The 142,075-nt window shown below is 43.6% G+C and overlaps 7 protein-coding genes and 2 non-coding genes across 23 annotated transcripts in view; 4 read left to right on the forward strand and 5 right to left on the reverse strand.

Annotated features, from left to right (window-relative positions):
- The first annotated feature begins 1,428 nt into the window (after positions 1 to 1,428).
- Positions 1,429 to 35,268, forward strand: LOC117403994 (ubiquitin-associated protein 2). Of its 9 annotated transcripts, none has more exons than XM_034006570.3 (27): positions 1,429 to 1,527; positions 9,443 to 9,576; positions 11,457 to 11,534; positions 12,130 to 12,240; positions 14,468 to 14,618; positions 14,796 to 14,873; positions 17,381 to 17,444; positions 20,695 to 20,819; positions 21,341 to 21,393; positions 21,920 to 21,990; positions 22,315 to 22,501; positions 23,740 to 23,956; positions 24,480 to 24,793; positions 25,678 to 25,850; positions 26,275 to 26,503; positions 27,084 to 27,123; positions 27,957 to 28,143; positions 28,720 to 28,786; positions 30,126 to 30,321; positions 30,451 to 30,545; positions 30,737 to 30,787; positions 31,539 to 31,620; positions 32,006 to 32,329; positions 32,924 to 33,031; positions 33,201 to 33,268; positions 33,636 to 33,827; positions 34,211 to 35,268. In XM_034006570.3, the coding sequence occupies exons 2-27, from the start codon at positions 9,484 to 9,486 to the stop codon at positions 34,304 to 34,306; spliced, it is 3,450 nt and encodes a 1,149-aa protein (XP_033862461.2). In that variant the 5' UTR covers positions 1,429 to 1,527; positions 9,443 to 9,483; the 3' UTR covers positions 34,307 to 35,268. The 9 variants fall into 9 exon arrangements, with proteins under 9 accessions (XP_033862461.2, XP_058881416.1, XP_058881444.1 ...); XM_059025433.1 differs by lacking the exon at positions 1,429 to 1,527 and adding an exon at positions 1,873 to 1,900; XM_059025461.1 differs by lacking the exon at positions 1,429 to 1,527 and adding an exon at positions 1,873 to 1,900 and having other exon boundaries at positions 30,740 to 30,787.
- Positions 35,269 to 41,342: 6,074 nt separating this feature from the next.
- On the reverse strand, positions 41,343 to 53,835 carry LOC131737349 (nucleolar protein 56-like). Its single transcript, XM_059025836.1, has 12 exons — positions 53,709 to 53,835; positions 52,236 to 52,325; positions 50,266 to 50,380; positions 49,522 to 49,689; positions 48,278 to 48,476; positions 47,135 to 47,322; positions 46,438 to 46,589; positions 45,586 to 45,686; positions 44,798 to 44,946; positions 44,152 to 44,273; positions 43,286 to 43,438; positions 41,343 to 42,495 (listed from the first exon to the last, which is right to left on the reverse strand). The coding sequence occupies exons 1-12, from the start codon at positions 53,709 to 53,711 to the stop codon at positions 42,268 to 42,270; spliced, it is 1,668 nt and encodes a 555-aa protein (XP_058881819.1). The 5' UTR covers positions 53,712 to 53,835; the 3' UTR covers positions 41,343 to 42,267.
- Positions 43,084 to 43,153, reverse strand: LOC117404150 (small nucleolar RNA SNORD57). Its single transcript, XR_004544625.1, has one exon. It is a non-coding gene; the product is annotated as a small nucleolar RNA SNORD57 (small nucleolar RNA).
- On the reverse strand, positions 44,043 to 44,112 carry LOC117404151 (small nucleolar RNA SNORD57). Its single transcript, XR_004544626.1, has one exon. It is a non-coding gene; the product is annotated as a small nucleolar RNA SNORD57 (small nucleolar RNA).
- A 25-nt stretch (positions 53,836 to 53,860) lies between the features above and the next one.
- On the forward strand, positions 53,861 to 60,795 carry LOC131737332 (uncharacterized). Of its 2 annotated transcripts, none has more exons than XM_059025792.1 (4): positions 53,861 to 54,306; positions 55,039 to 55,241; positions 55,782 to 55,948; positions 56,880 to 60,795. In XM_059025792.1, the coding sequence occupies exons 2-4, from the start codon at positions 55,157 to 55,159 to the stop codon at positions 58,173 to 58,175; spliced, it is 1,548 nt and encodes a 515-aa protein (XP_058881775.1). In that variant the 5' UTR covers positions 53,861 to 54,306; positions 55,039 to 55,156; the 3' UTR covers positions 58,176 to 60,795. The 2 variants fall into 2 exon arrangements, with proteins under 2 accessions (XP_058881775.1, XP_058881749.1); XM_059025766.1 differs by having other exon boundaries at positions 53,861 to 54,302.
- A 1,753-nt stretch (positions 60,796 to 62,548) lies between these two features.
- Positions 62,549 to 71,680, reverse strand: LOC117403902 (retinol dehydrogenase 12). The gene is made up of 6 exons (XM_034006382.3): positions 71,397 to 71,680; positions 68,758 to 68,997; positions 68,405 to 68,494; positions 67,626 to 67,814; positions 66,919 to 67,028; positions 62,549 to 63,963 (listed from the first exon to the last, which is right to left on the reverse strand). The coding sequence occupies exons 1-6, from the start codon at positions 71,557 to 71,559 to the stop codon at positions 63,769 to 63,771; spliced, it is 987 nt and encodes a 328-aa protein (XP_033862273.3). The 5' UTR covers positions 71,560 to 71,680; the 3' UTR covers positions 62,549 to 63,768.
- A 24,416-nt stretch (positions 71,681 to 96,096) lies between these two features.
- LOC117973224 (aquaporin-7-like) lies at positions 96,097 to 105,531 on the forward strand. The gene is made up of 6 exons (XM_034924771.2): positions 96,097 to 96,247; positions 100,327 to 100,453; positions 101,367 to 101,504; positions 102,597 to 102,715; positions 104,109 to 104,326; positions 104,616 to 105,531. Exons 1-6 carry the CDS (start codon positions 96,140 to 96,142, stop codon positions 104,782 to 104,784), a joined length of 879 nt encoding a protein of 292 aa, XP_034780662.2. The 5' UTR covers positions 96,097 to 96,139; the 3' UTR covers positions 104,785 to 105,531.
- Positions 105,532 to 106,770: 1,239 nt separating this feature from the next.
- On the reverse strand, positions 106,771 to 112,971 carry LOC117962269 (tubulin polyglutamylase complex subunit 2-like). 2 transcript variants are annotated; one of them, XM_034902607.2, is made up of 7 exons: positions 112,416 to 112,971; positions 111,544 to 111,623; positions 110,035 to 110,122; positions 109,023 to 109,154; positions 108,450 to 108,563; positions 108,185 to 108,348; positions 106,771 to 107,753 (listed from the first exon to the last, which is right to left on the reverse strand). In XM_034902607.2, exons 1-7 carry the CDS (start codon positions 112,531 to 112,533, stop codon positions 107,556 to 107,558), a joined length of 894 nt encoding a protein of 297 aa, XP_034758498.1. In that variant the 5' UTR covers positions 112,534 to 112,971; the 3' UTR covers positions 106,771 to 107,555. The 2 variants fall into 2 exon arrangements, with proteins under 2 accessions (XP_034758498.1, XP_034758494.1); XM_034902603.2 differs by having other exon boundaries at positions 106,773 to 107,756.
- Positions 112,972 to 113,246: 275 nt separating this feature from the next.
- LOC117962627 (protein hinderin-like) overlaps positions 113,247 to 142,075 on the forward strand; it is a 42,732-nt gene continuing 13,903 nt past the window's right edge. Inside the window, exons 1-7 of one of the 5 annotated variants that reach the window (XM_034925055.2) lie at positions 113,249 to 113,340; positions 114,505 to 114,540; positions 114,686 to 115,035; positions 115,969 to 116,066; positions 118,556 to 118,671; positions 134,214 to 134,341; positions 139,390 to 140,006. In XM_034925055.2, the coding sequence (XP_034780946.2) occupies positions 113,310 to 113,340; positions 114,505 to 114,540; positions 114,686 to 115,035; positions 115,969 to 116,066; positions 118,556 to 118,671; positions 134,214 to 134,341; positions 139,390 to 140,006 (1,376 nt within the window). In that variant the 5' untranslated portion in view covers positions 113,249 to 113,309. Of the gene's footprint in view, positions 113,529 to 114,504; positions 114,541 to 114,685; positions 115,036 to 115,968; positions 116,067 to 118,555; positions 118,672 to 134,213; positions 134,342 to 139,389; positions 140,007 to 142,075 lie in introns of all 5 variants that reach the window. The other 4 variants (XM_034925062.2, XM_034925058.2, XM_059026043.1 and 1 more) reach the window with 4 other exon arrangements.

Below are 142,075 nucleotides of genomic sequence, written 5' to 3' on the forward strand. Positions count from 1 at the left end.
GCTGCACCCTTCTCTGTGTTGCACCCTCCTCCCCTGTGCTGCACCCTTCTCTGTGCTGTACCCTGCTCCCCTATGCTGTGTCCTTCTCTGTGCTGTACCCTGTGCTGTACCCTGTTCCCCTGTGCTGCACCCTTCTCTGTGCTGTACCCTCCTCCCTGTGCTGTATTTATAAATACCGAAAGTGTTATAATACCTCAGTAATGGAGCATCAGAACCACTTAGAGTGATTGTATAAACAGAATGGAAAACTGCAGTTAAAATTACAACTCTGAGCTGCTTGTGCAGATGATGTCCTAAATCTTAACACCAGGTGGTGCAGTGCTCGTTTCAGGCTGCAGAGACCAGCTGTTTGCGATGGGTAAGGAATCCATACTCCCACAATTTCCTAGCAGGGCATGCTGGCCGATTGCTTGTCTTCCCTTAAGTTCTCTCTAAAGGACTGTCAGAGGAGCCGATGGGAGGCATCAAATGCAAGCGACACTAAGAGGGACAGCTGGAGCTGTGAGTGACGGTGCTGTCTGTCAGCGCAGCCCTCCACACCGCCTGCCTGTGGAAAGCAGCTTTCTCACGCAGTGGCGTGGCCTGGTGTGGGGGTTTAAAAACTTGGGGTTCAATCCAAGTTTAGGAGTGTGGCTTCTGTTATATCTTAATACAATACAGCAGATTGGCCATTGTTGTTGTTATTATTATTATTATTATTGGCCTAACACAATTACATGTAGAATAAACAGAGAACTAGGCTGCACACAATTCAATAATCCTCTCACCTCATTCCTGTTATTTGGTTCCCAATACTTTTCTTTTTTCCTTTCAGTTATCATAACGATATAGGTAAAGAGAAAATGTAAATGCTCCACAAAATTCCAAAGTAGCCTGTCTTGAAATGATGGGTTAACCTGGTACAGTGCCAGATGTGCACACCTGGGACCTGTAACAAACAGCATGACATCTAATAGATTTGATTTTGTTTTTTATACAACCACCAGGATCGTATTATGTGTCTTTTGAATGATTCTTAATGAAATGTTTGTACGCAGTTGTGTTCATGTCACAGTGCAATGCAATGAGGAAGTATGTTTAGTGCTGGCAGATTCTCAGGTGAGCTCATAGCAAGATCAAAGCCAGGTGTTCAGACAGACAGCAAGAAATGTCTCGATATGGGAGTAACAGGACCCAGAGCCACTCAATGATTACAAGGCTAAGGTTCTTTGACTATGAGTTCACAAGCTGCTCTTCAGTTCTAGTTGATTGCCTTTGACGTATGCAGTGTAGGCTAAACCAACCAGTTCCAATGCAACCTACATTATTTTAAGTAGCAACAAGTGACGAATGACAACTTCAGGTTTATGAATGGGAGTTTTTGCTTGATGTGTCGTGGAAGTGGCGGGAGCGCGCCCGTCGGGGGTGAGTCGCGGGCGCGCACGGCGACTCTCTTGACTACGCGCACGCCGTGTGAGAATGTGTCTAGTCTCGGCGGCGGAGGAGTCACGTGACGGTGTCTGCTGGCTTTGTGAAGCACGTTAGCAGGTAAACCAGACCTTGGGAAAACGCACAAACCATCTGAAATATTATATATAATCGAGACAACAATGTAGAAATACACGGGTTTGAGTCGGCGGTGTGCGGGGTGTAAGCGTAGAAGCTCGGGATTGTGGGGGTAGTTTATTTATAATGGTATACTATACTGTAGCCTAGGCTGGCGCCCGTGTGTGGCCATTTTTTATTTTTTAATAATATATTGTACGGCTTGCCCCGTTTTAGCTGAAAATGTCTATTGTTTTAAATATGCGACATAGTCGCTAATACAAGAGGCGCCTACAAATATTATTGGTAAATAAATTAATAAAGCAAAAAAGTGTAGCCTGAAGCGGTTTCTTTTGGGTGTCAATGAATCACATAGGTACGTTGTTTTGTTTTCGCGTTTTGAAACGAGGGGGTTCTGAAGAATGCATGCACCGTGTATATATGTGTGTGTGTGTGTTTATATATATATATATATAGTATATTACACACAATCTATAGCCGAAAGCGCACTGCTTTGGATAATGCTAAATATACATTTTGAGATATTATGAAGTCGAACAATGTTTTTTCGCTTGGGTCTCGAAACAGTATGCAGTCTGTCTGATGGCCCTGATTGGAGAGCTTAAGTTTTTGGCTATGATTTTGATCTATTAGAACTTGTATATTCAGTGACGGTTTTTTTTTTTTTGTGTGTGTGTGGGTGATTTGGACTAGTAGTACGACTACCGGCAGAGCTACTGTAAACATTTTAAAAATAATAATAATAAAACATGCCAAGGGGGCTGGTGTGGGCTTTCCGAGGCCATTTTCCCTTTCTGCATTCCAACAAAACAAAAATAAAACCAGCGTGTCTCGATAAGGACTGAACCGGAGTAGTGCATGGAAACCGGTGCAAATTCCTGTAAGCACACTGGAAAAAAGCATAACACAGAAATAGGGTTTGTGTGGGAGGGAGGACACTATCCAGAACGGACATGGCTGGTTTGAGGTCATTTTCTTTGGTTTATAACCAGTACCGTCAGTACACACTTAAGATGGGAGTATCTATGGTAATGCAGAAAGTGTTCTGTGTTTTCTTTCACATATCAGAACAGTGTGATGGAGGGGTGTCTGCTTACACAGCCCAGAAATCGGTTCCTGTGCAGCCCTCTGAAGGCTGTTGTGCCAAGTAGGACGACTGTACCTGTATATATTTTGGGGGGAGGTTAAGTTAATAGCCCTGAAACGGGATTGGTTATGTTTGTTTCAGCCCCAGATGCCTTTGTTTTTGTAACACAGCAGCATGATGCTATATTGCAGTGCTGTTTTATACTATTGATTTGATAGGCATCTACTGTACACTGTCTGTTGACTAAGAATGTACTCACAAGGCTGGTTGCTGGGTTAAAAAAAAAGTCTTCTTAGTGATTTGGAACCCTTTTTCCCCCATTTATTTGAACACAGTATTTTAGGAATAATTGCTAAATCGAAATTCTAATACTGCAAATACGTAATAAGTGGACAGATAGTTAATTGTCTCCTCTGGTTGAGAGAGTCATGTAAATGTGTTGGTGTGATGAGTTTAAGCTTTGCTGTTTTGTTTGTGGAAGAGGTGCAGAAATTCAGTTTCTTATGCTTCATATACAGTAGAGGTGTACAGTGGCAGTACTTTCCTCTCCTGGTCTTTGTTCCAACCCTGTTCTAAATTGTTGATTTGAACCAAAGACCCTAAAGTAGTTCATTATGTAATTTGCCCTTTTTTAATCCTGTGGAATGGCCCACCAGGACCGTGATTGAGCACATCTGTGACTGCTGTGTCACGTGATGGAGTGATTTTAATATTTAAAAAAATAAAAATTCAGAGGCCTTAAATATTGTCCAGAAAGATCACTTTGCATTTTAGCCGTTTGCATCTTGTCTGAAGGCCCCACAAAAGGAGGGCAACAATTTAAACATGTTCCTGAACTGGTATTCTTAAGATAACTTTTATAACAGAATATGCTTTTAGTGTAGGCCTGTGTGCAGTGTACATTTCTCTAGACTAGTGTGTCACAAGGTGATGCTGATATCCCTTTCCAGATATATTTTTCTCACTCGACGGGGTGTGTTTTGATAGATGACTTTTTCACACTAAGGCTTGATTTTTTTATTTTATTTTATGCAGCAGTCAATTAGCCTCCTCCGCACCCAATATCTGACCCAGAGTCCTGCGCAGGTCCGATATGTACGACCCGCTTCCAACACCGCAGCCAATATCTGACCCAGAGTCCTGCGCAGGTCCGATATGTACGACCCGCTTCCAACACGGACCCGAACCCGCAACCCGCTGCAGCACTGTCTTCTTACCCGTGACCCAACCCAACCCAACCTTACCCTCTTCAGTAAGACCTGCAGCCCGACCCGAACCCGCAAGTGTTTGTCCTGTACCTTCTGCCTGTGTCGACTGACTCTGTCGCTCGCTCACATTCATGCAGATATCTCTACCGCTCTCCACAGATCTGATTTACCTCTCAAACTATTATCCACCACGTAATTGCTGTTAAATAAAAGCTTGTGCACAACATTTGAATGTCAGGCGAAATGAACTGTAATATATAGCTTTGTGCATGGTACTGTAGGAATACCGGCATAATGTTTAGTCTAGAGATGTGCGAACCGGTTCCTTTTGAAACCGGATACAAATATCAAGGATCTGGTTCCAGTGAGTACTATGTTTTTAATAAAACTGATTATTAAAAACATAAAACAATTAATTATCAGACTATTGCATTCTGTCAAATACATTAGATAACTATAATGGACGCGTTCATGCTTAGCTAGACTATGTGGCCTATTTGTGTTGTGTTGTCCTTGTTTTGGACGGCTGTCTAATCGTGGCTGTGATGAGTTTAGTTTGACTTATTTTTTGCTCTGTGATTGTTGTGGTCTTTCTAATAGTTTTTATGCTGATGTAGAACTGTAGCACAAGTGCTTGTTTATGTGTATATAACATGCCCCCCCCCCCCCCCCCCCCCGCACACACTGACATGTTTTTCTAAATGATTGGAGCAATTTGTGATTTATTTTGGACACTCATTTTTAAAATGTAGGTCTAATTTGACTCGCTTGACGGTACTACCAGTTCAGATCTGCAAGTCATACTAAACCCGCCCCGGATGCCCATGTCTACCAATCAGCAAGTAGATCCCAGTTATTGGCTGTTGTCAAGTGTCAATCAATAAATCCCGTCCTGTTCATGATGAGCTTTTATTTTTTTATTTAAAATCACGAGGGAGACCAGATTTCACGGTCCATGATGCGTTTTATACGGCCGTGAATTTGGTAGGGTCCTGATAATGATGATTGAAAAATCGATTTTAATGTTGAGAAGGTTTCGGCCTTTATTAAAAGCTACCCCCCTGCCCCAACACTCTACCATGAAAGATGTTTCTTTTAAAGACCGCATGCAGATGGTGTGCCCGAAGGGTTCATAGGACCAAGTGAATTTCAGCAGGAGCAGTTAACCGGGTTACTGATCAGTTGTCTCTTGGTGACTTGATGTAAAGTGCTGTATAGACTGAGATATTTATTTACAGTATCTACTGTCATGAAGTTGAACCAGTCTACACTGCAGATAAATGTTTGCATCATGCTACAGTAATTTGCATTAAAACTGTTTAACGTAATCTTTTGCAGGTGTCTCATAAAGAAAAACATTGGTTGAAAAACAGCAGGAAGAAAGTTAAATTGGTGAATTTATAGTAGAACTAGGAACAAGGATTCTGAACTGTGCTGTAGTGTTTTGGATTGCCAAGATTCCTAAAAAGTGGTCAGAAAATGCAATCATCGGATTTCAAAAATAAATAAGTGGGGGGGAGGCTTAAATCGCTGCTTTTTAAAAATGTGATACTGGCTCCAGATGTCTTTTTATTGACTTATTTGTTAATGCTATAGTGATCCGGTAACATTTATACTGGCTTGCATTATAACTTGCTTTGCCAATGCTGTGCAGATCATGCACGCGCTATCTCTACATGCAACCTTAGTGCTGCAGCCGGTTGTCTGGAAAAAGGTAAATAATGAAGGTTTAGTCACCGGCAAACTAAACTTTACAAGGTTAAAGAAAAGGCTGGAAAGGTTTAACTGGTAAACGGATATACAATCCTAATTGTCATAGTGCAGGGGTGGCCAATCCTGGTCAAGCCTTTCAATTACTTAATTGAACCAATTGTTTTCTTAATTGGTCAACACTAACATTTTTCCTAGGTCTTTGGTCATTGATTTAGAGACCCAGCAAACCTGCAGGATTGTGGCTCTCAGGGCCAGGATTGGCTACCCCTGGCATAGTGTTTTACTGAGTGTTTATCTGTAAATGTACTGTTTGAGTCTTGTTTTGATTGTTCATACTTCTTTTTTTTTTTTTTTTTTATAAATTTAGTCGGTGCCAATTAGTTTGTATTATTTTCTCCCCAATTTGAAATGCCCAATTATTTTTAGGCTCAGCCCACCGCTACCACCCCTGCGCTGACTCGGGAGGGGCGAAGATGAACACATGCTGTCCTCCGAAGCGTGTGCTGTCAGCCGCCCGCTTCTTTACACTCTGCAGACTCACCGTGCAGCCGCCTCAGAGCTACAGCGTCAGAGGACAACGCAGCTCTGGGCAGGTTACAGGCAAGCCCGCAGGCGCCCGGCCAGACTACAGGGGTCGCTGGCGCGCGGTGAGCAGAGGACACCCTGGCTGACCAAACCCTCCCACCCCCCGGACGACGCTCGGCCAATTGAGTGCCGCCCCCTGGGAGCTCCCGTCCATGGACGGCTGTGGAATAGCCTGGACTCGAACCGGCGACGTCCAGACTATAGAGCGCATCCTGCACTCTGGCGAGTGCTTTTACTGGATGCGCCACTCGGGAGCCAATTGTTCATACTTCTGTAGTATCTGGATGCATTGTAAACTACTTCAGTTATACACTGCATGTGGAAACCATTGCAGCAAGTGGGGGAATCCTATACACAGCTGCAGAGGAAGAAGAGAGGGGTGTGTTTAATTACTGGTGCTGAAAAGCAGAGTACTGTAATTGAACAGAAGAATTTGGATTTAAGCGCAGTTTTGTTTGGTTAGAGATTTTGACAATTTTCAAATTAGTATAAAAACAGCTATTTTATCAGATTATGTCCAAAGAGAAATACATTTCAGAACATCTGGAAATAACGGGTTGAAATGCGGATTCTTGGTTGGAAGGATAAGTTGTTGGTCAAGTCTCAGAATATAGATTGTTGTGAAAGTGCACTCTGGACCACAGTGCTGGTGTGTTTGGAAGCTCTGTGAACACAGAAATGTAAATGTAAGGTTTCCCAGTGATTTAAGAGTTGGACAGTTCAGTGTTTTGGCAGGGGGATGGAGTTATTCATTCGCTGGGGTCCCATGGCCAAACAGCTGCCCACAAACCTCTGCAGGACACAGGCATATCACAGTCTAGTCTAGCATGGCTCAATTGCGCAGTGAACATTGAGGCTTGCAGATATGGAAGACTGCCTTTTCATTGTGTCAGCTTGGTGACAGTTCAGTTTGGACTGCATTCTTTTGTTGGTTTCAATGAGAACGTCCTAAAAGGAAAACACAAAGGCTGATGTTGACGGCAAGGTAACGCTGCACGGATCTGAAGGAAGTTGTAGATGCTGTTCCACCAGCCTTTGAGTAACTGAATTCAAGTATGCTCTTTCATTGATTTTTAGTGTTCCACTTGTCTTGATGGCTGATCGTCCAGCCCCTGTGTGGTTTGTGGCATGTGAGGGGTGTTACAAACTGTAAGGTGATACAGTGCAGTGATCCCATCAGCAGCCTAATTTAGCCAGCAGACAGCGGGTTATATGTTTATGCTAAACCCCTGTTGCGTAATAAGGGATGGCTTGTGCTTGAATAGCTTCCAACGATGAAAACATGCTGTAGTTGTGCTTCTCCATATGCTGGACTCCTCAAAGCTCAAGAAACAAGCTTTGAAATCCAGCTGCAGCTCATTAATTACATTTAAGTGTCATTATTTTTGTCCGTCATATAGCCTATAAAAATGGGTCACGTTTTAATTAGATTGCAGAAGCTTAAAGACTGTGTCCCAGTGCCAAGGCTTTAAGTGTTTTTGTTTTCACTTCATACATTTTGCTGGTTCTGCTGCCATTGCATTCTTGGTTCCGAAAACTAAACTCGGAACATTAATTTTATCCTGAGATCTCGAACAGTAAATCGAAACGAGACCCAGACACGTTCACTTTCACTGCATTTATTAAAGAAAAACCGGAGTCTGAGATCCTTGTTTTGAATCCTAGCCAAGTATAAGCTTTCTACTGTGTACCCCTTACTATGTGAACAGCATTCTCCGCATCAGAACTGTACTGATTCAAACAGTGTTTCCATTATAAATGATCAACTACAATTAGCCTGCAGTACGCTCTTTGCTATCAAACCACATGAAACACATGAACATATGAACACCTGGACGCTTATGTCTTTCATATTGCAATAAATCCATTCTTGCTTTCTATCATTTACAAAAGCAAGCCTATCTGGATCACAAAGACGCAGTGGCGTGCTGGTTAGTTACATTGGGTCATATTGTGTCATCACTCTAGCATGTTCTTGTGAACAGGACAGAGGCATGATTACACTGTGCTAATCTACCAACGCAAGGGGGGGAGGGGGGTGTTAAAGAAATATAATCTGAAGGCTGCCATAGTTTTATAGAATACCCAGAGTTACTTTTTATAGGTGTCTGGGGGACTTGCTGGTGATCTGCAGCAGACCAAGTCGTCTTCTGCAGTACTTCCTACATTTACTGCTAGTTCAGCCAGAGCACAGTGAGTGCAACATACAGAGTAATCTGGTTTTACTGCAGAGGGTGGGCTAGTGGAGCTGAGTGCTGCACTGCTGTTAGGGCAGGAGATTCCCTGGAATAGACTTGATGCTCGACTGCATTTGCTGGAAGAGTACCTGTGGTAGGAAGGTATGATGCTACAGTTTACTATAAATACTGCACAAAGTACATGGTGCTTCTGTATTCACTGATTTCAGGAAGTGTGTTTCTTATAGGGGAACATGTTACAGGACTCTTGATCAAGGGAACATACTGAGTATATGATTTGGTATCTTTACCTTGAGACTCACTAGACACTTGTTTCTAGAATTTCATAACTTAGCCACATTTTGTGTTTTGTTGAGCTCTTTGTTCTATAATAAACCAAGCCCTTGTACTGTTGGTCTTTCAGTATTGACATGTTGGGACAGATGTATTGTTTTGGTTTGTTATTACAGGGCAGCAGTGTGGAGTAGTGGTTAGGGCTCTGGACTCTTGACCGGAGGGTCGTGGGTTTGATCCCAGGTAGGGGACACTGCTGTTGTACCCTTGAGCAAGGTACTTTACCTAGATTGCTCCAGTAAAAACCCAACTGTATAAATGGGTAATTATATGTAAAAATAATGTGATATCTTGTAACAATTGTAAGTCGCCCTGGATAAGGGTGTCTGCTAAGAAATAAATAATAATAATAATAATAATAATAATAATAATAATATTTAGGTCTCTGGATGCTGGTTGGGTTGCTGCAGGAAGATGCCGTCTGGAGTCTTGTGGCTGGATCTTCAGTTGCATAGCGACCATGGATTTCTCTCCCTGTCTGCACTGCTTTACGCTTTTTAAACTAGAAGGCTGAAAATCTTTATCATCGGGCCTTTGCTTTGCAGCCGTTTATTGAAATGCTTGTAAGCGAAGGGCACTGTAGCAGATTTAGTGTTGTATTGTATTGAGGATGACCAACACGTTTGTGGATTGCCATGGCTGCGTAGCTTGTGTGATTTTGTGGTTGGTAATACTGACTTGCCTGCTGCACCGGTACCTGAATAGTTTCCGAGAGACCTTGCTTGAGTTCATTTTGGTTCCTAACTGCTCCTATCCCTCCTTCTTTCTTTTAGATTTTCCATTTTGTACATACATTGTTTTGTATATACTGTATATGATGACTTCATTGGGCAGTGAGCGGGCCCGGGGCACTCGGGATAAGGTACAGACTCCAGCCACACAGACACAACCACAGAAACAAGTACAGGTAAGTGGATCTACAGCAGGTGCCGTGTGCATGAGAAACCATGTTGGAATAACTAGAGGCTGGCTGCTGTACTGTAGCTCTCTAGACCACAAGGGTGGAAATAAGACTCCTACTGCATAGCAGGTCCACCCATTCCAGGTGTTTAATATGAGCTTGATTAACCACAGTGTATAGGTAACAAGCTCAGGTGAACTCACAGTAGATCAAGAATGGATCAAACTGCTATGCAGTGGGAGCCTTATTTCCATCCCTGTATTCAATATTTTATATTGGTACTAGACAGCCTAGGAAAGGGGGTAAACATTGTGTGGTAAATCAAAATATACAGCACTCCTTTATTTCATTATCTGACATCACAAACAATATAGTAAAACCTGCATAATTCTGCATCACTTGGGACTGGAAAATTGTGCTGGATTATACTGGTTTACAGAGGTACTGTAAAATCGAATACTCTACCTAAGTAAAATTAAAGGTGTAAATGACTATTTTGGACACGTTGAAAAACTAAAGTACACTAGAAGTTAGGGCTGCAACGAAGGGTACATTTTGACCTTTGAAGGTTCGTGACCTTCGATGGTACTCGTTTGCATCATTTACTGGTGCCATCGCCATATCTACTAGTTTATATTTGACGTAAAATCCTATTTTACAGGTAATCCATATAAATGGAATAAAACATCCACATGTAGTTTAAAAGTACGTTGTATAGAACAGTAATCATGTTTTTATAATTTAAATAAAAATACCTGTTTATTTCCACGTAATTGAAGATGTTTGCAATACGTACAGTAAGAGTGCATTGCACAACTGCAGCGGACTGAGGCAGAACTTATCCCAAACAGCAGAAGGGTTTCAAGACATTTCTTTAAATACAGCTTGCACTATACATCACTTTGCTGTCGAGATGGCAAATGAAGAAATTAAAGATTTGCTTCTGGACAACACGAGCTGGAGGAGGGGAGGGACGGACGGAACTCAGTTTTCGAAATTAAAATTGTTAGTGTTAGCGTATATTTTGTATGTTTCAAACATATTCTACCATAGCACTTCTTGCACTGTCTTGTACACTAGATATTCAGTACATATTTTACTGAAGCACTACAGTCGTCCTGCCCCAGTGCTTTGGATACTAATACCCTGCTCCATACACGGCAGCAGCACCATGCAGAGTTGATGCGTGTAACGATTTGGTAGCGGATTTTAATACAACAACTTTTGTTTACGAAATATGCAGTGGGGTGGGGGGGGGGAGTGTGTCAATGGCATCTGATGAACCTTCGAATCCCTGGCTAGCGAACAAACCTTCGAACGCAGCCCTAGTAGAAGTACTACCAGGGTATACCCTGTAATTCAAGGATTGTGTAGGTATTCATTTTACATCCTTCGTTATGTAAACAAGGATTTTGTATACTATACCCACAGAATACAGGTTCTGGAGTGTGTCACATCATTGAATTAATTAGGGATTTGTTTGGGACCCAGACTGCTGGATTAGATGGGTTTAACTGTATATTGAAAACTGTGAATTAGTGAAAGGCCCTTTAAACAGTACAGCAATGACAACTAGCAGTGAATTCTGTAAGCATGTAATAATGAGGGAGCGCTTGTTATACTTCTTTTAAAAGGGTTTTATTGCATTTATTGGAAGTAGCTGATTGTGATCCTTTCAAATGGTGGTTTATTGCACTGAAAAAAAAAAAGGATGAGGGTCGTTCTTGAATTTGTGCCAAATGATAGATGTACGGGTAAAGCTTTACAAATTGATGTTCTCGTTCTCTCTCTCTCTCTCTCTCTCTCTCTCTCTCTCTCTCTCTCTCACACGTCACGGAGAAACCCTGAGTTAGAAACTGAGAGAATATTTTGATTCTTATCTACAGGCCACAGCTGAACAGATTCGCCTTGCTCAGATGATCTATGACAAGAACGATGCAGACTTCGAAGACAAAGTCAAACAGGTGACTCAGAAGCTGGTTCGTAACCTCACATCCAATAGTACGCTGCATATTTTACCCGCAGTCCTATCTGCTTTTCTGTGGAGCAGTGTATAGTGGTTGTGTGATATGGAACATTAGCGAAGCTTGGGATTCAACCCAGGCATCCAGAGGCGAAAGGCTAATGCAGTAACTTCCAGCTGTACCTCGTCACGTGGTGAGAGGTCCTTGAGAAATCCCTGAAATCCTGTGCTTGCTGCTAGCTAGAAGCGGGCAGCACTGATGGGCAGCAGCAGCTGTGGGGGTCCCTGCAGTCTGTTCAGGCACTGCAGCCCTGCCTGTATCCCAGCAGGATGATTCCGACAACCAAATCTAGAGAACGTCCCTAAAGAGGACCAACACTCGCAAAAATCAGTTTTGTGTTTTTATTATTTAACGAAAAGCAGCTTTCTGTTTTTAAAAACATGACAATACCGATGAGCGTCCACGTAGTCATCACCCTGTCTGACTGTTTACGTTGTAGCTCAGTAGCTTGAGTAGATTTTCATGAAACACCCTGAAACTTGGGTGAAGGTCTTCTGCTGAAGTTGTTTTGTCTTGTTTTTTGTCCCGTCTGCAGCTGATGGAGGTTACTGGAAAGAACCAGGATGAGTGTATAGTCGCACTACATGACTGCAATGAAGACGTGACCAGAGCAATCAACATCCTCCTGGAAGGAAACTCTGACACGGTAAGCAGAGCCTCCAAACACAGTCAGTCAGTTTTCAGCTCGTATGTTATCTGGTTGCTGTGCATTAGGTACCTTGTAGTGAATTGTATTTGCTGGCTTTCAGATGCTCATGTATTGAGTTCTTTGAATTTAGTGGCTCCCATTCCCTGTGCAGAGTATTGAATTTGCTGGTGCTTGGAGCACCTCTAATGCATTTCCCTGTATTGAAATTGCTGGTTCTCTGCCTGGCTGAGATTCCTAGTACTGAAGTCTAATACATTTGACGTGGGGATTTTTGTAATTTAATATTATATAAAAATGCTTGGCAGAAAATGTATAAAAACATTAACTTAGTAGGCCTTCTTTAAAAAGTCCTATTGGAAAGAAATGAAAACTTTTAAGTGCTTGTTGCTAGCAAAGTGGTGGCATGTTTACCTGACACTGGATAGTGCCACATGCCTCCCAGCACGCCCACACCTGCAGTTTGAGTTGAACTAGGATTCTGGCTTTCATTTCCCTTGGTTGCTGCTGATATCCTTGGAACAGTTTTGGCCAGGACAGGGATTTTATAACACAGCGTGGTGAAGCCCTTTTATTAAGGTGACCTTTTTCTGAATACACTGATATGTAATTGTACAATCAAGCCCGCAAAGCTGACCTCCTGCTTGTATTTCAATTGAGAATGGGCCTAGCCAAGGTAGTTACAGCTGGAATGCTCTGCACAGTGGTGCTCATAGCAGGCTTGCTGGCTGTGCTGTTGGAAGCACAGTGGTGCTTCTCACTGGTGAGGCTTGGAGAGTAGCCTCACAATGGGCTCGTGTTGACAGCAGTTCGATATTCTCCATCACGCTTACTGTACACCTTTATCTTGAACCGCTCATGTACTGTAAGTGTGGTGAAGCATTGTGTGCTGTCACATGGTTGCTTTTTGAGTTGTTTAGAGCTAACAAACGGTTGACTTGGTTATTCTGATCGAGCCCTCCACAGGTGAGCATAGTTAGTGTTGATTGATTGGGCTGATTCACCATTCCAAGTGAAACGACTGAAGAAGCTGCTTGGATTTGTGAGGATTGCTGTCTTCCACAGTCTAAGGCCAGAGATAAACAAGCCCTTTTTTTCTTGGCAACTTAAATTGACAATAAAAATTAAGTGTGTCACTAATTGACAACTAAAGTCAACAAATTTGATTGGCAATCGAGTTGCTAGATAGACCCCCTGCTGTTTCTGCAATTAATAATGTCATCTTTATTATTATATAGCGCCTTTTCATAGTGGACCACCATCGCAAAGCACTTTACAGAGGTAGGCTGTGAACTGTGCATTGTATGCAGAGTCACTTACAATAAACATTGATGTAACATCTCATCCGCAGTATGGAACACAAGGAGGTTAAGTGACTTGCTCAGGGTCACACAGTGGGTCAGTCAGTGGCAGAGGTGGGATATGAACCAGTGACCACCTGGTTACAAGCCGGGGGACTATAACCACTGGACCACACTGCCTCCTCCAAATTCAGTTGACAATTGTTCGTGCTGTGTGTTCAGCCAATGATACTGCACTTTCTAATCCCCTGATTTCACTCAATTCTGCTGAATAGGAAGTATAAGTGGATGCATGAGGAAACTTTTACAATTTATCTTGTGTTTTTTTTTTTTTTTGGATAGAAAAAGTTGATGGGGTGTTAGATGTGCGCAATATAAAGACTGCAATAAAAAAAGAAAGAAATTAGGAGATCTTTTTGGAAAATCATCAGCGGTGGTAAAAGACAAACTGAAGAACCTCTGAACTCTGCTGGGAAAAGAAATATATCTAAAAGTAAATCAGCACAGCCACTCTCTGGTTTGCACTCCAGTTTTTCTACGTCAACGTCTTTTCAAAATTATTCCAATTACTATAGCAGCTGCTGAAACCCGTTTCAAACAGATACCATCATAAAATGGATTCATTATTTTCTACTGTGTGTTTGGCACATTTAGCAACAGCAATTCGGTTGTCATTTCTTCCCCATTGCATAGCAGTTTCACCCATTCCAAGTTTTGCTAGGAGCTTGATTAGCCACAGTGTATAGGCAAAGAGCTCTGATGTGTTAAACCCGTAGGTACACTAGGAATGAAACCCAGTGCTATGCACTGGGAGTCTTATTTCCATCACCGAGTATGTATTTGCACATGCTTTTGATGAACGTTCTGGATACTGATGCCTGTGGTGTCTGCTTCCTGACAAGCTTGTGCTTTCTTTTTTTCGATAGACTTCGTGGGAGACGGTGGGGAAAAAGAAGAGCCTGGGTAAAGATGGATCAGAAAACAAAGAGAACAGAGAGAAGAGAGGAGAGCGGGAGATGAGCCGGGGGCGAGGAGGGGCCAGTAGGAGGGGGAGAGGGGCCAGCCGTGGCAGAGAGCGTAGGTGTTCCTCCTTGTTTAACACTGCACAGTTGTGTGGTTTTTAAATAACCAGCCAAGCTTCTGCAGTGTCAAGCCTGGCTTTCAGAACTATCCTCAGTTAAGTATTTATTTTTCAGGAGCAAGTTGTTCTGTATTATTATGAAGTTGCTAAATGAAAGATTGTTCCCTTTGCAGTCAGAACAGAAGAGAACGGAGTGGATCTGGGTCCTGGAGACAGGGTATCGGACAGGGGCCGCAGAGGACGTGGCAGGGGTGAGTCAATCACGTCTGCGTACAGGTGGAGGATCATTTTGAAACGATGCTAAACAAAAATGAAATATTTATGCACAGAGAGATTTAAATTGCATTTGAGTTGTCCTGCATACCCCTGGCTAAAACCCCTTGAACTAAGGAGAAAGTCACAATGAATGGTAGTTACAATTGAATTTGCCCAACCTTAGCTGCTACTCGGTGCTACCTTTGTGTGCCATGTTCGTTTAGTTGCATTGTGTGCTTTTTCTTGCACTGCTTTGTTTCCATTGATGTACATTTCTGTCCCTACTCCTAATTTGTTGTAGGAAGTACATGGCTTAAGTACAAGTTTTTGTTTTTGGGGATGCGAGAGTGGTTTAATAAGTGAGGGAATATTCTGTTGGCTTGCTTTCCTAGTCTGATCAACGGATTCTGATATCCAGAACTTGCATATTGTATGACGTGGTCATTGTATTTGTATGTGTTGTATGATTGGTTACTAGCCACATGCCTGTACAGAATTTTTCTGTTGAGTGCTGCAAGGGTTTAAATGGCTTTATCAGCTTAATCGACCTTTCTCGCGATGCTGGTAGAAACATGTTGACGTCATTAATCCCTGTTGCACAATGTGCTTTTTGCCATCCCTTTACATTAATTGTACATGCTATGAGCCGAGGTCTGCATTCCTATGGCGTTATGTATGCCAGGCTGGTTTTTACTATGCATTTCAAACCTATAAATCAAAACCAACGAAGGGGGGCGGCTGGTTAAGCACGTCCTATCAGTCGGATTTCCTCTGCTGGAAAGCTTCACAATTGGCACAGGTACCTGTTCTGAGGAAGTGTGTGTCTGCAGATGAAGCCTCCTCCTCCCCACACACACACACTATGGCAGCTTTACCCTCCTCCCCCTTATTTGGCACACAGCTGTCACTTCCAGCTCTCGCTACCTTGGAGCTGAATCCTCCCAATACAAATGAGTGCGCGGGGGGTGGGTTTGGTTTGGAAATGTTCTATTTCTGGCATGCATCAATTAACAGGACCCCTTGCAGTATCCGTGGAATGCGTGGTCAGCCAGCTGATTCGTGAGTTCGGCAGGGGGTGACAGCAGGCAGGTTTGATTTGAATGCTGGGAATCTCAATGTGAAATCTTCAAGGAGAAGGGAAGGAGGGACCTACTGTACTCCCTAGCCCCTCTCTCTCTCTCTCTCTCTCTCTCTCTCTCTCTCTCTCTCTCTCTCTCTCTCATGCCTGCCTTGAGCAGCTTTAGTGAAACTGTACATCCCTTCTGTTTCAGTTCTAATATGCATCCAGTTCATGCACTCAAAGCAGCATGCATGAGCTGTGACGTTTGGTTGCTGCTCTATCTTGTGAGTCCCTCATGACAGGGTTCCAGTCGTGGTCTTGTAGCAGCCGAGTAGTTAGCTCTTTGTGCTCTCAAAGCCCTGTTGGAGCAGGCTGTGTGACGTCCACAGTATGAGGAAACCTGTCTCATCTGGACTGCCTGTGTTCAAGTACTCCTCAGCTGTATTGCTTAGTATTTGATTTGTGGAAAGCAATTTCAGAACCAATTTGTAAAACGGAAGCAATTTCTTTTTCCAAGACTATTCTGGATATTGAATTGCACTTTTAAATTGAAATACAGGATGTTTATCATGTTGGGGAATTTTCTGCTAAAGGAACAACTCTGTATAAATCAACATTGCATTGTGCTGGCTTGTGTCTGGGTGGGTTACGCTGTGTCAAGGCTCCCATTGAGACCTGCAGCTGTTTGCCTGCAGACATTTGGTCAGGATTCTTTGTGATATTGCCTTGCTGGATGGGGTGCTGAGGATATGGTGTCTCAGCTGTTCCTTTTTAAAGAAGTGTGTTATTGCGCTTCTAGAAATGGTGGCACCCCACGCCACCCATCCCAGAGTAAACGGGTTATCAATTCAGTCAGGCAGAGTGGTTCTGAAAGTCCCAGGCTGTGCTGATATGGTGACTGACTTGCACATGCTGGGATAAGCTAGTCATTGAGATTGCTCCCTCTTGCCATTTTATAAGCTTACAATGTGAAGAAATTATAAAAATAAGAAGACACAGATGGAATGTTGCTAGCCAGTCAGGCTTGATGGAACTTCCCAAGCTGTCCAAGTGTCAGTATTGATGACTCAATCAATTTCCATCTTATGTGCTGCAAAATGGAATCCTGCTAGTGACTGCTCAGTTTTTGTTTTGTCTGGTTGGGTACAGTATTTACTTAAGGGACCCCTGATGGTGAGATTGTGTTTTGCAGCTGTGTGTTTTTTTTTTTTTTTTTCCTGGCCAGCTCAACTCTCCTTTCTTTGTTCTGAGTTAGTGGGATAATCTAAACACCTACAGAATTGTAGTTGGATTAAAGCAATCCATTTTTTTGTTTGTTTTATGAGTCTTGCACAATGTATTTCAGAGGGGGTATATTAAGGTTTTAAAGGCTGCATTGTGGAAAGTCTGTGTGTAACTTGTCCCTGCATGTTAACAGTGGTGCATTGATGTGTGTCTCTGTAGGGTTTGGTGGCAGAGGCAGGGGAAGAGCTGCTGGAGGAAGCAGGTTTTCAGCACAAGGAATGGGGTAAGTAAAGCAATGTGGGATGGGAAAGTGCTGGCTTTGGTAGATGTCTTCCAAATCAGTACAGCAACAAGGTGAAGCATATATATATATATATATATATATACACAGTGCCTTGCAAAAGTATTCAGACCCCTGACCAATTCTCTCATATTACTGAATTACAAATGGTACACTGAAATTTCGTTCTGTTTGATATTTTATTTTAAAACACTGAAACTCAAAATCAATTATTGTAAGGTGACATTGGTTTTATGTTGGGAAATATTTAAGAAAAATAAAAAACTGAAATATCTTGCTTGCATAAGTATTCAACCCCCACACATTAATATTTGGTAGAGCCACCTTTCGCTGCAATAACAGCTTTAAGTCTTTTGGGGTAAGTATGTACCAGCTTTGCACACAGTGTCGGAGTGATTTTGGCCCATTCTTCTTGGCAGATTTGCTCCAGGTTGTTCAGGTTGGTTGGACGACACTTGTGGACCGCAATTTTCAAATAGTGCCACAGATTCTCAATGGGATTGAGATCAGGACTTTGACTGGGCCACTGTAGGACATTCACCTTTTTGTTCTTGAGCCACTCCAATGTTGCTTTGGCCTTGTGCTTGGGATCATTGTCTTGCTCAAAGGTGAATTTCCTCCCAAGCTTCAGTTTTTTAGCAGACTGAAGCAGGTTCTCTTGCAGTATTTCCCTGTATTTTGCTCCATCCATTCTTCCTTCAATTTTAACAAGATGCCCAGTCCCTGCTGATGAAAGCATCCCCACAGCATGATGCAGCCACCACCATACTTCACAGTAGGGATAGTGTGTCTTGAGGCATGGGCAGTGTTAGGTTTGTGCCACACATAGCGCTTTGAGTTTTGGCCAAAAAACTCTAGCTTGGTCTCATCTGACCACAAAACCTTTTCCCACATCGCAGTTGGGTCACTCTCATGCTTTCTGGCAAACTCCAGACGTGCTTTCAGATGGTACTTTTTGAGTAACGGCTTCTTTCTTGCCACCCTCCCATACAGGCCAGTGTTATGCAGAGCTCTTGATATGGTTGACTGGTGCACCATTACTCCACTCCCAGCCACTGAACTCTGTAGCTCCTTCAAAGTGATTGTTGGCCTCTCTGTGGCTTCTCTCACAAGTCTCCTTCTTGTTTGAGCACTAAGTTTTGAGGGACAGCCTTTTCTTGACAGTGCCTGGGTGGTGTGATGCAGCTTCCACTTCCTGATTATTGATCCAACTGTGCTCACTGGGATATCCAAACACTTGGATATTATTTTGTACCCTTTCCCTAATCTATGCATTTGTATTATTTTATCTCTAACTTCTGTAGAATGCTCTTTGGTCTTCATTTTCCTTCAGATTCACATCCTGACCAATGATCCTTCAAAAGTGGGGTTTTTATCCAGAAAATGTGACAGCAACTTTAATGGTTCACAGGTTGAGGCCAATGGTAAGGTAATTGTGTCCTCGTTAGGGCAATTTCTTTCATCGGTGTAAACTGGGAGCTTCCACAGCACAGGGGTTGAATACTTATGCAAGCAAGATATTTCAGTTTTTTATTTTTCTTAAAAATATTTCCCAACATAAAACCAATGTCACCTTACAATAATTGATTTTGAGTTTCAGTGTTTTAAAATAAAATATCAAACAGTACGAAATTTCAATGTACCATTTGTAATTCAGTAATATGAGAGAATTGGTCAGGGGTCTGAATACTTTTGCAAGGCACTCTATATATGTGTGTGTGTGTGTGTGTGTATATATGTATATTTCTTTGCAGACACCCTTTTCCAGGGCGACTTACAATTGTTACAAGATATCACATTATTTTTACATACAATTACCCATTTATACAGTTGGGTTTTTACTGGAGCAATCTAGGTAAAGTACCTTGCTCAAAGGTACAGCAGCAGTGTCCCCAACCTAGGATTGAACCCACGATCCTCCGGTCAAGAGTCCAGAGCCCTAACCACTACTTCACACTGCTGCCCTATATATATATATATATATATATATATATATATATATATATATATATATATATAGCTATATATATATATATATATATAGCTATATATATATATATATATATATATATATATATATATATAGCTATATATATCTATCTATCTGAGAGATAGATAGATAGACCTATCTCTATTCACTCACAATAACATTAGCTATACTGTTTTAATTATTCTTTTTTTGTGTGGGTGTGTTTTAATTTAACAGTATAGCTAGTGATCGAGATGTAATTTCCAACTGGTATAAACTGAATCAAAGAATTTTCAGATGGCTGTATCACATTTAAATATTCACTGGTAAGGCTATATGAATGCAACGGCAGTTTTACAAGGGGCAGTGTTGAAGCACAAGCTACAGTAACAAGTCCTTCATAATTTGAAAACAATATTAAAAAAAATAAATAAAAAAATGCAAAAAAATTCTGTCCTAAGCAGCATTGTAATCTACCTTAGGAATGAGGCTGAATCATAGTTAAAAGGAACATTTTTTATAGTTTTATGTATGTAATTAAGAGTCTTGAGTTTATCAATTACGTTTTTTATTTTAAGTATTTCGAGTGATTTGAGAATACTGATTCTCCTTGGATATAGAGCTTTTTTCAATTCTCTGTAGTAATAATCTATATATGTATACTGAGCATCAAAAGAAACTTTATCACTTATAGTTGGATAAAATTCACCAGGTGCATGACTTTTTTATTGTGCTGCTTAACAATTGACATCACGAAGATGCTGCAAAATGATCTGTCGATCTCGGGCAGGTGTTGAAATCGCTGGCTGTGAGCACCCAAGACGGCGAGCCACAGTACGCTGCCCTAGTCCAGCCTCCAACATGCCGATCGCACGAAGGCACTGCTCTCTTGACAGACGTGGCATATTGTTTTTTTTTCTGTGATTTTCTTTATTGCTTTTATCCAAGCTTGCAATTCAACAGCTGAAATCACTCCATATCCAGTGTCCAATCAACTGTCTCACTAATTAGGTGATTAAGAGCGTCTGCTTCAGTCATAGTCACTCAAGCGTGTCATGGTCAAGGATGAATGATTAAAAATAAACCGAAAACATTTCGTCAGTGTCCATCATTTATATACCTTAGTTTTTTCTAAAATAAATATTATAATCGTAATAAGTTTCTTTTGATGCTCGATATAGATAGATATCTCTGTCTGTGTGTGTGTGTAAATAAATTGAATGAATAAATAAAAAAAATAATAATCTTTGGGGGGTGATGCAGAGTGTTCTCTCCCTCTTTCTGCAGAACCTTTAACCCAGCAGACTACACAGACTCCTCAGCGTCTGGGGGAGGTGGGTCGAAGACAGAGGCCTGGGAGTCTGGTAACGATGGAGACGATGGAACAGGTAGGCCAGTGTTCATCTTCAAACATACATCTTTAAAATGAGGAATGCAGAAATCCACAGAATATAGTCATTTAACTACCTTTTTATATATGATCTACCTTTTAACTACCTTTTAGAATGAATGCTAAAAGAAACCTATTGAAGTCATTGACAAATGTTTTAAAGACATTGAGAATTAAGGCCTTGAAAGACTTGTACTCGACACGTTTTTTTCACTCGGTGTATTTAGTATTTCTAAATTTACCTCAATTGGACTGGTTTCGTTTTACTACCTTTGTGTTTTTTATTTATTTATTTATTTATTTATTTATTTATTTGTTTGTTTACGTGCATTTTAATTATCTGACTTAATCTCTATGTAACAAACAAAGCCATGCAGTTTTCTTTAGAAAATTGCAGGGCTTTAGCAATCCCATGGGAACCATTGATGTGAAATCTTATGGAAGCAAAGCAAAAGTAAAGATTCCCAGAGTGTGGCCTGCCTGTTCTTAGCGCTGTCTGTCTGTCTGTTCTCAATGCAGGGGCCTGGAGGAGCACCATGGATGATTGGGCAGCTGAGGACTGGAATGAAGATGTAAGTTGATGGCAATACTGGCAGACAGATTCAACGTTTGATTAGCTGACTGGTTCAGATATTGTAATAGCTGTAACTTGAGGAACTGCCTGCCAAGATTTGTGTAACAAATGACCTTGCAAAGTTCACCAAAGTTATTCAGCATACTGTGAATGTAGGTCATGGTCAGATTGTACACCCTGACACCTACTTGGACCAGCTGTTTAATGTTATATTTTGGTAACAAATGTCTGTGCATTTGTCTTGGCCTAAACCATTCTGAATCGGCATACAACCTGCTATAGATATTTGAGAATGATTTCAGAATTATTTTTTAAATATATGAATTTGATTTTCATTTAGGTTCTTGGTTGAAACCCTCAAGTGGTTCATATATTTGATTTTCATCTAGGTTATTGGTTTGAACCCTCAAGTGGTTCATATTGCATTACTTTACTGGTAGTTTTGTTTACTGTTTTATATAAAAAAAATAGTTAGCTGTTTTTAGTTTTTTTTTTTTTTTAATCCAATATTATTCATTTTGTAGCTTTCTGAAACAAAAGTATTCACTGCATCTTCTGCTTCTCCCAATGAAAACCACATCACCCCTGGACAAAGGTAAGGCAGCTTGCCTGCAGCTTCTCTCATCACCCCTGTGGAGGTTGAATCACATCTCCTATGTTCTTGCCTCCGAGTGCTTGGGCCTTGCATAGAAAGCTTAACATCAAACGTTAAATGATACAGCTGCTTTTGTAAACTGTTTCCTCCATGCTGTCGGATTATCTGCACAGTGACGGCGTTGCTGTGGTTTTGTCTACGTTTTCTGAAGTTTCGCAAAGTAGAATTGATAAGGAGGTAGTAGAGAGAGACCTTGGTCAGTTTGGGTCTTTTTCAAACTTTAAATATTCATGAACACTGTTGTGGTTCCTTGTGTGGTTTCAGCATTGATCTGGTAGCGTTGCTTCAGAAGCCAGCTGCGGGGGGTGGAGTGGGGGAGCTGAACTCGTATGACCCCTCCCAGCAGCATCAGCAGCAGAGCCTGGGCAATTCACTTGTGTTCACCAACTCCCAGATACCCTCGGGAACCAGCAACGCCACTGCTGTCAACCCCTACTCTCACCACATGCTGGTAAGAGACCTTTTAATTCGCTTTTCTGGGACCCTTAACGAGGAAGTAGCGGGGTTCTGAAAAATAGTGTTAGACGTCCCCACGTGTTGCTACAACTGTTTAAATAACGTACCTGTCATTTCGTTAACGTTCGTTAAGTTTTTACGCTTCTAAATGTAAACTCTGTCTTAAAGGTAATTCAGGTGTCTGCTTAGTAGACTCGGGTTTGAGATCACAGGTATGTCCTCTCTCTGATTCCTACCTGTATTCCAGGAGAGATACACCCCAATTATTTCTATTTTTCTGCCCAAATAGTGACACAATTTATGGGTTTTATAGTTTTACGTAAGATTTATAATTGTTTAAAATTGTGGATGAACATACAAAATACAATACAGTACGGCCCTTTAACGTTAGACAGCTTTCATTTCTCTTCATACAGGATCGTCCTTCAGTTTCATACAAGTGTTAATACATAAATAAATCAGATGGTTTGATAATTTCACTTGAGCATACGCGTGCAATATAGCGACTTCTTGACACGTTTGGGGCTCCCCCAAGAATAATTCAAACTGCAGAGCGGTAATTCAAAGGAGTCTCACTTTGACATGAAGGAATTTGTTTTAATATTTGTTTGGAACTGAAGACGATCCTGTATGAAGAGAAATGAAAGCTGTCTTGCTTTAAAGGGTCGTACAGTATTGTATTTCGTATGTTTGTCCACAATTACAATTCTACCCTTGGACCATGTTCATTTAGTTTTCATCCCTTCCGCTAAAAGCGTATTTCGGCTCGGGATCCTTCTATAGATGGGGTGTGTCTCGTCTTCTCTAGTCAGCGAGAGAGGACACACCTCTGATCTCAAACCCGAGTGCACTAACAGCCACCTTGAAAAGACCTTTGAGAGAGAGTTTGAACTGATAAGTGTAAAAACTTGTCAGGATGTTAACAACGAAAATAAAGATTACAGGTACATCATTATAAATAGTTGTAACAACACGTGGGGACGTATGATGCTGCATTTTTCAGAACCCCGCTACTTGCTCTTTAAGGGTAATTGTGTCAGTCATGTCAATTCGTGAAACTTCAGTTTGGAGTGGTGTGGGATTGGACAGAATGTTCTACATAATTACACAACCCTGAGAAGGATTCTTGCTAAATTTACCTCAAACCTTGATAGCTAAATGTCCACAAAATCGACGCTGTACATTTTTAAAATGCTGACATTTAAAGATGTTTCATTTCTTCTCCCATGGCAGTCCTCTGTCCTGAGCTCTGGGTTTGGAGAGCTGGGGAGCTCCAAGCTGCCTTCCTCTGCGGGCGCTCAGACCCTGGAGCAGCTGAAATCCCCTGGCATGGGGCCACTGTCCTCCCAGCAGATAGGGGTCAGTGCTGTGGGGGGGAGCAGCAGTGTCAGCACCTCCTCTTGGGACATCAAACCCCTTGGCTCTCAGACCACCGTCCTCTCGCAATTCAGTAAGTACACGCCTCACGTTCCCAGGGGCCACTGAACCAGCTGTTGCCAATGTTACCAGACATTTACTCCTGCTTTACAGCCACTGCCTTCAGCAGGGAATGGCTCTTAACCTGAACTGTAATGAGGGATATGCTATATTTAGGAGAGACCTGAGCTTGTTACATATACACTGGCTAATCAAGTTCTATTAAAATGAGTAATTTAGGTAGTAAAACTGCTGTGCAATAGGAGTCTAATTTCTGTCCCAATAAAGCACAGTTATTTATTTAAATTATATTTACTGGTAAGGCTGTATGAGCTGCAACGGCTTGCCTGCAAAGGCATCCCATTTTTACAAGGGGCAGTGTTGAAGCACAAATTACAATAACACAGTAACAAGGCAGTCATAATTTAAAAAAAACTATATAAAATAAACCTTGGCAAAAAGGGTTCATAATGGAAGTAGAAATGATATTCTAAAGAAGGGTAGTAATCTGCCTCAGTCTAACCCCTGCCCTCGATTCTGGTGTCTATTCTGTCCAGTAGGCTTTAAGACGCAGCCTGAGCCGTCCCCTGTGTTGAGCCAGCTGACCCAGCGGCAGCAGCAGCAGCAACCGTCACTGTCCCTCTCCTCCCAAAGCAGCTTGTCCATGCTGCCCCCGCCCCCTGGTCTGGACACCTACCCCCCTCAGACAAAGCTGCGGGACCCCACGCCGCCAGACTCTGCTGCCACTGCTGCTATCGTCACCGCTGCTAAACTGCTGCACATGCCTCCAGGAGCAATAGACACACAGGCAGGCAGCACTCAGCAGAAACAGCTGAAGCTGCAGAAACGCAGAATACCTCCCACTTCTAAGGTACTGAGCGGCACAGGTCCCTTCCAAGGTCTTAATTCGTGTGGTAGCTATAGAGAAATTGAGTGCCAGAAAGTTGTCTGTGGGGGAGATTGTTTGCCTGTCTGTTTGTTTAAGATGTTTAACCCTTTGCGGTCCTATGTCGGACCTGGTCCGACATTGCAATTATTCCTATCCGGTCCAATATCTTCAAAAAGACGCAAAAAATGTGTTTCTAGTCGTTTTTTCTCCGGAAAAAGACGAGAAAACCATTCAATGGCCGAGTGGGAGTGACAGGAGCCGAGACGAGCCGAAAAAAAAAAAATTAAAAAAAGGGCGTATCTCATGAATAGTCATACTTGCCCCTGGCATCTGATAATGAAGGCCATAAGGAAACAAGCTGGCTGTGACTGCATCAACTCTCAGAGAATATCACGGACATTTGCAGAGCTTTTTTCAGATGTTATAGTAATAAAATAATGACTTGGATCGCATTTTTAAGGCGTTTGGTGATAAAACGAGTGATCAGGATGATTGATCGGTTTGTACGACTATTATTATTATTATTATTATTATTATTATTTTTCTTAGCATATGTGAAAGCTATAGCAAACGAAAGGGTGGGGCGGGGCTGGAGATGCCTAGTGAGTGCTTTGTTGATATGCAGGGCCTTTTAAACCCGTTTGACTGTGGGGGAAAAAAAAAACAAACTTTTAAACAGCGCGTCTAAAATTAACTGCGCGTGTGAAAATAAATTGGACCTGACGCGCCTGACACGCACTTAATAAATGGACTGCAAAGGGTTAAAGACTACTGTATGTATACATAGAACATTGTGTGTGGCAACTGTCTTGTTTTTAATTGCACACACACCTGTGCTTGTTTGTGACTGACTGTGTGTGTTTTAGATTCCATCTTCAGCAGTAGAAATGCCTGCATCTGCTGACGTAACAGGGTTGACTTTCCAGTTTGGAGCCTTGGAGTTTGGATCAGAACCTTCTCTACAGGAATTTGGTTCAGCGGAGAGCAACAGCGACACACCGTCACAAACACAGAACAGTCTCTACTCAAAACCTGTGAGGTAACTGAGCTGTCTCCAGACAAATCACAACACCACACAGGCCAATGTGTGAACAAAACTGGCAGACAATGCTGCTTCAGTTTAAATGTATTTAAGTTAACTAGTAATTTTCAATAGGATGAACCATTCCTTTTCATAGACATAGATAACTATATAGGGTGCTGTACGATAAAAGCTGATGTCAACTCCACAAGAGATCAGAGTGACTACCCATGCGTGAAAAAGCTTGTATCTTACACGACACCCTTTACTGTTTTAAAAAAAAAAAAAAAGTATTGAATATATAGTTAAAGAATGTATACATGTATACAATAAAATCTGTGGTAAATTCATGAGTGAAGATAGTTAAATGTTTGCTTGAAACCAGTATTTTTTATTTTTTAATTTATTTTTGGGTGTGTGAATCGCTGTTTCTTCCGCACAGCGATTCCTTGAGCAGCTCCTTGTCGATGCCCATCTCTGCTCCAGACTCCAGCTACTCTCCCCCTGTGGTCACGTCCTCCAGCCTCCCCGCCTTACCCCAGAGCTCGGCCCCTCCGGTGACGTCGCCTGGTCCCTCCTTGGAGCAGAACGCGGTGCACAGCAGGATAGCCTTCCAGAGTAGCCTGGCACCATCTCCCCAGGAAGAGCCCCCTGCCCCGACCACAGTGTCTGTGAGTCCTCATGCTTCAGCATGGTCTGCCCTCGGAGGAGATGCCTTCAAGCACGTAGCTGACTTAGTGTGTTGTATTCCCTTTTCAGGCTGAGTCTCCTTCAGGGTTCACCACCATATTAGTATACTGCATGTGAAACTGAAATGTATTCTGCTGTCTCTGGGAGCCACGCTTATTAATGAAAGTTTCACCAGAAGTGTTGGATGCAACCCATCAACTGTACTTTATATAAGAGAAGCACATTGATTTTGAAGCACCACACCTTGACAGTCTTGTGAAGCCATTATTTGTGAGCTTACTAAAAGATATTCTTTCACATCCAGTTAAATGAAAAAATCAGTTTCCTCGTATATATTTGGTTCAACTCACAATAATAAATCCACTAATTAGCTATTTTAAAGGAGAGACGGGTTATTGGATGGAATGTGCTGCTGTTAAAGTATGCATTAGGGCAGTTTTTATAATGGGGATTTAGTTAGAAGCTAGATAAGTGTTATGCAGTATAAATGGCTGGAAATAATATGTAGATGGTTCTGAAAAGAAAGGGTTACTAACACGTATTTATTTGTTCCAACTACAGAATGGCTTCAATGGAGTAAGAACACCAACAGGTCTAGACAGTAAGTAGTTTGGTAGATATTAATTCCTTAAACCTTGGAACGTTAAATACTTCTGAACCGGGGACGGGACGGTGACAGATTCCCTTTTATAGTGGGGTTTGTCATTTTAGGAGTGATTTTTATTCTGCATGTATTATAAGCGTAACTAAATCTAGCATAACGTGTCAAGTGACATAAATCAGACCTTTTATAACCCTTAGTCGCTAATTTAACTCCTGTGTCCAGTGAGTAGGGGTCTAGCAGTACACTAATCTCACAATGCGATCCAGATCGTGATCTGCAGGTTGAGATTACGTTCTGTATACACGATGTATGTGATTGTCCTGATTTACATACATTTTAATGAAGGACCATTTAATGAATGGGAAGTGTGTGTGCATACCAGCTGTGAAACACACTTCATTCAAGAACCCCTTGGTAATCTAGCGTGAGCTACGTTGTGCTTTTGATCTTGTGTCACGATACAAACTACATTCTGTTACGATACAATGTGTCATGTAAAGAAAGTATCCTGATTTCATCAATACATGATGGATCATTACACCCCTACTAATGAATTCTGAAAACAGTGAAATAGGACACCCAGCCTAATTCAGGATACAAACATTAAGGTGTTACAGATCAGCCAAACTTGAACGGTTTGGGGTGTTAAGGAACCTTGGTATAACTAGGAGGAGGCTGAGTGCTGCTTGGTGTCTTAATCACAGCTCAGCTACCAATGTAAGATGATGAGAGGCTGGGCAGGGACAAACAAACATGCATTCCTGCAGAGATCTTCACAATGGCTTTTTGTTAATTTAACGAAAGGAAAACTTTCCGTTGCAAACTTCCAGCTACATCGACTGCCTCCACACCGAAGCCCGAGTCTCCATCACTTCCGTCGAGCTTAGGACCCCTGTCCAGCAGCGCCCCCGCAGCCTCAGCCCTCCTGCCCACCTCAGTACCCCAGCACTCAACAGCACTGACCAGCATGGGCCAGAACAGCGAGCTGTCCACAGCACCACTGCCGCAGCTCAGCAAGTACGTCTGCCTCTCAACTGACATTTACCATTCTGATCTGTCTCCCCATAGGATAATAGGTGCAGCACACCCAGTAAAAGAAAATAGTGTGATGGAGTGGCTGATGGGTGAAGCTGTATAATGGGGTGGTACCAGACCTACTGTTGGGTGAAAGGAGAGCTTTGTTAAGAATCTAGAAAGCAAGGTGTGAATATCCCCAATTTAGTCATCCAGGCCCACTTGTGCAACCCCAGGATGAGACCAGCCTTTGGGGTTTAGAGAACCACACAATCAGATGGCTGCAACAAGTTCTCCCTTCACCTAATTAAATATAGATGGGAGAGAAGTGTAGACTTTTGTAAATTCTAATTGTACAGGCAGGTATCTGTCCGTAGATGGCAGTAACGTGTTTTTATGGCTGCTGAAGATGCACGTTAGGACTGTGTATTAACCTAACAGGGATGAAACACACATCTGGTTAACTGAAGCTGCAGGTCGTAGTCAGGAGTAACTTCCCTGCTAACTTCTCTCTCTCTTGCGCTCTCTCTCTCTCTCTCTCTCTTGCGCTCTCTCTCTCTCTCTCTCCATATATAAAAGCTCGCTGTCTAACCACCAGAACAGCCACTCTCCTGCCTCTGTGCTGTCTTCAAGCTCATCACACACGGTAAGCAACCATGTTTTCTTTTGTTAAACATGACTTTAATGTGTTGAAAACCTTTGACTGAGTTTCCTTCAGGGTTCACCCTATATTTTAACATGAACTTGAAATCGGCTTAAATACAGAAGTAAAATCAAAATACAGAGCTACCCCGTTATAATGCAGTTGTCGGGGTTCATAATTAGGAGACCGCGTTATTTGTGTTTTGCCTTTTTTTGTTCCTGAAATGATGCACAAGCCAAATTAATATTGTAGCGTACCGTGGAAAATGGGGGAAGGAGACGCACACAATGTGCAGGTACTCGAATCCACGGTTTATTGGGATGATTATTCCCGGCCCCTGTTAGCCTGGGCCACACCAAAAACAGCAAACACTCTCGCACTCTCACAGCAGCACGTTCACACAGCAGCTTGTCCCCTCCTCCCCAGACGTCACCCACCGATCCCAGCTGAGGCAAGCTTACCGCTTCCCTGCTAACGCACACAAAAACAAACCGGGTCCGTAGAACAGTCCTGCAGCAGTATATAAATCCCGGGTCGTTACAATATATACAGTGTAATAGAAACTGCTGTTCCTCCACTTTATAGTTTACACCACTCCTATTTAAATTGCATGTTTTTATAAGAAATGTTGTAAACTGTAAATAGAATCCAAGGATGTTTATACACACTTGTTTTGTAACATTAACAGACTTTTTAGAAGAAAAACAAGACAGTGCAAGCAGCCTTTCCATGCTCTAACCGATTCTGCACTATAACATGTTGTGTTATAACGGGGTAGCACTGTACAATGATCATTTCATTCACAAATTAGGCTCATTTCACAACTAGTCCATGTTGACAGTAAATTGTACATGTCCTATATTATACACTATCACTATTTTCGAAATTGCTGCTGTGTGAATCGGACACTGAAATAAACGGAGTGCTGTGTACTGTACTTTAAGGTTGTACATTGTATTCTGTTAACTTTTTAATTAAGAATCAAATGACAATCTCGAAATAACTGCTGCACAAACAGATTATTCAGATTGAGCTCTTCGCAGAAATCAGGTGCTGACAATTGGTGTTGATCGGGCTAATTTTAACATTCACCAAAGTGAAACAAGTGAAGGAAAGGAGCAGTCATTACAAACTCAAGCAGCTGCTGCTTCTCTTGTTTCACTGGGAATGGTACATTAGCCCGATCAACTCCAATGCCCCTCACCTGTGGAGAGCTCAGTGTGGTCAAGTCAAGTAACAGGTTTGGAAGCGTAAATCACACAATGGGTCTTTTATAAAGTGTGATTGTCATGCTTTCAGCAGTTGGGACAGGAGGATTTAAGATCTTTGTTGTTTTTCCCAGTACACCAGTGTAGACAGTGTAAGCTCCCTACAGCCTTCCAGCAACTTCTCTGCAGCGTCCACGTGTTCCTCCAGCAACGCCTCCGCCATGGTCAACGTAGCCAACACCCTCCACATGACCAGCAGCCTGGGGCTGAGCAGCAACAGCGTCTCCATTCCCTCCGCCACACGCTCCGCGCACCTGCTCTCCTCCACCGGTAAAGGAAACCTTGAAATACCTGTTTTCAGACTCTGAAATAATAACCCTTTTTCTACCATGAGAGAGATGCAGTCCTAACCATAGGCATGTGTAGCATTGTTTTTAAAATCTTAACTCTTGTCTTCAGCAGGAAAAGCCCCACCAAACCTGCCACAGGGGGTTCCCCCGTTACTGCACAACCAGTACATAGTGGGGCCAGGAGGACTGCTGCCAGCCTACCCGGTATGAGAACTCTTTATTATATATTAACAACGTGTTATTGTGTCCCTTTTTACAGATGCTTGAATATTGTATTGACACATAGTGAATCAACCAGTGAATATTTGATGGCTATATCTATCTATAGAACAGTGGTCTCCAAGTAGACTTGCTTGTTGAAATTCACATGCTGTTCTGTTTTATATTCTGTTAAGCAGATCTATGGCTATGAAGACCTACAGATGCTACAATCCAGGTTACCCATGGTGAGTTAATGGAGTGTCCTGTCCTGGACACACGCTTTCACTTCTAAGGGTTTCTGGATGCATTCAGGTGTTTTGTGGGATTTAGAGTTATCTGAGCGCACTGCTCTTCAATGCACACCTAAAGAAATTCAGATTTGATCCGGGTATATGCAGACAAACAACGCAATACAGTGTGCTGGGTGGATGCATTTCACCAGGGCTCTACTTTGATGTGTGTGTTTGTTTATAGGACAGTGTGCTGGGTGGATGCATTTCACCAGGGCTCTACTTTGATGTGTGTGTTTGTTTATAAGACAGTGTGCTGGGTGGATGCATTTCACCAGGGCTCTACTTTGATGTGTGTGTGTTTGTTTATAGGACAGTGTGCTGGGTGGATGCATTTCACCAGGGCTCTACTTTGATGTGTGTGTGTTTGTTTATAGGACAGTGTGCTGGGTGGATGCATTTCACCAGGGCTCTACTTTGATGTGTGTGTGTTTGTTTATAGGACAGTGTGCTGGGTGGATGCATTTCACCAGGGCTCTACTTTGATGTGTGTGTATTTGTTTATAGGACAGTGTGCTGGGTGGATGCATTTCACCAGGGCTCTACTTTGATGTGTGTGTGTTTGTTTATAGGGCAGTGTGCTGGGTGGATGCATTTCACCAGGGCTCTACTTTGGTGTGTGTGTGTTTGTTTATGGGACAGTGTGCTGGGTGGATGCATTTCACCAGGGCTCTACTTTGATGTGTGTGTGTGTGTGTGTTTTTAGGATTACTATGGAATCCCATTCCCAGGCCCTACAGCAACACTACCAGGCAGAGATGGAAGCCTTGCCAACAACCCATACTCAGGTGGGTTCAGTTTGGTTATACCTCTGGTGATGGCTGTGGTGTTTCCTAAAATGGGGGAGTAGTTTCAGTGTGTATTGAACTCCTTTTCCAAGATTATTCATGTTGTCTTTTAATCATGTATATTTCTAATATAATTTTAGTAATACATAGGAGAAAACAATAACAGTTGGTAACTAGGAGCCAGTTACCTAGGTCCATCTGTTTGGTGTTGCTTCTCTATCAAGCACGAGTTAGGAAAATGAACAGTAAAGTAAGCTCCTTTTTGGAGATTCCACAGCAGTGGTGCTTTGTGGCTTCGTTTAGCCAAATTGGTTAAGTAATAGTAAATAAAAAATAAAAAAATGAAGCCACTTTTTTTTTTTTGACGTTTGTTTTGGTGTTCCAGGTGAAGTGACAAAGTTTGGCCGAGGAGACTCTGCCTCCCCTGCTCCGACCACAAGCCTGGCCCAGCCCCTTCAGCAGCAGAGCCAGACTCAGCAGACCCACCACACCACACAGCAGGCCTTCCTGAACCCAGCCCTGCCTCCGGGGTACAGCTACACAGGGCTGCCCTATTACCCCGGGATGCCAGGGGTCCCCAGCGCCTTCCAGTATGGGCCCACCATGTTCGTACCCCCAGCCTCTGCCAAGCAGCACGGAGTCGGACTCAACAACCCCTCCACCCCCTTCCAGCAGGCCAGTGGCTACGGACAGCACGGCTACGGCTCAGGTACCCTGATGAAAGGGATGTTGCACCAGGTGCTGTGTGATACATGCTGATGGCCACCCCATGAGGGGCTGGCATAGCGGGCTGGAAAATCAGCTTGGATTTTACAGCACCCGACACTATATCCTATACAGATAGATCGATGTAGATATTAGGAGTTAAATACTTGATTAAACAATATAGCTCGGGGATGGGAATAGGACTCTCATTGCATAGCAGTTTGATCCATTCCTGGTTTTACTATGAGTTTAATAAGACACACCTGCACGCAGTTTGCCACCAAAACACTGGCTAATGAAAATCTTAGCAGCTCATTTTTAATGTGACAATTTCCAGCTGATGAGAAATTACAAATGGCTGTATCAGGGTCAACGATATAGATATAATTGTGCAAGGGAAGGTGGGCAGCTTTTTCATTGAAGGATTTAAATTATAATAATTTTAATTGCCGATTTTCCTTGTGACGCTGGACAACTTATCCCAAGGAGCTTTTACAAAGTGAAAACAGTTTAGTTCTGAGCTGCAGCTTGTAGTACGAGAGTTGCGAGTTTTGTATTTGTGGGAGTTACTAATTTGCCTTTTGTGTTTCTCTTGTAGGTTATGATGATTTAACCCAGGGGACAGGAGGTGGAGAATACAGCAAAGGAGGCTACAGTGGCTCATCTCAAGCACAAGCCAAATCTGCTGGCTCTGGTCCTGGCAAAGGTAAGGGAGGGCTTTCCCTATCAGTAGTGTTAGACATGTCATTGTCACTGAATTTATACAATTTTGTACATGGATACAAACATAAGAAAAACATGCACTTGTGTTGGTTTGTCAAGAGTGTAGTGCAGAATCTCCAAAAACTTGTTTAAATTTCTTTCTTTCTGCTCAGGTGTTTCAGTGACATCCAGTAACACAGGAGTACCTGACATCAGTGGATCTGTCTACAATAAGACACAGGTGAGCCGATGGCACACAAGGATAGATGCAGCTGCGGAAGATCTAGACTAGACTAGTGCAACTGGCTTTTATTTACTTGTGAACTTGAAACCAGTGGATTACATTGTAACGGTTGTGGAAAAGATTTGTTGCTGTAGAAAAACATGCTTCCTTTTATGGTGTGACAGTACAGTAGCAGCCTATATTATGCAAGCCCTAAAAAAGAAAAGAAAAAAAACAACTTGTTTTCAGCAATATATAATGTGTTACATATGAATCATTTTTATATTACAGTAAGGTGGAAAATGTTGGCCTTTATGCGGTTTCCTCCATATTTCATATGTTAACTTTGTTTTTGTTTTTTTGGGGTGCCCCTTTTGTTGTCCAGTCTTTTGACAAGCAGGGGTTCCACGCTGGCACCCCTCCTCCGTTCAGCCTGCCTTCAGCACTGGGAGGGACCGGGCCCCTGAACCCGGGAGCAGCTCAAGGCTACGCGCCGGCCCCCTTCCTGCACATCTTGCCTGCACACCAGCAGCCACACTCCCAGATGCTCCACCACCATCTGCAGCAAGACGGGCAGGTACGCCTCCCCTCCCACACTGGGCCTGTCCGCGTCTGGTAGTGGTGGCACTGCAATGCCTGCTCAACTTATACATTTAAGAAAAATAATGAATACCGTTTATAATGTTCAGTTCACCCAGTGCTGTCAGATTGTAGCCCTCTATTTGGCGCTCTCGTTGAATGGGAAGATTTCTTTTGAACCGTCTGTGTGGCCCAGCCCTTGCCTTTCAGTTCAGTGGACTGAGATTCAAATTCATTACATCGGATACCCAAATCCTGTGTGCATCCATTTGCATACATCTGTTTTGTAATTGAAAGGATGTCCTGTTTTTGCTGAATGTTTGGAAGCGAGCTAGTGAACAAGACTCTGATCTGTAGTGTCTGCTCTGTCTCCCCCTGCAGGGCGGTTCTGGCCAGCGCAGCCAGCCCAACAGCATGCAGCAGAAGTCACAGGCTAACAAGTCCACCTACGGCAGCTCTCCGTACTGGGGAAACTGAGTCAGGAGACCACCAGGCCCTTTTAATGGAACCTCTAGCAGCAGCAACTGGAGGAATTAAATGTCAACAATAATAACTGGTCAGCAAAGAGTTTTAACACACGTGGGGGAGAAAAAGACAGTGTTTAATGTGATCTATTGCCCAGCTTTCATTTAATTTGTTGCTGTTGTATGTAAAATATTTATGTATGTATTTATATATGTAATAGTAGAGCCTAAATGTGGTTTCTGCATTTTGAAGGATTTCTTTTCCATTGTAGGGGTATAAAAAAGAAGAAAAAAACACTGCATATTGAGAGTATTTTTTTTATCTTAAAATCCTTGAACTGAGGAATTTTATTATTATTAGTATTATTATTATTATTATTATTATTAGTATTATTATTATTACTACTACTACTATTAAAGAAGCAAACCATTTGAAAGCGTTTTGTAGCTTGGATCTCCTCGTCCATGGTTTCAGCATGTGAAGATCCCTTGTGTTTAAACTGGAGTCTTGTCCTGTTCTTGAACAGTTTCAGGTGTGTCCCGACCTCTGTTTTGTCACTGCTTGTGAGCAGTGTGTTTCCACAGGTATGTAGGTACTGTATGGAGTCACAGAATTACAGCTCTAAATATCTGTTATTTTTTTATACTTGTTATAGCTGTTGGTTTTGAATCAAAATTGACTCTGTGTAAGGATTTGTAGTGTGTGTGTCTGTGTCTGTCTCTGTGTGTGTGCGCGTGCGTGTGTGTGTGCGCGTGCGCGTGCGTGTGTGTGTGTTTGTTTTTGTTTTTTTCTCGCTCATGTCACCTGAAATCTAGAACCAGTTTGATCCCAGGATGTCATCTCCACTCCTCCCCTCCCTTGTTAATGTTCCTCAATTCAGATTTAATTTCCCCCCTGCAATTGTATTTTTGAAGTTTTCATTTTTTTTATTTTAAACCTGTCACCCACAAAATAAAGTTCTGAGCAGTTCAGTATCCGCGTGTGCCTGCATTGAAGACCCTTTTTTTTTTTTTTTTTTTTTTAATGCCAAAATTCAGTTGTTTTGTTCAACACATTTTATTTCACGTTCACATTTTGAATATTGGGTTGTTAACCGTTTTGAGATACGAAACTATGGCCTGATTTACATTTTTACTTTATTTTTATCATGACTGTCAGGATGTGGGGGGTGATGTGGTGTAGGAGCAGTCCAAACAAACAAAAGGTCTCAAAATACGCTTAACCTGCAGGGCCTTTTAATATTTGAGGCAAGGTAGGGTTGGGTGACGGGCGGGTAGGGTTGGGTGACGGGCAGGTCGGAGTGGGAAGGTGAGGTTGGGTGACGGGCGGGTCGGGGTGGTGAGGTGAGGTGAGGTAGGGGTGGTGAGGTGAGGTGAGGTAGGGTTGGGTGACGTGCGGGTCGGGGTGGTGAGGTAGGGTTGGGTGACGGGCGGGTCGGGGTGGTGAGGTGAGGTAGGGTTGGGTGACGTGCGGGTTGGGTGGTGAGGTAGGGTTGGGTGACGGGCGGGTCGGGGTGGTGAGGTGAGGTAGGGTTGGGTGACGTCCGGGTCGGGGTGGGGAGGTAGGGTTGGGTGACGTGCAGGTCGGGGTGGTGAGGTGAGGTAGGGTTGGGTGACGTGCGGGTCGGGGTGGTGAGGTAGGGTTGGGTGACGTGCGGGTCGGGGTGGGGAGGTGAGGTAGGGTTGGGTGACGTGCGGGTCGGGGTGGTGAGGTAGGGTTGGGTGACGGGAGGGTCAGGGTGGGGAGGTGAGGTAGGGTTGGGTGACGTGCGGGTCGGAGTGGGGAGGTGAGGTAGGGTTGGGTGACGGGTGAGGTAGGGTTGGGTGACGTCCGGGTCGGTGAGGTAGGGTTGGGTGACGTCCGGGTCGGGGTGGGGAGGTAGGGTTGGGTGACGTGCGGGTCGGGGTGGGGAGGTAGGGTTGGGTGACGTGCGGGTCGGGGTGGGGAGGTAGGGTTGGGTGACGTGCGGGTCGGGGTGGGGAGGTGAGGTAGGGTTGGGTGACGTGCGGGTCGGGGTGGTGAGGTAGGGTTGGGTGACGTGCTGGTCGGGGTGGGGAGGTGAGGTAGGGTTGGGTGACGTGCGGGTCGGGGTGGTGAGGTAGGGTTGGGTGACGGGAGGGTCAGGGTGGGGAGGTGAGGTAGGGTTGGGTGACGTGCGGGTCGGAGTGGGGAGGTGAGGTAGGGTTGGGTGACGTCCGGGTCGGTGAGGTAGGGTTGGGTGACGTCCGGGTCGGGGTGGGGAGGTAGGGTTGGGTGACGTGCGGGTCGGGGTGGGGAGGTAGGGTTGGGTGACGGGAGGGTCAGGGTGGGGAGGTAGGGTTGGGTGACGGGCGGGTCGGAGTGGGAAGGTGAGGTTGGGTGACGGGCGGGTCGGGGTGGTGAGGTGAGGTAGGGTTGGGTGACGTGCGGGTCGGGGTGGTGAGGTGAGGTAGGGTTGGGTGACGTGCGGGTCGGGGTGGTGAGGTAGGGTTGGGTGACGTGCGGGTCGGGGTGGGGAGGTGAGGTAGGGTTGGGTGACGGGAGGGTCAGGGTGGGGAGGTGAGGTAGGGTTGGGTGACGTGCAGGTCGGGGTGGTGAGGTGAGGTAGGGTTGGGTGACGTCCGGGTCGGGGTGGGGAGGTAGGGTTGGGTGACGTGCGGGTCGGGGTGGTGAGGTAGGGTTGGGTGACGGGAGGGTCAGGGTGGGGAGGTAGGGTTGGGTGACGGGCGGGTCGGGGTGGGAAGGTGAGGTTGGGTGACGGGCGGGTCGGGGTGGTGAGGTGAGGTAGGGTTGGGTGACGGGCGGGTCGGGGTGGTGAGGTGAGGTAGGGTTGTGTGACGGGCGGGTCGGGGTGGGGAGGTGAGGTAGGGTTGGGTGATGTGCGGGTCGGGGTGGTGAGGTAAGGTTGGGTGACGGGGTGGTGAGGTAGGGTTGGGTGACGTGCGGGTCGGGGTGGTGAGGTGAGGTAGGGTTGGGTGACGTGCGGGTCGGGGTGGTGAGGTGAGGTAGGGTTGGGTGACGGGTGAGGTAGGGTTGGGTGACGTCCGGGTCGGTGAGGTAGGGTTCGGTGACGTCCGGGTCGGGGTGGGGAGGTAGGGTTGGGTGACATGCAGGTCGGGGTGGTGAGGTAGGGTTGGGTGACGTGCGGGTCGGGGTGGGGAGGTGAGGTAGGGTTGGGTGACGTGTGGGGAGGTGAGGTAGGGTTGGGTGACGTGTGGGGAGGTGAGGTAGGGTTGGGTGACGTCCGGGTCGGGGTGGGGAGGTAGGGTTGGGTGACGTGCGGGTCGGGGTGGTGAGGTAGGGTTGGGTGACGGGTGGGGAGGTGAGGTAGGGTTGGGTGACGTCCGGGTCGAGGTGGGGAGGTAGGGTTGGGTGACGTGCGGGTCGGGGTGGGGAGGTAGGGTTGGGTGACGTGCGGGTCGGGGTGGGGAGGTAGGGTTGGGTGACGTGCGGGTCGGGGTGGGGAGGTAGGGTTGGGTGACGTGCGCGTCGGAGTGGGGAGGTAGGGTTGGGTGACGGGCGGGTCGGGTGGTGAGGTAGGGTTGGGTGACGGACGGGTCGGGGTGGTGAGGTGAGAGGATTGGGTGACGGGCGGGTCGGGGTGGTGAGGTAGGGTTGGGTGACGTGCGGGTCGGGGTTGGGTGACGGGCGGGTCGGGTGGTGAGGTTGGGTGACGGGCGGGTCGGGGTGGTGAGGTGAGAGGATTGGGTGACGGGTGGTGAGGTAGGGTTGGGTGATGGGCGGGTCGGGGTGGTGAGGTAGGGTTGGGTGACGTGCGGGTCGGGGTGGTGAGGTAGGGTTGGGTGACGGACGGGTCGGGGTGGTGAGGTAGGGTTGGGTGACGGGCGGGTCGGGTGGTGAGGTAGGGTTGGGTGACGGGCGGGTCGGGGTGGTGAGATGAGAGGATTGGGTGACGGGCGGGTCGGGGTGGTGAGGTAGGGTTGGGTGACGTGCGGGTCGGGGTGGGGAGGTGCGGTAGGGTTGGGTGACGTGCGGGTCGGGGTGGTGAGGTCAGGTTGGGTGACGTGCGGGTCAGGGTTGGGTGACGTGCCTCTTGGTTCCAGCTGCAGTGGTTGTCTGTATTTCAGTTCCAGCTCCAAGGGCTCCTGCTGCCATCTGTGTACATGGGATAAGAGAACAGCTTCCAGCCTGTTACGCACCAACCTCCCAAAGGACAAGAGAGAGATTCAGCAAAACTGTGTTCCTTAAATACTACCAGACTCCTCCCTGTGATCAGCGTGTCACAGCCTCCAGTGCAAACGCTGCAAACAACACAGCTGATCACAGTAAAGAAATCCGGGTTCTCCACAGATTTGCCCCACAGAAAGATGGCTGACTTCTGGTCTAACTTCCGCCCCTACGGTGACCTTTTGAACCGGTGCATCTCCTGTTGGGTATACCTCTAGCCTTGCCTAGCGCCCTCTCAGGTCAGGAGGGAGATTTGCAGCTCAGATTCATTTTCTCCCTGTCACAATGACACGACCAGAAGTCTTTTGACGGAAAATTTTATTTTAATGTCCTGGGGAGAAACAAATAACTAGCCATTCCCATTTTGTCCCAATACCAAACAAATACAATTTTCTAAACAAATGTTTGGGTTATCTCATTTTTAACCCCCTCCCCCTTTTATTTATTTTATTTGTGTATGTATGTGTTCATTAATTCATTCATTTTATTAGTCATTACAATTGTACTTGTTCATCTATTGGCAAAAAAGTGAAATAATGTCTCTCCTGCAACGCGGTTGTCGGAAATGGGTTTCGCTCAGCCCAGGAGGTGTTTAAGTGTGCTTTTGAAATAGCATTAAAAACGACACGGCTGTGGATTTTAAGTTTTCCTAAATGATAGCTTCAAATACGGCATATCTACTCCAATCGGCTATGGAGGGACAGTCCACTCCAAGTTGAACTAGTCCTGTACAATGAACTAAAGAACTACTTTAGGGTCTTGGTGGAAGTTTAATCGGTCCGATTAAACACAGAACACAGAACACAAAACAAGCAGGCTCATTTACACAGACAGGACCAATCACGGGAGACACAGACCACAAACAAGCAGGTTGAATAACACAGACAGGTAAACACAGTGGCAGTGGCAGTGGGACTACAGAGCAGGAAACACAATTACACAGATTGCTACAATATGAACTAGCCCTAATACACAGTAACAGGTAAAAGGTTAATACTTAGCTGCTAGATCTAGACAGTTGGCAATGTCAGCTCCTCGCCTCCCTTTTTCCAGTTGTCCTGAGTCTCCAGTATACCACAATAGATATATTCTCCAAACCCCTCAGCCTCTACTTGCCACAACCCACACATTCCCCAGACAGGACGAGAGACGTCCTCCCCTTATCGCAAACACAGACCCTGATTATGTCTTGGCCGATCTTGACTTGGCAGGCACTCAGCAACTTCTCACTTAACAAAGAACAGATGCCAACTCTCCCGACAGTTCTCAGACATTGCATATATAGAAAAAGTTAGTCAATGAAATGATTATTAAAACATAGTAGAAGCTCATTCATCCATGGCTCCCTGACAAGTTGCATCTCTGAAATAAAGTACATTTTTGCCAATGTAGACTTCATGCCCACAGTGCGCACACACAGACGCAAGCGTCAGTCTAAAACCTGTGGAGCGGACGTTAACACAGCAGCGCTGCAGCTAGGAGGATTCATGTCTTGGTATGAACAGCCGTAAGACGCAGATTCGGTAAAATTAGTTCTCCTGAGGCAGTTACTTCAAGCACAGCAAACATATTTTGACTCACTGAAACAAAAGACCAGAGGCACTGGAACCATTTTTTAAAGAGAGGGGTGCTGAAAGCCATTGAACAAAACTGCAACCCCTGTATATGATGAAAGCCATGCTAAGCCACATGCTGTACCCCCAACACCCCTAGTTCCAGCACCCCTGCAAAAGACTATGATGGACTTTGTCAAGGTTCAGAACGACTTGCAGCAGTGAATTGTTTAAAAAAGCTGTTACAAAAAAACCACTTCTTTTGGTACATATTTTGTCAAAATGTAAGAAAAATAAAAATTAGACAGCAGGCTTGTTTTTTTTTTAGTTTTAAAGTAAAAAATAAATACACAGATTATTTAATATGAATGTGTGAAATAAATTAGCACGAACACCTTGAGATATTTCTAGCTGCTAGACATGCATGACTCAGTTAATAGGAATAAAACGTTTTATGATCTTGTAGCTTTGTAGTTTTATTTGGTAACAGAAAAGGCTAGCGAAACAGAAATGTATCCCATTTGAAATGATTTTACTAGGAGTAACACTATCAAATACATTTTAAAACATATTGTATTGCATACATCTTTAGTAAACACTACCGTGGTTTACATTACTAGTTTCTGTATTTTACTTGTGCATTCTAGTCACACGCAGTGACCTCATTTATCTGTGAACTTCACATATCCGCAGACATGCCCCCCCCCCCCCCCAGCATGCAGATAAATGGAGTTCCACTGTAATAAAAAGGTTAAATGTACTAGATGTTGCATCTGCATGTGCTGTGGCTTGTCAACCAGATATATCTTGCTAAGTTTTGGTACTGACCCAGAAGAAGCTATAGAATACAGAAACAGTAATATTGAAATCACTGCTCACATGGAATGCTGTTGAAGCTCATGTGTGCAGAACAGCATGTGCATTTCAACAGCAGCGGTCAGTAAAGATGCAGAACAGCAGCAGAGCATGGCTTGGATTTGTCATCCTCACTTGCTGTCTTGTGTTTACTTTCTCTATTCCAGGTACCTTCGTGTCATGGGTACTTGCAGGCATCACTTACTGTATCGTACTGTGCAAACATTAGAAAAGTAGCACTCTGCATCGGCTAGATATTAAAGCCGTCTGAGGTATACTACAAGCGACCTTGTATCAGCCTTGAGCATGGGACCAAAAACATGATTGCAACTCTGTTTGAGTAAACCAAATGAGAAACTAAATGTTAGATTAAAAACAAAAAGGAGCTTCTGACACAACTTTATAATGCACCAGAACCATGCAAAAAAAATAAATATTGTAAGCCTTCATTTTTAAATCAATGTACATAGCAATCACTTGAGAAACTTTATTTACAGAATTCACTGCACTGATGGACAGCCTTAAAAACACAAGGAACTTACAAGACAGAACATCTGGTCACTAATATAAATGTTGCATGCATTTAAATTTATTTAAAAACCTAAGCTGGTCAAAATAAACTACCCCTTAAGTGTGCACCGTTTGTGCTGTTCTGCTTGAAGCACTTTGATTTTACAATGCTACCTGCTAGCGGTGCATGTCACTGTACTGCTATACACTCCAACTAGGACAGCAGCCAACACCCCCCATACTGAGACAAATGAACCGGCTTACACTGCGAAACAAAGGAACAGCCATCAAAGTGCAAGGCAAATCACCAGTTTCCAGGTGGAAGGTTTAATACAGGATTTATATACTGGATTACAAGGTTGCAAAGACCACACATCTTTCTAGTTTTGTATTAGCTTAAGCTATAAAAAAAAAATAAAAAAAAATCCATGGACGTCACATTTGACAATACAACCATTATAAAGCACGGTGTGCTTAATTCAGTTTTATGACAGTACTGTTTGCACAGCATGCAACTGCTCAGGTAAAAACAAAATAACCTGTTTGCCCTCAAATCTTGCTTTTTATTAAAAAAAACAAACCATAAAGACAAATTAAAAAGGCACAAGCTCACACGAAAGTGCTTGCTATACACAGTCTTCCAAGTCTGCGCACTGCTAATTACAAGCTCAGTTCCAAGTGAGCCATTATATATTTCTGCAGCAAGGATTCTTAAAAGTATAGAAGGAAGCAGGATGGTTGCTCACACCTTTGCAACTCTAATCCGTTTTCCTAAAAAGCAAGACCACAAGGGAGGTATAACAGGAATTAATCTACCATTAATAAAAATAAGCCAAAAAACTGTACAGTAACCATAAGAACCAAACTGGTGCAATGTCAGGGAGTTTATCAATCCTCCTCTGCTGCTGCTCTGGCTTTCCTCTTTTTCTTCTTCTCTGTCTGTGGAGTGTCCGGCACAGCAGGCACCTCCTCCTCCAGTACTGCAGCTTCACTCGGACGCTTTTTCTTTTTCTTTGGCAGGGGGGTCGTTGTCTCCTCCACTCCGTTCTCTGCAGACTCCTCTTCCACCTGCTCGTGCTTCTTCTTTTTCTTCTTCCCCTCGATCGCTCCACTCTCCTGACAACACAGCAGACACGTTTCAAAAACAGTGCAATGGCATTAGAAAGAATTCAGAGATCACACCTTGAGACAAGCATCTCCACAAAGACCAAAAAAGAACAGTGGGCACCTACAAAAAAGTTTCATACAAAAGGGTTTAAGACTAGTTTTGAAATGCGACAGATCCATGGTCTCCAAGTTGCAGAGACAGAGTTCCATTTCCATAGAGGGCAGCTGAACCCTTGCAAGCCTCTGCAGAGCTGTACCCGAGAGTGCTGGGCTCCCACAGAGATTACTGCTTCATGCTCCACAACCACTACAAAGTAGCGGCCTTTAGACCACGCATATGCTAGAAAGTACCTGGTCCCCAATGGCTTTTAGCCTTTCCTACAGTTTGATGTCTAAGGAATCTGACTTCGCTAATGGGCTCGATAATCAAAAGTTTAAAAGAAAATGAAATCCAATAAAAAGAATCTTTCAGCTCGCAAAAAGCTACAGCAGGTGATCAATGCCATCTTTAAAAAGACATGACACACAGCACCAGGGCAAGTCAGAGGTGCCTGGTGGTTACAGTTTAGTCTATTTCGAGTTCTCAATTCTCCTGCAGGATCAGACTCATTAAATCAGTAGTTTACCCTCCATAGACTGTCAGGTGCTAGATGTTGCATCATTTCCAGAAGGAGAAGAGAAAATAGGAGCGAGATTTTTGGAAACACAACAGGCCTACATTTCCACATCTAAAAAGGCAATTAAATTGGGACCTTCTCGAACCCTGCTCTCCCCCAGGGTAGTACTGGGGCTCACGCACCTGTCCATTGCTCTTGGCTTTCTTGAGTTCCGGCTCCTGGTCCTCCTCGCCCTCACCAGTGGCCAGAGCCTCCTGCTTTCTCTTCTCTTTCTTCCTCCTCTTTTTCTCCTTCTTTTCCAGCTTCCGCTTGATCTCGGTAGCCACCTCCATCGCCTGAAACACAACCAGGCCATCGCCATGAGGTAACACAACACTGGCAACATTACAGAGCCTTCCAAGAAGTCTATGGGTTTAGGGTTAAATGCAGTTCGCCACAGAAAGTGCCACAAGTCAGTCTGCATTTACAAAGTGTAATGAACGAAGCTGAAAGTTAATATAAGCTTGTGAATATAAGAAAGCACCCCCCCTCATTAATAAAGGGCTAACCCAGGTGCTTTTAATGCTGCTTGAAATGATTGAGTCACAAAGCCACGTTTGTATTCATTCACATAAATAACTCCAGTGCAAGGACATCTGAAAACACACATTCTACTACACAGAAGAGTACAGTAGAATATTGGGTTGCAGGGTTCAGAGAGATTACTTTTACAGGGGTGCTGATAGCTGCAATTGCCTTTGTTAAATGGCAAATAAACTTCCAATTGGCTTTTAAAACATTTGGAAGCAAACTTTTTATACAGGGCGTTGACATTTGTACTGCCATACTGAGGTTGTAAACAGACAATGAATCAGCAAATTCAAAATGAAATATTTGAACATTAAAAGCCTATGCTCTTTCCCCCACCTCCACTTCCCCTATTCCAGAGGAAGCTCAGCTGTGTCAGCCTCATTAAATCAGTTTGGAACCTCCATGTGTTCAGTCAGGGAAGAGAGTTGCATCATCCACAGCAAGGGCGGCCTCTCCAGAGCCAGGGTCCAGGACTTACCTCCACCACTGCCTCCTTCATCACATCAATGTTCTTGCGGGGCGCCTCTCCGGTCTCGTAGAAGGACAGCCGCTCCTCCACCTGGTCACGCAGCTTATCCCCGTACACGCACGTCGGCACCTCTGAAACACGCACACGCCGGTTAGTGCAATCAGATACAGCTTGCCTTTAATTCTTCACATACCCATAAAGCATTTATCTGATTTCTAAAGCAGCAGCAGCAGCTTTTCTCAGGCACCAGTGGGAACTGAACAGTTAACACAATATTATCTTGCAGGTTTTAAACCAGATATCTGGAACCCAAATAAAGACCTGCCTTTGGGCATTGGAAACTTACACCTGGTAACCAATCCTGGGCTACCTAATATTACCCTTAGAAAGGCAGCCTAAGAGGAGCGCTGATCAGTCTGTAAAACCTGCTGCAAGGAAGAGGAAATAAAACCCACCCACATCCCGAAGAAATTCAAACAAATAACTAACTATTCAGACTTGTTCATGCAGGCTTTGCTCAGTTAAAAGTTTATCAACATTCACCAATAGGTGAAATACTGTTGACGAAAAATAAGAGCATCATTGCTAAAGCCTGCACCTTCCAGCTACAGTGAGACGTCCCGCATACACCCAGACAGGATCCAATGTGACTCACCCGAGAAGCAGTCTATCCTGGAGGCGATGGAGCACTTGTTGGCCAGGTACCGAGAGATGCGGCCTTTGTTCTTGGCCGCGGCTCGGCCTATGAACGTGGAATGGAAGATCAGGCCGTACTTGGGGGTATTTCCCTTTGTCTTCAGGGCTCTGAAAACAAACAGGGCCGGAACAAGAGCTTCACATGAGCAGCAGCTTCCCTATTCAACACACAGAGCTCCCCAAATCCAGGAGGGCACTGCTTGAAACGACACTTCAGTCTAGATATTAACTAACATGTCCTAATGCTACAGCACAGGAAGTTTAAGGGAGGAGGGGGATCCATGTTGAACCTACATTCTCTATATTACTGTCTGCTACAATTCAAGTAAGTGAATTACAGTTTGAGCTACAAATGGTGTAAAAAACAGTAGATTTTATGGCTAATAAGTTAACTTTAAAAATTGAATCAGGAGTGGATATTTAAGTGGATGGGGGTTGGGGGGGTGCAGCACAGCAAATCAAATTTCATTTCAAACAAGTCCACTACTGCCCTTGTGTAGAAACAAGGTAAGCCAGATTCACAGTTGTAATGAAGTGCAATTCAGCTGGCCTCCTACCCTGCAGTGATCCCGTCCCTCACACACACCCTGCGTTACTCTGTGCTGGCAGCGGCTGCTCAGAATCTGGGGCCGAGGGGATAGATCACTCCCGCACCACCGTGGCACACAGAGGTAGCCACGGCAGCAGCGTGTCACTTCCTGGGGCACCCAGCAAGCTGCCATCACCACAGCCACCCTGCAGCAGTACCTGAACAGGGCCTTCTCTGCACCCAGGATCTGCACCGTCGACGCCGGGTACTTCGCCAGGTTAGTCAGGCTGCCTGCGTGGGAGATGAGCCGAGCGCCAACCTGTCGGGAAACAGAGCGAGCGTGAGCACCAAGACACACACAAAACAAACACAGCGCATGCAACCTGTGCTTCACGACAGCTCACAGGCGCTTCAAGTTGTGAAAAAAACAGTTTTGTTAATGCAACTTCCTATCAATTTGTCCAGCTTGGTAAATCGCCACGGTAGGCAAGCTTGCAATGGAACAGTTCTGTTTCACAGAGGGATCACATCAGTACCGAGAGACTGTCAGTCATGGTGAATCAGAGGATTGACAGATTGGTTTTTTTTTTGGTAATGCATCACTTGTGTCCCTCGTCCCTTCCCTTGCTTTGGTTCGCAATCAGGTTATTAATACTTGAACAGGAGCCAGTTAGACAAACAGATCAGCATGTACTAATATTATTTACTCCAAGGCATTCACTGCATGTTACATGAACAAAGCTTGAGAAGTGTACATAGAACAGCACTCTGGAACCTCTCAAAGAAAAAAAAACAAAACACGTCAGGAATTGCGAAATGCATGTGTCAGGGAGCCTGAGCTAGCTAGTTTACTCTGCGACATTTCTCAGCTGTTTTATACTAGACCGAGGTGTCCAATCACTGTCCTGGAGGGCCATTCCATGCCAGGTTTAACAGGTAAAATGATACAAGGAACTAGTTGAGCATTTGGATGGAGGTTTCAAATTGGTTCTAAACTATTTAAAAACAGGGTTGGAACAGAGTATGGGAGTGGAAGAGCCCTGTCCTAGACAGTAACAACGATGACGTACCACTTCCCCGATGAGGGCGGCCAAGTTGGGGGCCACCTGGCTCATCTTGGAGCGAAGATACTCCTGCAGCTCCTTCCGATACTCTGCCAGAGAGATGACCCGGGTGGAGAAGCTCTCGATATTGATCAGGTCAATGGGGGAGATATCCATGCCTGTGGGGTGGGGAAAGCGCACGCACACAGCCTGGTTACAAACAGGATCTTAAGAGACTAGGCAGAACTTTCCGTACATCAACTACAGGGGTCACATCAGTAACGATAGACTCATTCATGGTGAATCAGTGGATTGACAGATTTTGGTAATGCATCATTTGTATCCCCCTGGTTTGTAACACAAAAAACAAAAAGACTGGAATGAGCAACATCTCCTCAAGGGACCCATTAACTGCACAGTTGAAGGCAGAAAGCCACAATGTTAGCCTACGAAGCAAGGAACAGTTTGAAACGCGTGCCCTGCACCCAGTCCTAGGTTGCAGAACTCTCTTCATTTAAGTACATCAAAAAATGGTTTGCAGAGTCAGTCAAATCTAATGCAGCTATTGGGCTGTAAACATGATTAAACAGAGGTCGGATTGCACTAACCCGCCTCCTGATCATTAAAATCTACTTCACTGAGGTTTGATTGAAACCCCAGACTGGGTGGAGGGAGAGCGTGGGTTTCTAGCCCTGGCTGAGGAGTACTCGAGGGCAGTACTGACCCATGGAGCTGCGTGATGCCTCCAGAATGGACTGGGCCTTGGCGCTGTCCATGACCACCTCCTCTAGCCCTTCCAGGCTCTCCTCCGACAGCTCCTTGCGGTTCCCAATTAACTTCGCCAAGCGGCAGTACGTGTAGTTTTCACTGGCGATCTTGATCAGCTCCGGGAAGTGGTATCCGTACCACTCTCTAAACCATTACAAAATACAAACATAAATAAAAACCATGCAGGACACTTCAGGGATGGAAAGCAGACTCCTGTTGCACAGCAGTTTAATCCATTCCTGGGACACACTGGGGCTGATAAAGCATGTGTTCTTGCTAATGCAATAGGAGTCTTACTTCCATTCCTGTGCTTGTTAGGACAGTGAAGCCAGAGGTCCCAACACAGAAGGAAGAGCAGCACTGGCTTAGTGGTCAAAGCTGTGGTTTCAGGGATCAGAGAAGTCCTGATAAACCTCATCCAGACAAGCCTGTCTCCCCCTCAGCACCCCGAGGAGAGGAAGAGTCCTACCCTAGTGGGTGTGAAGGGGAGTTACTATGCCTCCTTTTTTTATACAGTCAGCGCTGGAATGGCACTGCCTGTGGTAAGCACTGGGAGGGGGGGATACATACAACACACTAGTTAGATACCAAAGCCTTGGTGATCACAATAAGTCTCCCCGATCCAACTAAGTTACATGTTTAAAATTACATTTCTGTGTGGGGAAAACTTCAGACAATTGGTAGTAATTATTTTAAACTTGATTGGAACAATGCAAACCTATATAGCCACTAGAAACTGATTTGAAAAACAAATCTATCCATCTTTACATTAAAAAAAATCAATTTTATATTAAAAAAAGGACATGAATATATAAACTATTAACCACTTCAACAGGCAGGCTAATATACAGGTAGTTAACAGGCATTGTGATTACAGGGCTGATGACAAGATCACTGTAGCAGTCTCCTCATTAAACCAGCTTCCCTGGCCCAGGTTTATTTCACAAGCCTCTTTTACATACGAGATGGTGACATCGCACAACTCAAACAGGGGCCCCATCCTGACTGCTTGTCCATTCTGGATTCGAGCCATGGCACTACAGGTGCTGACCCTTGAACAGCGGCGAGCGACTGACTGCACCCCCCCACCCGTGCTGACCTGACTCGCATGGCAAAGGTGTTGATGTCTTTGTCCAGCTGGTCCAGCAGGGCGATGGACTGGATGATCATGTTGTCGTTTCGGTTGACGTTGAACTTCACTTTGGCGCGAGAGTAGCTGTGACCCAAACCCAGCTGAGCCTTGGAGGCAGACTGAGCCGTGAGCCCCTTGACCAGGGCGTGGAAGTGCAGGCGGATACCTGGGAGAGCAAGCCGAGCATGAGGCAGCGTGTGGGAGACAGAAAAGCATTCACTACTGAAAGAAATACTAAAAACAGCGTGGTATTTTACTATGTAACCAAAACACCACTGCTTTACCAGGATCATGCATATTGCATCACAATTTTATTTTTATATATATATATATATATATTTTTTAATATATAGGTCTAAACCACTGCAACTGAATACTTGATGGGAAAATAAATGTAAAACATAATAAAACGCAAGAGATAGAAACAGGACTAAATACTCAAATCAATAGCTGCATTTTTACTTACATTGTGCACTACAGTAAGTGGGAAACACCGCTTTACACAAAACAGGTTCAAACCCTTCATTTATTAGCTGTGCATGAACAGCCTGATGCACGGCACAGCTGCGACACGCTGCTGTCCAGCCCTAGCAGCAGCCCCCTTCCTGGTCGACTGCCCAAATGTTCAGTTTGACAAATGATGACATCACTGTTTTAATCAGTGGATTGACAGATTATTGAAACATCATGACACATGGGCAGGGTTATCAGGAACTATTTACAGGACAGGCCAGCGATGGAAGAGCCTCAGATGTTTAGCCTGGTTCCAGTCACTTAACCATTTCCTGTCATTTTTACAGCTGGTTTCACAAAACCTTATTACAGGGATGGAAATAAGATTCCCATTGCATAGCAGTTTGATCCATTCCTGGTTTTACTGCGAGTTTAATAACACAACCCTAACCTTGTTACCAATACACTGGTTAGTCATGCTCGTAGTAAAACCTTGAATGGGTGAAACTGCTATGCAATAGGAGTCTTATTTCCAACCATGTATTAGCAATAAGCTTGGACTACCTATTATTTACTTAGGCAAGGAAGTCCAAGATAAAGGATTAAATCAGGGTCAGGTGTTAATCCTATTGTAACCAACTCTGGACAAAACTTCCCTTATAAAAGAACCTGCTTAAACATGAAACTACATGTCAATGAAGCAGGCAGAAATGCACCATAATTCTAGTCTCTTCCTCGTCCCGCCCCCTTCCCCTCACCTCTGAGTATCTCCGCCACAACCCCCCCGGTCTGACAGGTCACCCCCAGCTCCTCCTGCGCCGCCGCACCGATCCTGCTGTCAGCCACACCCAGAACCACCTTCCGCTTCTTACCAGAAGGGGGCAGGCTGGTCTCCAGCAGCAGTTTCAAGTCTGCATGGAAAACACCTGCGAAAGAAGAAGTGAGAGGTCAGTCAGTCAGGGTCTAGATATCCCAGTTCAAGATCAGCATACAGCAAACTGGAATGTGCTGGTGCACAAATTGCCCAAATGTTCAGTTTAACATATGTAGACATCATTTTGTCAGAGGATTGACAGATTATTGAAAACATCACTACATTTGAGCAAAGTTTCTCTTTAGAACCCGGCATCACCTGACCCCAGAGATTTAATGTATTCAAATAGAATTTTCTAAATGTTGTACTATCCATTTTGTATTTTTTTTTTTTTTTTTTTTTTTAAATACCAAGCACTAAGGCTGTTTTCACAGACCCCCGATTAGCACGGATCCTGGACAGCCTAATGTTATGCAAGGCAGACCAATATTGGTGCTAACCAGGATCTTTAAAACCAGTTTTACATCTAGACATCTACATTATGGATGTGCACATGGGTACTCTGTCATAAGCCAAGAGCAAAGCACGCTATGGAATGAAGACATTCCTGTGACAAATCGCTGGTATGAAGTCTTACTGCCTCGTGGCACTTCCATGTTCAAGTCTACCACCACAGGCTCTCGCTCACCTTCAGAGATGGCATTGATGTTATCCAGGGCTGCCTGGGCGGATTTGAACGGTGAGAAAGCCACCAACTGCACGATGTTGTTGAATTTGCCAACATTCAAAACACTCTCCTCCACCTGGACAGAGAAAACACAAACACAAAGCAGGTTTTTAATGGTTACGGGCAATGCAACCAAGTACAAATCGCACCCTACAGACTCAAGATGCACCAGTCCAACCATGGTTTCCATCGCTTCACCCTCCATCAGAGGTTAGCTCTGTCTCCTGTTCCTGTACAAGACTCCCAGTAACCCTCAGGAACGAGACCAGAGTGCCTTATCCATGAACTGCATTCAAAACAGAGTTAACAGCCAACTACCCAGTTAGTTTCAGCTAGGGTTTATGCCTAAAATACCTGTTCAGCCCCTCAAAGCAGTTCAAGCCTTGTTAAACCCATGTGTATGACATGCACCATGCAGAACTCTTTATATTGAGGTCTGCATGGTGCATGTCATACACATACACAAATTCTCCTTAACACTAGTACCGCCATGTGGGTCAATTTGACCCATTTGGGATTTAAAATGTTAAATTACTCTTCCATTATAAGTCGTATGTGTATGTCCATTTGACTTTTCCTAAATATATGAATTAAATATCATAACAGCGTTTAATACCCAGAATCGCAAAAATGATACTTAAACAGTTCCACCTAGAACTACCGCGTGGGTCAATTTGACCCATGCATTATAATTATATATTTTTTTATTTTTTATGTAATGCAAGATTCAATTTTTTTTGTAAATGCAGCACACAAGACAAGCCCCTATGACTGTGGATTGATACAATTGCCCAATATGAAACATATATTATATATTCTTTTTTTTAATATTTAGAAAAAGATATTTCGGTTTTACAGGTTTGTCTGTCCCAGTTTACACAATCGCGTTCAATGGAACTGCATCTGTGTTTACAACACAGCTCCTGGATGCAGGCAGTCAGCTGGCAGACGCGTACGCTCCTCCACATAGTACAATGCAGCCGTCATACTGGAAGTAGTGTTATATTTTCTTTTTATGTAGTATCAGAAACAGTGATTTCAGTTTTGCGTGTACATATATCAGTTTACACCTGCACACATATGTGTGCAAACCCATTTCTTTTGAAATATTATATTTCTTTCACTGTTTTGTAGTTATGCTGTATGTGCGCTCATTTTGAAAATAAAGCCTTTTATGTTTAATTTTCCATTTAAATAGAGTTTCTGCGATGCAAATATTAGATATGATGTTCATGAATAAAACTTGAGTTGTATCCGATAGTATACAACTCAAGTGGAGTAGTGGTTAGGGCTCTGGACTCTTGACCGGAGGGTTGTGGGTTCAATCCCTAGTGGGGGACACTGCTGCTGTACCCTTGAGCAAGGTACTTTACCTAGATTGCTCCAATAAAAACCCAACTGTATAAATGGGTAATTGTATGTAAAAAATAATGTGATATCTTGTAACACTTGTAAGTCGCCCTGGATAAGGGCGTCTGCTAAGAAATAAATAATAATAATAATAATAATTTTCATAATGAAGCAGTTTAAAAATGCATGGGTCAAAATGACCCACATGGTGGTTCTACGTAGTATGAAAATCTGGGGGTTCTAGTGTTAAGTTATGGTACTCTGGACAAAGCTTGCTCTTACTGTGTAGCTGAATTGGTGATGGGCTTTTGGGCCAGCTTCTTCAGGGATTTAAATACGACTCTTATTGCTTAGCAGATTCCCCCATTCCAGGTTTTACTACGAGCTTGACTGGCCACAGTGCATAGGTAACAAGCTTGGGCACCTCTTTTTTTAAAGCATAATAAAATCTGGGAATGGATCAAAACACTGCTCTTAAAAGTAGGGCTAACAAAGGATTTCATATTTAAATGGTATTATTACCAACTCTATCCCACAAGTACATATTAAATGTGTCCTATAGAAACTGAGCAGAGTCTTACCTGAGGCAGCAGCATGCCAATCTCCTCAGCTTCCTTAACTACAAAGAGAGCGTATCCAGCGGCATGCTCGAACAGGACGTGTAACAGCACCTGGGGAGGCAAGAGGGGGCAGGCTCACATTAACACACACCAAATCCAGGCTTACAAGCCTCACGCTAGCACTGCGTTTCCAAACCACCATCAATTAACCTTCAACAGAACACCTAGTGGAAGATTAAATATGATTTGTTAGGTAAACATTTTCAGCACATGCAATGTGCTTCCATTACATTTCACATCACACTTCGAGTTGTTGTATACTATTGATGTTACCGATAACTCGAGATGCAGGGCGACCTGGAGGACTACGATCATTATACAGTTCTGTAAGTGGAAAGGGTTCAAAAAAGATGCAGCGAAGTAGAGATGTGTCGCTGTGAGTGACATCATTTCCGTGCGCACAGATCCCAGTGCAGCTTGCACGATCCGAGTCCAACAGCATGGTATTAGCAAGCGCACGTGTGACAGTAAACACTTTACAAAACACGTGTGGATTTAACTATTCAACTTATTAACTATATAAATCTCCGACCACAATAAAATCATACCAATGTATTATTCATTAATTAAAACACCACGGGCTCCGTAACAAAGTACCAGTTTTCGTCATATTGAATATAACGTTAAAATATTTTTCAAGGCAACAGCGAGCAAGATATTCCCCACATTTCTAGCATAATGGAATGCGAAATACACCGCGCGCCCGTGTCCACACGTGGCACGGAACACGAGAAGCCTACCACGTGGTAATGTTCAATCCACGAGGACCGCAGACAACGAAAACAAATCCCCCAAAACGCAAACCAACGAAATAAAAACACAGCACAGCTTCTTTAAATGAGTGGCACTGAAGAGAAATCAACGAGTTTCACAGCATGTGTAAAATCAGAGCGCCGAGCCCCCTCCCCCACTCAAGCACAGCACTGTGAAAATCAACACGTGGATTTATTCACAGCCAGCAAAGGACCCAGGATTACAGAAGAGCAGTTACATTTACACCATCATTTTTCCCCACGTACGTAACTATTTAACATTTACGGATTGACATTCAGCGCTGGCGAAACAACTCCTTAAGCACTTGCAAAGGTTTTATTTCAGGTAGAGGAAACTTTCGAGTCTTATTTATGCGGCCTAGCCACTCAGCAGCAGGCGGTAATCGATCTCATGAAAGGTTTTCAAAACAGTCCAACATTTAAAACACAGCCACGCAAAAACAACTGCGCTGCAGGTAAATAAGATTAGTTTCTTTTTAACGATGCATGGCTTTGCTAAATATACCACGAAACGCTTTTTAACACTCGTCCACGCTGGCACGCATTTTATATCTGGTGTACTAATGACTTGCACAATAGCTCGCCCCCCTGTTTTGGAAGCTGTTCTCTGTTTTTTTTGTTGGTTTAAGTTTGCATCTCTCTTGAATGTCGCTGCGCTCACCATGTTTCCTCTCCGTGCAGCAGCAGCTCCTGCAGCCTCTCTCACGACGCTGTGCTGTCCCACAATCACCCGCGCGCCTTCACCCAACCCAACCCAACCGCGTCCTCTTCTGAGAACTCTCGCGAGAGATTACACGCTGGGCGGGGCAGGCGGGGCGACGACGCGCCATCTACTGGAATTACAGAAGCAGTGCAGACACGAAGAGTTTACCCAAACCTATTCTGCTTTTTTACATTATAAAATAACATGCATACAATTTCTTATAATACAGACATATTCTCAATAACTTTAACATCCGTACATGTATATATCTAAACCCACAACCCCAACCCATACGGTACCTACAGTTTTTTTAAAGTCACTGTGTACTAAGCCGACAGTGAAATGTGAAATTAGACATTGATTCATGAAGAATGATATATCATGTCAAGGGTTTGTCCTGTCCTCCAGTATACTCATTCAGCTCGACACAACTAATTGAGGACTGAAAGGGTTAAGAAGGGGTGTCCTGGGTGTGTGGCTGGTGTGCAGCGCTCCGGGACACGGAAGTGTGCTCACAGAGTGCAGAGCAAAATACTGCTGCTGGAGAAACAGGTAGGTAAGCGAGTCAAAATTACTGGGATTGTGTGTGTGTCTATATATATATATATATATATATATATATATATATATAGAGAGAGAGAGAGAGAGAGAGAGAGAGAGAGAGAGAGAGAGAGAGAGATAACATTCAGGTAAAAGTAAAATAAAATGTCAGCGAGCCACAAAAATTACTTTTTAAACGGTGTATTGGTGATCTGCTTTAATGTGATTTCTCAACACGATCCAGTCAGTGCAGACGCCGATATCGATAACAATAGGATATTTAATGTTGACGCCGAGTCGCTTTCGAAATGAAACGTCAAATAATACAAATGTATAAAGTTTTTAAAAAGCAAGCTTGTATTTGTTCTTCCCACGTCCCATTTTGCAGCAGAGCGGTGCATTCCCCAGACCATAGAGAAGAGAAGAGTGGGCTTCCGTTTCAGTCAGCACTGTCAACGCTGTGGACCCGAGTGACAGACTTTGACAGACGCGTCCTAGGAGTTGATAGAATGCTTGGGCTAGAAACTATGATTTAATCTTTGTGAATTTCACTTTATTGTTAATTATTTATAAGTGTGCGGTTTACCCTCATTGAAAACAACCCCAGAATATATGTATTGATAAGGGTCTGAGTTTTTCAGTAAACACATAAACACAAAGAAGGTTAAAATATTACCTTTAAGTCAGAAATATTAATTTAGCAAAACTTTCACTACTACTGTAATATGGCATGACTTGTGTTCCCCAGCTCTGTGTCCTGTGCGTGTTTCAGTGGACGGGAGAGTCCTGGGTATCAGTTGGCACAATGCCGAAGAGGAGAGCCGCAGAGCCTGGTGAAGCTGTGTCTTAGCAGCGTGGCCGACAACATGAAGGAGTGGGCTAGAGACTACGCTGACAACTACCTGGACCAGTACAGCTTCCTCTACATCATGGGCCCCTTCAACCAACTCCGTAAGGACCCCCGCACGCCCCTCTCAGTGTGCAGCCCCTGCACGGCTCTGTGTCTGGTCCAGGCATGCTTTTCAGGGATTTATATTGTAGTGTATGTCTGTTTCCCTGTACTAAGCAGCACAGTACCCCCTTCACGTCACGCTGGGATTCAGGGTTGGAAGTTTCAGCAGTATTATAGGAAAGTCCTGTTTTAGTCAGAAAGGGATCATGTAAAACAACAGGTAACATTTACTGGTCACTTTTTTTAAAGTTGGTTATCTGTTAATAATCAGCTAACTAACCTATTATCTCTCTCCCCTTTGCTCTGTCTCCCCTCTCCTTCTCTGCCCCTCTCCCCTCTGCATCTTTCCCTCCCCCCCACCTTTCCTTCTTTCTGCTCCCCTCTTTGCCCCTCTCTCTTCCCCCCTTTTCCCTTGCTCTCTCACTCCCCCTCTCACTGCCCCTCTCTCTCCCCCTCTCTCTTCCCCCCTTTCCCCTTTCTCTTTCTCACTTCCTCCCTCCCCCCTGCTCTCTCACTCCCCCTCTCACTGACCCTCTCAGCGGGTAGTCTGGTACAGGAGTTGCTGCGGTTGCTGTCAGAGTCTCATCGTGTGAGCCGCACGTACCTGCACCTGCTGCTGGTGCCTCACCTGAGTGCTCTCAGTCTGTCCGGCTGCTCCAGCATCGTCAGCAACGCCGTGGCCCAGCTCGTGGGGGCCCGCTGCCAGGTAAGGACCCCCGCCGCCACGGGGCCACCCCCACACTCGCATAGTGACCAAACCTAAAAAAATATATCAAACCATTGGTTAGCGCTCTTTTAAATATGCAAAAGCTGTGCATAAAACAGCATGCAGTTATTGTTTAAACATGATTTTTGCAGCATTAAATTGCAAACCAGTGCTTTAAAGATACCTGTTTTTATCGCCAGCACTGTTTGTCGTTCATTTCAACACTACTGTTTTTTGTGCCCCATACAGTTAAAACGCATTTGTTGCAGATTTAATGGAGTGCTAACAATTGTTTTAAAATCCTCTCCCTGTCTCTGTCTCTCTCCCTGTCACCCTGTCTCTTTGTCTCCCTGTCTCTGTCTCTCTCCTTGTCAATCTGTCCCTGTCTCAGAGCTTCACCTCTCTGTGTCTGTGGGACTGTCTCTCTCCTTGTCTGTATGTCCCTGACCCTGTCTCTGTCCCTGTCTCAGAGCTTTACCTCCCTGTGTCTGTGGGACTGTCTCTCTCCCTGTCACTGTCTCTCTCCTTGTCTCTATGTCCCTGACCCTCTCTCTGTGCCTGTCTCAGAGCCTCACCTCCCTGTGTCTGTGGGACTGTCTCTCTCCTTGTCTCTATGTCACTGACCCTCTCTCTGTGTCTGTCTCGGAGCTTCACCTCCCTGTGTCTGTGGGACTGTCTCTCTCCCTGTCACTGTCTCTCTCCTTGTCTCTATGTCCCTGACCCTCTCTCTGTCCCTGTCTCAGAGCCTCACCCTGTGTCTGTGGGACTGTCTCTCTCCCTGTCACTGTCTCTTTCCTTGTCTCTATGTCCCTGATCCTGTCTCTGTCCCTGTCTCAGAGCCTCACCCTGTGTCTGTGGGACTGTCTCTCTCCCTGTCACTGTCTCTTTCCTTGTCTCTATGTCCCTGATCCTGTCTCTGTCCCTGTCTCAGAGCCTCACCTCCCTGTGTCTGCGGGATTGTAAGCGGGTGCAGCCGGGTGTGCTGGTGGACCTGGTGGAGTTGCTGCCGGGACTGCGCAGTCTGGACCTCTCGGGGTCTCAGTGCAACACACAGGTCCTGTCTGCCGTGGGCTCCTCCTGCCCTGCCCTCCGCGAGCTCCACGTCTCCAATTGCAGGGCCGTGACCTCTAGGGGGCTGCTGCACCTGGCCTTTGACCCCACACGGGGGTGCTCCACCCACTCTCAGCTCCGCAGGCTGGCTGCCTCTAACATCGACTCCAGAGGCGGGGTGGACAGCGTGGGGCCAGCCGCCTTCCTCCTGCTGGCTTTACCCCACCTGGAGCACCTGGATCACAGCGGCCTGGTGGAGGCCTGCACCTTGATCTCCCGGCTTCACTTCCAGACGATCGACTGCTTCGCAGCGAAGGAAGGCTTCCCCTCTCTGAGTGAGCTGGTCCACAGCAGAGCAGGCGAAGGAGTGGACGGTGAGGCCAGCCCAGTCTGCTTGAACCTGAGGCAGATGTCTGAAGTAGAAGCCGAGCAGCTGGGGACCCTGATGCCTGTGTGTGGAGAGGTGGTGGAGGTGTCTGTGCTCTGCGGAGAGGAGCTGGGGTCTGACTGGGGTCTGTCACTGTGGAAGACCCTGACCCACCTCACTGTCCAGTCCACCGGGGTGCACAGCAGGCCCCTGAGGGACCTCCTACTAGCCCTGGAGGTCCTGGGGCCCAGCCTGCGCCTGCTCACCATCCAGGACTTCTCTCTGGACGACTCTCTGGACCCGATTCTGAGTTTGTGTCCGAACTTGAGGGTCCTCCACTGCCACCTCCAGCCCCCTGCCACCGCCCTGCACGAAGACCACGAGGCTGACGAGTCTACCTGGGCCATGGAGCTCCGACTACTGCACTTCAGGGACTTATTTCTGGGGTTCCCTCCCTGCTCCCCTGGGCTCACCGCACAGACCTGTGCTGGCCTCCAGGGGACCCTGGCCTCGCTGCTGTCTGGCGCCACCCAGGTGGAGAGGGTCTCCCTGCACGGCCTGCCCTTCTCCCTGGACAGGGTGCTCTGCAAGGCCCTGGAGGGGCCTGGGGCTCCCCTGTGCCGCCTGCAGCACCTCAGCCTGGCACACAGCAGCGTCTCTATGGGCACCGTGCTGGGGCTGATGGACCAGGGGAACCAGCTGAGCAGACTGGACCTGAGTGGCTGCCAGGACATCTACCGCAGAGACTTCGACCGGCTGGAGAGCTTGGCCAGGGAGAGGGGCTACGACCTGCAGATCACCTGGAGCTGAGGCCCCGAGGCTGGGGGGGGGGTCACCAATCGGTTATAGATGAAGGATTAAGAGCTAGTGTTTTGGTCGGTTTTTGGTGTTTATATCTATGAGACTGGGAAGCAAAGTATTACAGTGGTTAGATCTAAGGACTGGGAGCCAGGAGGCAGTGTGGTCTAGTGGTTATCCAAGGTGAAGAAAGCATAGCTGAAGTAAAGAAAGTATATTAGAAGAGGTGTTTAGGTGTGTTATTTTCAATGCTGCAAGCTGTGTATTATCCCTGTGGTTACAGGAAACCAAAAAGGGGGTCCCTGCCTAGCAAATGCAGAGCGCCTGTATGCTTTGTTTTTTAGATATCACTTGACTTGCTAAATAAAAACAAACTGATCTAAGTGTTACAGACTGCTCAGAAGATCATGTGGTACATTACTGTATTCAAGGGCTGGCTGATTTAAATCCCTGATTTAAATCATTTTTTTATTTACTACCTGTTTTATATAATTTCTCAAGGAAAATACGTGAAAAGTATGTTTTAAAAACCTTTTATTAACACAGACATCTTAAACCCTTACTGTCCATAAACTCAAACTCTTAGGGCTGTATTGTGATCGCAGCGCAAATGCGTGTACGTAAAAAAAATAAAATAAATAAATACTGCACTGAAATGGCATTCTGAAGACATGTCTTGCCCCGTTATAGAGCGCCTGCACCATCATTAACATATTCACTGAAGCGATTCTGATGACAGTGCAGTGGGGTCCCAAACAGACAATTGAGCTCTGTGTTAGACCCGCTGAAACCAGGTTTATTTAGTGGTGCAATCAGGAACTTTAATAATTGAACACACTATAAAAAGCAAAGCAGTCCTAAGTAACAACTGCATGTGTTTGGACCGACACAGAAAGAGGAAATCAAAGAAAGAAAAGTAAAAGAAAAGAATGCCTGGGATGAGTGAGGGGGATTTTTCTCTGGCGTACTCCATCGCTAAATTCTTGTAGTTCACATTTAGAGGACGCCACAATGATAAATCATTTGCTTTATTTATGTATTCAATTAAGATTTAAGAGTAATTTAGTTTGGTATGTAACTATTCACAAACCACTATTTTCAACATCCTTAAATTTATAGTTTGGAGGTACTGTAGAGCTACAACTACGGTACTACAAAAAAAATTCCATAATTAAAATAAATAAATAAATTGATTTAAATAAAAAAAAAATCAGATTTTTTTTAAAGAATAAAAAAATTGCCAACTGCTGTATTCTCTACAAGTTATTGTTCAAGTGGCCACACTGTAATTATAGTGCTGTACCACTAGGGGGTGTAATTGATCGCCATGTTTTCCACACTGACTCTGAGGTTGCACTGTAATTATAGTGCTGTACCATTAGGGGGCGCAATTGATCGCCATGTTTTCCACACTGACTCTGAGGTTGCACTGTAATTATAGTGTACCATATCACAGTAAATAGATTAATGTAGAGATGGAAATAAGTCTCCCATTGCACAGCAGTTTCATCCAATCATGGTTTTACTATGAGTTTAATAAGACACAGCTGGGCCTGTTACCTATATACAGTGGCTACTGAAGCACCTAGTAAAACCTGGAATGGGTGAAACTGCTATGCGTTGAGTCTTGTTTCCATCCCTGCTCTTCTGTACAGTGGTATGTCTTCTTGGATTCAGGGGTATGGAGATATTTAGCAAGCAAGCAGAGTGAGGTACTCTACCCCCCTCTAGCCCCCCAGCACAGGTTGTACAGAACGTGCATGCCTGTCATTCATACACTGGGGAAACGTGTTGATTCTGGAACAAACAAACACCATGGAGCCACAGTTGTTGCAGTGACATGTTTTATTGCTGTATCAAAAACACCACATAGAACACTCCCACACCCCCCAGCACGTATTGGTACAGACTAATCCATATCGAATCACTGGGGGTAGGGCATGTTAACCCACTGAGACGTCTTGCTTACTCCTTATCGTGCTTTCACTTACAACAGCTTGAATAAATCTCACCTGTAGGGTTAATCATAGGTGGTGTTCATGCAGCGATTGAGCTGGACCACATTATTGAACAATGTTCTAGATGCACAAACATGCCTCCGGATCATTTAAATTGTATATAGGCCTCTGTTAGGGCCAGTCAAGGGACAAACAACATGTGGCCTAATAGCGTGGTGGCCTTAATACTGAATGTCTATTAAAACTGAAGTCATTGGAACTGGGCTTGTTTTGTATTACATAAAAGTAGCTGTTATCTAAGTGCCTTCCTGCAACAACATAACTGAGGGTGGTTCTGAGCTTGGGACTGGGTGCAGGACGTGGGTGTGTGTGTGTGTGTGTGTATGTGTGTTGTCGCAGGTGACGCTGAACTAGTTATTCCGTGTAGTAAAACATTGGACTCCTTTGCATGGAGGATCTCAGTAAGCTACAGTGCATGGTTCATCAACTGATTCAGATTCAGTTATGTTAAGTCTGCCAACTGATGATGTAGGGCAAGGCAACAACTGAGTGCTCAAAAATATGAATCACAGTGAGTTTTGACCTCCTTTAGTATTCTGGATGGAGGGCATACCTTGCAAAATGACCCTGTGTGAACAAAAGGAAATATATAGAAATAATATGTAAAACTAAACGTGTCCAAGTATCTTATAGGAATGAAGTCAGACCATGGAAATCCACACCTGTGATGGAGAAACTTTGGATCAAGGGACTTCTTGTGGAACCAACTAGAGCTGAACCTGGCACAGAAGTTGAATCCTGCTGGGAACGTGTGGATATGCTGGACATGTACTAGGCGATTTCAAATATGGAATGTACTTTGATATAAAAATGAAGGGTTAGAGGTTTTTTGGAAGGAAGGATAAAGAGAGAGTATCCTTGTATTGTCAGTAGATGGCTCTCTTGCTCCATGAAATAGGTCAGTCCACCCTTGTTTTGATAGGACACTTAAGTATTTAGTAATCTGGGAATTTCTAAGAAAATATATAATGAACGATTTACCACTTGTATATCTAATCTTCAGAAAGCATGACGCTTGATAAAAAGCACCATTCCGGCTAAAAAGTGGACATTAATCACACCTATAAATTTATGTTTCCAAAAACAAGATAAGAAAGGGATTCTTTGCAACATATAAATCAACATTAAAACTTAGCAGCCAAGGTCTTAAGAAAAAAACTGTTTTCGGCTGGATTTTGTATGAACAAAGGACAGGGTCAAGCCTAGTTCAGTCATTATAAAATATATAAAAGTTGAATGCATTTATATTGGCCTGTATTTGGATTTAAATCTTAGAGGGATTCACCAAAGAAATAAAGTGATATTATAAATTCTAGGAGTAACTGTTAAACTGAAGTAAATTAATTAAAAGTTTATCTTATAATGCCACATTCATAGTTAAAAAAGGTTCAGTGCTAATTGACACTGTTTATAGTTTATAACGGTCAAAGAAAAATAGAAATTAGACACAAAAGCCAGGTATTACAAGTTCGTAAAAATAAATGATTAACCCTTTTTTAAACAGCACGATATTTGAAACTAAAAATAATTATTTGATTTCATAAGATTAATAATATGTTTTAAGTATTTGCTATAATAAGAAAACATATTATTTAAAACTGACGAGTATTATTGCTTGTTCATGATTTTACTGTAGTGATAAGAAGATTAAAAGCTGGAGCAGTATTCGATATGATTAATTGGAAAAGTGGTAGTTTCTTTCTCCTTCTATTGAACAACAAGACCTCTAGACATTATGATATCCATTGAATTATAGAATATAAAAGGTGTTGTGTTATGTTTTTGTGTTAAGTTTGTAATAATATACTATAATGTACCTTGTTGTTAATCCACTATACTATTGTCTAATGATGGTAGATGGAGTCATTATAACGTGGTTCTTTGAAACTGCTGCATTGAGAAAGGGACCTCTCTCTTTATCAAGACGTACGGGCTGTAGAGAAAGAAGGGATCTTCTTACGTTCCACTCTAGCAAAGCTGCAAGTCTTATAGATTTGGAATTTAAGGTTTATGGAATTAGTGGTTTAGCACAGATAAGAATATATCTTGAAATAATATGCAAAAAATTATGGCTTAACAGACATTGATAGGTCATATATCTAAAAAATGTTTGCACAGACTCTGGCCTTGAAAAAACAAGAGACTGTGGAAATTGCTTGCAATAGCATATTCTCAGAGTCAGGTACAGGTCAGAGCCTGGTTAGTGTATTTAAGGGATAAATAATTGCAATGGAAATTATTACCACTTAAACTTATTGAAACTAATTGACTTGAATGTTGTATAAGGCAATCTTTTGTCAAATACTCTGTTAGACAATAGTATATGGAATCAAAACTGACTCATTAAAAGCATGATGAAACACAGTATGAGGTTAAAAGAAACACATATCTTTAATTTAGCAAAATATAATCAATTAGAAGATGATGTCACATATTAAGAACATCTCTCATATATAACACATAAAAAGAATAATGTTTGCATGCACATATAACAGTAGTGTTTTTATATTATATTATAAACCAAGATCCTGGGAACCTTGGTTCACTCGACTTTTCAGATAAAGGAGGGGTTCGGAGGAAGACAAGGAATGAGATCATAGGTTTGGAGTTGGACAAATATGAAGTCTTGAATTTATTGGTACATAAATTAATTCTGAAAAGTTGGTCTGGATCTTGTGAAAACTATTATTTGTAAAAGGTATGAGCTGTCTCAAAAGATTAATGATTGGATTTAACTGAGGCGTCCCATGTATTCCAATGAGACGAAAATCCTATATAACTCCTAAGTAATTACAATGGAGCACCACACTCACACCAGGCAGGGTGAGGTGGTCCATTATCTGCAGACCTACACAACTGAGCTGATTGAACTCAGTTTCATTTGCCTGGTGAAGACAGTCATATTCCTTTACGATTTATATTAAAGGGTAAGCATTAATCAATTATTATTTTATCTCACATGTACTGCATGTATTGCTATAAGGGACTCACGCTATGTTTAGAAAATAGGAGAACGTTTGTTGAATGTGCTGAAATAGGCTACTGGGTGCTTTTAGTGTCGTGGTCATGGCCGGCCTGCAGGCTGCACGAATACATAAAGATGTATTAAAGTGTTAACGTTAATATCTGTTAAGACACTGGACTGCCCAGAACGTCTGTCAGCTGAGGATATGAAGTAGCCTGTAGCTACTCAATCCAATATTTAACCGTTAATAAACCGAATGAGTACTGATCATACTCTGATTCGTAAAAAACACTTTAGATACATGAGTCTGTCAATTTCTTGGATACTATATTAGTCATCTGGATATATTGCGGGTCCAGAGCACGAACTACACCCCACTAGGAGTAATAACATCTCTGTCCTCCTAACGTCTCCCCTGAGATAAGAGTGTGTGCTGAGCAAATAAAAAGAGTATGTAAAGAAATCTGAACACGCAGAATTCGTGACAGTGTGTGTGTGTGTGTGTGTGTGTGTGTGTGTGTGCGTGCCTGTGCGTGTGCGTGTGTGCATGCCTGTGTGTGTGTGTGTGTGTGTGTGTGTATGTGTGTGTGTGTGTGTGTCACAGCTGTGATGAGCCGAGTGCTCATTGGTCCTTTCCTCCGGAGAGCCCGGTTAGCCTCTCGCACACCTCCCAGTCTTTCCTGGCGAGGGCAGGGTCCCTGGCCAAGGGTGAGGGCAGGACCAGGGAGCAGTCACTGTCGAAGTACTTCCCAGTGATCCCTTCCACATCCTCCGACACCGCGCAGTATATAGAGCTCACTGCTCCCTCCATCGAGGACTGCAGAAACAAGCAAGAAAGGGGGAATCAGCAAGCCCTTATAAAGGTTCACCACAGTGAAAACGAAGCAAAGTGCAAACGAAGCAGAGCGAAAGCACGGTGAAGCGCTGATGAGCATGGTGAAGTGAAGAGTGGTCAAGAATATGAACACAGCAAACCGTGCTAAATTAACAAGAACAGCAAGGGGGAATGAAAAATTACAATGCAAAAAAAAAACAAGAACATTACTGTTCCCTGCACAACAGTATACCAGGGGTGGCAATCAGACTGCCAGTGCAGTTTGATCCATACCAGGGTTTAATATTAGCTTCATTAGCCACAGTCTATAGCAGGGGGTGTTGCTTCCACTCCTGGTCTTTGTTCCAACCCTGTTATAAAATCATTTAATTGAACCAATGAAACCTCCATGCTTACTAATTCAGTTGCTTTAATATGCTTTTATGTTAAGTTTCTATACAGTATTGTGTAAGTTTCGAGTTCTTTCATTTCCCATCGACAAAACCAGCTCTGCAGTTTTGCATAGCCTAACACGACTGAGAGTCACAGATGGGTGTCTGAGCTAAACGCCAAAAGGCAGGAGAGTAGCAGAGATAGTGTGAGATGGGGAGGGGAACTGAAAGACAAGATATGTGCCCTGCTAGGTATAACATGGTATTCAACCCCCCCTTTTTCCCCCGAAGCGGGAGTGTGCAATGATAGAGTGGAAACCCCGATCATTGGACACAGGTAAGACAAATGGAAGTGGAGTCAACTACAAAGGTATACATGCCAAACATTGTGAAGTTTTGTCAGTCTTTTCATCTCTTTCGATTGATTCCATGGATATCCGTGCTTTCTGATACAAACGTATGTACTGAGCTGTACTGAGGCCTTGCCCAAAGTCCGTTTGAATCTCGTGCTTATATGATTGTATTGGCGGTATACCTTTCTTGTATATAAAGTGTTTTTGAATCAAAAAACATTTGTCAAGTTAATTTTTTTCACTACACTTTCACACGAGTTTCATATGATTTTACTATGCATTTACCATGGATTGCCATGTTTTTATTATTTATTTATTTATTTTAATTTATTTATTTTAAAATATGCTTTACCATACCTCTCTGGGCTTTACAATGCTTATCTTTCAATATGCTTTACCATACCTCTCTGGGCTTTACAATGCTTATCTTTCAATATGCTTTACCATACCTCTCTGGGCTTTACAATGCGTATCTTTCAATATGCTTTACCATACCTCTCTGTGCTTTGCAATGCTTATCTTTCAATATGCTTTACCATACCTCTCTGTGCTTTACAATGCGTATCTTTCAATATGCTTTACCATACCTCTCTGGGCTTTACAATGCTTATCTTTCAATATGCTTTACCATACCTCTCTGGGCTTTACAATGCGTATCTTTCAATATGCTTTACCATACCTCTCTGGGCTTTACAATGCGTATCTTTCAATATGCTTTACCATACCTCTCTGGGCTTTACAATGCGTATCTTTCAATATGCTTTACCATACCTCTCTGGGCTTTACAATGCTTATCTTTCAATATGCTTTACCATACCTCTCTGGGCTTTACAATGCGTATCTTTCAATATGCTTTACCATACCTCTCTGTGCTTTACAATGCGTATCTTTCAATATGCTTTACCATACCTCTCTGTGCTTTGCAATGCTTATCTTTCAATATGCTTTACCATACCTCTCTGTGCTTTACAATGCGTATCTTTCAATATGCTTTACCATACCTCTCTGGGCTTTACAATGCTTATCTTTCAATATGCTTTACCATACCTCTCTGTGCTTTACAATGCTTATCTTTCAATATACTTTACCATACCTCTCAGTGCTTTACAATGCGTATCTTTCAATATGCTTTACCATACCTCTCTGTGCTTTACAATGCTTATCTTTCAATATGCTTTATCACACTTTGCTGTGGTTTTACTGGTGGAGAAGCTCACATGAAATCCTGGAATGGTTCAAACAGCCATATCCATTCAATATATTATTCAAACCATTGCCTTCATATCTGCCAGAATCACTGCCTTAGTGATACAAGATTAAAAAGAATTATGAAAAAATGTAAACTTTTAAATTCAAATCCAGAAATATCTTCTGTGTGGGTAGGGTACATGATTATTGAATTATTTGATTATTGAAATATGTTTTTGGTGGTGTCATTTTCCATCTTTCTTGGAGATATTATTTAAATATCTAAGAGCATGTTGTAAAGTCTCAATGGTTTTCTCAGGTGTCAACAAACACTTCCAAAATGTGAGCCCAATAGGACCGTGCAGTCAGGTACTTGAATAGAAAAGTACATGCTTTCTGCTAGAAAGGCCTTTTCTTTCACCACCACGTTGAAGGTTTGCTCTGGCTGCCCCTCCCCCCTGTATTTTGAACCCTGCTCACAGTTCTGATGCAACATCAATAAACTACAACCTTGGAGCTCGTACTGACTCCTGATGAAAAGCTAATCCAGCTACATGGCCCTGAACCCTGTGATTGTTTGCTCATGAATGTGCTTCGTTGTTAAGTGGTTGTAGAAGCCAGGATCCTTTTTAAATCGAACTGTGCCTTCTCAGTATCTAATCACTTCCTGTGAGGTAGGTCACATGACCTGATTGGAGCTAGAGCATGGGGTGGGGTGGGGTGGGGTGGGGTGGGGTGGGGGGACAGTTATTTTAAATATGTGCATTGATAAAAAAAATTAAAAATAATCAATCAAAAATAAATAAATTGCTAATTTCTGGTACCTGGCAGAGTAAGTGATTAGGTACAAGAAAGCACAACTTTTCACCCATAGCGTTTTTATTTATATTTGCACAGGCCAAATTAAAAAGAATCAAAGCATGATGATAATGTTGCAGAGCTAACAAGATGCAAAGAACCAGATTTTAAAGACCTGCTTTAAGCGTGCTGGTGGCAGCGCTCAGCAACACAAGCAGGAACATTACCTTCATGAAGAAGAACCCCACGATGTTGAAGAGCGCTCGTATGAGCCAGTTATAATACCTCATCACCTCTGTCATCACCATGCCCGGGTGCAGGGAGTTAGCAGTCACTCCTGAAACACACACACAGACAAGGGTTCGAGACACTCACTTTTAATGGCTTATTTACTTAATAGTATTTATTTAATATTGTACCAGGACATTTGGAGAGAAATGGGCAAGCAATGCGTCATTTTGCCTCCAAACTGATAACGGCATTGCATGGACTCTAACAGACACCGTTATTTTGGCACAATCCACTCTAGTGTCTGCCCTGTGACACATAACCCATAAACCATTACACGAATAAAGTGTCCTCAGGTGTATGAACTGCATACCGAATGCGTCTCAGTCATCACTCAGACGTTCTTATACTTCTGAGTATAGGCATGTATCCCTGGATCTCTATTCTACCCAATCTGAAATGGCTAATTGCTTGCAATCTGGAGGACTAAAGATCAACAGAGGACCTTGGCTTCTGGTGACAAGCTGATCGCCTCTTTTCAACAACCTAAGAGAACCTGCTTTACTACCCATTCTGCACACTGAGACCCAAATGAACCCGCTTGCAGATGGAAGTGCTCATGGAGCATGGTGTTCAGAGCGGGTTTTGTGGCAGTGGAAACAGGCAGTGACATGTAGCGCCACGCCCAGCTCTGTGTGCCACCTACCTGTGCCCTGCAGTCTGCGGGCGAGCTCGTTGGTGCACAGGATGTTGTGTAGCTTGGTGTGATTGTACACGCTGTCCAGCCGGTAGGTCAGGTTCTCTCCGTGGAAGTGCGAGAAGTCCACCACCCCTCGCCAGTGATTGGCTGAGGACACGTTGACGATGCGGGCGGGGGCGGAGCGCTTCATGAGATCTGAGGAGGGAGAGGGGAGAGAGGAGGGGGGGGGAGAAGTCTTTAAGAAATCCATCTTGTACAGGGCCCCCATAAGTTATCGGGAGAGTCAGATTGTGGGGAGGATGGACGTCTCTACATTCATCTATCTATGTCACACTTACATTTTATATTTTAACATGTATCTTGAGAATACAAGACATTATGTAATGAATTGGATACCAGTGCTGGCACACAAAGAAAAATACATCTGCAGTCAGACATTGCACAAAAAAGCTAGGCTGGTAATAATGAACCGGAATGCCATTCAATCAGTAGCAGATTGCAACGCAATACAAAAATACACGAGGTATAAAATGATGCAGGCCTGTCTGCTGCTTCGTGCTAGTTTATAGTTTATGGGTTTTCTAAACATTTGTTAAACTAAACAGAGGCTTTTACCCATTTATTGGTGCAACCTTAGCTGCAATTGCAATGTTCAGCCACCACACAAGATACTATGCAAAAGTAAAGATGAAGAAGCTGTGGAAGAGCAATGTTAACAGATGTGCTACTTAAATCAGATATCAGCACAGGGTGTTTGCTACAGTGGGATTCATTTCTGCTCTCACCCAGCAGCAGGTTCGTCAGTAGGAAGGGTCCGAGGTGATTGGTGGCGAAGGAGAGCTCCAGTCCCTCTGAGGTCATGGCTTTGGGTAGTCCTGGAACCGAAAACAACACAGCCAGTTACAGAGAGAGACTGCGACCAGGAGACAGCCCCCCCAGCCCCACCCCAACTTCAGGACCTCCCCTTCTTCATTATCTTTATTTGTCTTTTCCTCATCTAGGGTACTCCTCTACCCTCCTTTTCTTTCTCTTTACCCCTCCCTGCCTCTCACTCATTTTCACCCATTCCCTCTCCCTTTTCCCCTATACTAACCCCCACCCTATCTCCCTATCCTATCTCTCTACCCCCCCTGCTCACCGGAGGCCCCTGCGTTGTTGACCAGTATGTCCAGTCGTTTCTCCTCCTGGTTGATTCTGTGTGCGAAGTCTCTGACAGAGCGCAGGGAGCTGGTGTCGACAAGCTGTAGGTGCACGTTGCTGTTGTGTGATTTCCTGCGGATCTCCTCCAGTGCTGCCTGGCCTCGCTCCTGACTGCGGCATGCCAGGATCACCCGTGCCTTCCTGTGAGCCAAATCCAGAGCAATGAACTTCCCGATACCTGGGGTAGGGAGGGAGGAGGCAGTCAGGTGGAGGCTTAGAAGCTCGAATTTAGACCTCTGTTTACAGACCTACCCCGTTTGCCCAGCCATTTAAAGTGGAGATATCAAAAACACAAGCCAAGTTTCAAGAAACCATTGTGACAGCCTTGCCCAGCACAAAGCCAACAGGCACAACTGTAAAAGCGATGGGGGCCAAGGTTGCACCAACTGTTTCTATTAACTTGGCTTGTGTTTCTCATGCATTTGATCCACTTTTACTGTGCCTGAAACATATCAAACTAAATCACAGACAATGTGACCAAAAATAAAGAATCATGACATGTTTTCATTATGAAATGTGACACACTGTCAAAATGAACACATTACAAAGTTAGTATTGCGAATGACCTCCCTGAGTATTAACACAGTCCTGGCAGAGTTGACGCACTGACCTGATCAGCCTCTGGATAGACTGTGGCTTCCTGTGCAGCTGCAGTGTCACTAAAACCTGTCTTCCCTTGTTCAAGGTGTGAGCACCTGTATTGAGTGAAAGGTGTATGTGGCAGGGATGGATGGCTCTTTGATAGAAATATTGTAAGGATTCTGTATTCCTTTTGAATAAGTCTGCATAGCCAGTAGAAAAATATTATTAGTGAATCTGTGTAAGGTCAGGCTGACCTGCTGAAAGTTCCAAACCTCCCTTATCAGGCAAAAGCATGTTTTTGAATTAGACTCAAACATTCTGATCCAGCGAGAGCAGAACGGCAAGCTCTATGGAGCAGAGTTAATATGCCAGAAGCAATCGAACTATGATAGGTCTGTAGTGCTGTTAGGGTAAGAGAAAACTGAAGTATTTAAATAAATAGAAGACTGTGAGATTTTAAAATAAGAAACGAATGGTATAAAGATCAATTTCCCGAATCTGACAAAGTACCAGTAATTAACTTTACTTTAATAGAAAAACGGCAACAGAAACCAAATCAACTCGAACTTGAAAGAAAAAAAACAAAAACATTTCACGTTACATACTGTAACTACTGCTACATTAAACAAACTGCTATACAACATCCTTTTTAAAGATCGCTTTACTGCTCTAGACTCCTCTTATTTCCTGAAGTCCTGGATTGCATGGGCTTTACAGAAAGAGCCAGGAGTAAGAACGCAGTTTAACTCTATATACAGCTCACCAGATTGGATACATACTGGGCGCGTTAAGTAAGTGCGCGGCTCAGAGCGGCTCAGTAAAGAATCAGCTTCACGCCTCGCTCCGTGCCGCTCCCGCTGAGCCGCTCAGAGCCGCTCCTGAGCATTTTTCATCAGTGATCAGAGTGAGCGGACGGAATGCCCACCAGCAGGAAACAAGTGGAGATGTCAGGCATGATTGACAAACACGTTTGTCAAGAACGATGAACTGGTTTCGACTTATGAAGTTATGTATTAATTGGCTAAAATTGTTGTTTTCGAATTTATATAATTTAATTTCATTTTGTTTTTAAATGTAGAGTTATTTTATAGTTGTTAATGTATTATTATTAGGCTTGTAGTATTAATATTATTCATAATTCTCATTATTAACGTCGGTATTGCTGGTATTAAACACAGCCAGATATGAGGTTCAGTCCAAACAGAGCCCCGAACTCAGCGAGGTCCAGCAGGGGACAGTAACTTCACACGGGGCCATTTCATCTACCATCACCTCAGAAACACAAACAAGTAAATCATTATTATTCTTTTCATTTTTGAAAGTCGCTCAGCGCTGTGGTGGAGCAGAGCGTGAAGTCATTTAAATCTGCTCTGTGTGCTTTCTGAGCGGCTCTCTCTCTGAGCGGCTCACTCACTTAACGCGCCCACTTACAACCTCGAGTTAAACTTTGATACATTTCACCTGCTTTCCACAAGGAATCACACTTTGTAGCAAATATAAACCAATGGACATAAACCGCTAAGTAGAGTTTTAAATAACATCTTTACACGGATACTCACACGACAAACTAAAATAAAAGCGGGTAGCGCGTCGCTTTCATCTGGCAGATCTCTCAGCACCAGCCTGTATGTCTAATGGGTTTGCTAATACCGAGATTTGCATAATGCATAATTTTCATGTACAACAACATATGGAAACATTTCTTTCCATATAAACGCTGATTTTAGCAATGCAGCATTTTAAAACAGCGATTATAACAGTACATTTCTAACATAATGTATCTGATACTGTAGTGTACCACTTGAGATATTAGTCTATTTTCTGCCGATACACTGTGGAAAATACACCGACGAGTTTACAGCTACGAAAACGCGCAGCACAGCCCTATAGAGCCTACATCTCGTTTGGGAATCTGTGGTCACTCTTCTTTAGAGCATGTATAATAATTGTACCTGGGCATAGGCAATATTAACAGCAAACCTGTCTTAGTCTCACCTGTGTTAGCTCCGGTAACGATGGCAGTTTTGCCGGTCAGATCCACGGGGCAGGCTCGCGGGTTCCACGACCCCTTCCTCTGCATTCTCACAACGAGACCCAGAATCACGGTGCTGACCACCCAGCCCGGGTGATAAAGCACGCCAGTCCATGACCACTCCATGATCACCTGCTGCTTCAGGGACGCTCAGGTAAAAACCTCAAATGACTGCAGCGTGCCAGCGTCCTAGGTTACTTGAAAACCTGCTCAGAGGCGGAGCACGACTGGCCTGCTTAAAAAAAGAATCGCTTAGACAGGGCTCCAAAGATCAAGGCTGAAAGTCCCGGAATCAAACCCGGATTCCAGCTCAGTATTTGGCTACATACCAGTATTAAGCAATAAGAAAAAATAAATAAAACAAAAGCAGAAAGTTTATTTAATCTGATAGGTGTTAAAGGATTAAATGGACACTAAATGACATGTCGAACCCCCCCCCCCGTTGCGCGTTTCTGGTCTCTGTGTCCCTCAGGACACGTTGTGTTGCGATATATTACATATAGAAAGTTGCGTCTCCCTTTTAGATACACCTGGAACCTGTGTAGGAACATACACTTCTAATTTTCATTTTGTAATAAAGGAACTTGTGCTTATTTTGTGCCATGAATTTTTATTATTTAAATATTATTAGTGGGGCTTGCGAAGCTTGCGAAAACGTGTAGCCCGGTCTGGAATAGTGTGCTTGTATTCAGCTTTTTGATATCTTTCATACTTTTTAAACTATCAAGCTTTTTGTCCTTTTTTTTGTCCCTCTTCATTCACTTTAATGGGACTTTCTTCAACATTGTAAAGATCCCCATTGTTTAAAAACTCCCAGACTTCCAGCGTTCTGTTTACTGTAAACGATGTAACTTTTGACACAAATCAGCTGCTTTGACCACTTTCCCAACAAGCAAGACAAAAAGTTAGAGCATATGGAATCTTCCTCCGCTTCTCTGCTATTCAAATCTGAAATCAAAACAGAAATAACGAGGTACAGCTGTTTTAGTAACCGCATCAACTTCTTTCTGTAGGCTACTTCCTACGGTTTTAACTGTCATAGAACTTTGAGAAATTTCAAATTCTAGCACATTCTAAGCATGAGACAATTAGTAAACAATGTGACTTTTCACACAAATCAGCTACTTTGACCACTTTCCCAATAAAGCAAGCCCCACAACTTTACTTGTAAAGTTACCACCTAGTTCATGTTATTTTTTTAAACGTTTGCTATAGTTTTTATCCTACCTTTTTATCAAGCATCCTCTGTACATTTAAGTGTTATTTGCCTGACTGGATCCTCAGCTGATGCACTGTCCCAGCACTACTGCACTGCTATGTACTGTATTCACCTGACCTCAGCACCACACTACTGGATCCTCAGCTGATGCACTGTCCCAGCACTATTGCACTGCTATGTACTGTATTCACCTGACCTGAGCACCACACTACTGGATCCTCAGCTGATGCACTGTCCCAGCACTATTGCACTGCTGCTATGTACTGTATTCACCTGACCTCAGCACCACACTACTGGATCCTCAGCTGATGCACTGTCCCAGCACTATTGCACTGCTATGTACTGTATTCACCTGACCTCAGCACCACACTACTGGATCCTCAGCTGATGCACTGTCCCAGCACTATTGCACTGCTATGTACTGTATTCACCTGACCTGAGCACCACATTACTGGATCCTCAGCTGATGCACTGTCCCAGCACTACTGCACTGCTATGTACTGTATTCACCTGACCTCAGCACCACATTACTGGATCCTCAGCTGATGCACTGTCCCAGCACTATTGCACTGCTATGTACTGTATTCACCTGACCTCAGCACCACATTACTGGATCCTCAGCTGATGCACTGTCCCAGCACTATAGCACTGCTGCTATGTACTGTATTCACCTGACCTCAGCACCACACTACTGGATCCTCAGCTGATGCACTGTCCCAGCACTATTGCACTGCTATGTACTGTATTCACCTGACCTGAGCACCACATTACTGGATCCTCAGCTGATGCACTGTCCCAGCACTACTGCACTGCTATGTACTGTATTCACCTGACCTCAGCACCACATTACTGGATCCTCAGCTGATGCACTGTCCCAGCACTATTGCACTGCTGCTATGTACTGTATTCACCTGACCTCAGCACCACACTACTGGATCCTCAACTGATGCACTGTCCCAGCACTATAGCACTGCTGCTATGTACTGTATTCACCTGACCTGAGCACCACACTACTGGATCCTCAGCTGATGCACTGTCCCAGCACTATTGCACTGCTGCTATGTACTGTATTCACCTGACCTGAGCACCACACTACTGGATCCTCAGCTGATGCACTGTCCCAGCACTATTGCACTGCTACTATGGCCTTGTAGTTCTACATTGTTGTAATCCTAACTTGTTGCATCTTATTGTATATATTGTACTTTATAATTTGCACTTACTGTAAACTACACTGTATTTAAATATTGACCTTGCATTGTAACCCTGTACTGCCCTGTAACACCTGTAAGTTGCCTTAGATAAATAATAATAATAATAATAATAATAATAATAATAATAATAATAATAATAATAATAAGTCATATAAACCATTTGAGATTCATATTTTCAATGTAGTGTAAACTTTCTGGGTGAAATTCTGACCACGCCCGTCACTTTGACCTGGCCAACATGGCTTACACAGTATTGTGATCATGTGCCTTTTCTGTTTTTAAGTGATAAAGACTGAGCTACAGTGTGCAAGCCTTATATCTCAGAAACCATCTGAGGTAGAGACTTCATATCCTCAACAGACTGAGCTACAGTGTGCAAGCCTTATATCTCAGAAACCATCTGAGGTAGAGACTTCATATCCTCAACAGACTGAGCTACAGTGTGCAAGCCTTATATCTCAGAAACCATCTGAGGTAGAGACTTCATATCCTCAACAGACTGCGCTACAGTGTGCAAGCCTTATATCTCAGAAACCATCTGAGGTAGAGACTTCATATCCTCAACAGACTGAGCTACAGTGAACAAGCCTTATATCTCAGAAACCATCTGAGGTAGAGACTTCATATCCTCAACAGACTGAGCTACAGTGAACAAGCCTTATATCTCAGAAACCATCTGAGGTAGAGACTTCATATCCTCAACAGACTGAGCTACAGTGTGCAAGCCTTATATCTCAGAAACCATCTGAGGTAGAGACTTCATATCCTCAACAGACTGAGCTACAGTGAACAAGCCTTATATCTCAGAAACCATCTGAGGTAGAGACTTCATATCCTCAGCAGACTGAGCTACAGTGAACAAGCCTTATATCTCAGAAACCATCTGAGGTAGAGACTTCATATCCTCAACAGACTGAGCTACAGTGAACAAGCCTTATATCTCAGAAACCATCTGAGGTAGAGACTTCATATCCTCAACAGACTGAGCTACAGTGTGCAAGCCTTATATCTCAGAAACCATCTGAGGTAGAGACTTCATATCTTCAACAGACTGAGCTACAGTGAACAAGCCTTATATCTCAGAAACCATCTGAGGTAGAGACTTCATATCCTCAGCAGACTGAGCTACAGTGAGCAAGCCTTATATCTCAGAAACCATCTGAGGTAGAGACTTCATATCCTCAACAGACTGAGCTACAGTGTGCAAGCCTTATATCTCAGAAACCATCTGAGGTAGAGACTTCATATCCTCAACAGACTGAGCTACAGTGAACAAGCCTTATATCTCAGAAACCATCTGAGGTAGAGACTTCATATCCTCAACAGACTGAGCTACAGTGTGCAAGCCTTATATCTCAGAAACCATCTGAGGTAGGGACTTCATATCCTCAACAGACTGAGCTACAGTGTGCAAGCCTTATATCTCAGAAACCATCTGAGGTAGGGACTTCATATCCTCAACAGACTGAGCTACAGTGAACAAGCCTTATATCTCAGAAACCATCTGAGGTAGGGACTTCATATCCTCAACAGACTGAGCTACAGTGTGCAAGCCTTATATCTCAGAAACCATCTGAGGTAGGGACTTCATATCCTCAACAGACTGAGCTACAGTGAACAAGCCTTATATCTCAGAAACCATCTGAGGTAGAGACTTCATATCCTCAACAGACTGAGCTACAGTGAACAAGCCTTATATCTCAGAAACCATCTGAGGTAGAGACTTCATATCCTCAACAGACTGAGCTACAGTGAATAAGCCTTATATCTCAGAAACCATCTGAGGTAGAGACTTCATATCCTCAACAGACTGAGCTACAGTGAACAAGCCTTATATCTCAGAAACCATCTGAGGTAGAGACTTCATATCCTCAACAGACTGAGCTACAGTGTGCAAGCCTTATATCTCAGAAACCATCTGAGGTAGAGACTTCATATCCTCAACAGACTGAGCTACAGTGAATAAGCCTTATATCTCAGAAACCATCTGAGGTAGAGACTTCATATCCTCAACAGACTGAGCTACAGTGTGCAAGCCTTATATCTCAGAAACCATCTGAGGTAGAGACTTCATATCCTCAACAGACTGAGCTACAGTGAACAAGCCTTATATCTCAGAAACCATCTGAGGTAGAGACTTCATATCCTCAACAGACTGAGCTACAGTGAACAAGCCTTATATCTCAGAAACCATCTGAGGTAGAGACTTCATATCCTCAGCAGACTGAGCTACAGTGAACAAGCCTTATATCTCAGAAACCATCTGAGGTAGAGACTTCATATCCTCAACAGACTGAGCTACAGTGAACAAGCCTTATATCTCAGAAACCATCTGAGGTAGAGACTTCATATCCTCAGCAGACTGAGCTACAGTGAACAAGCCTTATATCTCAGAAACCATCTGAGGTAGAGACTTCATATCCTCAACAGACTGAGCTACAGTGTGCAAGCCTTATATCTCAGAAACCATCTGAGGTAGGGACTTCATATCCTCAACAGACTGAGCTACAGTGAACAAGCCTTATATCTCAGAAACCATCTGAGGTAGAGACTTCATATCCTCAGCAGACTGAGCTACAGTGAGCAAGCCTTATATCTCAGAAACCATCTGAGGTAGAGACTTCATATCCTCAACAGACTGAGCTACAGTGTGCAAGCCTTATATCTCAGAAACCATCTGAGGTAGAGACTTCATATCCTCAACAGACTGAGCTACAGTGAACAAGCCTTATATCTCAGAAACCATCTGAGGTAGAGACTTCATATCCTCAACAGACTGAGCTACAGTGTGCAAGCCTTATATCTCAGAAACCATCTGAGGTAGGGACTTCATATCCTCAACAGACTGAGCTACAGTGTGCAAGCCTTATATCTCAGAAACCATCTGAGGTAGGGACTTCATATCCTCAACAGACTGAGCTACAGTGAACAAGCCTTATATCTCAGAAACCATCTGAGGTAGGGACTTCATATCCTCAACAGACTGAGCTACAGTGTGCAAGCCTTATATCTCAGAAACCATCTGAGGTAGGGACTTCATATCCTCAACAGACTGAGCTACAGTGAACAAGCCTTATATCTCAGAAACCATCTGAGGTAGAGACTTCATATCCTCAACAGACTGAGCTACAGTGTGCAAGCCTTATATCTCAGAAACCATCTGAGGTAGAGACTTCATATCCTCAACAGACTGAGCTACAGTGAACAAGCCTTATATCTCAGAAACCATCTGAGGTAGAGACTTCATATCCTCAACAGACTGAGCTACAGTGTGCAAGCCTTATATCTCAGAAACCATCTGAGGTAGGGACTTCTTATCCTCAACAGACTGAGCTACAGTGAACAAGCCTTATATCTCAGAAACCATCTGAGGTAGGGACTTCATATCCTCAACAGACTGAGCTACAGTGTGCAAGCCTTATATCTCAGAAACCATCTGAGGTAGGGACTTCATATCCTCAACAGACTGAGCTACAGTGAACAAGCCTTATATCTCAGAAACCATCTGAGGTAGAGACTTCATATCCTCAACAGACTGAGCTACAGTGAACAAGCCTTATATCTCAGAAACCATCTGAGGTAGAGACTTCATATCCTCAACAGACTGAGCTACAGTGAATAAGCCTTATATCTCAGAAACCATCTGAGGTAGAGACTTCATATCCTCAACAGACTGAGCTACAGTGAACAAGCCTTATATCTCAGAAACCATCTGAGGTAGAGACTTCATATCCTCAACAGACTGAGCTACAGTGTGCAAGCCTTATATCTCAGAAACCATCTGAGGTAGAGACTTCATATCCTCAACAGACTGAGCTACAGTGAATAAGCCTTATATCTCAGAAACCATCTGAGGTAGAGACTTCATATCCTCAACAGACTGAGCTACAGTGAACAAGCCTTATATCTCAGAAACCATCTGAGGTAGAGACTTCATATCCTCAACAGACTGAGCTACAGTGAACAAGCCTTATATCTCAGAAACCATCTGAGGTAGAAACTTCATATCCTCAACAGACTGAGCTACAGTGAACAAGCCTTATATCTCAGAAACCATCTGAGGTAGAGACTTCATATCCTCAGCAGACTGAGCTACAGTGAACAAGCCTTATATCTCAGAAACCATCTGAGGTAGAGACTTCATATCCTCAACAGACTGAGCTACAGTGAACAAGCCTTATATCTCAGAAACCATCTGAGGTAGAGACTTCATATCCTCAGCAGACTGAGCTACAGTGAACAAGCCTTATATCTCAGAAACCATCTGAGGTAGAGACTTCATATCCTCAACAGACTGAGCTACAGTGTGCAAGCCTTATATCTCAGAAACCATCTGAGGTAGGGACTTCATATCCTCAACAGACTGAGCTACAGTGAACAAGCCTTATATCTCAGAAACCATCTGAGGTAGAGACTTCATATCCTCAGCAGACTGAGCTACAGTGAGCAAGCCTTATATCTCAGAAACCATCTGAGGTAGAGACTTCATATCCTCAACAGACTGAGCTACAGTGTGCAAGCCTTATATCTCAGAAACCATCTGAGGTAGAGACTTCATATCCTCAACAGACTGAGCTACAGTGAACAAGCCTTATATCTCAGAAACCATCTGAGGTAGAGACTTCATATCCTCAACAGACTGAGCTACAGTGTGCAAGCCTTATATCTCAGAAACCATCTGAGGTAGGGACTTCATATCCTCAACAGACTGAGCTACAGTGTGCAAGCCTTATATCTCAGAAACCATCTGAGGTAGGGACTTCATATCCTCAACAGACTGAGCTACAGTGAACAAGCCTTATATCTCAGAAACCATCTGAGGTAGGGACTTCATATCCTCAACAGACTGAGCTACAGTGTGCAAGCCTTATATCTCAGAAACCATCTGAGGTAGGGACTTCATATCCTCAACAGACTGAGCTACAGTGAACAAGCCTTATATCTCAGAAACCATCTGAGGTAGAGACTTCATATCCTCAACAGACTGAGCTACAGTGAACAAGCCTTATATCTCAGAAACCATCTGAGGTAGAGACTTCATATCCTCAACAGACTGAGCTACAGTGTGCAAGCCTTATATCTCAGAAACCATCTGAGGTAGAGACTTCATATCCTCAACAGACTGAGCTACAGTGAATAAGCCTTATATCTCAGAAACCATCTGAGGTAGAGACTTCATATCCTCAACAGACTGAGCTACAGTGAACAAGCCTTATATCTCAGAAACCATCTGAGGTAGAGACTTCATATCCTCAACAGACTGAGCTACAGTGAACAAGCCTTATATCTCAGAAACCATCTGAGGTAGAAACTTCATATCCTCAACAGACTGAGCTACAGTGAACAAGCCTTATATCTCAGAAACCATCTGAGGTAGAGACTTCATATCCTCAGCAGACTGAGCTACAGTGAACAAGCCTTATATCTCAGAAACCATCTGAGGTAGAGACTTCATATCCTCAACAGACTGAGCTACAGTGAACAAGCCTTATATCTCAGAAACCATCTGAGGTAGAGACTTCATATCCTCAGCAGACTGAGCTACAGTGAACAAGCCTTATATCTCAGAAACCATCTGAGGTAGAGACTTCATATCCTCAAGGCTAGAATACTATGTGCAGTTTTGGTCACCTCACCACAAGAAAGACATCATTGCACTGCAGAAGCTACAGAATAGGAAAACTAGGCTGATCCCAACGCTTAATGACACAAGCTATGAGGAAAGATTAAAATAATGAAATCTCTTCAGCCTAGAAAAAAGAAGGGAAGGATGAAGTCTACAAAATCATACATGGTCAAGATAAAGTTACCCACGTCACTGCTTCAGATTTAGCAGAGAGCAGAACAAGAACCTGAGGAAAAGCAAGTTTAAGAACATAAAAACATAAGAACATAAGACAGTTTACAAACGAGAGGAGGCCATTCAGCCCATCTTGCTCGTTTGGTTGTTAGTAGCTTGTTAGTAGCTTATTGCTCTCAGAATCTCATCAAGCAGCTTCTTGAAGGATCAGCTTCAACAACATTACTGGGGAGTCAATTCTCTTTGTAAAAAAGTGCCTCCTATTTTCTGTTCTGAATGCCCCTTTATCTAATCTCCATTTGTGACCCCTGGTCCTTTTTCTTTTTTCAGGTCAAAAAAGTCCCCTGGGTCGACATTGTCTATACCTTTTAGGATTTTGAATGCTTGAATCAGATCACCACGTAGTCTTCTTTGTTTAAGACTGAATAGATTCAATTCTTTTAGCCTGTCTGCATACGACATGCCTTTTAAACCCGGGATAATTCTGGTTGCTCTTCTTTGCACTATTTCTACAGCAGCAATATCTTTTTTGTAACAAGGTGACCAGAACTGAACACAATATTCTAGGTGAGGTCTTACTAATGCATTGTAAAGTTTTAACATTACTTCCCTTGATTTAAATTCAACACTTTTCACTATATATCTGAACTTTTTGTTGGCCTTTTTATAGCTTCCCACATTGTCTACATGAAGACATTTCTGAGCCGTGCCCTTGATGATGAAACAGAGACGGAGAACGTTGCCAGATACAATTAATAAGCTATTTATTAATCAAAATAACACGGTCCCTGTTTGGGCGAAGACCACACCACAAAAACAATAAAAGGAACCTATGTCCTTCCTTCATTCGCTAATCCCCACTTTCACTTTCTCACTCTCTCTCTCAAGCTCTCGCTATACGTCACTCCCTGACTTCAGTCTCTCTCAGTCTCTCACAGGGCTAATCTCACTCATTGTTTCTCACTTGAGTTCTGTCTGCTTGGTTCCTTCAGCATTCAAACCTTCTACTCTCTCCACTCTCTCTCCCGCGCAGGTGGTACTTATACCACCCCCCCACCCCCCCCCCCGCTGCTCCTGCCCACTCCATCTAGACCGACCAACCGGATCTATCCCTCGCTCCCTTCCCCACTCTAAGTGGCGTGGTGGCACCCTCACAATACATGCAACACATACACAGGACAAGACAGACGAGACACACAAACGGGACACATGCAAGTCCAGCAGACACAGAACAGTGCCTGGGTCGCTACACTATGTAACAAGTGAATACACTTACCCGTCACACGTGATTTCCAAACTCCATCAACAGTTCTATGGCTCCTCTGGCCGCTATTGCTGTTGCTCCTGGGGCGGTGTTGCTGCTGGAGCGGTGGAGCAGTCTATCTTCCTCTGCTGGTGGTGGTGGAGACCGAGGTGACCCCTGCTCCTCTCTCTCCTGATGGACAGGGCAGCGGGTCACTTAGTGCCCACCTCCGCAGATGGGGCATAGCTGTCCGAGGGGGTACCAGGGACAGTTTGTGTGGGAATTCCCCTGCTCAGCGCAGCAGTAACACCCGGGCTGCTGTTCCTCCGGATGCAGCTGGTGATGCTGCTGCTGCCTTCTGCCGTGCTTTCCCATTTTCCTTTTTTAAAAACAAAACAAAAAACAAACAAAAAAAACTCCTTTAAAAAAAAAAACAACATAGTCCTTCCCTGGTCTGACTCTGGAGGCGTTGTTATCAACTATCATCAAAAAATCTACATCCAACCCTGAAAAAAAAATTCAAGGCCATGCCACTGCCACTACTGTGTAGTTATCAAACATACAAATTAAAAAAACAGAAATAATAACCTACCTTATCTGATGTTTAGATCTGTTGGTCTTCTGTTTTTCATAGCAAACATGTCAGGTACTTATAGGTCTTGGTTTTACAACAGCTATTCAAAGCATGATTCGCATGGGTCTCAAAGCCAGATGTCCTCAGAGTTGGCCAGAAACAGAGGATGTCTAGTAACCTCCCAGACGTGGATTAGTTTTTATCAACGAATGTAATTTCAAAGTGAAATGCGATGTTGTGGCCAGAGAAGACGCTTTTGTGCATGTTCTGTAAACATTGAACCAGGTGTAAATAACTAATTTCATTGTACCTTCTTTTCCAAAGGCTACAATAACCTTTTTGTCCATTGAGCGATATGTATTTCCATACATATCTTCAAATGCACCGTTAAAAGCTTTCATTTTTGAAGAGTAGCCAATTATGTTTTGTATTTTTGCCCATCCCCAATTCGGTTCTGCCCAATCGTTGTGTTTTACTGAAGTGTAGAATCTCAGGACAGATTGTACCAGTTTTAATATTATATTATGGTTTATTGCGAAGACTGGTATTACTTTAAGATGAATACCACGGAAATGCTATATCAATTGTAACATAGCACTGACATGGTAGATTTTGCACAGGAGTAAAAAGATACAGGACGCCTGAGTTTGAAATCTTACAGAAGGTCCAGATATCATCTAAAATAATCAGATGACCTCTGAGAATTATTTGGGATAACAATAAATGGACGGTTTGCATGGGAAGCTATAAAAAAGGCCAACAAGATGCTTGGATATATTGTGAGAAGTGTTGAATTTAAATCAAGGGAAGTAATGTTAAAACTTTACAATGCATTAGTAAGACCTCATCTAGAATATTGTGTTCAGTTCTGGTCACCTCGTTACAAAAAGGATATTGCTGCGCTAGAAATAGTGCAAAGAAGAGCGACCAGAATTATCCCGGGTTTAAAAGGAATGTCGTATGCAGACAGGCTAAAAGAATTGAATCTATTCAGTCTTGAACAAAGAAGACCACACAGTGATCTGATTCAAGCATTCAAAATCCTAAAAAAGAAACAAGGACCAGGGGTCACAAATGGAGATTAGATAAAGGGGCATTCAGAACAGAAAATAGGAGGCACTTTTTTACACAGAGAATTGTGAGGGTCTGGAACCAAATCCCCAGTAATGTTGTTGAAGCTGACACCCTGGGATCCTTCAAGAAGCTGCTTGATGAGATTCTGGGATCAACAAGCTACTAACAACCAAATGAGCAAGATGGGCTGAATGGCCTCCTCTCGTTTGTAAACTTTCTTATGTTCTTATGTTCTTACATTGTGTTAACCACTGCCCAGCTCAGTGATCCAGACCTGTTTTTACACATTCATTTCAATACAAGTTATTAAATCAGATATGACATTCCTTTACATCACGCCCCCCAGGATGCTTTGCATTTGTTCTCAAAAGCACATTTCTAGTTTGATGCAGCTGATATGTTCTAAATATTTAACATTTGCCCTCTCTAATCCATAAAAGTTTAACTTTGCACAGTATATTCACAGGTTTGCTCTATGCTTTTACCTTACTTTACCATGTTTTGTTTTAATATGCTTTACCAACCTCTCTGGGCTTTACAATGTTTGCCCATGCTTTCACTGTGCTTTGCTACACATTGCTATGCTTTTACTTTGGAAACTTTTAATAAGGGTTACATTAAATCAAATCATTTTACATGAATAAAAATCAGCCACGTAAAGATGTAATATCTATAAGGGACAAAGTTATGCAAAACAATTATGAATCGAGCATAGATGCGTTTTCTTTGATGCCATTCCACAGGTACTCATAAGCAGCTTGTCATGAATGTGCAGCATCACAGCCTCGAGCAGGTTTCTGAACAGAAGGACAGGGACGGATATAGCTCTTGTTCTGCCACACTAGTACCATGACCTTGATCAATAACCACATTGCATTGTGGTGCTGTTAGATTCCCAGGTGGTTACTAGTTAGTGATTGCAGTGCCTTTACTGGGATGGAAAGATTTGCGGTTGGCCCATAGCTAGATCTTTTTCAATCTCTGGCACTTTTCCTTTGCTTGAGGGGTCTCACCAACCCGTTTCCCTTCATTATAGTCACTAACAAAGCCGTGTTAATGTTTGTACAGATTAGTGATGCGGGTCTAGGGCTAGACAATTGGATGTTTTCAGCTTCATTCCAGGGATCCGATATACTGGTGACTTTATTAAACATGCCACTAACACAGGTCATGGCTCACTCAGGACATGAAAAATAAAATTTGTTACGTCGCGATCACAGGGTCATTTTTTTGTCATGATTTTGACATAACGGTTTGAAATGCAGAGATCCCAAGTCAATTTATCTCATGATCTGGACTTAACACATTTTAAAAGTAACAAATATGCAAATTCTGAGGGTATAAAGTGTTTAATTAAAGACCTGAGCAAACGGTTTGAAATGTGACCATATCGTTGAAGTACTTTGATAGCATTGTAAATCAGACAACATCAGGTAATTCAGAGAATGACATTGTAAAAATCAGAATCCGGATTTACCTGCAGCTCCCGGACTTGCACTGCAGAATCTCCTTCCTGATGGTAACATCTTGGGCCACAGCGCTACCTTGTCACAAGGGTGTCATGGGAAATGGAAACACAATAATAACTGGACACCAAATACCATGAATGAAATGATACAGGGTGAAAAGCGTATTTCATTGTGTACACCCTATGTGTTCTGCTGAATGTGTCCTTGGAGCCCAAAGAGAGTGAATGTCAGAGAGCAAGAGTCACGAAGTTCTATTCTGTACACTTCTCTCCCTTATGTAATAGGTAATAAGATATAGGGTGCCATCAGGTTTGTTTTACTCCTAAGATATATATATATATATATATATATATATATATATATATATATATATATATATATATATATATATATATATATTTGCACTCTTTCTAGAGCAGCAATATCCTTTTTGTAGCGAGGTGACCAGAACTGAACACAATATTGTAAAGTTTTAACATTACTTCCCTTGATTTAAATTCAACACTTTTCACAATATATCTGAGCATTTTGTTGGCCTTTTTATAGCTTCCCCACATTGTCTACATGAAGACATTTCTGAGCCATGCCCTTGATGATGACCCATGCACTTGATGATGAAACAGAGGATGGAGAACGTTGCCAGGTACAATTAATAAGCTATTTATTAATCAAAATAACACGGTCCCTGTTTGGGCCAAGACCACACCACAAAAACAATAAAAGGAACCTATCTCCTTCCTTCATTCGCTAATCCCCACTTTCACTTCCTCAGACTCTCTCTCTCTCTCTCTCTCTCTCTCTCTCTCTCTCTCTCTCTCTCTCTCTCTCTCAAGCTCTCGCTATATGTCACTCCCCGACTTCAGTCTCTCTCAGTCTCTCACAGGGCTAATCTCACTCATTGTTTCTCACTTGAGTTCTGTCTGCTTGGTTTCTTCAGCATTCAAACCTTCTACTCTCTCCTCTCTCTCTCCCGCACAGGTGGTACTTATACCCCCCCCCCCCCTGCTCCTGCCCACTCCATCTAGACCGACCAACCGGATCTATCCCTCGCTCCCTCCACCCCGAAAAAAAAATTCAAGGCCACGCCACTGCCACTACTGTGTAGTTATCAAACATACAAATTAAAAAACAGAAATAATAACCTACTATATCTGATGTTTAGATCTGTTGTCCTTCTGTTTTTCATAGCAAACATGTCAGGTACTTATAGGTCTTGGTTTTACAACAGCTATTCAAAGCATGATTCGCATGGGTCTCAAAGCCAGATGTCCTCAGAGTTGGCCAGAAACAGAGGATGTCTAGTAACCTCCCAGACGTGGATTAGTTTTTTATCAACGAATGTAATTTCAAAGTGAAATGCGATGTTGTGGCCAGAGAAGACGCTTTTGTGCATGTTCTGTAAACATTGAACCAGGTGTAAATAACTAATTTCATTGTACCTTCTTTTCCAAAGGCTACAATAACCTTTTTGTCCGTTGAGCGATATGTATTTCCATACATATCTTCAAATGCACCGTTAAAAGCATTCATTTTTGAAGAGTAGCCAATTATGTTTTGTATTTTTGCCCATCCCCAATTCGGTTCTGCCCAATCGTTGTGTTTTACTGAAGTGTAGAATCTCAGGACAGATTGTACCAATTTTAATATTATATTATGGTTTATTGTGAAGACTGGTATTGCTTTAAGACGAATACCCCGGGAATGCTATATCAATTGTAACATAGCACTGACATGGTAGATTTTGCACAGGAGTAAAAAGATACAGGACGCCTGAGTTTGAAATCTTACAGAAGGTCCAGATATCATCTAAAATAATCAGATGACCTCTGAGAATTATTTGGGATAACAATAAATGGACGGTTTGCATGGGAAGCTATAAAAAAGGCCAACAAGATGCTTGGATATATTGTGAGAAGTGTTGAATTTAAATCAAGGGAAGTAATGTTAAAACTTTACAATGCATTAGTAAGACCTCATCTAGAATATTGTGTTCAGTTCTGGTCACCTCGTTACAAAAAGGATATTGCTGCGCTAGAAATAGTGCAAAGAAGAGCGACCAGAATTATCCCGGGTTTAAAAGGAATGTCGTATGCAGACAGGCTAAAAGAATTGAATCTATTCAGTCTTGAACAAAGAAGACTACACAGTGATCTGATTCAAGCATTCAAAATCCTAAAAAAGAAACAAGGACCAGGGGTCACAAATGGAGATTAGATAAAGGGGCATTCAGAACAGAAAATAGGAGGCACTTTTTTACACAGAGAATTGTGAAGGTCTGGAACCAACTCCCCAGTAATGTTGTTGAAGCTGACACCCTGGGATCCTTCAAGAAGCTGCTTGATGAGATTCTGGGATCAACAAGCTACTAACAACCAAACGAGCAAGATGGGCTGAATGGCCTCCTCTCGTTTGTAAACTTTCTTATGTTCTTATGTTCTTACATTGTGTTAACCACTGCCCAGCTCAATGATCCAGACCTGTTTTTACACATTCATTTCAATACAAGTTATTAAATCAGATATGACATTCCTTTACATCACGCCCCCCAGGATGCTTTGCATTTGTTCTCAAAAGCACATTTCTAGTTTGATGCAGCTGATATGTTCTAAATATTTAACATTTGCCCTCTCTAATCCATAAAAGTTTAACTTTGCACAGTATATTCACAGGTTTGCTCTATGCTTTTACCTTACTTTACCATGTTTTGTTTTAATATGCTTTACCAACCTCTCTGGGCTTTACAATGTTTGCCCATGCTTTCACTGTGCTTTGCTACACATTGCTATGCTTTTACTTTGGAAACTTTTAATAAGGGTTACATTAAATCAAATCATTTTACATGAATAAAAATCAGCCGCGTAAAGATGTAATATCTATAAGGGACAAAGTTATGCAAAACAATTATGAATCGAGCATAGATGCGTTTTCTTTGATGCCATTCCACAGGTACTCATAAGCAGCTTGTCATGAATGTGCAGCATCACAGCCTCGAGCAGGTTTCTGAACAGAAGGACAGGGACGGATATAGCTCTTGTTCTGCCACACTAGTACCATGACCTTGATCAATAACCACATTGCATTGTGGTGCTGTTAGATTCCCAGGTGGTTACTAGTTAGTGATTGCAGTGCCTTTACTGGGATGGAAAGATTTGCGGTTGGCCCATAGCTAGATCTTTTTCAATCTCTGGCACTTTTCCTTTGCTTGAGGGGTCTCACCAACCCGTTTCCCTTCATTATAGTCACTAACAAAGCCGTGTTAATGTTTGTACAGATTAGTGATGCGGGTCTAGGGCTAGACAATTGGATGTTTTCAGCTTCATTCCAGGGATCCGATATACTGGTGACTTTATTAAACATGCCACTAACACAGGTCATGGCTCACTCAGGACATGAAAAATAAAATTTGTTACGTCGCGATCACAGGGTCATTTTTTTGTCATGATTTTGACATAACGGTTTGAAATGCAGAGATCCCAAGTCAATTTATCTCATGATCTGGACTTAACACATTTTAAAAGTAACAAATATGCAAATTCTGAGGGTATAAAGTGTTTAATTAAAGACCTGAGCAAACGGTTTGAAATGTGACCATATCGTTGAAGTACTTTGATAGCATTGTAAATCAGACAACATCAGGTAATTCAGAGAATGACATTGTAAAAATCAGAATCCGGATTTACCTGCAGCTCCCGGACTTGCACTGCAGAATCTCCTTCCTGATGGTAACATCTTGGGCCACAGCGCTACCTTGTCACAAGGGTGTCATGGAAAATGGAAACACAATAATAACTGGACACCAAATACCATGAATGAAATGATACAGGGTGAAAAGCGTATTTCATTGTGTACACCCTATGTGTTCTGCTGAATGTGTCCTTGGAGCCCAAAGAGAGTGAATGTCAGAGAGCAAGAGTCACGAAGTTCTATTCTGTACACTTCTCTCCCTTATGTAATAGGTAATAAGATATAGGGTGCCATCAGGTTTGTTTTACTCCTAATATATATATATATATATATATATATATATATATATATATATATATATATATATATATATATATATATATATTTGCACTCTTTCTAGAGCAGCAATATCCTTTTTGTAGCGAGGTGACCAGAACTGAACACAATATTGTAAAGTTTTAACATTACTTCCCTTGATTTAAATTCAACACTTTTCACAATATATCTGAGCATTTTGTTGGTCTTTTTATAGCTTCCCCACATTGTCTACATGAAGACATTTCTGAGCCATGCCCTTGATGATGACCCATGCACTTGATGATGAAACAGAGGACGGAGAACGTTGCCAGGTACAATTAATAAGCTATTTATTAATCAAAAAAACATGGTCCCTGTTTGGGCCAAGACCACACCACAAAAACAATAAAAGGAACCTATGTCCTTCCTTCATTCGCTAATCCCCACTTTCACTTTCTCACTCTCTCTCTCAAGCTCTCGTTATACGTCACTCCCTGACTTCAGTCTCTCTCAGTCTCTCACAGGGCTAATCTCACTCATTGTTTCTCACTTGAGTTCTGTCTGCTTGGTTTCTTCAGCATTCAAACCTTCTACTATCTCCTCTCTCTCTCCCGCACAGGTGGTACTTATACCCCCCCCCCCCCCTGCTGCTCCTGCCCACTCCACCTGAACTGACCAGCCGGATCTATCCCTCGCTCCCTCCACCCCCGAAAAAAAATTCAAGGCCACGCCACTGCCACTACTGTGTAGTTATCAAACATACAAATTAAAAAACAGAAATAATAACCTACCTTATCTGTTTAGATCTGTTGTCCTTCTGTTTTTCATAGCAAACATGTCAGGTACTTATAGGTCTTGGTTTTACAACAGCTATTCAAAGCATGATTCGCATGGGTCTCAAAGCCAGATGTCCTCAGAGTTGGCCAGAAACAGAGGATGTCTAGTAACCTCCCAGACGTGGATTAGTTTTTATCAACGAATGTAATTTCAAAGTGAAATGCGATGTTGTGGCCAGAGAAGACGCTTTTGTGCATGTTCTGTAAACATTGAACCAGGTGTAAATAACTAATTTCATTGTACCTTCTTTTCCAAAGGCTACAATAACCTTTTTGTCCGTTGAGCGATATGTATTTCCATACATATCTTCAAATGCACCGTTAAAAGCATTCATTTTTGAAGAGTAGCCAATTATGTTTTGTATTTTTGCCCATCCCCAATTCGGTTCTGCCCAATCGTTGTGTTTTACTGAAGTGTAGAATCTCAGGACAGATTGTACCAGTTTTAATATTATATTATGGTTTATTGCGAAGACTGGTATTGCTTTAAGACGAATACCCCGGGAATGCTATATCAATTGTAACATAGCACTGACATGGTAGATTTTGCACAGGAGTAAAAAGATACAGGACACCTGAGTTTGAAATCTTACAGAAGGTCCAGATATCATCTAAAATAATCAGATGACCTCTGAGAATTATTTGGGATAACAATAAATGGACGGTTTGCATGGGAAGCTATAAAAAAGGCCAACAAGATGCTTGGATATATTGTGAGAAGTGTTGAATTTGAATCAAGGGAAGTAATGTTAAAACTTTACAATGCATTAGTAAGACCTCATCTAGAATATTGTGTTCAGTTCTGGTCACCTCGTTACAAAAAGGATATTGCTGCTCTAGAAAGAGTGCAAAGAAGAGCGACCAGAATTATCCTGGGGTTAAAAGGAATGTCGTATGCAGACAGGCTAAAAGAATTGAATCTATTCAGTCTTGAACAAAGAAGACCACACAGTGATCTGATTCAAGCATTCAAAATCCTAAAAAAGAAACAAGGACCAGGGGTCACAAATGGAGATTAGATAAAGGGGCATTCAGAACAGAAAATAGGAGGCAATTTTTTACACAGAGAATTGTGAAGGTCTGGAACCAACTCCCCAGTAATGTTGTTGAAGCTGACACCCTGGGATCTTTCAAGAAGCTGCTTGATGAGATTCTGGGATCAATAAGCTACTAACAACCAAACGAGCAAGATGGGCTAAATGGCCTCCTCTCGTTTGTAAACTTTCTTATGTTCTTAAATTTCCCAGATGTTGGTAAAAATTCAGTTTGAACAGTACGTGCAGATGTGTTGTCCAATCAAAGGAGTCGAAGGCTGAAGCTCATATAAAAATGACAGGACTGCCCAATCACAACTAGATATGTGTTTGACTGTTTTTTTATTTATTTTTAAGTGTGTTTAGGTGGGCAGCTAAGCAAACAGCTCACGGGTCAGAGCTTACACTGGTTGGGGTGGTGGTTTACAGTGTTGCAGGTGGCTACACTGAGCAGAACAGATATGATTTTACAATCCTTTGTAAACAAAAATTAAGTGGAGAAACGTTGACACTTAAACCAGTTCTGCAGGTTTAGCTCGATCCCAAGCACAGGCACCACCCGTGAATCTCATCCTTCTTCCAAAACACAGTCACACAAATAAGTCAAATAAATCCACAAATGTTGAAATACATTAATCCTAATGTTTCGCTAGCTATGCCACCCGCTTCTACAGAGGTAAATTGAAGCTTTTAGTTTTAATAAATCTATGACGAAGAATGAGTGCATCCGTCATCTTGATACACTATAGAAGACTGCTAAAACATGCTGAAACATTTGTTACCATTTCATGGAATTTGTGTCCGAAGCAGTAAATAACTAGAACTTTAAAAAATAGGTAGCTTTTAGGTAGAACCAAAGTCATTGTATTTATCTTGCTCTTAATTGTATTATTACTTGTACTGTGATACTTGAAATGTATTTGCTTACGATTGTAAGTCACCCTAGATAAGGGCGTCTGCTAAGAAATAAATAATAATAATAATAATAATAATAATAATAATAATAATAATAATAATAATAATAATAGGCTATAAAGCTAAACAGATACATTGTAGACAGCTGTTTAATTCTTTATCAATACATTCTTTATCAATGTAAATGCTGTATATGGTCATTTTCTTTTTTGTTTGTTTTATAAAACAAACATTTGATTTCTTTTGAAGTAAATTAAGTGTTTGTTTGTGGGATACCACTCACCACCCAACATTCAGATAGCAAGTGCGGGCCATGGGATTCATTCTTTTGTGTTTTACACAGTTCTGTGCCTGGGTAACACTTTGATTTAATTTTGTTGATGGGTCATTGTAACGGGGGCAAGATCTGTGCTGGCTGTCTGGCACATTCGTGGTACCGCAGGAAGGAGGCAGCAGGCCCGTAGATCCGCCTGTCAGTCATGGCAGTGTCACGGAGAGGTGGGGAAGAGCGTGTGTTGGCTTTCCCTCTCTCTGAGTGGCTGAGAGGCGGGTCTTGGGAGATTGCTGACCCTATAAGATAACGCTGTGTTGTTCCCTCGGCCTGCCCCTCTAAGATGAAACGAGCCAGCTGGCGGAAACTCTGCGGCCGGACCGAGCACCGCTGGAGAAGAACGAGCACAACAATAAATGAATTAAACAGAAAAGAAAAGTCATTTTTAGTAGCGGGGAAAAACTTGGCAGAACCCCGAACAGTCTCCACAGGTTGAGGGAACGGGTCAGCGTAGGACGGAGACCCGGGCCGTGCGGATAGCGACGGTCGGGCTAATGCTGCCAAGGGCAGCACCTTTATTTTGTAGTTTTATTACTGTGTTTTATTTTCATTATTATTTTGAGCACCTGCGTGTGTGCTACAACCTGCCAACCTTTTTACAATTGCTGGTATTGCTCTGGAGTGGTACCACAGTGCCACCTTGTGGTAAAAATAAATCAGTGCGCTTGAGCGTTGTTACAAATAAAGTTCTGTCTCCTCTGTGTCAGTGAATTGCCCACCACCCTTCCACAGTCATTAATGGGGAATTTTACATACTGCTACAATACGTACCGGATTTAAAAGTATGTACTGTATTACAGTCCACATGTTTTTTTGGCAAGTGATATTTTCAGAATCATATCGTTCTGAATTAAAATACTTCTGTTGAAAATATACTACTGTGCCAACAAAACCAACTACAGTAGATCTAAATGGAAGACTACTTTCAGATATGTATTTTTGACATTGTATCTCTTTTGTGTTCCCTTAAAAATGCACAAGGGTTGGAGCTGGTCAAAATGAAATAATCCGAAATGCGTCACACGTGTTTAACAGTCGCTGAAGTCAAAATGTTATAGGGTTGGATATGTGAGTGCTGACTGTATATATATTTACGGAAAAAGACATACATTTATCCTAACTTTGTGATTTAAAATCACTACAAACCTAAATGTGGAAAGTGTTATATTTACTAACTGTGGCAGGCCTGTCAGTGTAAATAGAGCTAAGGTTGGCAGGGATGGGGTTAAATCTGTCCCTGCAAAAAATCACAGGTGTGGCCATTCCCTAATTAGGTAATTGAATGCTAATTGGGGAATGGCCATCTGTATAAAAAAGGAGAAATCCTTTGTTTTTGGAGAAGGAATTAGAACATAAGAAAGGTTACAAACGAGAGGAGGCCATTCGGCCCATCTGGCCTGTTTGGTTGTGTCTCACGGCTGACTGAGTGGTGCCGTCAGATCCCGGAAATGAATAACACACAGGACAGATGAAATGAAATGATGAAGACGCTTGTTTGCGCCGGTTTATTATTAATAAAAAGGTTTTAACAAAACACAGGACACGGCACTTTACGCCAAAATAAATAGACAAACAAAACGGACTAACATTAACAAACGGTGGACGGACAGACACATAAACAAACACGGTGAGTTTAAATAAACAAACAAGTATCGTGCGGGTCCTACCAGCACGCAATAGCAATTGTTATCTTTTTATTTCTCCTCCGCTCTCTCCCGTTCTCCACTCACCGAACACACAACCCCGAGTGAGTGAAACATGCACCTATACTGTTGTGCCGGGATTCAATTACTAATTAATTATTCACTTGAATCCCAGCACATGAATTAATTATGTGCAATCTCGTGCTCGCATGTTATATACTTTAAATGCACGTGAAGTGATGTGCAATCCCTGTGCCTAAATACAACTATACATTTTAAATAACTCGTGCTGCACACACCCATTTATATCCCGTGCAGCAATATCTATACACCAACATTAACACACCACACGCAACATACAACACAGAAATGCACACAGGGGCGCGGGGCACATTGCCACAGTTGTTAGTAGCTTATTGATCCAAGAATCTCATCAAGCAGCTTCTTGAAGGATCCCAGGGTGTCAGCTTCAACAACATTACTGGGGAGTTGGTTCCAGACCCTCACAATTCTCTATGTAAAAAAGGGCCTCCTATTTTCTGTTCTGAATGCCCCTTTATCTTATCTCCATTTGTGACCCCTGGTCCTTGTTTCTTTTTTCAGGTTGAAAAAGTCCCCTGGGTCGACGTTGTCAATACCTTTTAGGATTTTGAATGCTTGAATCAGATCGCCGCGTAGTCTTCTTTGTTCAAGACTGAATAGATTCAATTCTTTTAGCCTGTTTGCATATGTCATGCCTTTTAAACCAGGAATAATTCTGGTCGCTCTTCTTTGCACTCTTTCTACAGCAGCAATATCCATTTTGTAGCAAGGTGATCAGAACTGAACACAATATTCTAGATGAGGTCTTACTAATGCATTGTAAAGTTTTAACATTCCTTTCTTTGATTTAAATTCAACACTATTCACTATATATCCAAGCATTTTGTTGGCATTTTTTATAGCTTCCCCAAATTGTCTAGATGAAGACATTTCTGAGTCAACATAAACTCCTAGATCTTTTTCATAAATTCCTTCTTCAATTTCAGTATCTCCCATCAGAACCACGTCTAACCTCCAAGTACAGCTGAGTTCTCAGAACCACATCTAACCTCCAATTACAGCTGACCTCTCAGAACCACGTCAACATCCAAGTACAACTGAGCTCTCAGAACCACATCTGACCAAGTACAGCTGAGCTCTCAGAACCATGTCAACCTACAAGTACAGCTGAGCTCTCAGAACCATGTCAACCTACAAGTACAGTTGAGCTTTCAGAACCACACCAAACCAAGTACAGCTGAGCTCTCAGAACCACGTCTAACCTCCAAGTACAACTGAGCTCTTAGAGCCACATCGAACCTCCAAGTACAGCTGACCTATCAGAACCACGTCTAACCTCCAAGTACAGCTGAGCTCTCAGAACCACGTCGAACCTCCAAGTACAGCTGAGCTCTCAGAACCATGTCTAACCTCCAAATACAACTGAGCTCTCAGAACCACATCTAACCTCCAATTACAGCTGACCTCTCAGAACCACGTCAACCTCCAAGTACAGCTGAGCTCTCAGAACCATGTCTAACCTCCAAGTACAGCTGAGCTCTCAGAACCATGTCTAACCTCCAAATACAACTGAGCTCTCAGAACCACGTCAACATCCAAGTACAACTGAGCTCTCAGAACCACGTCTAACCTCCAAGTACAGCTGAGCTCTCAGAACCATGTCTAACCTCCAAATACAACTGAGCTCTCAGAACCATGTCAACATCCAAGTACAACTGAGCTCTCAGAACCACATCTGACCAAGTACAGCTGAGCTCTCAGAACCATGTCAACCTACAAGTACAGCTGAGCTCTCAGAACCATGTCAACCTACAAGTACAGTTGAGCTTTCAGAACCACACCAAACCAAGTACAGCTGAGCTCTCAGAACCACGTCTAACCTCCAAGTACAACTGAGCTCTTAGAGCCACATCGAACCTCCAAGTACAGCTGACCTATCAGAACCACGTCTAACCTCCAAGTACAGCTGAGCTCTCAGAACCACGTCGAACCTCCAAGTACAGCTGAGCTCTCAGAACCATGTCTAACCTCCAAATACAACTGAGCTCTCAGAACCACATCTAACCTCCAATTACAGCTGACCTCTCAGAACCACGTCAACCTCCAAGTACAGCTGAGCTCTCAGAACCATGTCTAACCTCCAAGTACAGCTGAGCTCTCAGAACCATGTCTAACCTCCAAATACAACTGAGCTCTCAGAACCACGTCAACATCCAAGTACAACTGAGCTCTCAGAACCACGTCTAACCTCCAAGTACAGCTGAGCTCTCAGAACCATGTCTAACCTCCAAATACAACTGAGCTCTCAGAACCATGTCAACATCCAAGTACAACTGAGCTCTCAGAACCACATCTAACCTCCAATTACAGCTGACCTCTCAGAACCACGTCAACCTCCAAGTACAGCTGAGCTCTCAGAACCACGTCAACCTCCAAGTACAGCTGAGCTCTCAGAACCACGTCTAACCTCCAAGTACAACTGAGCTCTCAGAACCACGTCTAACCTCCAAGTACAGCTGAGCTCTCAGAACTACGTCTAACCTCCAGTACAGCTTAGCTCTCAGAACCACATATAACCAAGTACAGCTGAGCTCTCAGAACCACATCTAACCTCCAAGTATAGCTGAGCTCTCAGAACCATGTCTAACCTCCAATTACAGCTGAGCTCCCAGAACCACGTCAACCTACAAGTACAGCTGAGCTCTCAGAACCATGTCTAACCTCCAAGTACAGCTGACCTCTCAGAACCATGTCAACCTCCAAGTACAACTGAGCTCTCAGAACCACGTCAACCTCCAAGTACAGCTGACCTCTCAGAACCATGTCTAACCTCCAAGTACAGCTGGTATACCAGAGGTGAACCGTTAAGATGCTCCCCTGCAACAACCACTAGAGGCAGAGTGTTACAGAGGGGCTCGATTAATGGTAACACTCTGGTGTACCAGATGCCAATGATTCTGAATACAAAAATCAGCAAGATGTGATAGATAACTGAAACATAAAATAATACAGAGTGAATCTGAACAAGAAGAATACCTGAGCTAACTGAGATTTCACAACTGTACCGAGCTGCTCTATAAGCCTTTAAGTGGATTCATGAGTGGATTCTAAGGAGGGACGTGTGACTTTGTAAAGAATCAAAGAAACACATCCCCTTTATCTCCTATGACTGGTATTTTAACTGGACAGGAAGTACTTAAGCTAGGTCCAAGGAGGAATCTCGTGCCAAAGTGTAACTAGCCTAGTTAATAAAAGCAGCTGAAGTGGAGAGAGACAGAGAGACGAGAGGGCAGCGGGGAGAGCGAGAGAGTTGACAAATGGACAGAGCAAGATGAAGCTGGACAAGCAGTTTGTATCCAATGTAAAGAAAGCCATTCGAATCCGAAATGAATACCTGCGAGAGGCTCTGGCTGAGATACTCAGCACCTTCGTCATGATGGTAGGTGAGCCGTACAACAAAGTTTATTAAAGACGTTTCTGCTACAGTTTCTGCATATCGAAGCATTTCCCTTAGAAAACTTGACCACAGTATTTTGATACAGTATTTTGCAGGTTTACCATGGTTATATTATGCATTTACCATAGTTATACCGTGCTTTCACTATACTTTATTACACTTTGCTATACTTTAACTAAAGGGAACTTTTATAAGGGTTACTCCAGAGTGCAATATGCACCACACAATATGTGGAAGGAAAACACAACTGGAAAACAACATTTTATTTAATATTACTTGGCATATTTAAAAAGACCATGTTCATATTCATTCATATAACAGCATTTTTAAATGACTGGAACAAAAGAGATATCGTACACAGGATCCAATGCATTGGTGAGGTCTGAGATACAAACCCACATTCTACTGTACAGAAGAGAGCTTCTCTCCTTTCTGTGATCGCTCACTGGATGGGGTGCCATTGGGTTTGTTATACCCGAGATATTTAAACTGTAATATTGTACATTTAACAGAATATTCAAATATTCCTTGGAATTTTGAAAGAATATAATGTGAAAAGCTCAGAACTAGAATATTATAGTTTGTATGGTTCTGCTGTATAAAGATGTTTTCTTCACTCAGGTTGTAGCCATCCTGCTGTGTTACACAGTATTTTTAGCTATGCCAGTTTAACTGTAGCAGTCATATTGAATACAGATATTTAGTATGCACCTCAAGCGACTTGTAGATTGGGTTCGTGGTTTATTCTTCTGTGCAGGCTGGGGACTTTCTGTTTTTCTCCATTAGTCATGCTGGGCCTGTTGATCCTTTAAAGGTATTTGGATATTCTAGTGTCTAAATAGTTTACAATTGACACAAAACATAACTAAATGCTTAAAGGCAGCTCATTTCAACTCTTTGTGTAGAATGTGACTTTCAGGTCTGGAAGTTTAATAAATGCATCAGATCTGAGTTCATATGAGGAGATAACTATAGGAGCTGTGTAATGCACCCCCTATAGCCTTCAGGTCTGTGCATCAAAGGACCAGTGTAGTGCTTGGTCTCTACCCTGGCATTGCGTGGATAGGGTGAGCTGCTCTGACTATCCCTTATACCATGTTAAAAGCATAGCAAAGTGTAATAAAACATTCTAAAAAATAAAGCATACAGTAGCTAAGCATTGTAAATTCCAGAGGCAATGCATATTAAAAAAAACAAACAAACATGGCAAGCGATGTTAAATGCATAGTATAACCATGGGAAAAGCATATTTACTGTGGTAAACTTGTATAAGGGATGTATGGTTCCCAGCTCACCTATTGTGGTCTACCTGCAGACCTGTCCATGGATCCTTCATTCTCCATCTGACCCTGCACGCTGGCTAACAAGTCATTTACAGGCTGTGGTTTTGCATGCAATTCTAGGCTTCGTGCAGCCACGGTCAGTTATAGCTATAGCACCACTGTCCAGCTAGCAAGTGTTGTGTTTTGTGAAGCGCTTCTGCAGTAAAACCGTCACATGCAGTCAGCTTAAACAGCAGCAGTCACCCACACGCTAAGAGTTTCCCAGTTTGAAAGAGGCAAAGTGCACTGAGTTTCATTACTGATTCACATTTTCTACACACAAAGCACTGCAAGCTTTACACTGGAGCTAGAGCGGAGTAGATCTGCTCCCTGGTCTCCAGCTGAGCGAGAGATTCAATGACTAACATAAAGAAAGGCCCATCATGTTTGAATGGTCCCTAGCAGTTATGTCAGCCAGGGATGGTAGTGCCTGTGAGTGCTGATCAATTTGCCAGCTTGTCCCATACATGCTCAGCAGTGTTTCCGTGTTGCCAGTGCTTAAAGACACGTGATACAGAGCTCCTTGATGTGTCAGGAGCAGACACTGATGCACCCAGGACATCCCTTTTTATTCCAAGGAGGGAATTCCAATCCTTCGTATTCTCTGAAGCCTCCTAATACCTTCCTGCATTATCCTGGGTAGTTGAACACAAACTAAGCCTCAGGGCTACAAGTCCCAGCTTCTCAGTGTCTGGGGATCAGGAAGGGATGGGACAAAGGGAGGTGTGAGAGGTGCTCAAGGAATTGTAAGGTTCGATTTCTTCTTAAAAATAAGAAGTCATTGTGGCGGGGTGCCCCGTCCCTAGATATACGTGCGCTCTATTGTTGTTATTTTTGTTTGTTTTGTTGTAAATATTGTATTTTGTGTGTGTTTATATGCGGGCGGATGAAAGCCTCTATTTAATATTGCAGTGATTCAGCAGGGAGAGGGTTAACTTCCTCTCCCTGCCTTCACGTGTGGAATGCAGGTGGTCAGGAGATAAATGATCGCCAATGGTCTCATTAGCTCCTGACCACCTGCTCTATGAGGTCTCGCTCTCAGAGTTGGAAAGAGATGTGTTGCATATAAACTGTAAAGGAACTAAACGAATGCTACTTACTGTGAATCATGGTGAAGGGACTCGTATCCTTTGTCTGTTTGTGTTCGTTTATTTTGGCCATTGAGCCGTTTTCTGGAATTCGAGCCCCAAAACAATCGTTACAAACATTGATACACTGGGCAGGTTACATCCCACAGCGAGAGGGGTTTCCTACCCAAAAGAGATGTAACCTAGTAACTCTTACCAATAGCGGAGCCAACCCCCCCGCCCCCCAATAGGAGGTGGAGTTCTATGATTCTGTTGAGTCATTTAATCAGAAGAAAAGGGTTCATGTCTGGTGTGACAGGATACTCCCCACTCCTATGTGCATTTGTATTGTTTTTATATTATTATTATTATTATTATTATTATTATTATTATTATTATTAAAGTGTATTTTATTTGTGCTGTTGTTTTGAGTTGGCAGGGTTAGGGTTAATTGCCTCCCCTGCCAAATAAATCCATGTGTAGAATATGCCTGAGTGTGACTGAATGATCGAGCTCAGGCACAGCTGCATAAGAAGCAGGAACCTCTCAGTCAGCGAGGATGGAAGGGAGAAAGTACGGAATAGAGAGAGCGAAGGAGATTTAAATTTGGACCAGCATGATATTTGTTAATACTGTTTTTTTTTTTTATAAATGTAGTCGTCGCCAGTGGTTTTTACCCTGATTTTCTCCCCAATTTGGAATGCCCAATTATTATTTTTATCCCGGTTCACCGCTGCCGACTCGGGAAACGGCGGCAGACACACGTGTCCTCCGAAACGTGTCCTACCAAGCCATCTTTTTTCGTGCTGCAGGTCTACAGCGAAGACACCAGACCCATAGTGCTGGAGGACAACACAGATCTGAGTGGCTTCTACAGCAGACCAGCAGGCGCCCTATCAGCCACAGGGGTCGCTGGTGCGCGGTGAACCAAGGATTACCCTGCCGACCTGAACCCTCCCCACCCGGGCGGCACTCGGCCAATTGTGCGCCACCCCCTGGGAACTCCCGACCTCGATCGGCGATGGCATAACCTGGACTCGAACCAGCGATCTCCAGGCTATAAGGGGCATCCTGCACTCCACGCGGAGCACCTTTACTGGATGTGCCCCTCGGGAGCCCCTTGAGTACTGTGTTTGTTTATTTTGGCAGCTGTGCCATTTTGTTTTTGTTTTGTTACTTTTGTTTAATAAATACGCACCCAGCTCTTCACTCGCAGTGCTGTGTCTGTATTTCCTGGTCCGTGACATCACACTGGCTTTACCAGACAGGCTTGTGGGTTTACAATAGAAATGCAGAAACAGTCATTGAAGCTGTAGCATGGAAACAAAGATGGAGACCCAAGGTTATACCAGTTCATCTCGGTCTTGTTGAAATAGCATGGGTGTAAAGTGTGTACGTTCAGAGTTGCATGATTCACAGGTTTGGGATACGTTAGGCAGGAATTTTAAAAGCTTTACATTAAACACAGGAAAATCACACAATGTTCAGAGACAATGATTTCTCTCTTCTTTGCCATTTAAAGGGGCACCTAAAATGATTACAATTTATATAAAACCTCTACCTAGGAGGTTTCTCAGTTGGCCACTTCCTGTTTCTTGTTTCCTGTTCAGCCACGTGTCCTGTTTCAGAGGCTGCTCACCCTGTCGAATCTCACCCTTGTATTTTCTTGCAGGTTTTCGGTCTGGGCTCGGTAGCCCAGGTGGTCATGGGAGGTGGTTCCTATGGTGACTACTTCAGTATAAATTTGGGTTTCGGCCTTGGAGTCACCATGGGTATTCACATCGCTGGGGGCATCTCAGGTGAGGGTTTGCTGACTTGACAAAGATTTACATTTTAAACTTTTGAAATATTTATGTTCACATTAACTCATGTGTGTGTGTGTGTGCGTGTGTGTTTCTGTGAAGAGGAAAACATTGAAATCATTTTATATAGTGTCTGTCTGACTGCCTTTATTATTTGAGTATCAAAGATGCCTGTTTCCATATCTTTTGTTGATGAGAATCTACATTAAGCTACCTTGCATGAATTCTTATTGGACCACACAAGCCCTCTCGGTGGGTCGGTGCCCTGTAGTATATGAAACACGAACTGTACAATGAACTGGTTGTGACTGAAAGGCTGTTGTGACTATAGGCTTGATTAACGACTCTTCAATTTAAGCAAGTCAAGCAAGAATGTTGTGCAACTTCATAATTCCCTTTTCTAAAATAAAAAATAAAAACATGCAGCCCCTTTTTCCCATGGTTGTACTTCAAATTTACTATAGTTCACCATATTATTGTATTATTATTAGTTTATTTAGCAGACGCCTTTATCCAAGGCAACGTACAAAGACTAGGGTGTGTGAACTATGCATCAGCTGCAGAGTCACTTACAGCTACGTCTCACCTGAAAGACGGAGCACAAGGAGGTTAAGTGACTTGCACAGAGTCACACAATGAGTCAGTAGCTGAGGTGGGATTTGAACCGGGGACCTCCTGGTTACAAGCCCTTTTCTTTAACCACTGGACCACACAGCCTCCTATATGCTTTACCATGTCACTCTGTGCTTTACAATGCTTATCTATGCTTTACCATGCTTTCACTGTGCTTTAGTACACTGCTATGGTTTTACTATGGTGAACTTCTATAAGGGGCACTGCATTGAAGACGTAGTGAATGTGTCCCTGGTTCACTGCGCTCAGGCTTGGTTCCTGTGCTTGATCTCTGCAGGAGCTCATATGAACACTGCAGTCACCTTCTCCATGTGTGTGCTGGGGAGCCTGAGCTGGAGGAAGCTGCCGGTCTACGCTGCTGCCCAGTTCCTCGGCTCTTTTATGGCTGCGGTCACCGTCTTCTGGGTCTACTATGGTAAGCAGCTAACAGTGCCACCTGTGTGCAAGGGCTGCTCTTTCCTGATAAATGTGTCCCATAGTAAAAGCATAGTAAAGTGTAATAAAGCATAGCGATAGCGTATGGTAAAGCATATTAATAAACATGGCAAACCAGGGTAAACTGTGGTAAATGCATATTCTAACCATGGAAAAACTGCAAAATACTGTGGTAAACATTCATAAGGGTAGAAGCTGTATGGTCCTTATTAAGCATGTTTGAGAACACACCAGGCTTTTAAGCGTATTTTACCTGATAAAAGTGTAACTGTGGTAAAGTTGCAGGTCACCATGCTTTTCTCCTGCTTCTCCTATGCATTTGCAGTGCTGTACGTACGGTAAGCTGTGTTTTTTTTTTTTTTTTACCATGCTTTATAAACTTCTCTCTGATTTACCTTGCTGTTACACTTTACTATGCTCCTGGGTGTTTAATGTCACCCTCACATCTGTAGTAGTCACAGTTGAGCAGCCAATGTTTCCGGTTTTGAGTTTGCCTTTGTAAAAGTTTACCACAGTATTTTTACATGGTGTTTTTGCACTTTCCCATGGTTATACTCTGCATTTACCATAGTTTACCCTGGTTTGCCATGTTTATTAATGTGATTTACCATACCTCACTTTTCCTTACAATGCTTATTTATGCTTTACCATGCTTTCACTGTGCTTTATTATGGGACATTTTTAAAAGGGTGTGTAGTGCAATCTGTGTGTGCTCCTGTCCTCAGACTCAGTGTGCAGTGTGTGTGTGCTCCTGTCCTCAGACTCAGTGTGCAGTGAGTGTGTGTGTGTGTGTGCTCCTGTCCTCAGACTCAGCGTGTGTGTGTGCTCCTGTCCTCAGACTCAGTGTGCAGTGTGTGTGTGTGTGTGTGTGTATTTGCTCCTGTCCTCAGACTCAGTGTGCAGTATGTGTGTGCTCCTGTCCTCAGACTCAGTGTGCAGTGTGTGTGTGTGTGTGTGTGTATTTGCTCCTGTCCTCAGACTCAGTGTGCAGTGAGTGTATGTGTGTGTGCTCCTGTCCTCAGACTCAGTGTGCAGTGTGTGTATGTGTATGTGTATCTGCTCCTCTCTCCAGATGCTCTGTTTGAGTTCTGCGGAGGGAACTTCACAGTGACGGGCCCGAGAGCAACTGCTGGGATCTTCGCTACCTACCCGGCACCATACCTGTCAGTGGGAGGAGGCTTTCTGGACCAGGTGAGCAAACAGGCGAGCACCGTGGCTGAATAATCAAACTGCTACTAATAATAATGTACTGCTTCCTGTTTTCCGTGAGTTGTTGATCTTTCTGCAGTAAAACAGATCTGTAGGTTTGCAGATTGCTGTCCATAGTGTTGCAGGACCACAGAGTGTGCAGCTGTAATAATTCTCTCACCTTTCCCCTGACTCCATTCAACGAGCTTTCATTCATTGAAAGCTTCTTTTAAACTCTAGTAAGACGAAAGCTATGGGATTCTCTGCTACAGGGACAAATGCTACTGTTGATTTAACTTTAGTTACGTTAGATTTCAAAGTCATTGAGTTCGTTGACAGCTATAAGTGTCTGGACATTTGGCTGGATAGTAATCCCGATTTCAAGGCCCATGTTAACCATCTTGCAAAGAAAATTGAAATTCATGATAGGCTTTCTGTACAGACTCAAACCTTGTTTTTCTGTAGTTACAAAAAAGGCTAATTGCTTGCATATTTCTACCACAAACTGATTATGGTGACACAATCTATAGGTTTTTATCGCCCTTAACGTTAAGCAAATTGGATCTCACATACCATGCAGCCTTGAGATATATTACAAACTCAAGTTATTGTACTCCTCATTGTGTGTTATATAGTTTGGCTGGCTGGACCGCTTTGGCATTGCGAAGGTTGAAGGACTGGTATATTTTTTTTATACAAGGCTATAGTATGTAAGCTACCTTCATATATAAATGAATCGCTTGCAGTAATTACAGTCTCAGATCGCACTCATTTTTGTATTTTACGGTTCCTAAAGTGTGCATTGAGGTTGATAAAAGATCATTCGCTTATTTTGCTCCATGGTCTCGGAATGACTTACAGTCTAAACTTAAGTTGCATTCCCAAATAACTTCAGTACAATTCAGGAGTAAGCTTCATGATTATCTAATTGAGAGCTGTGCTTATTTTAAGTAGTTGATTACACCTGTATTGATTGTCACTAACTGCTTGTTTATTGTATTGAGTATGACTTGTGTGTGTTTTAAAAGTATTTTATTTCTGTTTGTATTTTAATATGTTTTATTGTATTGCTGCTACCTTTCTTGGCTAGGTCTCACTTGCAAAATAGATTTTAATCTCAATGTGATTTCCTAGTAAAATAAAGGTTTAATAATAATAATAATAATAATAATAATAATAATAATAATAATAATAATAAATACCATGGATATATATCTTGTAAGGCATAGAAACTGAGAACTGTCTTTAACCTCAAGTAGTACCACAGATCATGTTTTAAAATGCAAGGAATTCTCAACATTATTAGCGGTAGGCACCGAACACTTTGGAAGTGCACCGCAGGTAAGAGTTCTGAAACGGTTTAGTTAGCGGTAATCATTCTGTGGTGCTGTTCCAGGTGCTGGGCACTGCCATGCTGCTGCTGTGTATCCTGGCGCTGAATGACCACAGGAACAGCCCGGCGCTCAGCGGCACGCAGCCTCTGCTCATCGGCCTCCTGGTGGTGGTGATTGGCATCTCTCTGGGCAGCAACAGCGGGTACGCCATCAACCCTGCCCGTGACCTGCCCCCGCGCTTCTTCACCTCCATGGCAGGCTGGGGTCCTGACGTCTTCAGGTAGAACAGCTCTCAAGACTCTCACAGCTGCTGTTAGGTGAACAAGGCCACAAACGTATTGACTGATCTGTAAAGGCAATGCATGGCACTGTTTTATATATAACTGGAAAGCTTGCCAATTGTGATGAAGCTTGCTAAGGACATTGTTTAGCGCAAGTTATCGATAGGATGGGGGGGGGGGGGGGGTGAATATCACTGACATGCTTGTTTGAATCAGCAAAGCATTTCAAGTTTTGATTTACTGATTCTGCTGACCTCTTTCTGTCTGTGTCTGTCTCTGTCTCTGCAGTGCTGGTAATGGCTGGTGGTGGATCCCTGTGGTGGCACCCATGGTTGGCAGTGTGACTGGCTCTCTGCTCTACAAACTCTTCATCGAGTATCACCATCCATCTGAGGAGCATCTAGAGGAGGGGCTGGGGGGAGTCTGCTCTGATCAAAAACACTGCTTCCGCTTTTAACACACCCCTGTGCGGGAACTGTGCGAGAGACACTGGCCCCTCCAAGTTCACTTTTCTTAAATATATATGCACCAGGGATGGTAGTCTCTGATAACCAAAAAAACCATCAATTAGAAGCTCTTCATTATAGTGTTGCTACTTTTTTGTATGATAGACTACTACATAAATTTGTTTCAGACTACATGCACACAACATTTACGTTTGCATGGAAAACACTTTGAATGAATAACCTTACACTGCACACAATATACTTTATAAACACTACAGCTGACCTCTATTTGACATGCATATCTTTTACAATGCTTAAACGTTGAGGAAAATTCTTAAGGGGTCATCCAAAATGATCATCAAACACAACAAGCGTACACAGCATGTTCTTTTCAAGACAACAACCATCCCCGCAAAGTGTACATAAAAAAGATGATATCCAAAGCAGGCCCTAGATTTTCAAAATAAAATGTAATTTCTCATAGTGAAAGTGAAAATATACACCTTTGACTGCTATATTGTATCCTATACTGTGCACAAACATATAAGAATTCAGGTCATTCTGATACCCTTCCCAACGTATGCTTTCAGAAAATGCTGATCATTTTGGACTAACCCATGTGACATGTTTAAACTCTGAACTAATAACATCCATAATATTCAAGCACACAGCAGGTCTGGGTAGGGTTGGAGAGGTTAAGAGTTTTAGAAGTTAACGATCATGTTTTCTTGTAAATAAATTAGTTTTTAACATTAAAAGCAATTCATTGGAGTCTCTCATGCTGAACAGAACACGGTGGTGTAAACAGAGCTTTCATTAACTGTGGATCCACGAGACCACACTGCCTCCCAGTCCTCAGCTCTAACCACTAGACAACACTGCCTCCCAGTCCCTCAGCTCTAACCACGAGACCACACTGCCTCCCAGTCCTCAGCTCTAACCACTAGACAACACTGCCTCCCAGTCCCTCAGCTCTAACCACTAGACCACACTGCACCCCAGTCTCTCAGCTCTAACCACTAGACCACACTGCCTCCCAGTCCTCAGCTCTAACCACTAGACAACACTGCCTCCCAGTCCTCAGCTCTAACCACTAGACAACACTGCCTCCAAGTCCCTCAGCTCTAACCACTAGACCACACTTCCTCCCTATCAGTCCCTCAGCTCTACCTACTGGACCACACTGCACCCCAGTCCCCAGCTCTAACCACTAGACCACACTGCACCCCAGTCCCCAGCTCTAACCACTAGACCACACTGCACCCCAGTCCCCAGCTCTAACCACTAGACAACACTGCACCCCAGTCCCCAGCTCTAACCACTAGACCACACTGCATCCCAGTCCCCAGCTCTAACCATTAGACAACACTGCCTCCCAGTCCCTCAGCTCTACCTACTAGACCACAATGCACCCCAGTCTCTCAGCTCTAACCACTAGACAACACTGCCTCCAAGTCCCTCAGCTCTAACCACTAGACCACACTTCCTCCCTACCAGTCCCTCAGCTCTACCTACTAGACCACACTGCACCCCAGTCCCCAGCTCTAACCACTAGACCACACTGCACCCCAGTCCCCAGCTCTAGCCACTAGACCACACTGCACCCCAGTCCCCAGCTCTAACCACTAGACCACACTGCCTCCCAGTCCTCAGCTCTAACCACTAGATGACACTGCCTCCTGGCTCCCAGTCCTCCGCTCTAACCACTAGACCACACTGCCTCCCAGTCCTCAGCGCTAGCCACTAGACCACACTGCCTCCCAGTCCTCAGCGCTAGCCACTAGACCACACTGCCTCCTGGCTCACAGTCCTCATTCTAAACACTAAACCACACTGCCTCCCAGTCCTCAGCTCTAGCCACTAGACCACACTGTCTCCTGGCTCCCAGTCCTCAGCTCTGACCACACTGCCTGTCCTCAGGCATACCTATTAGCTAACAGTATTTTTCACTTACCTGCAGTTTAGCACTAATAACTCGCCAATGATCTCTAGTAGAAAGAAGGAATGCAATCATCACCTGGATAAACAGCTTTAATAAATAGATAAATAAATACATATCACAGGTGAGCAGACATGAAATTTTACAAAGACGACTTTGTAGGGAAGTCAAACCCGCTTATGCAGCAATTGAAAAGGAATCGCGACGTGGTCAACTGGTAAGACAAGGCCACTGCACTCAGCATCCCGGGGCTTAAAGAGGAAAGTGCTGGATCAGCACCCATGCACTGGAAGAATCCTTTTAATAAGGAGAGGCACAGGGATCTGGCAAGCTGGACCTCAGGAAACAACATTCTGGATGTCAGCCTCTCATCTGGGTAAGGTGGTATGCAGGGCAGACCTGGGGTGAATTACAAGTGTAATTGTGCAATTACAATGTATTTGTAATTGTAGTTAAACCTTGGCACGCCTGCACAATTGCAAATGTAATTATACCATATAATTGCTCAATCACAGTTCAATAACACATTTATTTGTCATTCAATCACTAGCCTTGTATTTTCAAACACTTTTTGGGACCCCATTTGTTTAAAACGGTTAAAGGTTGTAGCATTTTTCTGTATTTGTATCTGTGATTATTGCTTGTTTATTTAGAATACATAGAGGAAACATGCTAATGTGTGTAGTTTATGTAACTTTTTAGTGTAACTGTAAATACTGCTGTATACTTGTAACTGATTGAATTGTAATTTCAGCAAACAATTCTGCTGTATCTGTAATTATAATTGAGCACAGCTCTGCTGTGGGGGTCACTTTCTGGCAATTCTTCAGGGGGTATGAGGGCTCACTTCCTGGCAGCGCTGGCCCCCACGTTCCTCCCTCTCTGAGCCCCTGTGGACTGGGTGGCAATCTTCTTTTTGGGGGTGGGCAGCTTGGCTTTGCCCCGGAAGGCTCTGTTGGGATCCAGCTTGTTAAGGAAGGGCTCCCCTTGGTCGGTGTGCGGGTCACAGCTGGAAGTGATGGGCCGGTACAGACACGACCACTGCTGCAAAGAGACGGGGATACTCTGTGAACATTCATAGGGTACTGCTGTAATTCCACAATTCAGGTAGGTTGAATAACCTGGTGAGCTAGTGAAACATCCATCCAGCTCGTTCATGTACTACACTGTTTATATAAAAACTACAATGTACAGAAAAGCAGATGTTTAAAACTAAAATAATGAATTACTTTTCTTAGATCAAGTTCTGCATCTGCTTGGCTTAACTTGCGTCGGCATTCATGTTGTTGGATTTGAAACAGTGGGCTCTGGGAAACGGCACTGCACTACAACAGCCTTGTAACTAAGATTTAAAGGGGTTCTAGCTGCTGAAATAATCCATAAATAAGACCATGTCTTGTATAACCATAGGAAAAGCATGGGACAACTGCTTTTCTAAGGGGGACCCCTCTCTTGGCAGTCAGGGGGTTTACCTTGGTCTGTGGGCTGGGCCCATGCTTGGTGAATCGGTATTGCCACTCAGGAAGCCCCAGGTGGGTGACCATGAGCCGATAGTAGGCAGTGAAAGACTCAGTGAGGAAGTGCCAGTACAGCGCGCGGTCCAGAAACCACACCTCACACTGCTGCGCCACCAGCCCTGGAGAGAGGGCAATACAAACATGCACAGACACAGTCACACTACAGCCAGGAGGAACAGCTACTGAAATAATTGACTGGCGTGTGATAAAAAATAACTACGTGGTTTGACGTTTCTGTAAACAAGGCAGACTTTTCCATTTCCGTTGCAGGCGTCCAACTCAAATATCCGACTTCGGGAATCAAAATGGGGCTTCACTGGCTGGCTTTCCACCCCTAGGAACAGAAAGCAGAGTGAGGGGACTGAGAGTAGAGTGAGGGGACTGAGAGAGGCAGTGCTTCTAGCTGTGTGTCCCAACCTGGGGTCCAAGCCCCCCCTTGGGGATCCACAGCCCATGTTACCCTCGGTAAGATGAATATTACGTGCATGTTGGTGTGCTAGATTCCCAAATCTTCAGACATGGTTTTTCAGTAGATTTGCTAACTTTTAAACAGGTAGAATAAAGATGGTGTACACAATTTATACACAGTAATTTAATCAAAAGAATAAACCTCTTTCCCTTTTGTATTGCAATATGTTTTTTCCCTGTTAAAAGTAATAATGCACAAAAATTGAACACAACATGTTATACAGCTTCTCTCCACACTTTAAAAACAAAGAATTACTCAGAGCAAGTTACCAGGCATGTTTATTGTAGCTTTAAGCAATGCTGCGTTGTGAGTCAGATCTCTTACCCTCGCTGTCTGACTCGCTGTCCAGGTCTGCCAGGGTGGGTGCGCTGGGCAGGGAGTACAGAGGGGACTCGCACAGGGGGCTCAGCGCACACACGCTGTTGATAACCATGGAGCCCAGCGGCACGGGCTGTCCTGCCAGAGAGAAGCAGGGAAAACAGTCAGCATGCTCTGCACAGCCACGGCCACCAGGGGGCTCCCGAGAGTGTGGCAACTTCAGCCAGGGATTTACATGCGAGTGCATTGGTGCGTTTGGGAGGTGTCCTATTATATCAGATTATGCCACAGAGCAGGGATACTACATGCTATATGAAGCAAGGCTGTACTGTACTTCTTACAGTATTGGTGTTGGTACAGCAGACTTTCTTCAGTATATTAATCTGCTGTTGTCCTGGTTTGGGCAGCTTGCATTCTAGAAAGTATAAGAATGCAAGCTGCCCAAATGATGACAACTGCAGTGCAATGGACTGAAGGAAAGCTGCATCACTAATACTGCTGTCAGTGATTAATAGAGAGGCAGCTGGGGGTCTACTGTGGATGCTGTATTTGAGATACACTCAAGTCAGAAAGGCGAGTGCTTGAACCAACTATGAACTACTATGACAATGTTCCCAATGTGCGTTAGTCCTGCACCCAGTCTTGGGTTTCAGAACTTCCCTTGTTTAGATATATTAATAAAATGAGCAGGTGCCAGGAGCTTGAGCAATCAGGCCCCTGCTAAAACTGCTCTGAATTAACTTTTCATCATAGCATGAATAAACCACACCTCAGTCTGTACAGTCTGTAGGCTTATTAATAGGAGTTCATGCAGCTGTTTATCATCAAACCCCTGGCTCCTGATCATTTAAATAATATAATTAAACAACAGAAGATTTGAAAACCCAGGACTGGGTGCAGGGCTAGTGTGAGTTTCAAGTACTGCAGTGATGGGGCTTTTGTAGCGTTACTTCCCTCCAAAGTACCAAACAGGCAACACAATCAGAACTGTGCGACAGATCTACTCTTCATAGCCTACCATCAAACCTGGCGCTCCAGGTGAGCTGAAAGCCATCTGTGGTGAGGTAGAAATCCCTCAGGTCCTCAGGCAGGATGCAGCAGTGCTTCTACAGACACACAGACACACTCTGGTTATACAGCATGGGCAAGCATCGGCAGCTCTGGTTCAGGAGGGCCATTCTAGACATGATTTAACAGGCATAATGACTGCTTTAAATGCAGGTTTAATCAGATCAATTAAAGAACATTTAATCAGCTCAATTAATGAACATGGGTGGAACAAAGTCATGGTCTGAATGAGCCGGGGCCTCCCATCTCTGCTACAGATATACACACTGCTGCGTCCTGGTACCTGATTACAGATAAACCACAGGGGTGAGTTTGAACTAAAACAGAACAAACAATAAGGTAAGAGGAAGCAGGAGCTACTTCATCTATAGCCTTGTCCTTTTAATATCTGTATACTTCAAACTGAATTATAAAATTCACAAACCAAAAGACCTCCAAAAGAATTAAAGGAACCGATGATAGCACTGCTAGTGCTAATAAGAGGTATGAAATCTTGGTTAGCATTCCTTTTAGAGGGCAGTATTATTTTTCAACTGACTGAGACTTGTTGCACAATTAACAGATTCCATAATGTCTCAATGTTGATACAATCATGCGAGTGATTTGTACTTTTTTTATTTAAAGTCCTAATTAAATGTTACTGCAAGTCTATACAGCGTCAGTAGCAAAAACTACTCCAGCAGGCTCTATTAATGCTATTATACCCATATGTTTTTTAAATTAACCCAAAACAAGTGGTAGTTCAGGTTTAAAGTTGAATCCTACCTCTCTCACGGTCTCAGTGCTGCCACCTGGTGGTTCTATCTTGCACCTGCCTCCATTCCAAACAGCAGAGTGACAACACTACTTATTGGTTCAAAACCACAATGCAGAAACTACTGTCTAACTGCTGCTGTCTGTAGCACCCTATCAGTGATGCAAATATAAACCCAGGGCCAGACTAGCTAATGAATTAGCCCTAACATATACTGAGGGGCCCTACCTGCTTTTTATGAATGACCCTTAAATACTTGGATTTACATTTGAGATCTGCTGTAAAATAAAATGTGTCATTTATTCTAACTTTATTATCATTGTGTTTTTCCAACAACATTAAGAATTGTTAAATATTAAACCATGCACTTGAAAACAGGATATTTTATTTTACTTTCATAGCTGGCTTTTTTTATTATTTAAAAATGTAAAAGACGCAGACACATGAGAGAGAAAGGAAAAAAAGCCAGGGTCCTAGGCACATGCCTGTGTAGCTGTGAGGCTGGGCATCGCAAGCGAGCGCTTTACCCTGCAGTCGTGGTTCCAGAGCTTTTAACCTCGTCTCATCTCACAGTCTGGAACAGCAGCACATCACACAACACTGCCCGTCACACCTGTCTTGTGTGAATCCAGCCTATCAATGGCATGAACGACCCCTCCTATTCCTGAACAGACACCCTTATTGCAGGCCCAGTATTGTACCCACCAGTTCCCAAGATAAGATGACGTGGCGCTCGGCAGGCTCCTTCTCCACAAACTTCACATCTGTGACACCTGGGCGGCTTTCTGGAATGACAGGGGAGGCAGAACTGACACACTAGCAGGACAAACGCTGGCAGCCACCAGCCTGCTTGGGGTCGATGAGAGAATGCCACTCATCAGGGACAGGTCCCTTATAAAAGTTTACCCTAAAATGAAAGCATAAACTATAAAACAAACCCTGGTAAACTATGGTAACCACATAGTATAAAACCATGGGACAATGATCATGGTAGAATTTATAGGGTTTGATCATTACCTTCAAAGCTAGAAACAGCTCCCTCAGCCACAGGGTTACCATATGACTCCATGTTCACTGGAACAGTTCAGGCTTTTTAACTCGCATCGCAATGCATTCTGGTACGTTGTACCTGTCACAGGTACCTTTCACTTGTTTCTTTTCTTTATAAGAAGCAGGACTACACTTACCAGCATGCATTGGGTTTCGAGTTAGAAAGCCAGAACTATCCCAAACTGTCATATGATAACCTACTCAGCCCTGCTGGTACAGTAGGAGTTGTTTTGGTAAAATAAAACTGGCATTCCAAAATGTATTTAGAAGTGTCGTATGTTAGCAGCACGCTTCTTCCATTCCAAACAGTCTCTGTCTCTAACTTAGCACACTGTGTCAGTCTAATATAGAAAGACGGACGATACAGCTCGCATTTGATTATTATTATATAATGATTTATTATTATTATAGTAGTGAACAGCCTTGAATCAGCACACTTGTTCCCTGCCCTCTTCTTTATCGCGCTGCAGTTAGTTACCACAGCAACCTTGTTATATCGTTACCTGCCGTTATGGTGGTTGACTTACCCAATATCCGCGTTATACCCAACGTCAGCAGGTCCACGACCCCTTTCATACTGTCCCCATTCATCACTTCACCCATAACTGTATTATTCCGCTTACTGAATTTGATAATACAGCGCATTCATTTAAAATACTTCAGCATTGCCAAGCCTCCTTCGCCGCACTTCCTGCTCCTCTGTAACCAGGATATACAACCGCAGCAGCTCCCGATTTCTGGGAATCGTAGTTTTTAAGTACACTTGCTTTTACCCAGATCTATGCGGCTACAAAGATAGAAAAAACTACAAATATCACAACCCATACCATAGGGTGCGTTGTCAAATTGAGCCCCGCATGCACCGTCATAAAGCGGATTCACCACGCCGTTGTTAATTCACCAGCAGTTGCTCATCGAGCTGTGTTAAATTCACCGGTTGCAAAAGTTGCAAAAAGTGGGCGAAGTGTATTTGAAAGTGTACCCATTAATATATTCATTATATTTATAAATATTTACAGCTGCAGGCTAGCTGCTTTCTACATTTTAATGTAACAACAAGCGAGCTCCTGATTAGTCGGTTAAACTAACCCTTGGTCCCAGTAAGCTGTCACTCAGCTCGCACAGGTGAGCCGCAGTCTTTCTATTATGATCAGATATGTTGATTCACTAAACTGTTGAATTCCCCGCACCAAATGAGGACACTTCCGAGTCAGCTATACAGCTTCCGTTCCAGCAATTTCCTCCAACCCCAAAATACTTCAAGATCCACAATGCAAAGCAACCATAAGCTTAATTGACATTAGCTGTATCCAATAGAATCGTGCAGATGTAGGATCCACCCAATCAGAATTTGACAAGGAGGCAGTGCTTGTGCGGTACCCGGCCGCGCTTAGATCTCTGGGAGTGGCGGTTGTTTCAATATGGCGGATGTTGTTTACTGGAGTAAAGACCGTATCCTTTGTAAAAATAAAACCGTGTTAACAGGTCAGTTATAATTGTGCAGTACTCAACGGATTCAGTACTAGTAATTCATTTAGAGAGGGTGGTTTTAGCGGTAGCTAAAATATTCCAGAAAGGTAATTCAAAGCTTTTTGAACCGCCTCAGTCCCACAGGTTGTACTGTCTAATATATTTATAAGGTACTGTACAGTATTAACTATTAGTGTATCTAAATGATCGTTTTGTGCTTGACATTCCAGGTGCTCGAACCCTCCTTTCCTTTCTGCAAGTACTCTGTTCTATCGGTATTGCATATTGATTGATTGCTTTGCCATGTTCCTAGTTGTATACATAGCTAAAATATCCGAAAGCGTACAGTACACTTAACTCGCACTGAAAAACACGCAGTTCTACCAAATGTCTAATCCTTGACCTTTATTATATTAATATATAGAAGAAGAAAAAAATGCGGAAAGAAGAATCTAAACTTATTTACAAAAATATAGCAAAACAAAATACAGATGGTACCGTCCATACATACATACAACTACAGCTCTCGATGCGCTCGCCCAGCTTCTTTTTTAAGCACCCAAACAAAAACCAACGCTAGAAAAAACAACATCGAATCTTAAACGGGATATCTTTGGCAAATCATATTGTTAAAACCTTATTTTTTCCCATTCAACATAACTAATTGAATTCACCTTACCTCATTTACAGTTACTAACAACACCATTTATTTGTCCATGCGCAACTTCAGTCCGTGGCACGTCATGTGCGATTTACACCAAGTACTGAGAAAGAAAGGGAAAACGACGAGCACGTTGTTGTTTTTGCACTAGTCTATGTGTAACATCAAAATCATACTATATATCTGAGTATTTGAGAAGTTTCAGCTGTTTGTGCACCTTCCTGTGACTTAATTGACTCCAGAATGTTGGTTTATACTTTAAAAACTTGAAATTTAGTTATGGAAGTAATGGAGAAGGGAGGTTAAATATGTTTGCTTCTCTTGTTTCCATGTTGGATAGCTTGGCAGAGCAGAGTCATGTACAGTACTACTGTACTCAAGAATATCTCATTTAATTGGTAAAGGGATAAACCACACCCAGTAGTAAACCTATTACAATAAACTATAATGCAACATCAGTTTATTTCTGTAACTATAATACACAGTATCTGATGAAGATCAACCCATGGTGGTTATTCCAGGCAAGTACAGCTAACCAGTGTTACTCTTTTCCCAGAAAAACAAAAAACAAAAAAAACATTCAAAGTTGAAACAGAAAAATGAAATTTTGCACATTTTGACTAAAAGAATGCTTATTCTTTCATTGTACTGTGTATTTCTCTGCAGGCTTGACCAACAAAGGGAATCTGCGAATGGGGTTGATGGGGAAAGGTTGCAGGAGTGTGGAGGGGATAAAGAAGGTGGCAGCGCGGGTATCTGATGGTCCTGATGGCTCTCTGAAGGAATCCAAGGAAGGGCTAAAGAAGAAGGAAGCACGGGTCTCTGATGGTCCTGACGGCTGTCTGAAGGAATCCAAGGAAGGGCTAAAGAAGGTGGCAGCGCGGGTCTCTGATGGTCCTGACGGCTGTCTGAAGGAATCCAAGGAAGGGCTAAAGAAGGTGGCAGTGCCCCGAATCTCGGAGGGTTCGGTCCACTCTCTGAAGAAATCTGAGACGAGGCAGGCTAATGCCAATCAGGTGAGATACACAGTGTGGCACCAGCAAAAAACACAAACATTAGGGATGACCAAACCACAGACAGTTTTATATTTTATATTTCTTCTCAATAAAATACAACTTCAGGACTTTTCTGGTATGAAGATGCAGGTAGGCATATAAAAGATATAAATGATAAATCTCGACATGTACTCATAAATTTGCACACGACTGTACTACTTATTGTGCTTTGAATGTCAAAAATATACATGTTTGTTCTCCATGGACACAATATAATGATTAGGGCTAAGTTGATGAGTAGGGTGACTTAGAGCAAACCCATGTTGTTTTTTTATTATTATGGTTCTAAAGGCTACTGGTCTGTACAAGTGAAATAATTAATCCTAACTCTTATAAGAATCTCTCTACTTCTTCTCCTAAGACTTCTATTGCATAGCAGTTTTACCCATTCTAGGTTTTAATACAAGCTTGATTATCCACAGTGTATAGGTAATAAGCTCAGGTGTTGTCTTATTAAACCATCCCTGCTACCAAGGAGACAGCAACATAAAGTAGTGAGAATCAATAGTGTGTGTGTGTTATAAAAACCTGAGGTTGAGACATTAAACTGAGGTCCTGTCTGCTTTGTGGGCATTAATTATCTCTTGGACATCTTTAGAAGAGAGTCAGGGGTCCCCTGGTGTCCCCTGGTGTCTCATGGATAAAATGCAGTACAGGCCAGAAAATGATGGCCTGGCTGTATTCCTCCCTGGCAAATTATATATCTTCAAACAGTATTTCACCAGAATATGGATGTGAACTACCAGATGGTTGTTATATTTTTTTTATATATATATATATATATATATATATATATATATATATAATATGTATGTATGTATGTATTTGCTACAAGCCTGTAGTACTGTACATTAGGCTGAATGAACTGAGAATGACTCCCCTGTTGTTGTGCAGATTCTGGCTGATGCAGCAGAAGGCAGGAGCGCGTCCCTAAAGGATCTGTGCCCAGAGGACAAGCGACGCATCGCCAACCTCATCCAAGAGCTTGCCAGGTACCGGGGCTGTCATAATGAGTGAATAGAAGTTTGAAATCAGGGTTTCCTTTTGCATAAGGAGCTTCTGTAGACAGGTGGGATTTAGTGAATCATTCCAGTCTGCAGTTTCCTGATGTGCAGACAGATCAACACAGGCAACTGCTGAAGTGTTCATGGGAGTGCCATAGAGAGCTAATTAAAAGTGAAGGGACTTACCTCTAGGAAAGAGTCTTGGGAATAAGTAAATGAAACCTGGCAATGCCTGCTACTTGCTTGCAGTGTGATCCTTGTTTCTGTGTTATGAAAAGAAGACACCTGAGAGCCAAACCTACCCATCTTAAAACTGAAGCAGCAGCAGAAGAATTAAGCTTGGCACTAGTTTGTACTTGGTATTTAAAGGTATAATAATTTCTTACCTTTTGTTAGGATATAATTATTCTATTACCCGGAACACAGGAAATTAATCAGAGGTAAAACAAGGTCCTTAACATGTATGGCTGGTTTCATTTTCAAGTAGGAGTATGGAAGGCACACAGAATCAAGGACAAGTCTCCATTACTTTGCAGTCGAATTCAATATTGTCAAAAAATCTGTGTTGGATTAAAAGATGAGAGGTGTAGCCATAAGTCTTGCCATGCAACAGCTTCCTAAAAGCATTCTAGGATGCACATTTAAAATGTTAACCATAGACCAGACAAAGTGCCTCCTTTCTTGGGTTCCTCAGTGCATTCTAGGAAGGCTTGTTTTACACCTTTTTAACAATAAAATATATTCGTTTGGTAGCTACAGAATAGAGGAGAAATAAAACATGAGCATTTAAGAACAATGGTTTTCAAACTGAGTTAGTCCACTGGAGGTCAATGGGTCACCTAGGTGTTGTGAGGATTTCTTATAAAGCTTTGACCATGCAAGCCTACCCAGACTAGCCTGCTGTTGTACAGTGCCGAGAAAAAGTTTGTGAACCCCAATGATAATTATGGAAATTCCATAGTTTCTCCATGATAGCCTTCTTGAATCAAAGTCTTTTCTTAAATACCCAATAGGGTTTATATTAATCAATTCCATGTCTTTTGAAACAAAATGATGTATGAATTAGACAAACAATGAGTAATTAAGATTCAGGGTATGTGAAAGTAAGTGAACCCCTGGTTTTATCAGCTCAATTAAGGGGATAATTAAAATCAGGTGTTGAAATAATTAGGTAGAGCTTCAGGGGTGAGTTTGGGAGGCCCCACTATATAAAGATCGGAAACTTTGTGAGTTTGGTCTTCACCATACAGATGTGTGGAAACATGTCATGCCACGATCAAAATAAATCTCTGAGGACTTCAGAAAAACAGTTATTGATGCTCTTCAGTCTAGAAAGAGTTACACAAATCCACTCTCAGACAGATAGTCTACAAATGGAGAAAGTTCAAGACCACACGGTCGTCCTACCAAAATCTCTCCAAGAACAAACTGGAAAATCATCAAGGATGTCACAAAGAACCCCAGAGTAACATCCAAGGTTCTGCAGGCCACTCTCGCCTTGGCTAATGTGAGTGTTCATGACTCAACTATTAGAAAAAGACTGAACAAGAATGGTGTTCATGGAAGGATAGCCAGGAGGAAACCACTGCTCTCTAAAAAGAACATGGCTGCCTGTCTGAAGTTTGCCAAAGAGCACATAGATGATCCACAAGACTTCTGGAACAATGTTCTCTGGACAGACGAGTCAAAGGTAGAACTTTTTGGCCTCAATGAGAAACGTTATGTTTGGCGAAAACCAAACACTGCGTTCGAACAGAAGAACCTCATCCCAACCGTCAAGCATGGTGGTGTGAGTGTGATGGTTTGGGGCTGCTTTGCTGCCTCAGGACCTGGACGGCTTGCCATCATTGACACAACCATAAATTCTGCATTGTATCATAAGATTCTAGAGGAGAATATCAGGCCATCTGTCCGTGAGCTGAAGCTGAACCGAAAGTGGGTCATGCAGCAAGACAATGATCCTAAACATACAAGCAGATCTACAAAAGAATGGCTACAGAAGAAGAAATTCCGCGTTTTAGAATGGCCTAGTCAAAGTTCGGACCTAAACCCCATTGAAATGTTGTGGCAGGACCTGAAGCGAGCTGTCCACGCAAGGAATCCCTCAAATGTCACCGGGTTGAAGCAGTTCTGTAAGGAGGAATGGGCCAAAATTCCTCAAAACTGATGAGAGACTTACCAACAGTTACAGGAAATGCTTAGTTTAAGTCATTGCTGCTCAAGGGGGTGCCACCAGTTATTGAATCTAAAGGTTTACTTACTTTTTAACACATGGATATTGAATGTTGAATCATTTGTGGATAAATAAATGTTGAAATAGTATCATGTTTTTGTGTCATTTGTTTAATCAGGTTATCTTTATCTATTATTAGGACTTAGATTAAGATCTAAACATTTTAGGTTTGAAATGTGTGAAATATGTGAAATTACTAAGGGGTTCACAAACTTTTTCTCGGCACTGTGTCTTTGACCTGCAGGGTGAGCGAGGAGAAGGATGAGACAGCGGAGCGACTTCGTGTAGAGCAGGAAGGCTTCTCCAAGAAGATCCAGCAGCTGGAGGCGCAGAACGAACTCATCGCCAACGAGAGGGAAAATATCCTTCCACACAAAACAGGTCCTGCATTTGCAGACTGGGGAGGGGGTTGTGACAGGGAGTATCTCCTATATCAGAATCCAATTGAACTGAAAAAATCATAAGCTTACTGTTGTCCAGAATAGGAAAGTCAGGTAATTCCTGCCTGGGCTCTTAACATTCAGAGGTTAAGGTGACTGCTTTTGAGTTAGATGACTGCAAAGGCAATATTTTTGTAACAAAACTCAGAACTTTCACAAAGGTTACACTATGTAACACAATTTTTGTTCCTGGGTAGTAAGTGTTATTTCCTAATTGCTTATGCCTCAAAAGTATAGAAAATGGCTATTATTCCCCACAAACTTTGCTTTTGTGACCAGGACAGTGATATTTTGAAATGTACCTATTTCCAATGAGAAAATGGGCGAACTTGTGTCTTTCCGTTCACATAGTCAGAAAAAAACAACATATGAATCCAAATTAACATGTATTTATACAAAAATAATACAAAAATGACTACAAAAGATTTAGAAGCGAGTAGTTTTTCGAGATTTACGATTATACTGTAAATCACTTTCACGAATCAGCCCCCAAATGTAGTCTCCCATCATGTTCTCGTTATACTGTCCTTGGTAGCGGCGTTCAAAGTCCAGTATATCCTGGTGGAAGTGCTCGCCTTGCTCCTCCGAGTACGCTCCCATGTTCTCCTTGAATTTATCAAGATGAGCATCAAGGATATGGACTTTGAGGGACATCCTACAGCCCATTGTGCCGTAGTTCTTCACCAGAGTCTCAACCAGCTCCACATAGTTTTCGGCCTTGTGATTGCCCAGGAAGCCCCGAACCACTACGACAAAGCTGTTCCAAGCCGCTTTCTCCTTACTAGTGAGCTTCTTGGGGAATTCGTTGCACTCCAGGATCTTCTTTATCTGTGGTCCGACGAAGACACCGGCTTTGACCTTTGCCTCAGACAGCTTAGGGAAGACGTCTTGAAGGTACTTGAAGGCTGCCGACTCCTTATCTAAAGCTCTGACAAATTGTTTCATAAGGCCCAATTTGATGTGCAGTGGTGGCATCAGCACCTTCCGGGGGTCCACCAGTGGCTCCCACTTGACGTTGTTCCTCCCCACAGAGTACTCGGTCCGCTGTGGCCAGTCCCGCCTGTGGTAGTGCGCCTTGGTGTCCCTGCTGTCCCAAAGGCAAAGATAGCAGGGAAACTTGGTAAAACTGCCTTGGAGACTGTAACAGGGCGAGCAGCCCTGTACATGGTTTATTTATTTTTAGATCGGGGTCTCCCCCTCCGCCCCTGTGCAGAGTGTTTTGTATTATTTATTTAGTTTTATTGTATTATATTTATGACGGCGTAGCGCCGTGTTTTGTTTATTTTTAAAACATGTCCTGGCAGAGGCGAGATCGGTGCTCGTCCTCTGCCAGGTGTAATGAAAAAAACTCGTGCAGAAGGTGGCCATCTCCCGAATTAATTAAGTGATTAATTTAGTTGCTAATCGGGAGATGGTCACCTGAATATAAAAAGCCTGCAGCTCTCCAGTTCAGTGTGGGTGTTTGGAGTAGAGAGACGGAGAGCGAGAGGAATTTATTTGAAAGAAAACGAAACTAAATTTACAACATACAGGAACAGTGACAGCGACTGCCCAGCCTGACCTGTATGGTTTGTTTATTATTTATTGTTGATTTAGTGTTCGTGATTTGTTTTTGTTTACCCTTTTATTTTGCTCTGTGAGCAAGTGTTCTTTTGTTTAAATATTTATTTATTTTTGGATTCTTTAAATAAAACGGCGCACGCGCCACTGCACAATACCTTTTTGTTGTTGTGGTCCCTTCTTCTGCCGTGACGTCAGACCCTCGTCCATTCCTGTCACACGTGGTGTCCTGCGTGGGATTGCAGCGCCTCCAGGACGCAGGCAGAAGAGGGTACTGCAGCTTTTTCGTTTTTTTTTTCGTTTTTTGATTGTGTGGAGAGAGGAGTGAAGAGGAGGAAGAAAGATGGGAGGAAGGAGGATGAGGAGACAGCAGCAGCTGCAACAGCGGCCACCAGGGGTTGTTGTGGTGAATGAGTGGTGCCCTGGTTGTGGGGAGTTTGGGCACACCGTGGCCATCTGCCCCACCCAATACCAGGGAGAGGAGTGGATGACCCAGATCGACTGGGTCTACCAGGAGCGAGAGGGGAGAGAGCGGAAGGTGAGGAGAAGGAGGCAGAGAGGGAACACGGACCTGGAAAGGGAGGAGCCCGAACGTCCTGCGCCTAAAAGGGAGGAGCCCGAACGTCCTGCGCCTAAAAGGGAGGAGCCCGAACGTCCTGCGCCTAAAAGGGGAGGAAGCCCTGCCGCCTTGGCCGCCTGAAGGGGAGGAAGCCCTGCCGCCTTGGCCGCCTGAAGGGGAGGAAGCCCTGCCGCCTTGGCCGCCTGAAGGGGAGGAAGCCCTGCCGCCTTGGCCGCCTGAAGGGGAGGAAGCCCTGCCGCCTTCGCAGCCTGAAGGGGAGGAAGCCCTGCCGCCTTCGCAGCCTGAAGGGGAGGAAGCCCTGCCGCCTGAAGGGGAGGAAGCCCTGCCGCCTGAAGGGGAGGAAGCCCTGCCGCCTTGGCCGCCTGAAGGGGAGGAAGCCCTGCCGCCTTGGCCGCCTGAAGGGGAGGAGCCCCTGTCGCCTTGGCCGCCAGAAGGGGAGGAGCCCCTGTCGCCTTGGCCGCCAGAAGGGGAGGAGCCCCTGTCGCCTTGGCCGCCAGAAGGGGAGGAGCCCCTGCCGCCTTGGCCGCCAGAAGGGGAGGAGCCCCTGCCGCCTTGGCCGCCAGAAGGGGAGGAGCCCCTGCCGCCTTGGCAGCCTGAAGGGGAGGAGCCTTGGCCGCCAGAAGGGGAGGAGCCCCTGCCGCCTTGGCCGCCAGAAGGGGAGGAGCCCCTGCCGCCTTGGCCGCCAGAAGGGGAGAAGCCCCTGCCGCCTTGGCCGCCAGAAGAGGAGGAGCCCCTGCTGTCTTTACCGTCAGGAGGAGAGGAGCAGGAGCTACCTCTACCTCCACCACCACCACCATTGGGAGAAGTGGAGCTCCTGCTGCCGCCTTCATGGCCAGGGGCTCCCCTCCCGCCGTCGGCATCGCCTAGGGTCGCCTGTGTCTCCCTTGCGTCTCCTAGGGTTGCTGCCGGTCCTGTGTCGCCTCCCGAGGGTCCGCTGCCGCTGCTGTCGCCTCCCGAGGGTCCGCTGCCGCTGCCGTCGCCTCCCGAGGGTCCGCTGCCGCTGCCGTCGCCTCCCGAGGGTCCGCTGCCGCTGCCGTCGCCTCCCGAGGGTCCGCTGCCGCTGCCGTCGCCTCCCGAGGGTCCGCTGCCGCTGCCGTCGCCTCCCGAGGGTCCGCTGCCGCTGCCGTCGCCTCCCGAGGGTCCGCTGCCGCTGCCGTCGCCTCCCGAGGGTCCGCTGCCGTCGCCTGGGGTCGCCAGGGATCCTGTTTTACCTGGGGTCACTACACTGTGGTCGGAGCCCCACGGAGGGGAGCTGCCGGCCATCAAGAAAGGGGGGGAGGTCAGGAGACCAGCTCCCCCAGCCACACTTTCGCGGCCAGAGGTCATGTGGTCGGAGCCCCACGGAGGGGAGCTGCCGGCCATCAAGAAAGGGGGGGAGGTCAGGAGACCAGCTCCCCCAGCCGCACTTTTGCGGCAGGAGTTTGGGTGGTCAGAGCCCCACGGAGGGGAACTGCTGGTCATGAAGAGGAGGGGGAAGGTCAGGAGACCAGCTCCCCCAGCCGCACTTTCGCGGCAGGAGTTTGGGTGGTCAGAGCCCCACGGAGGGGAACTGCTGGCCATGAAGAGGAGGGGGAAGGTCAGGAGACCAGCTCCCCCAGCCGCACTTTCGCGGCAGGCGAGAGTGTGGCGGGAGCCCCGGAAGAGGGAGCTGCCGGCCACGAAGAATTGGGGGGTGCCGGAGATTCCACCATGGCCACCCCCCCAGAAGCAACTTGCTTCCCCCTCTTCCGGGACATTGAGACTGAGGGGGGAGGTGGCCGTTGGGGCCATGTGTGCTTCGCACAAGGGGGGGGATATGTAACAGGGCGAGCAGCCCTGTACATGGTTTATTTATTTTTAGATCGGGGTCTCCCCCTCCGCCCCTGTGCAGAGTGTTTTGTATTATTTATTTAGTTTTATTGTATTATATTTATGACGGCGTAGCGCCGTGTTTTGTTTATTTTTAAAACATGTCCTGGCAGAGGCGAGATCGGTGCTCGTCCTCTGCCAGGTGTAATGAAAAAAACTCGTGCAGAAGGTGGCCATCTCCCGAATTAATTAAGTGATTAATTTAGTTGCTAATCGGGAGATGGTCACCTGAATATAAAAAGCCTGCAGCTCTCCAGTTCAGTGTGGGTGTTTGGAGTAGAGAGACGGAGAGCGAGAGGAATTTATTTGAAAGAAAACGAAACTAAATTTACAACATACAGGAACAGTGACAGCGACTGCCCAGCCTGACCTGTATGGTTTGTTTATTATTTATTGTTGATTTAGTGTTCGTGATTTGTTTTTGTTTACCCTTTTATTTTGCTCTGTGAGCAAGTGTTCTTTTGTTTAAATATTTATTTATTTTTGGATTCTTTAAATAAAACGGCGCACGCGCCACTGCACAATACCTTTTTGTTGTTGTGGTCCCTTCTTCTGCCGTGACGTCAGACCCTCGTCCATTCCTGTCACACGTGGTGTCCTGCGTGGGATTGCAGCGCCTCCAGGACGCAGGCAGAAGAGGGTACTGCAGCTTTTTCGTTTTTTTTTTCGTTTTTTGATTGTGTGGAGAGAGGAGTGAAGAGGAGGAAGAAAGATGGGAGGAAGGAGGATGAGGAGACAGCAGCAGCTGCAACAGCGGCCACCAGGGGTTGTTGTGGTGAATGAGTGGTGCCCTGGTTGTGGGGAGTTTGGGCACACCGTGGCCATCTGCCCCACCCAATACCAGGGAGAGGAGTGGATGACCCAGATCGACTGGGTCTACCAGGAGCGAGAGGGGAGAGAGCGGAAGGTGAGGAGAAGGAGGCAGAGAGGGAACACGGACCTGGAAAGGGAGGAGCCCGAACGTCCTGCGCCTAAAAGGGAGGAGCCCGAACGTCCTGCGCCTAAAAGGGAGGAGCCCGAACGTCCTGCGCCTAAAAGGGGAGGAAGCCCTGCCGCCTTGGCCGCCTGAAGGGGAGGAAGCCCTGCCGCCTTGGCCGCCTGAAGGGGAGGAAGCCCTGCCGCCTTGGCCGCCTGAAGGGGAGGAAGCCCTGCCGCCTTCGCAGCCTGAAGGGGAGGAAGCCCTGCCGCCTTCGCAGCCTGAAGGGGAGGAAGCCCTGCCGCCTGAAGGGGAGGAAGCCCTGCCGCCTGAAGGGGAGGAAGCCCTGCCGCCTTGGCCGCCTGAAGGGGAGGAAGCCCTGCCGCCTTGGCCGCCTGAAGGGGAGGAGCCCCTGTCGCCTTGGCCGCCAGAAGGGGAGGAGCCCCTGTCGCCTTGGCCGCCAGAAGGGGAGGAGCCCCTGTCGCCTTGGCCGCCAGAAGGGGAGGAGCCCCTGCCGCCTTGGCCGCCAGAAGGGGAGGAGCCCCTGCCGCCTTGGCCGCCAGAAGGGGAGGAGCCCCTGCCGCCTTGGCAGCCTGAAGGGGAGGAGCCTTGGCCGCCAGAAGGGGAGGAGCCCCTGCCGCCTTGGCCGCCAGAAGGGGAGGAGCCCCTGCCGCCTTGGCCGCCAGAAGGGGAGAAGCCCCTGCCGCCTTGGCCGCCAGAAGAGGAGGAGCCCCTGCTGTCTTTACCGTCAGGAGGAGAGGAGCAGGAGCTACCTCTACCTCCACCACCACCACCATTGGGAGAAGTGGAGCTCCTGCTGCCGCCTTCATGGCCAGGGGCTCCCCTCCCGCCGTCGGCATCGCCTAGGGTCGCCTGTGTCTCCCTTGCGTCTCCTAGGGTTGCTGCCGGTCCTGTGTCGCCTCCCGAGGGTCCGCTGCCGCTGCCGTCGCCTCCCGAGGGTCCGCTGCCGCTGCCGTCGCCTCCCGAGGGTCCGCTGCCGCTGCCGTCGCCTCCCGAGGGTCCGCTGCCGCTGCCGTCGCCTCCCGAGGGTCCGCTGCCGCTGCCGTCGCCTCCCGAGGGTCCGCTGCCGTCGCCTCCCGAGGGTCCGCTGCCGCTGCCGTCGCCTCCCGAGGGTCCGCTGCCGCTGCCGTCGCCTCCCGAGGGTCCGCTGCCGCTGCCGTCGCCTCCCGAGGGTCCGCTGCCGTCGCCTGGGGTCGCCAGGGATCCTGCTTCACCTGGGGTCACTACACTGTGGTCGGAGCCCCACGGAGGGGAGCTGCCGGCCATCAAGAAAGGGGGGGAGGTCAGGAGACCAGCTCCCCCAGCCACACTTTCGCGGCCAGAGGTCATGTGGTCGGAGCCCCACGGAGGGGAGCTGCCGGCCATCAAGAAAGGGGGGGAGGTCAGGAGACCAGCTCCCCCAGCCGCACTTTTGCGGCAGGAGTTTGGGTGGTCAGAGCCCCACGGAGGGGAACTGCTGGTCATGAAGAGGAGGGGGAAGGTCAGGAGACCAGCTCCCCCAGCCGCACTTTCGCGGCAGGAGTTTGGGTGGTCAGAGCCCCACGGAGGGGAACTGCTGGCCATGAAGAGGAGGGGGAAGGTCAGGAGACCAGCTCCCCCAGCCGCACTTTCGCGGCAGGAGAGAGTGTGGCGGGAGCCCCGGAAGAGGGAGCTGCCGGCCACGAAGAATTGGGGGGTGCCGGAGATTCCACCATGGCCACCCCCCCAGAAGCAACTTGCTTCCCCCTCTTCCGGGACATTGAGACTGAGGGGGGAGGTGGCCGTTGGGGCCATGTGTGCTTCGCACAAGGGGGGGGATATGTAACAGGGCGAGCAGCCCTGTACATGGTTTATTTATTTTTAGATCGGGGTCTCCCCCTCCGCCCCTGTGCAGAGTGTTTTGTATTATTTATTTAGTTTTATTGTATTATATTTATGACGGCGTAGCGCCGTGTTTTGTTTATTTTTAAAACATGTCCTGGCAGAGGCGAGATCGGTGCTCGTCCTCTGCCAGGTGTAATGAAAAAAACTCGTGCAGAAGGTGGCCATCTCCCGAATTAATTAAGTGATTAATTTAGTTGCTAATCGGGAGATGGTCACCTGAATATAAAAAGCCTGCAGCTCTCCAGTTCAGTGTGGGTGTTTGGAGTAGAGAGACGGAGAGCGAGAGGAATTTATTTGAAAGAAAACGAAACTAAATTTACAACATACAGGAACAGTGACAGCGACTGCCCAGCCTGACCTGTATGGTTTGTTTATTATTTATTGTTGATTTAGTGTTCGTGATTTGTTTTTGTTTACCCTTTTATTTTGCTCTGTGAGCAAGTGTTCTTTTGTTTAAATATTTATTTATTTTTGGATTCTTTAAATAAAACGGCGCACGCGCCACTGCACAATACCTTTTTGTTGTTGTGGTCCCTTCTTCTGCCGTGACGTCAGACCCTCGTCCATTCCTGTCACAAGACCCATCAGGAATGCCACCATTTTGAAGTCTCCTATGACCTTGATGCCATCTCAGAAAAATGCAGATATGTATCCACTTAGGCAGCTGGAACTAAACTGAACTGGTGGGCTTAAGGCCCCTGTATTTATACTACTATTTATATTACTGGAAAGTTCTAGAAAGTTCTAGAAGTTACTCCAAGTTTACTCAGCACTGAATCTATCTGGAATGTTCTGGAAAATAGTTAAATTTCAAAATATCACTGTCCTGGTCACAAAAGCAAAGTTTGTGGGGAATAGCCATTTTCTATATTTTTGAGGCATAAGCAATTAGGAAATAACACTTACTACCCAGGAACCAAAAAAAATAAAAAATTGTTACACGGTGTTATCAAAGATTAAGTTATACAGACTCCCCTGCACTTTTTACAAGAAACACATCAATTTATCTTTGCTGTATCCCTTTGCTGAGTCTGTGTTGTAGCCAAATAGCTTTCAACATAATCTGGATCATTTTGGTATTTTTTTTTGTTTTCACACATCATAGGTAAATCAACTTTAACCTGGAGATGTTTGCCAAGAGAGCATCACAGCGTATCCAGGTCACGCTCCCTCCTGCAACAGTGCGGGTGCTGTGATTGAAATGAGTGGCGTATTGTGAGAACAGAAAGCCAGCATTGCTGCAGGAAGGAGCCTGATCTGGATACACTGCGATCCTGGATACAATACTCCTGAGTAAATGTGGAGATTGATTTGTGACCCATGATGTGCGATTAAAAATTTCACGAGAGTCATCAATGTTTAAAAAATATAACGCTGCGATTCAGACAACATGGGATACAGCAAAGGCAGTGTAATACGTTTGTTTTAAACTTTTCAGTGTATCCTGTAACACTAGCATCCCTTTAGGTTGTATTCATATAACTCTTTCATGTAAGTAGCAGATCTATTTACTTATGTACTCTTTTTACAATCGCGGACTTTCAGAAACTACAAACAAGTTTTTATCATTTTCCAAAAAGTGGGACTTGGCAAGTACTGGTGGATTGAAGTATGTTACTTTTTGAAGCTTTAAACAAATACAAGGAGGGCATACTTGTGTTTTTTATCCTTTAACTTTCTTGGCTTTAACTTACTCTTTCCTAAATAAATAACCATATTGATAACTAACTAACTAACTATCTAACTAACTAACTAACTAACTACGTACAAGAGAACATAAAAAGCCTGCTGTGAGACCACCATTTGTTAGACATCTCCCTGTTTTCATTAGCATCCAGTAATTGATGCAGTCCCCCAGACTGCAGTGCTAATGAGTCTGAAAGATAATAACCTGTGTCTCCTGCAGCCTGAATGCATCTCAGCTGGTGCCTGGTTTCACAGCGCTGCACATTCGCTTTCCTCCCTTGCACTGTACCCTCTCCTCCCGGCCCTCTTCCACGTTCCTGGTAATAGCTATTCAAAGAGACTTCCATCCCATTTGCTGCCATCAGCGCAATGCAAAGTTACACTGACCCCTTCATGTTGTGCAGAAGTTATTGCACATAATGACTAAATTTACATTTCAAAACTGCAGAAGTAGATGCAGATTCTTTTTATTTTATTTTTTTTGTCACACAAACAGATATAGTTCCTGTTTTTTTTATTTATACAATGTAAAAAAAAAAAAAAAATATCTAAATATAAATACACACAATTGTAACAGTGGTGAAATCGGATGAACAGTAACACCCAAGTCTTCTGTTTTGAAGAGTATGAATATAGTTTGCAGCTGGTGGATGGCAGGCTCTCCTGTAGCACTGCACCCCCAGACACTGTGCTTGTTGATTGATTTATATCCAGGCTATTGATAAGCCAGGGTGGTTCATTGGAAATGTACCTGTATAAGGCACTTGGCTTCACCTCTTTCAAATCACTGAAGAACAGATTGGCACAATAAAGCAGTGTCTTTGTGTGTGCAGTGCACACCAGATTTACCAACCTCCCAGCAGCACCACACATCATGCTTTTTCTGTTGAATCTCAAACTGGGGTCTGCAAAGGTTGCTCAGGCAACACATTTATTGAATGTGCTTTCACTGTTGTCATGAGACGGACCTTGTTACATTACAGCCAATTTTCTTTCTCTGTTTTCAGTTAGGAGATCTATCCAGAAACTCTGAACTAGGGTACACTCTGTCTAGTTTATACATAAAGGGAATATTAGTTTCTGCTTGTTGTATTCACAGTAGACTGAAAAGAAAATGAAATTCGATGGAAGAATGAATGAAAGAGTGTATGAGTGAAGCTGCATTAGGATGTTTCAGCCTGTGGAGGTCAGTGTCTACCAATATGCATATATTCCTTTGCTACATTCAACTTTGTCCTGTGCTGGTGCAGTACTAGATAGGCCTAGTTTTTGCAGTGATGTTTAGACTTGCATTCTCAGAATGGTGCAGGTTATATACTAACTTGAGTTAACTAAACTTAGGCATTTTTGACTGTGCTGAATTCACAAAGAAATGGTACAATCTAGAAACCAGCTGGAATGAAAGTAAAACAGTGCTGTCCGTTGAAAATGCAATACAGAACTAACATGTTCATAGAAACAACAAAGAAAAACAACTGAATACATTTAGTAGCCGATATGCCTGAGTTTGGTTTAAACTTTGGGCAGCAGTGTGGAGTAGTGGTTAGGGCTCTGGACTCTTGACCGGAGGGTCGTGGGTTCAATCCCCAGTGAGGGACACTGCTGTTGTACCCTTGAGCAAGGTACTTTTACCTAGATTGCTCCAGTTAAAAAAAAAAAAAAAATTGTATAAATGGGTAATTGTATGTAAAAAATAATGTGACATCTTGTAACAATTGTAAGTCGCCCTGGATAAGGGCGTCTGCTAAAAAATAAATAATAATAAAATAATAATAATAATAAACTTTCAGTTCTAGAAAGGTAAGCTATGCGCATGTTTAAACTTGATTTGATTTTAGTCTTTGTGGGAAGTTTATTATAAAACCTGTAGAGTACTCTATGAGTCGAATGTGGAGGGTCTTTTATTCAAATATATTCAAACTATATTGCAAATCACGTATGAGAAATCAACCAATCACTGTTAAGGATTTGTCAGTGTTCCACTACATCTTACCCAGTGTATAGGTGTGTATAGAACATACGGCACAGTTACATTTTTTATGTTAAGTAGTAGTTCTCACTATTTGTTTTTGTGATTACAAGAAGTTACTTCATTGTGAGCAGTGTGTGTCTTATAAAAACAGAAGTCATTTTGCACAGCTCAGCTTCGTGCTCCTCTTGCCCAAACCGCTTGGTTGTTTGTAAGTAGTTATTAATGCCCGATTATCACAAGCAGAACTAGTTTATTTGGTTGCTAATATTTTTCACTGTTTTTGTGATCACCCCCCCCCCAAAAAAAGTGCATTTTATAAACAAAACTATTGTTACATATTCTACTGGCACACACGAAGGGAGGTTATGGGTTTTGCAGCTCTCAGATACTTGAACCCATCACCAAAATGTGAATAAGAGAGTGACATTGCAGATTTTCAAAGCTTTACTTTTCCCATATTACACTGAAGTATTCCACGTGCAGCAGACGTTAACAGCAGTACATCATACGTCCTTGCATACTGTCAGTTTCTTTTCTTTTCCGTTTATTTCACACATCTGTGTTTTAAAACGCCAAGTGAAGCGTTCTGAATTGTATTATGCAATTTGGGTGTGCTTTTAGAGATGTGATTTATTATATACTCTTTCTGTGTCCTTAGTAATGGCAGATGAAAACAAAATGCAATAGACAAATATAAGAGACTACAACATTAAAGAATATCACAGGAAAGCAATACATTTTCATATGTGCCACTCTGGAGTTTTACATAAATAGAGAGAATTGCTTGTACAATTGTGATGAAACTTGGTTTAGACTTTTATTAACACTTCTTCTTATTGAGAGTATCTGGGGATATTACCAGATGCCTGTATTCCTGTCTTTATGAGTCATGCTTACATTTTAGTTGTATCTTGAGACCCTCTTATCCGGTTGTGGTGATTCTAAATGTTACAACTGTATAAATGGGTAATTGTAATTGTATGTAATATCACATTATTTTTACATACAATTACCCATTTATACAGGTGTAACATTTAGAATCTGAGGATAGACGGGCTAAGGAGGCTGTGGTCTTGGGCTCAGGAAATACTTCTCTCTCTCTCTCTCTCTCTCTCTGCAGTATTAAGAGCTCAGCTGCATGGTATGTTTATGAACTTGCACTGCTGATGGAACTTGTCTTCGCTCCATAAGAAGTCCAGGGGAGCAGCTCCTGCTTTTGATTAAAGATTCTCCTGGATTATTAAATTCTAGTGGGGGGGGGGGGGGTCTGGTTTAATGGTATAAGCAGTAATGTATTTTAAATACCACAGCCCTTGAACTATACATTAATCGCACTGGTGTTTGCTGACAAGGGTGTTTTATTGATTCCTTTGTTATATACGATAAAAGTGCAATGGAAAGAGGACTGCCACAAAGCAGGGTTAAGAGTTTTAGGACAGCAGTATTAATATTGGTTTGCTGTTTGTATAATTAAAATCCCCCCCCCCCCCTTGTTCTAAATCTCATAGCTGAGAGCCATTTGGTCCCAGTATTAGCTGACCATTTATTTACACTGGGACCCCAAGGTATAACAGGCAACTGCAAAATTCCCAATAAGAATACAGAATTGCCCATTTAAAATTATTTTTTTGGATTTAGACGCCCTGTGTTACAAAGGCAAGGCTGAATCGAAAAGCTTTGAGAATCAGTTGGCTGTTTCTGAGAGCTATGGGCCCGAGTGCCACTCTCTGGTTTGAGTTTGTAGAGCACATGCCGTCTTTGCTGTAGGCACCCATCTCTGATCCGTCAACGAACTGGCTAACTGTGTGTGATGAGTGTCTGTGGGCTCATTGTGCTAGAGGCACCTCTCACTGCCTCGCTCTCGCGCTCTCTGTCTCTGCATCCATCAGAACCGTAGTCATGCTGTGGGACCAAGCTGCAAACTGTGCTCGGAGTTACTTTGGACTCATGCTGTTGGAAGCTCCTTGGGACTTTTACTAATACTTGTCCATCTCCATCTCCATCTCCATCTCCATCTCCATCTCCATCTCTCTCTCTCTCTCTCTCTCTCTCTCTCTCTATCTCTCTCTCTATCTCTCTCTCTCTATCTCTCTCTCTATCTCTCTCTCTATCTCTCTCTCTCTATCTCTCTCTCTCGCTCGCTCTCTTTCTATCTCTCTCTCTCTACATACAGACGTGCTCAAATTTGTTGGTACCCTTACAGCTCATTGAAATAATGCTTCATTCCTCCTGAAAAGTGATGAAATTAAAAGCTATTTAATCATGTATACTTGCATGCCTTTGGTATGTCATAGAATAAGGCAAAGAAGCTGTGAAAAGAGATGAATTATTGCTTATTCTACAAAGATATTCTAAAATGGCCTGGACACATTTGTTGGTACCCCTTAGAAAAGATAATAAATAATTGGATTATAGTGATATTTCAAACTAATTAGTTTCTTTAATTAGTATCACACATGTCTCCAATCTTGTAATCAGTCATTCAGCCTATTTAAATGGAGAAAAGTAGTCACTGTGCTGTTTGGTATCATTGTGTGCACCACACTGAACATGGACCAGAGAAAGCAAAGGAGAGAGTTGTCTGAGAAGATCAGAAAGAAAATAATAGACAAGCATGGTAAAGGTAAAGGCTACAAGACCATCTCCAAGCAGCTTGATGTTCCTGTGATAACAGTTGCAAATATTATTAAGAAGTTTAAGGTCCATGGAACTGTAGCCAACCTCCCTGGGCGTGGCCGCAAGAGGAATATTGACCCCAGATTGAACAGAAGGATAGTGCGAATGGTAGAAAAAGAACCAAGGATAACTGCCAAAGAGATACAAGCTGAACTCCAAGGTGAAGGTACGTCAGTTTCTGATCACACCATCCGTCGCTTTTTGAGCGAAAGTGGGCTCCATGGAAGAAGACCCAGGAGGACTCCACTTTTGAAAGAAAAACATAAAAAAGCCAGACTGGAATTTGCTAAAATGCATATTGACAAGCCACAATCCTTCTGGGAGAATGTCCTTTGGACAGATGAGTCAAAACTGGAGCTTTTTGGCAAGTCACATCAGCTCTATGTTCACAGACGAAAAAATGAAGCTTTCAAAGAAAAGAACACCATACCTACAGTGAAACATGGAGGAGGCCCAGTTATGTTTTGGGGCTGCATTGCTGCGCCTGGCACAGGGTGCCTTGAATCTGTGCAGGGCACAATGAAATCTCAAGACTATCAAGGCATTCTGGAGCAAAACGTACTGCCCAGTGTCAGAAAGCTCTGTCTCAGTCGCAGGTCATGGGTCCTCCAACAGGGTAATGACCCAAAACACACAGCTAAAAGCACCCAAGAATGGATAAGAACAAAACATTGGACTATTCTGAAGTGGCCTTCTATGAGTCCTGATCTGAATCATATCGAACATCTATGGAAAGAGCTGAAACTTGCAGTCTGGAGAAGGCACCCATCAAACCTGAGACAGCTGGAGCAGTTTGCTCAGGAAGAGTGGGCCAAACTACCTGTTAACAGGTGCAGAAGTCTCATTGAGAGCTACAGAAAACGTTTGATTGCAGTGATTGCCTCTAAAGGTGCAACAAAATATTAGGTTAGCGGTCCCATCATTTTTGTCCATGCCATTTTCATTTGTTTTATTATTTACAATATTATGTTGAATAAAAAATCAAAAGCAAAGTCCCAAATTTCTATTAAATATGGAATAAACAATGGTAGATGCCAATTACTTTTGTCAGTTTCAAGTTATTTCAGAGAAAATTGTGCATTCTTCGTTTTTTGTGGCGGGGTACCAACAAATTTGAGCACGTCTGTATATGATTAAATGAATGTATATATGATTAAACTGATGACCACACTGATACATCCCTATTTACAGTACATCTTTAAATGTAGCCTATCGTAGACTCATTTAGAACGGTCCCTTCTGCAGTCGTTAAAAGCGTATTTTACTGTTCCTATTTTATACATGCTCATCACTCTGTTGATTTGTCGATCCCTTTGTTTAAGTCACAAAATACACTGGAAAGAGAGCTGCCATAGAGCATGTTTAAGTGGCAGTATTGGTGTGGTACTCCATGGTTGTTCGGAGCATCATGTGCTTCTGTCTTGACTGCAGCCTGGCTCGAGGATAGATGGGGCCCTGTGTAAACAGAGTGGCAGGAGTCCTGTACCTCCTCTGTACACACCCGCAGCAGTGGATGAGAAATTGTCCACTCTGTGTGCTGAAAAGTTTGCCTGGAGCCACCTGCCTGCTGAGAGACAGTAATAAGTTTCGCTTGATTGAAATGTTTTTTGTAATGTTAAATTATCCCTGTATGTCTGAGTGTGTTTGTGGAGCTGGGGGGGGGGGGGAGGTTGTTGATATCTAATTTCAATGTCCTGAAAAGTTAAAACAAAGTAAGACATTTTAATTTTATTGGGGAGGATTTTAAAATTATTATTATTGAATTGAAAAGCACTTACTGTAATTCATTTTGAGATTGCTTGCCGCTGTGTTGTAGAGCAGAAAACTGATAATAAAGGGTGTGGAACAATACGGGGTGATGGAGGGCTGTCCCACTACCTGCTATTAAAGATATAAAGAAGCTGAAGCATTGTGACAATTTCTAGTCTCTTGTCATACGTCTGTCTCGCTGCAGCTGAAATCTAGCTGGTCACTAGTGTTGAACCAGCCGTTTCTGTTACAAGGTTAAGGTAGTGTTAAGGAGGCTGTGTGGTCCAGTGGTTAAAGAAAAGGGCTTATATCCAGGAGGTCCCCGGTTCAAATCCCACCTCAGCCACCGACTCATTGTGTGACCCTGAGCAAGTCACTTAACCTCCTTGTGCTCCGTCTTTCGGGTGAGACGTAGTTGTAAGTGACTCTGCAGCTGATGCATAGTTCACACACCTGAGTCTCTGTAAGTCGCCTTGGATAAAGGCGTCTGCTAAATAAACAAATAAAAATAATAGTGTCATGGGCGGGTTCCTCGTGGTCAGGTTGTGTTTCTTGTTGCTTGTTATCCTTGACTGCCCCCCCCCCCCCCACGTCTGCAGGATCAGTACCTTGAGTGTCAGGAGCTGCTCGCTCTCTACCAGCAGTACCTGTCTGAGCAGCAAGAGAAGCTGACCCGCTCCATCTCCCAGCTCAACCGCACACACACAACGCAGCAGCAGGTAAGCACCGTAAACCATGGCACTACCTGACCACTCTCTATCGTTAGAAACACCATGAACAGCGCTAACACATTTTGTTTATTTTGTAGAACCAGAATATCTTCACTGAAAACGTTGCTTAAAGTAATTTTACAGGGTCCTCTGAAAGCACAGAGACACAGACTGTCTGGTAAGCCAGGGACCAAGCTGCAGGTAGTTAAGAGTTCTTCTGAATGATAAAATGTTATTTTAATAACTGATGATTGCTTCTCCTTTTAACCTTTGGAATGAGCTGGAATGAACACAGGGTTTTCATGTTACAATATATATATTTTTTTTTAAATTGTGAATTTGTACCATATTACAGGAAGAAATCTCCTGGGAGTAAAATACGCCGGTACCCCATCAAATGACCTGTTCAATGAAAGTAGAGAAACACTTTTTTTTTTATTTTGTTTATTTTTTTGAATGCAGTCCAAATTCTGTTATATAAATAAAGTCGAATGAAACCTGCTGAATAATGTTACGTTAACATATTAAGTTACATACGGCTTTGTAGTTTTCCATATACTTAACGAAAAACTGACAAACTAAAAAATGTGACATTTCGAATTCTAACATGAAATACTGTACTACTATTTTGACTTCCGGTAGACTTTTGCGATATCATTTTGTAGTTTATTTGATAACATGATGTCAAATAAAAGATCTAAGTTATGTTTATATATATATACATATACACAGTGCTCCCTCTCTATAACGCGTGTCTTGAGGGACACACAGTATGAGCGTTATTTTAATGTGGAGTAGTGGTTAGGGCTCTGGACTCTTGACCGGAGGGTTGTGGGTTCAATCCCCAGTGGGGGACACTGCTGTTGTACCCTTGAGCAAGGTACTTTACCTAGATTGCTCCAGTAAAAACCCAACTGTATAAATGGGTAATTGTATGTAAAATAATGTGATATCTGTATAATGTGAAATAATGTATAATGTGATATCTTGTAACAATTGTAAGTCGCCCTGGATAAGGGCGTCTGCTAAGAAATAAATAATAATAATAATAATAATTAGCAGTTTTTAAACTATAAGTAGCCTGGCTAAACGGCGGTCTGGAGTTCAGTTCAAGCAACAAACAAGTAAACCAAGCGCGAGAAGGAGAGCGGGTCGGGAGAGGGGAAGAGGGAATGGGCTTGTCCCAGGTTCGGCTGCCGGAGCAGGGCTGAAGTGCCTCGTCTCCCACAGAAAGCTGCAGCTCCTCTCGCAGCAAAACAGTAAATGCATTAGGAAAGATAACCACGTAATAGACCTAATGTTTATTTAGTTATAAAACAAATGCTGAATAAGATGTCTGTGTTATAAAGTGCCAGCACATCTTTTCTTCAGTTATTATTATTATTTATTTATTTATTTCTTAGCAGACGCCCTTATCCAGGGCGACTTACAATCGTAAGCAAATACATTAAGTGTTACAATACAAGTAATACAAGTTCAGATACTGTATCAAAAGGGAGAGACAGAAACGGAAGTTAGACTGAGAAGTTGTTTACAGTTTGAACAACACCGGTACTGTGTTTACTGTAGAAATATTGCATGAATCACTAGTATAGGGAATTGGGGGACATGCTGTAGGCACACTATATCCTTATCGCGAAGGAGCACTGTGTGTATTTATATGTCTCGGTCCTAAAATTCCAGGTGATGCAAAACTTTTGGCCATAGCTGTATTATAAGCTGAGGTGTGTCTTACTAAACTCATAGTACAACTAGAAATATATCAAACTGTTGTGCAATGGGAGTCTTATTTCCAAACATATATTCTAATATTTTTCCTAGCACTAGTTAACCCTGGTGCCCTGGCCAAAATCCCAGTATACAGCAAGTCAAATTATGGCCTGGCAAAACTGGCCTTCAATTTTCAGACCCCTGTACAGACTTTACAAAGGATAAAGGCTTCTGCCAAATAAACAATAATAATGATGATAATAATAATAAACTTCCCTTGAAAGAAGGAGGTCGTGTCTCACTGGAGTCCTGTATGAATTACGATCATTATGTAAGGTGAAAGAGTGGTTGGAAGTGTATCCAGCTTTCAGTTTGACTTTGAGAAAAAGGAAAGTGTCATTTCTCTACATGCCGCCTGTCCCATGTGTAGCTGTGCCTGTTGCTTCAGTTTTAATTTCCTGTGTTGCTTTACTGACCAGACACTGTCCTGTCTTGATTGCTCTGTGCTGCAGTGATTAACTGCCTGCCCGTCCCGCCAAACTCGCATTAGTACCACAGCTTGACATCATTACAAATTTAAATGCAGCAATTCCTTGTGCATTGCACATTAATCTCTGTGTCAATGTCCGTCCATCCACACTTCCATCCACCCAGCCTTCTCACTGGTTATCATCAAATATAACCGGTTGTCATAAAATATCTGCATCCCATGAACTGCTAGGGAAATTGTTGTAAAATTATATGTGAAAATTTGCTAAAGGCACTCAGACTACATCAGTAGCCAAGATGGAGTTTGAAAATGTTCTCTCTTCTCTTTCTCTCATCTCTAATCACTAGACCACACTGCCTCCTGGCTCCTCGTCCTCAACTCTAACCACTGGTCCACACTGCCTCCTGGGTCTCAGTGGTCGGCTCTAACCACAAGACCACACTGCCTCCTGGCTTTGTATACTGTAACACATACCAGCTTTCTTTTTTTTTTTTTTTAAACAGAAGATTTAAACCTGATTTCTCTTACACTTTTTTTTTTAAGGTACATTGTCCCCAGCATATACAATTAATCATTTTGAGAGAGAACACAAACACAGGTTAAACGTTTTACTGCCACTCAGTCCGGGAGTGAAATGTCAGTAGTGATTACTAGGTAATCTTAATGTTTTTAAATCCAGATTGGCTGCGTATTTGCCTGATTGCTCTGTCTGTATTCATTGATGCTCTCGGACTGATTGCTGTTTTCTTGTATTTGTTTATTTATTTTTTTCTCCTCTGTGCTGCTCTATGCAAGACTGCCTTCTGACATGCGGCCTCTGTTTCAAATGCCAGTAGGGTTGTTATGTGTGAATAACTTTAAATGCACACGTAAAAGGCTACCCTTTTTTGTATGAAATATATTTTCTTACTATTCAATCTGAAATTAATTTAAGTTTTTTTTTTTTTTACTTCTGGGCCATTTCATACAAACTAAGTCATCAATACTGGACTAATGGCAAGACAAGCCCAAGATAACTGTCTCAGTGGTTTGAGTGCTGGGCAACAGTGTGTAAGGTAGTGGGTTTGAGTAGCTCAGTGGTTATAGAGCTGGATGGTAGTTTGAGTAGCTCAGTGGTTAGAGTGCTGGGCTGCAGTGTGGAAGGTAGTGGGTTTGAGTAGCTCAGTGGATAGAGTGCTGGGCTGCAGTGTGGAGGATGGTAGTTTGAGTAGCTCAGTGGTTAGAGTGCTGGGCTGCAGTGTGGAGGGTGGTAGTTTGAGTGGCTTTACTAAGTTTAAGTGCAATTACTTGCACTGTATCTTTTTCTGTGTCTCTATTCTAATAAAAAAATAAACTGATGTTGTAAGAATGCTGAATAAGGGATTAAACTACTTGCACACGATATATTACCATTGAACTGTCACAAAGTGAGAAGCTTGATGACAATTTAAAAAGCCTGCTGAGTGCTGACCAACATGTACAGAATTCTTATGGTACTTCCCATTGTTGTAGCCTTGTGTTGTTCAAGGTGTAAGAGTATCGCTACCCTGTCTGGGGGAGCAGTGTACCGAGTGCAAGTGGAAAGCTACAGGGTCTTATCCATTCCATTTGGAGAAGCCCTCCCCTTCCTTGCTTGGGTAAGTGGGAGACATGGAGAAGTGGCTTCACTTCAACAAGCAATACACCTTTCTGCTGTGTCTAACAGCCGCTCATTAAAAACATGAATTATCCCCAGGTCCCTCTTCCTAAGCAGCCACCCAGACAGGAGAAATATAAACCTGTCAACCCAGCGGCGGAAACATAAGGCCCCAACTGCACAGTCAAGACGCTAGCCTGCTCTCTGAAGACTCTTTTAAAGATTAATATACAACAGCAGTTTTTTTATCATCAGCCTTCGTCCTGACTCTTCAAATATTAGAGCCTGGTAGTGACAACTTCTGCGAGGAAGGGGGAGGGGTGGGGGACTTGAGGGACTCCTGGGAATGAAGCAGCTGAAACCCCCCTCCAGTTAATGCTGCCTGTCAGTGTGGCGGCTTCACTGCTGGAAAATGTAGAGCGCCTCACTCCTTCCCTCAGGAATACAGCCACGAGGCGGCTGCTGTGTTGTTTTGATAACTCACAATTCTTTGTCAGCACAGGTTCAATTTGTGTTTTTTGTAGTGTGTGTGTGTTTTTGTCTATTTTCTTATGCATGTGTATTGTCTGTAATTCAGTTATTCTTTAGTATTACTATTGGCTCCATAGTAATAGTTAAAACCTGTTATCTGTTTTCATAGAAGCACATGTTCCAGCTAACAAGTACTTTTGTTTTTCTAAAGTGATACCTGGTATAGTACTATACTGGGTGAAAGGAAGCTGTCTGTTTGCATGCCTTAGTATTGGTGGTGGGCTTGGTTGTGAAAGCATGTCACTGGCTGCAAAGCATGCCAGTCATTAGGAATGACAGAAACGATGATGTTGAAAGGGGGTGGTGACAGTTTCACATTGCTGATGTGAAATAACCAAACAAGTATGTGTAAACAGACTACCTGCAAGTAATGTATGGTAACCAACATCATTTTGTTTCAATAAAAATACACGATTGCTACAACACGTGCTTCTTTCAAAGCCAAGATCTACATAGCCAATGGAAATACACAACAAATAGGATATGCAGAGTTACTTCATTAACGATAACTCCTTTAAAGGTCATTAGTAAAACATATTTTTATTTTGCAGACAGCTGGAATGTGTTAATATTCTATTAACTTATCTAAAAGGTTGCCTCTCCAACAGAACACCACCACCATCACCACCACCACCTACTTCCATCAGAGTTTGACCATGCTTTATCCTGATTTAGCTTCTAATGTCTATTTTTCCCCTGTGTGTCTTTCAGCAGTCCTGTGGTAAGAGAAGCCCAGCTCCGCTACCTCAGGCAGCTGTGGACGGCTCTAACCTTGGCTTGCCTTCTCCCAGAAGGGGATCAGGTGGGCTGAACTTTCGGATGCCGCCTTCCCACAGAGACAAGAACCGGGTTGCTTTAGGGAGGCAGGCACACAGCCCCCTCCAACAGGGTACGCCTTCAGGGAGCGGGTCTGAGGATGGCTCCCCAGAGTATTGGGGGCTCCCATTGAGGCCGCAGCTGGGGGGCAGCGAGCCTCGCCCGGGACGTCCTGATCAGCTTAGAGAGGCTCAGCTCATGAACGGAGAATTGAGACGCGCAGGGATGACTGAACCACGTGTGGGCCGGCACTCTCACCACAGGGAGGCACAGGGTTCGGGCAGGCAGGTTCCTGAGGTTTCCCTGACCGGACCGGAGCCGCCACCCCCAGCTTACGTGTCAGAACCCCAGGGCAGCAGGGGGCTTTCGGATGAGAGGAGGCACAGGCTGATGCTGCAGAAGCTGGAGCTGGAGGTGGAGCGGGAGAGGCTGCAGGCTCTACTGGCACAGCAGGAGGAGAAGCTCCTTCGGCAGCAGAGGCAGCTCAGCCAGTCCCGTCTGGATTACAGCAGGTAAGCTCTCTAAATAGCTTGAACAAAGCTTCTCATACTTAACAGACATTACACCAAAGTTTGTCTGCGTTAAACACGTCTTATTAATCCTCTCTTGTAAGAATGTCTTCTGTGCTGTTGTACATCTGCAGCTGGCACTTTAACAGCTCATATATGATTAACCCTTTGCGGTCCTATGTCGGACCTGGTCTGACATTGCAATTTTCCCTTTCCGGTCCAATGTCGGACCCTGTCCGACATCATCAAAAAGACGTAAAAAACAGTTCTCTAGTCGTTTTTTCTCTGGAAAAAGCCGAGAAAACCATTCAATGGCCGAGTGAGACCGATAGGAGCCTAGAGAAGCCGAATAAAAAAGGGGCGTATCTCATGAATACAGATAGCCCCGGCACCACATAGATAACACGGACATAAACAAACAAGATAGCTGCTTCTGCATCCAGCGCTCAGAGAATATCATGGACATTTGCAGAGCTTTTTTTAGATGTTATAGAAATAATAATGACTTGGATCGCATTATTGAGAAGTTTGGTGATAAAACGAGCGATCAGGAGATGATTTATCGGTATGCACGACTATGAAGAGGTATGTTAAAAATATAGTGAACAAGGGGTGGGGCGGTGCTGGAGATGCAGTACTGAGTGTCCTGTTGATATGCAGTGCCTTTTAAACCAGTTTTACTGTGAAAAAAATACTTTTAAACAGCACGTCTAAAATAAACTGCGCATGTGAAAATAAATTGGACCTGACGCGCCTGAGACGCGCTGAATAAATGGACTGCTGAGGGTTAACAGTTGATATACAGACTTCATATCAGGGAGGGTGCTTTTTTTTTTTTTTTAAATAAAAAAAAATTGGATTTATTTTATTTAAATCAGATTTGTTTTATTTAAATCTATATATATATAGTACGCCAGAGAAAAATCCCCCTCACTCATCCCAGGCATTCTTTTCTTTTACTTTTCTTTCTTTGATTTCCTCTTTCTGTGTCGGTCCAAACACACGCAGTTGTTACTTAGGACTGCTTTGCTTTTTATAGTGTGTTCAATTGTTAAAGTGGGTCTTAACACAGAGCTCAGTTGTCTATTTGGGACCCCATTGCACTGTCATCAGAATCGCTTCAGTGAATATGTTAATGTTAATATGATCTATAACGGGGCAAGACATGTCTTCAGAATGCCATTTCAGTGCAGTATTTATTTATTTATATATTTTTTTTTTACGTACTCGCATTTTCGCTGCGATCACAATACAGCCCTAAGAGTTTGAGTTTATGGACAGTAAGGGTTTAAGATGTCTGTGTTAATAAAAAGGTTTTTAAAACATACTTTCCATGTATTTTCCTTGAGAAACTACATAAAATAGGTAGTAAATGAAAAAATGATTTAAAAAATAAAAAAAAAAGCGATTTAAATCAACCAACTCTGCTCTAAGTGGAAAATCCTGGGACACACTGTGTCCTAATACATTCAACAGGAAAAATAACTTCCTCAATTTGTGCTGTTAAACTTTATTTACCAGGAGAGTATCCCATTTGGGTCATTAGACACTTGTAAATGTACAGCTGTACCGCAACATCAAAGAAAGAAAATGTAAATACATTACAAAAGTCATTATTATGCCCAACATATGAAGAGTGGCTTCACTACCTTAAGAGCATCTCATGAAATACTAATATATTAAATATAAGAGACTGCAGGAGTTTGAGCAGGTGTTATCAAAGTATATGCAGAGCCCAGAGATCACAGTCTGAAACTAGGCTTGGCATAGGTTAAATCACTTGTGGCTAATTTCACAGCTCTTGCATGACCTAATGTGACATTTAGATAAAGTAGTCAAAGATCGGTGCTAATGGAGTCTGTAAAACTAGCTGACAGTCTCTGTTCTCTTTCCATAATTCCATGCAGTCTGACTTACTAAGACCCAATAGCGGAGAAAAGGGGGGGAAACATGTACAGTCTATCCTTGCTAATGTTCAGTGTATTCTATTACTACTTTATATCTGTAAACAAGTGTAGGCACATACAGAGTATCCTCATAATCGTGTAATAATCAAACGGTACCTGAGCGGT

This window comes from Acipenser ruthenus, chromosome 1 (assembly GCF_902713425.1).
Source record: "Acipenser ruthenus chromosome 1, fAciRut3.2 maternal haplotype, whole genome shotgun sequence".
NCBI classification, from domain to species: Eukaryota; Metazoa; Chordata; class Actinopteri; order Acipenseriformes; family Acipenseridae; genus Acipenser; species Acipenser ruthenus.

What these genes read in the sequence shown, in the direction of transcription:
- LOC117962269 (XM_034902603.2), bottom strand. Translation starts at nt 112,533, where the DNA reads ATGCGCTGTATTATCAAATTCAGTAAGCGGAATAATACAGTTATGGGT. An exon ending in GGGTATAACGCGGATATTGG is followed by an intron (nt 111,624 to 112,415) that starts GTAAGTCAACCA and finishes CTGTCATTCCAG; the next exon opens with AAAGCCGCCCAGGTGTCACA. An exon ending in TTACAGAAACGTCAAACCAC is followed by an intron (nt 108,349 to 108,449) that starts GTAGTTATTTTT and finishes CCCTCTCTCCAG; the next exon opens with GGCTGGTGGCGCAGCAGTGT.
- LOC117973224 (XM_034924771.2), top strand. Translation starts at nt 96,140, where the DNA reads ATGAAGCTGGACAAGCAGTTTGTATCCAATGTAAAGAAAGCCATTCGA. An exon ending in CATCGCTGGGGGCATCTCAG is followed by an intron (nt 100,454 to 101,366) that starts GTGAGGGTTTGC and finishes TGATCTCTGCAG; the next exon opens with GAGCTCATATGAACACTGCA. An exon ending in CGTCTTCTGGGTCTACTATG is followed by an intron (nt 101,505 to 102,596) that starts GTAAGCAGCTAA and finishes TCCTCTCTCCAG; the next exon opens with ATGCTCTGTTTGAGTTCTGC.
- LOC131737349 (XM_059025836.1), bottom strand. An exon ending in ACCTTTGCCATGCGAGTCAG is followed by an intron (nt 47,323 to 48,277) that starts GTCAGCACGGGT and finishes GTAATGGTTTAG; the next exon opens with AGAGTGGTACGGATACCACT. An exon ending in GGCATCACGCAGCTCCATGG is followed by an intron (nt 46,590 to 47,134) that starts GTCAGTACTGCC and finishes CCCACCCCACAG; the next exon opens with GCATGGATATCTCCCCCATT.
- LOC131737332 (XM_059025792.1), top strand. Translation starts at nt 55,157, where the DNA reads ATGAAGGAGTGGGCTAGAGACTACGCTGACAACTACCTGGACCAGTAC. An exon ending in GGGCCCCTTCAACCAACTCC is followed by an intron (nt 55,242 to 55,781) that starts GTAAGGACCCCC and finishes TGACCCTCTCAG; the next exon opens with CGGGTAGTCTGGTACAGGAG. An exon ending in TCGTGGGGGCCCGCTGCCAG is followed by an intron (nt 55,949 to 56,879) that starts GTAAGGACCCCC and finishes TCCCTGTCTCAG; the next exon opens with AGCCTCACCTCCCTGTGTCT.
- LOC117403902 (XM_034006382.3), bottom strand. Translation starts at nt 71,559, where the DNA reads ATGGAGTGGTCATGGACTGGCGTGCTTTATCACCCGGGCTGGGTGGTC. An exon ending in CAACAACGCAGGGGCCTCCG is followed by an intron (nt 68,495 to 68,757) that starts GTGAGCAGGGGG and finishes TTTCGGTTCCAG; the next exon opens with GACTACCCAAAGCCATGACC. An exon ending in ACTGACGAACCTGCTGCTGG is followed by an intron (nt 67,815 to 68,404) that starts GTGAGAGCAGAA and finishes CTCCCTCCTCAG; the next exon opens with ATCTCATGAAGCGCTCCGCC.
- LOC117403994 (XM_059025433.1), top strand. An exon ending in CCTACTCTCACCACATGCTG is followed by an intron (nt 22,502 to 23,739) that starts GTAAGAGACCTT and finishes CTCCCATGGCAG; the next exon opens with TCCTCTGTCCTGAGCTCTGG. An exon ending in CTTCAAGCTCATCACACACG is followed by an intron (nt 28,787 to 30,125) that starts GTAAGCAACCAT and finishes TGTTTTTCCCAG; the next exon opens with TACACCAGTGTAGACAGTGT.